This window comes from Gossypium hirsutum, chromosome D13 (assembly GCF_007990345.1).
Source record: "Gossypium hirsutum isolate 1008001.06 chromosome D13, Gossypium_hirsutum_v2.1, whole genome shotgun sequence".
NCBI classification, from domain to species: Eukaryota; Viridiplantae; Streptophyta; class Magnoliopsida; order Malvales; family Malvaceae; genus Gossypium; species Gossypium hirsutum.
This window is the reverse complement of record NC_053449.1, coordinates 39,351,474-39,495,652: the sequence shown is the minus strand read 5'-3', so window position 1 is coordinate 39,495,652 and position 144,179 is coordinate 39,351,474. Positions and strand designations below refer to the sequence as shown.

At 33.5% G+C, this 144,179-nt stretch overlaps 2 protein-coding genes and 1 pseudogene across 2 annotated transcripts; all 3 read left to right on the top strand.

Moving 5' to 3' along the window:
- The first annotated feature begins 41,220 nt into the window (after positions 1 to 41,220).
- On the top strand, positions 41,221 to 70,450 carry LOC107919297 (pyrophosphate-energized vacuolar membrane proton pump-like; annotated as a pseudogene).
- Positions 70,451 to 72,283: 1,833 nt separating this feature from the next.
- Positions 72,284 to 75,541, top strand: LOC107920612 (calreticulin). The gene is made up of 13 exons (XM_016850406.2): positions 72,284 to 72,444; positions 73,159 to 73,459; positions 73,548 to 73,803; positions 73,887 to 73,943; positions 74,024 to 74,071; positions 74,163 to 74,249; positions 74,324 to 74,381; positions 74,477 to 74,544; positions 74,633 to 74,728; positions 74,813 to 74,857; positions 74,938 to 74,967; positions 75,055 to 75,162; positions 75,249 to 75,541. Exons 1-13 carry the CDS (start codon positions 72,345 to 72,347, stop codon positions 75,258 to 75,260), a joined length of 1,266 nt encoding a protein of 421 aa, XP_016705895.1. The 5' UTR covers positions 72,284 to 72,344; the 3' UTR covers positions 75,261 to 75,541.
- A 61,653-nt stretch (positions 75,542 to 137,194) lies between these two features.
- Positions 137,195 to 139,529, top strand: LOC107918739 (GTP-binding protein SAR1B). Its single transcript, XM_016848324.2, has 3 exons — positions 137,195 to 137,500; positions 137,836 to 137,967; positions 138,974 to 139,529. The coding sequence occupies exons 1-3, from the start codon at positions 137,372 to 137,374 to the stop codon at positions 139,292 to 139,294; spliced, it is 582 nt and encodes a 193-aa protein (XP_016703813.1). The 5' UTR covers positions 137,195 to 137,371; the 3' UTR covers positions 139,295 to 139,529.
- The last annotated feature ends 4,650 nt before the right edge of the window (positions 139,530 to 144,179 follow it).

The window sequence follows — 144,179 nt, the reverse complement described above, 5'->3', positions numbered from 1 at the left end:
AAACTATAATGCAAGAATACAAGTACAAATTCATTTACATATTGAAGCACTATGAACTTACCTACTATTTGATTCCGACCAACACGCAGGGATTAATTTGCTATTTTCCCTTTTCCTCGGTTATTGTCTTTTTTATCCAAGTTTTGATCTATATAATAATTAAATATAATATGTTAATCTCATACACATTTCACATTCCATTCAATGCATATGAACCTTAAATTTTCATTAATTACACATTTTCGTAAACTTTTACAACTTTTACAATTTAATCCTCTAACCCAAAAATCATCAAATTGACCATTTTATAAGAATCAAACTACAACTGATTATTCTAGGCCCTTTAAAAGTCTTTATTACACATCAAATTCACCATCAAACCTTGAAATTTTGACATTTTAAAAATTTAATCCTTAAATCAAAATCTAACAAAAATCACTTTACAAAACAACCATATACCACAATCAAATCTTCAAATACATAGTTGTCATAAAAAAACATTCAAGATTCATCAATGGCAAATTTTAAAAGTTCTAACCGTTTCAAAAATGAAGGTACGGGCTAGTTGGACCTAGTTGCAACAATTTCAAAAACATAAAAATAATTTAAAACGGGATCAAATGCACATACCATGCAAGAAGAATTCAAACCGAAGCTTATCTCCTCTTCAATTGTGAATTTTAGTTCTCCAAAGACAAAAGCATGAAGACGATCACTTTTTTTCATCTTTTCTTATTTAATTTTATTTTTAAGTGTTAATTTACCACTTTACCCTTATCATTAATCAATAATTTCAATAAGCCCATGCACATCCACTAATTCATTAAATGGTTTATTTACCATTCAAGTCCCTTAATTTAAGATTTCAAAGCTATTAGATCCCTTTAACTAACAGAACTCAACTTTTACTCTTTTTACGATTTAGTCCTTTTTACTTAATTATATATCTAAACGTTAAAATTTCTTAACTAAATTTTAATACGAGTCTAATGACTCCGTAAATATTCTATAAATGATATTTACGAGTTGACACGATGGGAATTTGTGGTCCTGAAATCACTATTCCATCACCACTGAAAAATAGGTTGTTATAACTCTCCCCCTTTGGAAATTTTGTCCTCAAAATTGTTACTTTAAAATAGGTTCAGATATTGTAATTTTATCGATTCCTTGGTTTCCGTAGCTTCCTCAGTACCATAAGGATGCCACAAAACTTTCACCAACGATACTCATTTATTTCGAAGCTCTTTGACTTCCCAAGTCAAAATTTTCACTGACTCTTCAGAATACGTCAAATATGGTTGAAATTCAATTTCACTTTGAGGAAGCACGTGTGAAGGATTAGATCTATACCTTCTTAGCATTGAAACATGAAACACTTTATGAATTTTCTCGAGTTCAGGAGGTAAAGCTAATATGTAAGCTACATGACCGATTCTTTTGGTAATATCATATAGCTTGATAAATTTCAGACTCAACTTTCCTTTCTTACCGAATTGCAACACCTTATTCCACGGAGAAACTCTTAAAAATAACCGGTCACCAACAGAAAATTTTATATCTTTTCTTTTCAAATCTGCATACGACTTCTGACAATCAGACGTAACTTTGAAACAATCTCGAATAATTCAAACTTTGTCTTCATTTTCCCAAATCAAATCAATCCCTACCATTTTAGCTTCACTCAGTTCGGACCAATACAACGACGTTTTACATTTTATTCCATATAAAGCTTCAAACAGTGCCATTTTAATGCTGGACTAATAATTGTTATTATAAGCGAACTCAACTCACGGTAGATATTTTTCCTAGCTACTTTCGAACTCAAGAATACAACACCGTTGAATGTCTTCTAAAGTCTGAATTACTCATTTTGATTGCCCTTCCGTCTGAGGATGAAACACTGTACTGAAATTGAGTTTAGTGACCAAAGCCTCGTAAAATTTACTCCAAAATCACGATGTAAATCGGAGATCACGATAAAAAATAATAAATCTCAAAACTTCGTACAACCTCACAATTTCTAACACATACAATTCCGCTAACCTCCCAAGTGAGTAATTTGTTTTAATTGGAATAAAATGGGTCGACTTAGTCAATTAGTCAACAATCACCCAGATCGAATCTTTCTTTTTCGGAGTTATAGGTAAACCAGATACGAAATCCATCGTAACTTGCTCTCACTTACATTTAGGAATCATAACAGGCTGTAATAATCCCGATGACACCTGATGTTCTACTTTTACTTGTTGAAAAATCAAAGATTTGGCTACGAACTCATAAATGTCACGTTTCATACCCGGCCACCAGTACATCTGTTTAAATCACAATACATCTTTGTGCTACCCAGATGAATGAAATATGTACTACTGTGAGCCTTTGATAGTATATCACGTTTCAAATTTAAATTATTCGAAACACAAATTCTATCGCGGTAATGCAATGTACCATCATCACTAATACTATATTCTATAGTCAAATTATCCCAAACCAAGTTTCGTTTCATTATCAACTTTGGATCATCATTTTGAAATTCTTGAATTCATTGTAGAAATAACGGTTTAGTCTTCAATTCCGCCAATACAAAACCATCGACATTCAAAACCAAATGAGCATTCAACGTTTGAAGTGCAAACAATGATGACTTTCTACTGAGTGCCTCCGCAACCATATTAGCCTTTCCCGGATGGTAATCAATAACCAAATCATAATCTTTCAATAGCTTTAACCAACGTTGCTGTCTCAGATCCAGTTCCTTATGGGTCATTAAATATTTTAAGCTTTTGTGATCAGTATACATGTGACATTTCTCGCCGTATAAATAACGCCTCTATATCTTCAAGGTGAAGACAATAGCTGCCAGCTCAAGATCATGAGTAGGATAATTCTTTTCACGCGGCTTTAACTGTTGAAAAGCATTAGCTACCACTTTCCTTGACTGCATTAACACACAACCTAAACCATTGAGAGACGCATCACTGTAAAAAACATATGCCGTTCCAGATTAAGGCTAAGTTAACACTAGAGCTTCTGTTAACATGTTTTTAAGCTGACCAAAACTTTGTTAACATTTATCATACCAAATAAATTCAATGTTTTTTTGTAATTGGGTCATAGGTGAAGCAATGATCGAGAAAATTTTAACAAATCACCAATAGTAACCTAATAGTACCAAGAAAATTCGAACTTTAAAGACATTCTTTGAAATTTTCCAATCAACAATCGCAAATACTTTATTCGAATCAACTTTGATTGCATCATAAAATATAACATGTCCCAGGAAATCAAGTTCCCGTAGCCAAAATTTGCATTTACTAAATTTCGCATATAGTTGTTTTTCACTCAAAGTTTGCATCACCACTTTTAAATGCTCGGCACAAATTCGATCACAAATTCTACTTCTCGAGTTGGTGGCAACCCGAACAATTCTTCAGGAAAATACATTAGCATACTCTTTGACTATCGACACTTGATCAATTTTTGATTCGGTCACTTTCGAATCAAGAACGTAAGCTAAATAAGTTTCACACCCTTTTTTAATCAATTTTAAAACTGACAGTGCTAAAACAAATTTGTAATACAATCGACCCCATCTGCCCTAACACAAATAAATTCACCATTCGGACCCTTTAAGCTATCTTTCTTCTTTCGGTAACTCACTATAGCATCATGTTCAAACAACCAATCCATTCCCAGAATGATATCAAAATCATCGAAAAGTAACAACATCAAACTAGTGGGAAAATCGTAACCCCTAACTTTTAATGGACTCGATTTACATACTTGATTAACTAAAACACACTGACCTAGTGGATTCGTAACTTTGACAACATATTTAGTGAACTCAACAAGTAATTTCTTTTTGTCTACTAATGTTGTGCATATATACGAGTGACTTGATCCAGGATCATTCAATGCATATACAGTAATATCAAAGAGAGAAAAAGTACCTGTAATAACGTCTGGGGGTAGTAGCTTCCTCTCGAGCTTTGATTGCATAGGCTCTAGTTGGTGCTCTCGCTTTAGATTGTTCATTCATCTCACTATTCTTTCCTCTACCGGGAGTAGTGTTTCTAGATTTTCCAGATCGTCTACCTCTCTGTAAGGTTGCTTAGGCTTATTTGGTTGATTGCTCAAATCATTTTGCCTTTCGGGCAATTACAAAAGAAATGGTTAGTAGATCTACAACAGAAACAAGCTCCTGAATTTGATCGACACTCACCAAAATTCCTTTTGTTGCAATCATCACAAACAAGAATGGTTCTTTCAACATTTCTTACACTTCCAACACTAGCCGCTGGAGAATTAACAGACAGGAAATTGCTTGCCTCTATTTCTCTCTACTAGTGAACTTTAAGGGAACAGCTGGTCGACTTGTTTCATTTCTAAATTTCTTTTATGGAGACGCTTGAGTAGGCTTGAACGACCCCTTTTGTTAATATCTCAAAATTTCAAATATGATTGTCGTTTACTTTTGCAAATTTCTTCAATTTTCTAAGCCCGTTCTGAAAGTTCTACAAATTTTTATAACTTTAGTGCTGCCACTGACATACGGATATCATCATTCAACTCGTCCTCAAGTCTAATACATATTTTCTCCTCATTTGATACTATATTATAGGCATACTTGCTTAGCTGCACAAATTCTCGTTCATACTCTGCTACAGTCCGATTTCCTTATTTTAAATCAAGAAATTCTTTCTTTTTCTTGTCAATAAATAGCCGACTAACATGCTTCTTCTTGAATTTAGTCTGAAAGAAATCTTAATTAATACGATCATTAGATGTCAACGTGCTCAAAGTGTCCCACCATAAATACGCTTCATCTTTTAGTAACGACATAGCACATCTCAAACAATCTTCAGGAGTGCACATCAATTTCGCGAAGACTCTCGTTGTATTCATTAACCAATACTTGTCTTTTTCAGGATCATCATCCATCTTGCCTCTGAATTCTTTCGCTCCACATTTCCTGATTTTATCTACAGATACTCTAGCAACTTTCATAGGTACAGAATTTTGAGGACCCAGAGGTGCCAGTGGAGGCACAGCTGGGGGTGGAGGTGGCGGATTTGTAATATTTGCTTTCTTGAATTCATTGAACCACTGGTTCATCATTCCAACAACAAAAATATTATTGCGTCACCTAGGAACTGTGGGATCGATACACTATTACTTACTTCAGGGTTTGAAGCTTGAACATTACTTTCAGCTTCGTTAACTACAGCCCGGTTCGACTTAGCTGACATCTTGAATCTATAAGAAAATATAATATTAGAGCGGATCAAAAGCGTCACATTATCACAGGATATATGTGGCATTTATATACTACACTCTATTTCGCTACGTTATTCCTGGAATCGACTAAACCATAACTCTAATACCACTAAATATAACACTCTTAACCAGTCTCCGTTGCCAGTTTAGGGTTATAGAGCATTACCATACAATAGTAAAAATTTAAACCTCATATCATTCAAATGTTAATACTATCAAAAACCAATCATTCACATGCATACCGTTCCTAAATCGAGCCCTTGAGGCCTTAAAAATAGATTAAGAGCAATTTGAGACTAGTTCGAAATAATTTGGAAAGATTACGAAAAAATCACAAAATTTGAAAACAGGGATCACACGACCGTGTGACATGGCCCTAGGCTGTGTGACTTTCGAAATAGGGACACATAGCCGTGTCTAAACCCATGACCTCACCTGTGTAACTCTCTGAGTAAGGTTACACGGTTGTGTCACACGCTCGTATGCCAGGTCGTGTAACTCTCTGAGTAGCGATACACGCCCGTGTGCCAGGCCGTGTAACTCACTAAATTTTACACTAAGAAACTATCAAATGACACATAACCGTATTCCAGGCTGTGTGCCTCACATGGTTGAATCATAGGCTTGTGTCTCAGGCCGTGTGAATCCAAATTTTACCTAAAATCAAGCCAACTCAAAACCAATTCCTGCATAACCTTTCAACCCATTTAATCACACTTTAAAAGGGCCTAAACATCACTCAAACACACATCAAAATGCCACTTCAAGATCCTCATTCAACTAACCAATATGCCATTCAAAGGCACCACAATTAACAACCAAACATAACATGCCAAAACAAATCAACAATTCCTTATTTCAAGCATCATAACTTAATTCAACCACTTAACAAAACATACCGCAAATTGACCATTTCAAAGCCAACATCGTCTTACCAAAAGGACATACACATCAATTACCAACAGTGACCAAAAAGACTTACATGACAAGCATTATAAGCCCGTCAATCATACTTAAACATCAAGACACAAACATACCAAATTATCCTTTACATATTCATCAAACCCATTATAAACACCCTATACATTTCAACCAAAATTTCATCTATATAAGTTTATACATGCCACTACCCTAGGAGATACAAAAACCACCAACTTAGGTGGATAGTGTGAGCCAGTTGCATGATCCCTCCAAAATATTAGTGATTATCTACAAAACAATCCATAAGAACCGATAAGCTTACAAAGCTTAGTAAGGACACAATATAAAATTTAATCGAAAGACAATTAAATACAGTTCCTATAATATATAATTCAAAGTTACCAGAGTATAAACAGGGCACGTAAAGGCATTTAGGGGTACCGAAGTACAAATAGGGGCACTGATGTGCTTTCAGGGGTACCGAAGTACAAACAGCGGCACTTATGTGCATTAAGGGGTATCGAGGTAGAAACAGGGGCACTTATATGCATTCAAGGGTACCAAAGTACAAATAGGAGCACGTATGTGCATTTAGGGGTACCGAAGTACAAACAGACGCACTTATGTGCATTCATTCAATTGTTAACTGCAAACATTTAATTAAAGAACTATAATGTACGAATACAAGTACAAATTCATTTACATATTGAAATACTATGAACTTACCTACTATTTGATTCCAACCAACACGTAGGGATTAATCTGCTATTTTTCTTTTTCCTCGGTTATTGTCTTTTTTATCCAAGTTTTGATCTATATAATAATTAAAGATAATATATTAATCTCAAACACATTTCACATTTCATTCAATGCATATGACCCTTAAATTTTCATTAATTACATATTTTTTGTAAAACTTTTACAACTTTTACAATTTAATCCTCTTACCCGAAAGTCATCAAATTGACTATTTTTCAAGAATCAAACTACAGTCGATTATTCTAGGCCCTTTAACAGTCTCTATTACAGATCAAATTCACCATCAAACCTTGAAATTTTGACATTTTAAAAATTTAATCCTTAAATCAAAATCTAACAAAAATCACTTTACAAAACAACCATATACCACAATGAAAGCTTCAAACACATAGTTGTCATAAAAAAACATTCAAGATTCATCAATGGCAACTTTTAAAAGTTTTAACAGTTTCAAAAATGAAGGTACGGTCTAGCTGGACCTAGTTGCAATAATCTCAAAAACATAAAAATCATTCAAAACGGGATCAAATGTACATACCATGCAAGAAGAATTCAAACCGAAGATTATCTCCTCTTCAATGGTGAATTTCAGTTCTCCAAAGACAAAAGCATGAAGATGATCACTTTGTTTTCATCTTTTCTTACTTAATTTTATTTTTAAATGTTAATTTACCACTTTACCCTTATTATTAATCAATAATTACAATAAAACCATGCCCATGCACATCCATTAATTTTTTAAATGGTTTATTTACCATTCAATTCCCTTAATTTAAGATTTCAAAGCTATTAAATCCCTTTAACTAACAGAACTCAACTTTTACTCTTTTTACGATTTAGTCCTTTTTACTTAATTAAATATCTAAATGTTAAAATTTCTTAACCAAATTTTAATAAGAGTCTAATAACTCCGTAAATATTCTATATATAATATTTATGAGTCGACACGATGGGAATTTGTGGTCCTGAAACCATTATTTCATCACCATTGAAAAATGAGTTGTTACAATTTCATTTACATACCTTTTCGTTTTTAACCAATACATTGCCCTTTGAACCAAATAGAACAACATCGGATAATTGAAATAATATTTACAGTACTAGTTACCTAATATATCACATCAAAATAAAGCCTGTTAAGTTCGAGGTCTGATACAGTTACACCGACACAAAGCCTGCTAGGAACAAAGTCTAATATAAATCACCAGCACAAAGCCTGCTACCTGATACAACACATCGGTATAGAGCCTGCTATGCGCAAAGCCTGATATAAATCACGAGCACAAAGCCTGCTGGCCTCAAAGTTCGATATTATCTTTAATACAATTCATTTCATTATTAATTTTCAACAACCAACATTCAATAATTATAATAATCACGATTAATAGAATAAAATAAATATAAAGAATTTAATATAACATATTATATGTAACACGAACTTATAACATATTATATGTAGCACGAACTTACATCAACTAGAACTGTTGTTAAAACGGAGTTGACAACTAATCCTAAACTTGAGCTTTTCCTCGATTTAACTTCAATTGTAGCGTTTCATGATCTAATAATAATTTTCCAATCAATTAAACCATTCAATTAACTTAAAATGTTTAATTCAAGCTTTTAATCCATACTATTGCAAAATTACAAAATTCAAGCTTTTCCCAAAACTTGAAATTTCACCATTTTTAACCATAATTCGTGCTAGCCTATTTTTACCCAATCTTATAACATACCATATTTATCAACAATTTACAATTTTTTCCTTGAATTTTACCACTTTTACAAATAAATCCCTAAACATTAAAATCACTAAAAATTACTTAACCAAACTTGTTTTTTTAAGAACCAAATTTAATAATCAATCATCAAAATTCATAAAACATCAATTACATAATTATAAAAATTTAATAACTTTACAAATTAACCCTCGGGCTAACTAAATTAAGTTAATATGAGCTTAAAAATATAAAAATCATTAAAAAAGGGACTCAACAACATACCATGCATATAAAACTCCATGGCCGAAAGCTTCATCTTCTTAAGAAGAGTTTCAGTTTGAAAAATTAGCAATTTGGAGAAGATGATGCTATTTTGGCTTATTAAATTAAACTTTTATTTATTTAATTACTTATTTAACCTTAAGTTATAATTTATAAAGTAACTAGAATATGTCCATATTTGTCTACCACTTATATATATATAGTATAATTACCATCTAGGTCATTTAGTTTACCTTTCCATAGCCATTTAATCCATTTAATCAATAGAAACCTACTTTTGCAACCTTTGCAATTTAATCCTTTTTAATTAATTAACTATCTAAACCTTAAAATTTCTTAACTAAATTTTAATAAAACCTTAATAACACTTCGTAAATATTTTATTAAATATTTATGACCTCTATTTATAGAAACGAGATCCCAATACCTCATTTTCTAAACCCACTTGACTTTAGGGACACCACTTAAACTAAATTATTCATTCACATAACATAATTTACCATATCAAAATCAAATATAATTCAATATTTGACTCGTAAATATAATATTTATTAGATCTGTAGCCCCGAAACCATTATTTCTGAAAACACTGAAAAACGAGTTATTTCAAATCTTATGATTTCTTTCCTTATTTTGAGGAAGAAAAAGACACTATTGTTGAGAAATGCACCCATATCGTAGTAAACATGTAATTATTTTCTATGTATTTGAATAATGAATAAATAAATTTCACATTTCACTGTTTTATCTTTTGTGTTTTTGTCTCTCATGTTTTACATGCATAGAAAAATTGTGACAAGAAAATATTAGCCATTAATTTTCGAAGTTCAAATTGATGATAAGTGGCATTATAAGAACATTTACATTGTGATAAAGATAACTTAATTCAGTAGATAATCTAAACGAGTCCATAAACCTAGAAAAAAAAATCAAAGTGAGTGATTCAAATACTTGAGGGATTATGTCATCTATAATTCTAATTGGGGAGATGACTAGTCTTGACAATCAGAGCAGTTGACCCCATGGGTAGAGACATACATGTATTGATTGGAATAATGATGCATTTAACTGAACCCAAGACGACTTAATTTTGAATTCGTTTGTGAATTAATTCATTTGTGACGTTCATGGTTTGATTTACCTAAATCCTGAGTTAGTCACTGACCATGCGTATGTAACTCATATGCTTTGATATAAGTGGAGCAGATTTAACTCAAAGGAATCAAGGATATCATATGAGGGTAACACACATGAGGAGGTCACTAGACAAAGCAGTTGGATGAATTACTTTCGTAAAGAGTATACAATAAGGAGTTTTTATTCATGGTACTCTTGTGGACTGACTTCATGATTAAGTAAATCGTGAATTATAGGAACAATGCTTCTGGAAATAATTGCAATTACTCAAGGATAATTGTATATGCCTGATTGGTCCCTCCGCTAGCTCAACAAAAGCTTGATTGGACTGTATTTGAATCAGAAGAAAATTCTACAACTTTAGAAATAATTTAGTTGAGTTGATTTATTCGATGTTGAATTAAATTAGGCAGTCATGAGAATTTTTCAACTAGAAAATTTGATTAAAAAATTTTCTTAAAAAATTAATTTGGAAAATCTTAGTGATTTTTGAGAAAATTAAGTTTAATCAAGTAAAATTAAATTAATCAAATTAATTAAAATTGATATGATATTTGTGGAAATTAATTTTCAAGTCAAACAATTGGGTCATGAGTAATTGAACTTGAAAATTGGGCCTGCAATCAAAAATTGGGCTCGAGAATTCAAAATCGAGACTAAGACCCAAAAACTAGTCGAACCAGACCCAGTATGAGAAACCAGGCCGATGATCCAATCGGTGGCTGGACCAGACCGGTCGGCTCGTCACTAGGCTTGGACCAATCCAGCTTGTTGTGCCGTGAGGGTGTCGCACCTATGATGGCACCACTTAACACAACGGTGCCGAAGACGGCGACGGCGACAAAAAAATTCTGATGGTCGACGGATGGTCCTCCGATGGATGAGAAGTGGAGGAATCACACTCCTATCAGGACTCTACTGGATAATTTGATCTCAGATAAACTATTCCAAAAATAATATTATTTTAATAGATTTAATATTAAATTATATTAAATACTTATCTTGATAATATTTTATTAATTTAATAGATTTAATATTAAATTTAATCTAATAGTTATCTTGATAAGTATTATATTAATTTAATATTAAAATGATTAAGTTTAATTATAGTTGAACTCTCTAAAATCTTTTTATATAAAGAGAGTCATGAGTCATTATTTTTCACACACTTGAATTCAAGAGAAAGTTGTAGAGAGAAAATTATCTGAAGAAATTAATTCAGAAGATTTCCAGAGATATTTTTCTTATTTAAAACTTGACTTATAAGTTTAGAGAAATTGTGAAATTATCGCACTGGTAATTTTGTGAAAATTTTTCTGATTCGATGTGAGCTCACACTTGAAAAACGTGAGCTTGAGGATAATGGAGAAGGCTACTCGGTCGAAGTGTTCATCCTAGACAAATCGAAAAGGTGCAATTTTGATTAAGTGTTTATTACTTTAGATATCACAACAGAATTTTTTTTTTGGAAAAAAAATTAAAACTCTGGTTTTTTCTTTAAATTTATTTTCGCTGCATTTTCTAAACCTATTTTTCCAACAATTGTGGTACCGGTGCAAGACGTGACTCCTCCATCTCCATCTACTCCAATCCATGAATTCGTTGAGAAAAACAACACTTGGGAGTTATCTGAACTTCCAAAAGGCCATGAAACTATTGAGGTCAAATGGGTTTTCAAGAAAAAGAAAAATGCAAGTGGAGAAATGGTTTGGTACAAAGCAAGGCATGTTGTTAAAGGCTACAAGAAAAAGCATGGGATTGATTATGATGAAGTGTTTGTACCTATTGCCCAAATTGAAACAATTCATTTTCTTATTTCCTTGGCCGCTCAAATGAAATGGAAAATACATCAATTTGATGTGAAATCGACATTTCTTAACAATTTCTTGGAAGAGGAAGTTTACATTGAGCAACCCATGGGATACAATATCCAAGGACTAGAAGATAAAATGCCTAAGGTTGAAAAATGCACTATTTGGGTTAAAATAAGCACCCAGTGCATGATATAGCCACATCGACAAGTATTTTCGAGACAATGGATTTGTTCAGTGTCTTTATGAACAAACACTCTATGTTAAGATAAATGACGGTAGAGATATCTTAATAGTTTGTATTTATGTGGATGATTTGATCTTTATAGAAAAATTTGAATTTAATTAAAGAATTGAATAAGCATATGTCACTTGATTTCGAGATGATTGATGTGGGGCTCATGTCTTATTATTTGGGACTAGAAGTGAAACAAATAGATGGTGACATATTCATCTCACAAGTAGGTTATGTAAAAAAAGTGTTGAAGAAATTCAAAATGCTTGATTGCATTCTTTTTGAAACTCCAATAGAATGTGGAGTGAAGTTGTCAAAGTTTGATGATGGAATAAAAGAAGATCCAACTCTTTTCAAAAGTCTTGTGGGAAGTTTGAGATACTTGACATGTACAAGGCCTGATGTCCTATTTGTAGTTGGAATAGTGAGTCGCTACGCGGAAGCTCCTACGTTAGCTCACATGAAGGCTACTAAAAGGATTCTTCGCTACCTAAAAAGTATGATTGAATTAGGGTTATTCTACTCATCTTCTCATGACTTTCAACTCATGGGATTTTGTAATAGTGATTTTTCCGATGACATTGATGATAGAAAAAACACCATCAAATTTGTGTTTTTCTTGGGAGATTGTTGCATCTCTTGAAGTTATAAGAAACAACATATTATGACACTTTCAACTTGTGAGGCTAAATATGTGGCAACAATTTCTTTTACTTGTCATGCTATTTAGCTTAGAGGATTGTTGAATGAACTTTAGTTGCCACAAGAATGAGCAAGCAAAAATTGCATTGATAACAAGTCTGCACAAGCGTTCTCGAAAAATCATGTGTTCCATGATCGAAGCAAACATATAGACACAAGAAATCATTTTATCATGGAGCATATTGCCAAGAAATACGTGGAGCTTAAGTTTGTGAAGACTCAAGATCAAGTGGCAAACATTTTTACAAAACCTCTCAAGGTTGAAGGTTTTCAAAGAATGCATAGAAAACTTGGTGTCATTAAGAAAATTTCAAATTAAGGAGAAGTGTTGGATATTATAATTTGTAACATTCTAGAATGTACTTGCTCATTACTTACATGTACTTGTATTTAGAGTAGACGTATCTAGTTTAATGAATGTATTTAGAGTAGATGTATCTAGTAGTCATGCATGTACTTAACTAGTACACATGAATATGTTGAAACCAATATTCACTTACAACTACTATATAAATAGTTGTTTAAGATGAAGCATGGTAAGAGAGAGTGAAAAAAGACAAAGTTCGATACAACGTGAGTTCATTATTTCCTAAAGGCTATTTCTCTTCCACCTCCTTCCAACAGAAAGAAGGAAATTGAAAATAGAGGTTTCCAACAGTATTCCAGTATTTATTGTGGGATTGCAACTCGGTTAAGAATACATGGTTAAATAATAATCTTAGTGGGAGGTTTTTTTAGTGTAAAAAAATTGGGAAACAATTTTGTAATTCATGACATTTCTTTATTTGGTAAAATTAATCAATTTTAGCTTAAGTTTAAGCTAGAGTTTTTCTTGTTGTACTTTTAAGGAAAAATTAAGGTTTTGGAGAGGGAAAGGAGGGAGCGATTTTGCTAGTTTTAGCTATTGTTGCTTGTATAGTGTGACATTGGGTTTAAGGTTGTGGATTTGTTTTTAGCAATGTGGTAAGTGATTAGAGTTGTTAATTTATGATTAAGGTTCCTAATTTTTTTATTAAGGTAATATGGGTTTAGGGTTATTCAAGTTTTGATTATGGTTATTTTACAAGTTGATGGATGGTTGTTGAGTTCATGGGAAAATTAAGAGGGGGTATTGGGAATTGAGTTGTTTAGTATATGAAGTTTCTCCCCATGTTTGAACAACTCCTTGAATTGCATGTTTAGTGACCATGTTTTGTCCCTTGTTTGAACAATTGTTAGGATAGACCTTTGGACAATAATCTAGACATGCTTTGAAGATAGTTAAGTGCAATAGAAAGTTTGCATTTTTTTACTTTGATTTTCATTGTATGTTGCACTATCAACAAATGATCCTTAGACCATGTTTTATTCTATAATTAATTATGTTGATTGAATTTGGGAGAGGAAGAGGATGAATGATCAATTTTCATTATCTCATACCTTATCCTTATCCTTTTACTTAAAGACCAAGTCAGTTGTTTTACTTGGATATGAAGTTATAGGATAACTATTAAATATATTTCAAGAGATAAATTTAGCTTTTAATAAGAGTTTTAAACTTATCAAAATGCTATTTAAAAGCTCTTGTGTTAGCCTATAAAAGGCTATTGGTTGCCACATGTTAGTGTGCTTAAGAGAGATTTTGATTGATTATTTTTGTATCTTTTACTTGGTATTGTTGCACTCTTGTGTTAGGCATTTTATTAGAGAGTAAGGCCCCGTTCTCCTCTGCTTTTTAAACGAGCTTTTGCAACAAAAAGTGCTTTTCTCTTAAAAGCAAAGAAGAACGGCCATCGTTTCAAAATTTTTTCCACCATCTGAGAAATGCTTTTTGGCTGATGGAGAAGTTAAAAATTTCTCCATTTCTTCAGCCAAAAGTCCGTTTGGCTGATAATTTCCCATTTTAACCTGCCTTCTCCCCCAAAAAGTTTCTTTTCTCTGGTTCTTTGGAGGAGCTCTATACCCATTTTTTCACATTTTCACTTTCAAAATTTTGGCTTACTGCTTTCGATTAGAATTTTCCCTGAAAATTCTGGATTACTACTTTGCTTTACTCTACTCTGCGGCTGTGGTTTGGGGATTGAGAATCGAGATAAAAGAAATAGAGAAGGGAAACAGGCAAGTAGTTGTTTCAGCATTGCAATTCGCTTGCACCGACGATGTGCCCACCAATCTCGCCACTGCCGAAAGGTTTCTTTTTTTTTACTCCTCCTATTACTTCCCATTTGATTAGATTTTCTGGGTCTTTCATTAATTTCGAATTGTATTATCTGATCAAACCTATATTCTGGATTTGCTTTGCTACTCTTCCACTTTCATCTGTTAAAAAGTCTCTTCATATTGGTTTTGTGGTTTCTTTTAGTTAATTCTTCCTTTAGTCTCTATTTGATTGAGATTTGGAATTGTGGTGTACATTGTTTGTTTGGTTCTTATATGAGAGTGAGCCTATTTACTATGTGGTGAAGAACCGATAAAAGAAAAACAAAGGATATAGAGACTGTTCATGGTTATAAATTGTTTTCAAAATTAATTTGGTTTCATTGGAACTGTTCAAGTTCGAACTTTTGGGCATTTTCTGCAGTTGTTCATTGGAGACACTAAGTGCATTGAAGTTTTCACAGCGGGCTAAATTTATTAAGAACAATGTATGAGATCTTTGCTTAGCTACTTTTAATTCAATGCATGGCTTACTCGTCATTCATGTGATTTCCTGAAATCCTCTGTTTCATTTTCTGTTCCCAACGGGAACCGATGCTAGCCTTTGAGCCTGTTTAGACTACATAATCTATACTTGTATACTAATAATAAGAGTTTTGTGTTGTGGAACCCATTTAGTTAAAAAGGTAGAGTGATACCAAGTTTTTTTCATGTATATATATTTAAAAATACAACTTTTTGTTAAAAAAATTTTATTTCTTTTAACCTCTTAATCAGTTAGTCAAATTCTAGTTAATGTATATAGTTTTTAAATTTTGGATGTCATATTTATTGAAAGATTTGAACTAATGTATTGTAGTCAGTGGTAAATAAAGATGCATCTGGAGATGTTGTTGCTATGAGGCTGCAAATTCAACAGCTGAAGGTATAATATTGTTAAACTTACGATCATATTTGAAAGTACCTTTAAAGTTATTGTAATACTGTAATAGTAGGCGGTTTGCTCAGTTTCTATTTATCAATATGAGTTTCACTATACTTCTCTGCTGAATCTCCTTTCTATTGAGCAAGCAGTAATTGTATTATGTTTTGCTTTATCTTAACTAAAAATAAAGGTAGAAATAATAAATGTTAATTTACAAAATTTCAAGCAGCAAGCAGAATCTTCTGTTTTTGTGAGCTGAAGTCATGCCAAAGTTTAAATGATTCATTTTATTTATTTCATTTGCATGGTTCTCATATTCTTTCAGGTTTCTAGTTATCCTTATTATCCAAAATTCTGTTTTTCAGAAAGAAGTATCTCATCTACGAGCTTTTGTTAATGGCAAAAGTGAAAATCTGGATAATGCTAACTTGGCATCAAGCATTCCAGCATCACCTAGGTCCTTTAAATGGGAATGCCCTCCTGGATCATTCAGTCCACTTTCATCTGATAAAAGGATGTCTCAGGTATGCAGAAATCTTGCTTTGTTGAGGAAACACACAACCTAGAGCTGTTGTTAAACTATTTTCTTTTTCTGCCTATTATGATTTTGTAATCTAGAAAAAAGATTATGAAGTTGCTCTTGTTGGGGCCTTCAAGAGGGAAAGGGAGAAAGAAGCCATTTTACAAGCACTGACTGCTGAAAACCAGGCAGCTATGCAGTTGGTATGTCCTATGCCTTGAAAGAAGTTCCTTTTCTTTATTTTATATGTTTCAGTCTTTGGGGCCGCAAAGTTTAAGTTAACAATAATTTTTGAAAGTTTGGGAGTTAACTTAAGGAATAGGACATGCTTAAAATTTTAATAATATAAATTATAAAGGAATTCTGTGAGATTTGTTCTTGGCATCTAACTCTGGAGTATTGCGTAATGTGATAAGTTATCAGAAGTAAAATTTGTCACTTTGTGTTGGACTTTTGATAGGCAAAATAAAGAGAAGAGATCCAAAGTTAATATTTTTTGAGGTTTGGCTCTTAAATCTTAAGGAATATGACATGCTTAAAATTTTAGTATATAAAGGGCTTCCGTGATATTTGAACTCTAGAGTATTACGTAAAACTAGAAGTAAATTTTGTTTACTTTGTGCTATCTTTGTTGGGTTTTTTAAGCTAATGTTATTACCTTGGTGTTTTTTCGTGCATAGTCACTCTCATGATTCATTTTGAGCAACAGTAATGCCTCAATTTATTGTTTATTAGCTTATTGGTTTAAAGGTAATCAATTTATTGTCTTTGCTGGACATTGTTATGATATATGTAATGCTATTTTAGTATAGTTGACTCGTAGGTCTCATTCTTTGAAGAATTTTTTCCGATTTGTACACTTCTTTTAGGAACTGATCTAGAAAACAAGAAGCTTGACCTTGAAATCCGATTGTATAGTGGTACAATTTGTAGATGAAGATATAGAAAATTGTCTTTCCCCTCTGTCTTGATGATTCAGTTTTTGCTGATATTATTGGTTATATTCTTATTTCTTTTAATGCTTGCATGCTCTTGATTACCACTGCTTGCCCCTAGAGTGTTGTATTCTTTGCTTTATATGGTGATGGGGCTGCTAATCAAAGGGCAGTTGTTTGAGGATTTGAACATCTCTGCACTTTGGGATCTGCCTGCAATTTTGGTCTGCGAGAATAATCATTGTGAGCAATTTGAATTGGAATGAAATTTTATTTGTCTATTAAATTTTTGTGGACTTTATTTATTTCATGTAACTGATGGTATGGGGACGGCTGAGTGGAGAGCCGCAAAGAGTCTTGCTTACTACAAACGTGGGGATTATGCTCCTGGTTTGAATGGTAAATTTAGTGCTTGTAGATGCAACTTTGTTTTTAAGTGGGTGATTTTGGGTTGCATTTTCACTTGTTTCCTCATTTAATTAAAGCCTGAATCGCACTGTACCGTATTGGGACATCCTTTTTCATGCGGAGAAAACATTTAAATTACCATTGGTCCTATATTTAGCCTAAAGAAGGGACGAAAGACCTACTCTACCAAGCGATCAAGGCCTTAATTCAAGTTTTCATTTTGCAGATACACAGGAGTTGTAACCGGAATTAGTGAGATGGATCCTGTTAGATGGTCTGGTTCAAAATGGAGATGCTTGCTGGTATGGTTGCAGACATTGCTTATACATTTCCAAAATATGTTCAACATCTGAGTGGACTGAAATTTGCTCTTCTGTTTCTCTTGTACTTTATTACATCATGGTATGTACTAGTTTTATTACTATAGGTCTGATTTTGTTTAAAGATTTTAGCTGAACCTTTAAATGAAATGCAATACACGCTAAACTGTTCAATTGAAACTATGTTTGCTTTTATAATTCTAAGTATTTTGTTTTATATTCTCAAACATTTAATCTAAGGGGTGATGAAATAGTTAGTTCGATCCATTGTTAATTGAACTATAATTAACTAAACCGTTAGTTGAATTGAGCTTTTTTCGGTTAAAATAATTAACCGAATCGAACCAACTTCAATTAATTTTGTCAGCTTTCTATTGAATTGTTGTTTATATAACTTTTTTTTCTTTTGGTCCAAAGTTCATACCATTTTGAAACAATTATTGGCAAACATTACACTAAAATAGTAGTGTGCATTAAATCGGAACAAAAATATGACAAACAATGTGCATTGTCATATATTAGAACAAAAACATTATAATATTACAATACAATGACAGTTGGAACGAAATTGATAGGTGTTTAATTAATTAAAAATAAAAAATAATTTTTATAATAATACAATCGTGTCAATATCTAATTACAAATTTTTAATTTTTATATTTAAATATTTAAATATAGTTTATATATTCTAATTAAATTTTATAAATAATTAATATTAATTACTTAGAAATATTTAAAATTAATATTATATATTAAAATATTAACAATAAGTTATAATAAATTATTTTTTTATATTTTTGCTAAAATATCATAATATTAACTAATTTGAACATTATTTAAATACATATTTGTTACTTTATAATCTCATGTCTAAAATGGACATTTTATTCTTCAAAAGCACTTTTTGACAGCAATGCCAAACACTCAAATTTCTCAAAAGCACTTCTGAAAACCACTTCTCAAAAGCACTTTTGAAAAGCACTTCTCAAAAGCACTTCTCAAAAGCAATGAAGAACTAGCCCTAAACCTTATTGTAAGTGAAGTTGTTTTGGATGAGTGATTTGTAAACAATTGGGTTCATTGTTGAGGTTGCAATTATCCAATGTGTAATGGTAGACTAGGCTTAAGCCAATAGGTGATTGACAGCCGCCAAACGTGTGAATATTTGGATAGAAAATATTACTGCAAAAGATATTAAAATAAGACAGTGGTGTCCGCAAGTATATGGGTCAAATTGTAATATAATAAGTGTTGCAACGGAACAGAGGGAAGTATTCTCAGGATCGTACCCAAGGGAGGACAAATTGAATCCTAAATATGTTTCTACAATAATAAGTTTAAATAGTAATAATTAAAATCTATATTATGACAACCAATAAAAGAGATAAAAATCAGAAACTAAATTCAACTAAATTAAATAACAGAAAACAAACAAACAACTTAATCAGATTAGTAGGCAGAAGATTAACTCGTTTCAGTAGTTGTAGTTAACATCAGAATTTGGGTTTTAATAGAATTAACTATTAATCAGCTAATATTACCTCCTAGCCTCTACTAATTAACTAACCAACAGGTACTTGCTTATCTCCCGACCTCACTTTCCCCTCCAAGATAAATCACGATTTACTTGTCAATCTTAGGGTTTAAGCATACATGATTTAAAACTAGTAGGTTCCTTCGAGGAACTCATATTCTTCTGTTAACTACTCTCACATCCACTCGTTAATCTTCATAGAGACTTAGCCTCTCATGAGTCTAGATGCCATAACTCTTATATTTAATTTAAACATACAAAATAACACAATTAAATTCAATAAGAGAAAGGTAAGAAATTGCTCAATCGATTGAATTGAATGGGATCAGAGTGGCGTAATCTTGTAGTCATTAATTGATCTTCGATGTTTGTGAACGAACAATAAAAGAGACTGATGAATACTTTAATTAAAACGACTTAGTTTCAAAACTGAATCTAATCGAAAAGAACAAGAGTATCTTGAAACGAAAAAGAAAATACTTAAATCTAAATCTACTAACTACGACTCTTAAAGGCTTGCCCACATGTTGGCCATAACCTTTCTATTTATACAAATTTTTAGAAACCCTAATTAGGACTATTACAAGCCCTAATCCCAGAAATAATTGATCGCGCAAATGATTTTAGCCTTTATAATACTTGTGTCACACGTTTAGCCTGTGTCCCACATTCAGCCCTGTGTCGCAACACAGCCAAGGTGTGTCACGACATGACATCAATTTCCCAAGCTAGAAGTTTCAGCTTCTCATTGTGCTTCACTCGAGTGTCGTCCCTAAGTCTATTAGACTGCTCAATACTCATCCTACACACTCAATTAAACATATTAAAACTACCTAAGGGCTGAATTAGCCTAATATGTCAACTAACATAAAGTATGGCATAAAGACACTTATTTTGAAAATAATTAAACCTAAACTATGAAAGCTGAAAATGCGATAATTAATTATAAGATGACTAGAAAACAAGCCTCCTAAGTGCCGGAATGTACTAAAACTACCACCTCGTTTGGCAATAGGTCAGTGATCTGGATGACTATTGAATACAATCATTCACAAAGCGAAGCTCCACAGAGTAGGATTGTTTTTTGAACTGTGTTAACAAAGTTTGTGTGTTTACTCCTCTCCTTCTTTCATGTGCCTACTGCCTTTGTTACACAATTTTGTTCGAACTTGTGTTCGAACATTAGTTGTGACACTGAATTAAGACAGTTCCAACTTTTATCTGAACATCAACTAGGACATCAATTTGGGACAAGGAGCAAACTGATTGCTACTTTTTCAATTAGTATCAGAGTAGACTTCAGATGCACTTAAAAGAGATCCTGAGCTACGATTTGCAATAATAAAGTTGAAGAAGAAATGTCGTTCTATCCCACATTCGCTTTCAATGATTAAAGCATCAAATTCAAACAATCGCAATGATGTTCCTTTTAATAGTCTAGAGGATGCTTTTAGGCATATGTTGAGGAAAATGGAAGTGATGTGTCAATTGAATGATTTTTTGAGAGAAGAAATTGTCATTCTCAAAGGAGAATGAATTATATATTGCTTAATAAGCAACTATTTTGGTCATTTTACTTTTGTGTTTTTTACTTTTAAAGTAAAGAATTTGTAACCAAAATGGAAAAGAGCATCCAACGGGGCCAAACACGTCAACCCTTCTTACTTAGTCATGAGGCGACATCTAACCTTTTTTTAAGAAATGAACATAAACCAAAAGCAAAATTAAGAATCGATTGAGCTGGTATAAATGGATATTATGTTTGGTATAATTGGATACTATGTTTAAGTAATAGAAAAATGAAAAAAAACACAAAATCTAAATAAAGAGGATAACATAGTACATATTAATGTTAACTGTTAAAACTGAATTTCACTAATGTACATGATACAAATTCATATGATTAAACTTTGATGAAAGGGGAACATTGCGAAACTAGTTTTGTTATGATGACACCATTGCCAATGAGAACACCATTTAACTTCACCATTTAACTAGTTCATATGATTCATATGGTTTCCATTACCAATGAGAACACTATTTTGTAGCGAGCAAGCTAATTCTACTCCTTTATGATTAAGAGAAGTTATCAAATTTCTTATAAATCAAAATTTAAACTATAGGGTATAAATGAAGCTTATTGATTTATCTTTATTTATTAAAACAATGAGAGTACCCAATACTAATTTTCCTAAAAATTGAGAAGCATGAACTCAATTTAAGCCAAATTCAACAATGAAACTAAATTAATATTTTGACAATATATGGAAAATTATTTGGTATATAAGTGGTGGAAATTTTTAACTTCACAACCATGGTTGAAATTTTGTCATGTGTCTTTAAATTGTATTTAAAAAAATTAAAAAATAATCAAATAAGGGGTAAACTACATAAATAGTCACCCAACCATAAAAAATTTCATTTTAAGCACTCAAAATAAAAAATTTGCAATTTAAGCACCATGTTATATAGTTCAATCATTTTGCTCATTCCCGTTAAAATCACAAACGACTAGTTGACATGACAGTTAAAAAATTGGTATAATAACAAATTTAGCCCTCAACTTTTATATATAATATTGATTTAGTCATATTTAAAAAAATTAACGCTTAAAATTTACAAATATTCTCAATTTTATCTTAATTCTAAAAAATTCAAAGAAATATATGAAAATACATAAATAATTTAAAAAATATAATAATAAATTTAGATTTTATATTAACCTTAAATAAAATAAAAAATCCTTCACGAGACCTCCCCTACCATCGTCCCGTCCTCCCTTTACCTCCACCACCCACCCCTTATTATTTGTGTAGTTTACCTCTAAATAAGACATGTAACAAAATATCAATCTTACTTGTGGTGTTAAAAGTTTACATTTGTATACCAAACAATTACATGTGCTCACACATAGAGAGAGAAACATATACCACGAAACTTTTTTGGCCATATATTAGGTCTAAAACCTAAACATATCTTGCAAATTCATCCTTATACCTCCTCCTCTTTTCCTACAATGACAATTCTAATGATTATCAGCAAATGAAATTTTTATTTTTAAAAAAAAATCTAACATTCAAACATAACACAACGACCCATTACTCATTACAAGAGAGGTAAAATTCTCCAATATAGTCAAAATTGTAGTTTCCTTTGTAGCTTAATTGATAGTTGTCATTGAAGCTAGAGTCTATGAATTAAATAAAGTCAACACCATTAACCATTTTTCAACAATAATATTTGTATTTAATTAAAATCAAGCACTCAAATTCTTGAAAAACAAAGACTCACTTGATAGAGGGTAACGTCCACAAAATTCTAAAAGAATTCGAAGGTATTTCAAAGTTTTAGAATATTCATTTTGACTCGAGAGACTCTAAATTGATTCTTACAGTTTGGACAACAAGAAACCAATTAATAAATATTATAATTGAAATTGGCATCAAAATAAAATGAATGAAAAAGATGTGAGATGGAATGAAAAAATTGATGGAAGTGTGGAATATAAGTATAAGTGTCTAATTGAACCTTCCAAAAAAGATTTTCTGACAAACTCAATTAATCAAAGTTTAAATAATTTCTCCCAAAAATTCAAAATCCAAAAAAGAGACTCTAATCGGCCATCGAAGAACGAATTTTTGGTAATCGGAGTTTAAATAATTTCTCCCAAAAATTCAAAATTAAGTAAAAAGAGTACAAAGAATCTCATGAGATACAAATAATAATTGAATCTTGCAAAATAAATGAACTCCAAAGAGTGTTTTATTAATCAAATAATCAGAAAATGTCTAACATAATAAATAACGAAGGTGCCTTTATATAGGCTATAAATTGAATGAAAAAAAATTATCAATTTAATTAAACTTATAGTTTGTCTAAATAATAAGTAATTCTAGTTGAACTAAACTTTCTTACTAACTAAGAAACATAAAAACTTCTAAAGAAGTTAAAACACTTAAAAATATCGTAAAATTTGAAATAAATAAATGTCAAAAATATAAAAGTTACTAAATACATTATTGGGCTTATATATCATCAAAATTAAACTTTAAAATCGAACCCAATATGATTTAAACATGAATCAATGTCCAAAACTTGTAATTCTCATAATAATCCAATCCAAAAGTTTCTGCTCGCATATTCTTTCACTTAAACGACCATAACTTGAGGTCCCGAACTCAAAAAGAGGTTATTCAAAATGTTTTTCGAAGGTAAAAGACAGCTCTATCATCAGTCAAAATACATTTCAACTTAGAAATACTAGGATCTCATCTAAAAATACGTCAAAGTCAGTTGAATTTTCAAACTTGAAAATTTATCTCGTTAATGAATTTAATTTAAAAAATTCACCTGATTCATATATGTATCACTACTCTAATCTTCTTTATTGATAATCCCAAAATTCTTCTAATAGAGAATTGAGGGGAGGAAGCAGAGCAGGATCGTATTCAAGTTGTTTTAATAGAGTTCCTCTCAAAGGACCAACAAATTCCTAAAAGAATGAAACAAGTCCACTAGATAAATTCAAGTTAAGGTTAGAGAAAACATATTCATTCCTCTCTTTCAGATAGGCTCTCTCTTACTTTCTATTCTCTTTTTGAATATGAATTGAACTCTCTAATTTTACCTCATAGAAATTTTCACTCACCAAAGTTGGACCATCAAATTGACTTTTATCACTTAAGGTTTCTTTTCTTTCAGTAATTTTCCATGAATCATCCCCATTTCCCTTTAACCCCTCATAAAAATTTTGAATATTGAATTCATTAGAATATAACTCTGTAGGAGGAGAATAGATGTCTAACCCATCCAAATTCGCACACTCTAGGAAACAATTCTCACTATTAACTTTTTTCGGTTCACAAAGTTCACTATCACTATCATCATAGTTTACACTATTACTATCATTATAACTCACACTATTACTATCAACTTCTTTGACATCAACTTTGAAACAAGGTGCCATGTTAGATGTAGACTCAACAATAGGCACAAAATCACACTTACTGCCTTTACAAACGGTGTCACTGGAAGTTTCTTACTCATTTATATCATCATCGTCAATGATAGCTGTAACACCCTGGATTTCTGGGTTAGAAGTTTTGAGCTTTCTGGTTAGGTTCAGTGAGTAGGTTGAGCAATTGAATTTAGTTGTACTTTTTGATGTCAGAATGGGCCTGCTAGTTTAGTGGTTAGTTTAGTGTTAGTGTATATCTAGGTCATGTGTTCGAATCCTTGTGTGTGCGTTTTGGAGAAATATTTTTGTTTTGTTAAATAGTAGATTTGTTTTAAGTTTAAAAATAATTATTTTGTTTTTTATTTTTTTATTTACTGCTTTCTTTCTTTTCACGTTCTCCTCTCTCTCTCCTCTGTTCGTTTTTTTTCTTTTTTTCTTCTTTTGGAAAATAATTTGTTCGTGGTTTTCAGACAGCTTCGGTCTCTTTGTCGTCGAGTTGGTGTCAGGACGTCTTTGATTTCGAATCCGGTGTGGGTTCAAACTCTCCAACTCCATATGCGATTTGTTGTTTCGATTATGTGGAATTTGATATTTTCTAAGTGGTTTGGTGAATATGTGGAAGGTTTCACTTCTAAGTTGCCTGAAACTTGGTTTTCTATGGCATGTTTTTGAACTGTTACAGTTTAGGGGGCCTTTTATTTCAAATTCACGGTTTGCAAGATGTTTCGAGGTGGTTTCGGGACCACATGGGTGGCCACACGAGTGTGTGCCTATTCACACGACTGCGTGCCTGTTCACACGGTAGCGTGGAATTAGGAATTAGGGTTTTCGGGTAGGGTTAGGTGCCACACGATCGTGTGGCTGATTTGGGGAAATTAGTCGATTTTCATACGACCGTGTCCCATGGGCACACGGGCATGTGTGCTTGGGAATTAGGTTTTGGATGATTTGGTACCACACAACTGTGTGGCTAATTTGAGGATTTAGGGATCCCACACGGGCGTGTGTTAGGATACACGATTGTGTCCGCCCTGAACCATATTGTAGCACAATTGGACAGAGAGTTACACGGCCTGTTCACACGGCTTTGTCCCTTGCTCACACAGGCGTGTGCTTTGGCCGTATAGTCGTGTAGCCCTAAGTTATCAATTTTAGTTCTGTGTATGTTTTTTATTTGAAACTGTGTCTGTGTGTTCTGAACCTTGGCTAGGCTTTAGTGAGAGTAGTTAAGACTCTGATCTGGGCTCCAGCTTATGTGTTATTTGTGAGTTTTGTGTGAAATATTTGAATTTGAACCCGGTTAGTTAGGCATCTGCGTGTCTGTTTCTGTCTGACTGTCTATCGATGTGTTCACTGTTTCTGTAAGGTTGTAAGCATACATGCACTTGTATAAAGTAAGTTTTGGGTTGGTTGTGAAGAGAAGAAAGACTAATTCTGATCTGGTAGTTTAACTGTAAGATTTCAGTACAACGGCTTATCGCAATGCACTGTACTGCATATACACCAGCCTTGCTGGGTATTATTATCTGAGTGGCTTAGTCCACATACATAGTGTGTAGGGTTGGATGGGACTTTCGAGGTCCTATGTGGTGTGTTTGGTTGGATGAGCTTAAACAGCTCTTTTGGGGTGTAATCGGGGGACGGAGAGGTGTTTTGGCTAGACCGGTGAGTTTTCTTTTATTACTTGATTGCATTCATAAGCATTTGTTTAAGTGACTGGGTGTAGATTAGTTGTCTGTATTCTATCTGACTAATTGACATTTGTGATTGATTTTCCATGTGTGACATGGTGTGCTTGAATTATTACATCTTGTTAGTACGTTGGTTCCGAGTTTACTTTCTGATTTCGTGTATCTCTGTAAGTATGTTTCACTATTGAACTGTTTCCTATAATTTTTTTATTAGTCACGTCTTGAACTTACACTGAGCTCGTGTAGCTCACCCCTATAGTGTTTCCCCTTTTAGTTACTTACTCGCACTTTCTGAAGCTTGGACTTAGTACACGGAGGGCTCGAACAGTCTCGATAAGGAGACATGTTTAAGAGTCTTCTTTTCGATTGCTATTTTGGTAAATGGTTTTGAAATGTAAACGGTTATACGAACTATGGTACAATTTTAAATTGGGCTATTCTTAAATGGTTTTCTTTGGATTGAAAATTTTGAAATATCGGGATTTTATAACTGAGAGTTTTTCACAACTTAAATACTATAATATTTTCCAGTTGTTAAATTTTTAATTTTTCCTACGATCACTTCGGTGATCAATGTGACTTTTGGAATTCGGCCAAAACTTCTAGGTCGGGTTTTGGGCTGTTACATTTTGTTGTATCAAAACCAGGTTTGCAAAAACTTGGCCTGTGTTTTACATAACCGAGTGCATGCTTGTTCGTTTTAAAAAACAAATTTCAGAAAACCATACCACAATGTTTTGAAATGACTTGTATTTGGAATAAGATTTTGTGAAAATAAAATTTCTGAGACTCTAATGCTGGTCCGGGTGGAAATTCACAACTATAAGATTAGAACTATCCCAATAGATATTTATGTACTGTTTGTGAAATGTAGATTACTTTAAGTTAGTTGAAGACTGGTATAGATTCTGGAGGTAAGGGAGATAGTGAGGATCAGTCTGGCGAGACTCTCGAGGAGTCGTTAACTTCTACGGGACGTGTAACTGTTCAGGAATCGGAAGTCAATGCGACTCCACCAACTTTAGGTAGCGATAACCTGAAGGTCGGTGTTGAGGCATTGACTCAGGTAGTGAGAGAAGTGATAGAATAAGTGTTTAAGGCTAGGTTAGAGAGCCTTGAAGAGTTAGTGCAAAGTAGGTGTGTTGATTGTAGGAGGAAAAGAGATCGCAGTCCTCCGAGGTTGGAGCCTCGGTCTGTGAAGCGTGTGAGAACACATTTGAGCGATAATAAAGGTTTTACGGAGGGTGTTGGTAGTGGTGCGAGCGCTCTGTTTTGTGAGCATTGTAAGAAGCATCATCTGGGAAATTGTTGGAAAAAGGCAGGAGCATGTTTTCGATGTGGGTCTACAGAACATCGAATCCGAGAGTGTCCTCAACGTCATTAAGACAGGTATGGGTGTAGGTTACGTTGACATGGTGTGTTTCTGTTGAGGATGATTTGTTCGACTATTCATTGTTTAATGATTGAGTGTGTGTGATGTTAATATGTGTACCTGTTTCAGTGGTGAAGTGTTCTAGGTATGTGTTTGAGGTCATAAGTTTGGTATAGTACTGTTCAAATTTAGAGTGTGCAGTGAGAGCGTAGTGGTATAGCTTGTGTTAGACCACTGTTCTGTTAGTTGGAAATTTCGGGGACGAAATTTCTTTAAGGAAGGGTGAGTTGTAACACCCTGGATTTTAGGGTTAGAAGTTTTTAGATTTGTGGTTAGCGTCAGTGAGTAGGATGAGCTATTGAATTTAGTTGCGCATTTTGATGTCAGAATGGGCCTGCAAGTCTGGTGGTTAGTTTGGTGTTAGTGTATCTCTAGGTTGCATGTTCAAATCCTTATATGTGTGTTTTGGAGAAATATTTTTATTTTGTTAAATAGTAGATTTGTTTTATGTTTAAAAATAATTATTTTTTTATTTTTTTATTTACTGCTTTCTTTTTTCTCACGTTCTCCTCTCCCTCTCCTTTGTCCCTCTTTCTTTTTTTTTTCTTTCTTTCTTTTCTTCTTTTGGAAAACGGTTTTTTTGTGGTTCTTAGATATCTCTTTGTCATCGAGTCAACGTCTGGAATTTTTTGATTTCAAATCAGGTGTGGGTTGAAACTCTCCAACTCCATATAAGATTTGCTGTTTCGATTATGTGGAATTTGATATATTCTAAGTGGTTTGGTGAATGTGTGGAAGGTTTTGCTTCTAAGTTGCATGAAACTTGGTTTTCTATGGCATGTTTCTGAACTGTTAGAGTTTAGGGGGCATTTGGTTTGTAAATTCACGGCTTGCAGAATGTTTCGAGGTGGTTCCGAGAACACATGGGTGGCCACACGAGCGTGTGCTTGTTCACACAACCACGTGGAATTAAGAATTAAGGTTTTCGGGTAGGGTTAAGTGTCACACGATTGTGTGGCTAATTTGGGAAAATTAGTCAATTTTCACACGGTCGTGTCCCTTGGGCACATGGGCGTGTGTGTTTGGGAATCAGGGTTTGGGTGATTTGGTGCCACACGGCCATGTAGCTAATTTGGGGATTTAGGGATCCCACACGGGCGTTTGTAGGACACACGGTCGTGTCTGCCCTACACCATATTTTAGCACAATTGGACAGAGAGTTACACAGTCTGTTCACACGGCCATGTCCCTGGCTCACACGGGCGTGTGCCTTAGCCACAGGACCGTGTGGCCCTAAGTCACCAATTTTAGTTTCGTGTATGTTCTTTTATCTAAAATTGTGTCTGTGTGTTCTGACCCTTGGCTAGGCTTTAGTGAGGGTAGTTAAGAATCTGATCTGGGCTCTAACTTATGTGTTATTTGTGATTGCTGTGTAAGATATTTGAATTTGAACCCGGTTAGCTGGGTATATGCATGTTTGTTTCTATCTGACTATCTGTTGATGTGTTCGCTGTTTCTCTGAGGTTGTAAGCATACATGCATTTGCATAAAGTAAGTTTTGGGTTTGTTATGAAGAGAAAGAAGACTGATTCTGATATGGCAGTTTAACTGCAACATGTCTGTACAGTGGTTTACCGCAATGCACTGTATTGCATATTCGCCAGCCTTGTTGCGTATTATTATCTAAGTGGCTCAATCCATATATATGATGTGTAGGATTAGATGGGTCTTTCGAGGTCCGATGTGGTGTGTTTGATTGGATGAGCTTAAACAGCTCTTTTGGGGTGTGATCAGGAGACGGTGAGGTGTTTTGGCTGGACGGGTGGGTTTTCTTTTATTACTTGATTGCATTCATACGCATCTATTTAAGTGACTGGGTGTAGATTATTTGTCTATATTCTATTTGACTGATTGACATTTTTGACTGAGTGTCTATGTGTGACAAGGTGTGCTTGAATTGTTACGTTCTGTTAGGACGTTGGTTCCGAGTTTACTTTCTAATTTCGTGTATCTCTGTAAGTATGTTTCGCTATCGAACTATTTCATGTAATTCTGTTATTAGTCACATCTCAAACTCACACTGAGCTCGTGTAGCTCACCCCCATAGTGTTTCCCCTTTCAGGAACTCACACGGAGGCCTCGGACAGTCTTGATAAGGAAACATGTTTAAAAGTGTTCTTTTCGATTGTTATTTTGGTAAATGGTTTTGAAATGTAAATAGTTACAAGAATTGTGGTACAATTTTAAATTGGGCTTTTCGTAAATGGTTTTCTTTGGATTGCAAATTTTGTAATATCAGGATTTTATAACTGAGCGTTTTTATGCAACTTAAATACTGTAATATTTTCCAATTGTTAAATTTTTTTATTTTTCCTACGATCACTTCGGTGATCAATGTGACTTCCGGAATTCGACCAAAACTTTTGGGCCAGGTTTTGAGGTGTTACAATAGTAGTAGACAGACACTCCTCAATATGCTCTGTCATACTTACGTTCCTCGTCTTGCAATGATGTTTTCTTAAATGAATATGTTGGACATTCAGAGGCTTTATGATCTTTTGTATTACACTACATGCACTTGCTAGCTCGTTCTCTTTGTTTTGCCATAAGTCGTTTAAGCTCACAGAAGATACTATGTGTTTTGTACCAATTTCTTCCTTTACAAGTCCACGAACAATAGAAGGTTGAATGACATTAGAAACATGTCCGTGCAAGTTTTTTACAAATATGACATCTATGTCTTGCCCAAGGTTTATTATTTGTCTTATGATGAATGACTTGAGCTTGTAATGTGTCGAACTTATTTTCCAAATGCTCTTGCACCTCTTTGAAATCTTTTCGAAGTTCGTCGAACATTGCTGTAAGTTGGTCCATGGTAAGCATGGATGGATCATGCTCCTCATCCTTACAATGTGTACGTACCATTATTAGAGGTTGAAATAAAAAAAACACAAAAAAAGTTGATAAAAGAAAATTAAACCTCACTGTTATACATTCGTAATAAAAGTAAACAAATCTAAAAGGAAAAGAAAATAAGATTTTCTCGTTTGTAACTTTTAAAGAGTAATCAAACTCAATAATATTAAAAAAGATGTGGGATCACTCTATAACAAAGTTGACCTAAGGCTTTAAGAAGCCAAAGAAAAATTTGACTTCAAAGGAAGTAAGTTGCATGGAGAAAAGAAAGGCAACCCTTTTCATACCTATTAACACCAGAAACCAAAATGAGTTAGAATACATAATAAAATAAGAAAATCTAAAACAAAAGAAAACATAATGCTAGAATCAAAAAAAATAAACTACCCATCTGAAAACTTGAAAAGTGGAAAACAACTTGAATTTTTCGTTCAAGGTGTTCTCGATGTGCTAAAATCACAAAAATTGAACTGAAGTCTCTTTATATGATAAATATCATATCTAAAAATTCTAGGCACAAAATTCTTCCCAAAAAAGTTATTTTTTAATTTTTTTTAGAAACTATTTAATTAAAATCGACAAAACAAATTATATTGCACAAGGAAACAACTCAAAAAGGCCCAAAATTGATACCAAATGATAGAGAATTAAACGGAGGAAGTGGATTAGGATCGTATTCAAGTTGTTTATATATTCAAATTTGACCTATAAAGAAGAAATAAACAAATTTAGAAATTAAAGAAAACGAAAACACTAAAAGAAGAAATTTAAGACTAAGAATAAATATTCAAAATAATAAATAAACGAAATTTAAAAGTGGAAGATGGATTGAATAAACTGATGGATGTGATGGATAGATAGATAAGTGTACAATTGGACCATTTGGAATATAAACCCAAACAAATTCAATTAATGGCTCTAACCAATCCTCCAACAAATAATTCTTGGCAAATTGAAGGATGAAGAATGAATTCTCATGACTCCTTGAAGAAAATCAAGAAGAAAACTACTTCTAAAAATCACAAGAAATAAATCTTGCACAAAGAAAACTAATTCTAAAAATCACAAGAAAGAAGTTGTAAAACCCCTATACCCGACCCAATCGCTGGGTCAAGGTATCGGGATATCACATTTGTTGCCGAAGCAACTACAAAAATTTTAGATTGATTTATCTTATTATTTAATTATTGAAAACCATTATACTCGTTTTAGTAATAATTGAATTTATAAAAAAAATTGTTTATGAGTTAAAGGAGCTTATTAAACATGATATTCAATCAAAGATAACAAAGTTTATAAATTAACACAATTTTTAAAGTTTTACTAATAAGCCCATTGGAGGACTTGCACTTTCTAAAGTAGTTTACTCACTTTATGTATATTTCTTATTTATTTCTAATTTGTGCCAATTAATTTAATTCTTCATAAAATTTTAGTCAAGATTCCAAAATCACATCAATTAACAATTATTCACTTACTATTTTATCGATTCGTTTAAACACTCTCACATGTATTAATCATTCCATCACTTATAATCATTTCGTAACATTTCAAATTCATCTACTATTTTCCCCCTCCTCCTCTGTAACACCCGTAACCCGTCTCTGTTATCGGATTAGAGTTACGAAAAGTTACAACATATAACAGAAAAAACATATATTATTTCAATTCAAAAATTTACTTTTAAATCAATCATAAATAATTTCATTCAATAAACATGTCATTCAAACTCAAGCAAGACTTAATTTGAGCCTAATAGGCATTAAAAATGATTTAAAAATGCCAAGGATTAAATCGAATCAAAATATGAAAATAGGCTAAAAATTGAAAACAAGTGTCACATGGTCACGTCGTGTGACAGGGCTCAGCCCGTGTGGTGCAGAGACATGGTTGTGTTGCCAAACTGTGTAGCAACCTGTGCCCATGTGGACAAACCTACACAAAAAATTTAAAGAACCACACGGGCATGTGGCTAATCGTGGCCATTTAAAAGTGCCTTAAAAATCAAGTCATTTCACCTACAATTCCTTAAGTCCCAAACCATACCATAACCATTCCTTAAACCTATTCAAAATGCATCAAAACATGCCAAAATATACCAAACAACCTTCAGCCTAAGTGCTTAACCAATATGCCCTCATTAGCAGCACAATTCAAACATTAAAATAATAACCATTTTAAGCATTAACCATTAGCAATTTATACCATCCATTCCATGAATGCAATACCAAATCAAACACATTACACCATTATTCACATTGCTAGCATATTATCGACCAAAACCACCAAGTTACCTAAAACATTTATACCAAAACAACCATTCAAATTGCATTTAAATACCAAAACATGGCATTTCTATTTCACACCACAATCAACCATAATACCATTTGAGATTTACATCTATATACACCTTTTATACTTCAAATGGCACAAAGCATTACCAAAATAGTCATTAACATATACATATCAAAACCCTATTTACATGTTCAACACTTACCATATCAATGAAACAGCTTAAACCAATAGATGCATATATCACACTATCAACTAACACATATACCATACATTTCATTCAAGATTTACCATTTTTCCAATTATTTCATGAACCAAGATCAAGCATACTATCACCACCCATGCATTCGTCACATATTATATAAGCATACCATAAGAATCTTTAAATTCAACCTTATACAAGGAAACCATTATAGTACAATACAACTTCAACTTATAACTTCAAACCAACAACCCAAAGATCGCTTATATACATACCATAAAACTAGAATAAACGAGTCTCAATCTACCGAGACTAAAGCTTGATAGTATAAGCCTTGAAGTTGATCCAACTGCCTATTTCCACAAAACGTCAACTACAAAAAACATGCGAAGAAATAGAGTAAGCTTATAAAGTTGAGTAGCTTCATAGGTATTTAGACAAAACTCTTACCTCATTTTGCAGCTAAGTAAATGGATATAACTAATTTAATATGATATCCTGTTAATACATTAACAATCACAAGGTGAGCATTTCACGTATGAATCATATAATCTCTCAATCATTCAATACTACTTTTTTCCGTATGATTCAATTGGAAAGAACCAACATATAAATCATATTAAACTATTGATCATGTCAATTCATATTCACTTTCATATACCATTTCTTTTAAATATATAATTCTGTCACCATTATCACATTTACAAAGTGAGCATTTCATACATATAAACTATAAACTTTCTAATCATTTTGATATTGTTAACATCTTTTGAACATATAACCATCACTTACGCAACTTCATTAGTTAACATTTTAATATTAGTATAAACATAACATTTCCAAGCAATTCATGAAGTCAATCCATATATTTCCATTTAACATTTGGCCCGATGAACTATAGTAACTTAATTTGGATACTTGGGTACCTATGACACACCAGATAGCATGGCAATGCCAACAGAGACACCGAAGTGCAAACAGAGGCACCAAAGTGCATACAAAGACACCAAAGTGCAAACAGAGGCACATATGTGCAATCCCGTACAAGTGTGCGTTTTAACTCTATTGGCATGTCAATCGTATCCTAATCGTTTACTACGTTCAAACAAGCATTTAACAGATTTCATAACACTATAAATTTGTGGCACTTCAAGAAATATTCCCATACACATACTGTTATTCAATTATTTTCTTTCCGAAACATATAAATTATATATTCATCATATTTCAAGTAAATCTCACTCAGCTTACATTCAACCGTAAACAGTTAATGTCCTCAATTCAATATTAAAAAATTCAACCACAATTTAATTAAATAATTCATAAAAATGTATAAATGAACATATAAACATATATCTATTCTATGAACTTACCTAATACAACTAGCAAGATAAATTTGTTTGTTGGGACTATTTTACAATTTTCCCTTTTTTCCTTCGTATAGTTCCATCCTTGATCTATATAATAGTTAAATTTAATTTATTAAATTAAAATAAATTATAATATCCGTTTTTATGTATATGACTTATAATTTCCATTTTACAAAATTTTCCTAAACTTTTACACTTTGTTCAATTTAGTCCCTAAAATTGAAACTATTAAAAAATTCACATTTAAGCCCCATTACACATAAACGATTCTAATTCCATCCATAATTAGCCTCAATCACTTAAAATTTACAATATTTTCATGCTAAGTTTAACATATTTACATATTAGTCTTTAAGTGCAAAACTAACAAAATTCACTTAAAAAATAGTCCTAAAACATTTCCAAGCTTCAAAATCTTCCATTTAATATCAAGAAAATCCAAAAACAATTGATGGTAATTTTAACAAACTTTAACAGTTTTGAAAACGAAAATACAAGTTAATTGGACCTAGTTGCAACAATTTCAAAAACATAAAAATTACTAAAAACGGATCAAAATTACACACCATGTAAGAGTAAAGAATTTGACTGAAGCTTTTTGAATGTTTATCCATGGTGTTTCGATTTGTTAAGTTGAAGAAGAAAGATGATAATGTTATTATTATTATTATTATTATTATATTTCTTTTTACTTATTATTATAATTATTAATAACATATAATTAACATATAAAATTAATCAAAATACATCACCGTGTACTATATATATACATGAAGGTATTATTCTCTTATAATTACTTCCACTTATATTAATTAAGCCATTTTATCATTAAAATTCAATAGCCACTAAGTTTTACATTTTTTTACGATTTAGTCCCTTTTCTTTAATTAACTAGCCAAACATTAAATTTTTGGATCAAACTTCAATATACCTATCTAATAACTCCGTAAATATTTTATTAAAATATTTACGAGCTCGGTTTACCGAAACGAGGTCTCGATACCTTATTTTTCAAAATCACTCGTTTTCAGGACAAACCACTTATACTTAACTATTTGTTCAATTAGTAAAAATTTATCAAATCAAAATTCAATATAAAACTATAGTTGACTCATATGAATTAAACAATAATAATTATAAACTCATTCGTTAGATTTGTGGTCTCGAAACCACTGTTTCTGACATCACTAAAAACAAGATATTACATCCTTTTCATTCTTCATCCTTTATGTATATATATATATATTAGAATCTTTAGCTTTTAGTATGAAATGCTTATATGTACTATTAACTATAATTTCACTGCTTAATTATGTGTTCGTATCAAAGTTGTCCACTTGTGTCATAGTCACTAAAGTATTTATATATCGAGCCATAAAATTTGAAATTAAGATCTGCTTGATATTTTTGAAACTAGACTCAAATATCTTTTTACCATAAAATTTTTATAATTTCTAATTTCTAATTTCTAATTTAGCCAATTAGTACATTAAATTCTTCAAAATTTCCCATATTTTGCTGCTTGATAACTTCGACATTTCTTTACTAAAAATTAATTATCTCTTAGTATGGGATTCAGATGATGTTTTTGTTTGTTTCTCTTGAAGATAAACTCATTAATAATTTAAAAATACAAATTGCAATCCTTAATAGTTTTTTAAAATTGTTTGATGATTTTTCAAAGTCAGAATAGGGGAACCTGAATCCACTCCGACCTTATTTCACGAAAACTAATATATCTCAAAATATACAATTCCTTTTCTTTCACCATTTCTTCCATACAAAACTAGGCTCAATAAGCTTTAATTTTATATTTAATTACACCTCTAAGTAAATTTATATTATTTTTTTGTGAATTTTCAAAGTTAATTCATTGTTGCTGTTCAAACTGTTTTAATGAAAATATTTTCTTTTTCATGGTCTTTTTGCACTATCTTTCATTCAATCACACATAATTACCATAATTTTGATTACTATACAATTTAATTACTTATTTTTATGTTTAGATTACATATTTATTTCTCAATCTTAGTATTTTTCACAATATAAATCACATTCTCTCTTACCAATTTAGTGTTTTATGTTTGTATTCTTCATAAAATACTTTCTATTTATAGTATTTAGATTAAATACATGTTTCATACATCTCATTCACAACATATTTAACTCAACCTTTTGAAATACAAGTAGGGTTAGTATGAAACTTACCTCATTTGTCAAGAATTTCTTCCTTTCCATTCCTTTCTCATCTTCACCACTTTCCTTCATTTTTCTTCTCATTTTCTCCACTTTCATCTACTATTTTTCTTACTTCTAATTTGATGAACATATTCTCTATAATCTCTGCTTCATCTTTTCTCTTTAACGTCTAAGGAAATTTTCAAAAAATTTGGATTAAAAAATGGATTTTAATAGTAAATTACTAAATTGTAAAAAAAAGAAAACTTCCTTTCTCACCCTCTTACTCACGTTGGAAGGATGATCAATTTTCTCCACCCTTCCTTTCTTTTTATACTATCATTTTCTAAATAAAGTAATAATAAATATCTAAGTAAAATTAATAAAACAATAATTAACTAATTAATTAATTAAAAATATCACAAAAATATCATCAACATCATCATTACATTCTAGAATTCTTCCTCTTACTAATTGACCATTTTGCCCTTTATGATTTTTCAAAATTTCATTATTGAATCATCACTTAATTCAGTAAAATTACAATTTAGTCCCTCACAATTCTTCACTTATTCAATTTGGTCCCTGCATGTCAATTCCATATAATAGTAAATTGGGCTATTTTCAATTTTGATCCTTCAAATTTCTCATTTTTACACTTGAGCCAAAAAAATTTCCCATATTTATGATTTAGTCCTTACTTTAAATCAATATACTAAAACCTACTTTTTAATTAATTTTTTTAAATACTCCTCAATCTTCTTTTTTATCATCTTTATATCATTTTCTCATTTTACCGAAAAATCAATTATACATTATTCAATTTGTTACTACTTTTATTATATATCAATTTTAGGGGTGTTACAGAAATCTTGTACCAAGAAAGTAACTCTTAGAGTTGAAAACTTTATTGATAAAAATAATTGTGTCATTAATGAACATTGAAGTATACTGAAACTCTAATTAATATAAATAAGAAGTAGTTTTAAACTAATCTTCTTTTTTGACTAAGAAACATAAAACTCCTAAACAACTTAAAATACTTAAACAATATCCAAAATTCAAAATAAATAAAGAATAAAATAATAAAACCTGATAAATACAATATTGAGCTCATATATAATAAAAATTAAGCATAAAAAACAAACTCAATATGATTTAAACTCGAATTAAAAGTCTATAATTCATAATTTTCGTAATAATTACATCTAGAAATTCTACTTACACAATATTCACTAAAACGGTCATAACTTGAGCTACCGAACTTGAAATCGAGTGATTCAAAGTGTGTTTTGAAGTTAAGAGATTATATATATAAACTCACGTATGATCAAGGCGAAAGCAATGGCAGGGGCCTGACTCCATAAAAATGTAAAATTTCATTTGTAATAGGCCAATTTAGCCCGGGATGATAAAAAATAATACCCCCAAAATAATAAAACAAAGTCCAAAATTATATCATTTGGCCCGATCGGGATGGCCCATTACTTGAAAAGGTTGAAGGTCTATCTACAAGCTTGATGCATATGGAAACATAATCTTCAAGGATATGCAATCTTAGATATGATATATAATCTTAGATATGATATGCAATCTTAGAAGATATGATTTTGTAATCTTAGAGATTTAATTTGTAGATACCTTTTAATCTTAGTCGTTGATGTAATTAATCTATACCGTTGGATTTGGGAAGGCTCAACTATAAATAGATGTCTCTCCCTTCATTGTAAAGGACGGAAGGGGGGAGTAATAATAATTCTTAAGAGTATTTACTCAAATTTCTCTCTCTCTTGCATTCTTATTTTGTTGATTTGTGTATAATTTATTTATTGATTTGTATATTGTTGATTTCAAATCTCTTTTTCCCTTATAATTCATTTTCAAATTCATTATTTTCAAATTTGTTTACATTTTATTTGGCCTTATATTTTTATTTTATTTTATACTCTTTGTTTTAAATTCATTGGTCTTTGATTGTTGATGCTATTTAATCCTCTATTTGTTATTTTAGTTTTTTTTATTAAATTAATTATTTTAATATTATTAATACTATTATGTGGCATCATTAATCTTGTATCATTATTATTATTATTATCATTTATTATTATTTTTATTTTTATATTCATGCGCATGCATCGTTTTTATGTAATATATATATTGTTTTATATATGGTATACGTATGCTTATATATATTTTATACATATGTTTTTGTTTTTATTTTACTTCCTAACTTTTATATACATATATATACTTTTATATTTAGTTTCAATTTTTTTTTACTTTTGTATATATGTACATGTATGTATTTATATATTTTTCTAATGAATATTTATATATATATACGCACATGTCTATGTTTTTTATTTGCTTAAATACAAACTTATATTTTCAACACATATGTTATAATATATATGTATATTTATATATATTTTTTATTTTCATAAATGCATTATATATATTTTGTTATAAATTCTATAGTCCAAAATTTTATATGTAAACCCATGTGTATGTCTTTTATTCTTTATAATTTCATGTATATATTTTGTACCTTTTTTCTCTTTATATTTTTTTTATTTCCTTCATTTGCTTATTGATTTATGTTTTCATTTATATTTTGTTCATTTGATACTTTACATGTCGTTGTTTTTTATGTACATTAATTTCGTTTATTTCATGCCATTGTTGTATTTATTATTGTATTTTACTCTTAATGTAGCATTACATCATTTTTTTTACTCGATTTTAAAATTTTCAAAATTGAGATAATACTCTTATTTAGGATTTTCAAGGAAATTGAGCCCTAACGTATTGGGTTCCAATTTTCTTCGTTAAATCTAACAATCGATAATTGCTCCTTAATCAAAAAATAAAATGAAAAGCTTGTTGTCGGGAATTTAATATGTTGTATCTTAACGTATTGGATGTGACGTATTGATTTCTCGAGACAAAGATTTTTAAAAAAAAATAATAACAAAGGAAATATTCCAAGTTTAGGATTTTGAGAAATTGTGCCCTAACGTATTGGGCCACGATTTCTTTATAAATCTTAAACAAATGAATATTCTTTTAAATTTTATTACACGAGTATTTTGGACTAATTCATTTTTGAGGAATTAGAATGTCGTGCCCTAACGCATTGGATGTGACATTTTCTTTCTCCGAAATGATAAGAGTCTTAATAAGTAACGTTTTTTTAAGTTTTTATTAAAGATCATATTTTTAAATTTTCTACATTAAGAAACTAATTAATTAACTAGGTACCAATTTTGAGCGTTACAAGGGTGCTAATCCTTCCTCGTACATAACGTACTCCCGGATCCATTTTTCTAAAACTCGTAGACCAAAGCTATTTTTTAGGTGATCCAATCACACCTCAATAAAAGATTGGTGGCGACTCCAATTTTCATCGACAACTAATTTTTGTTTTTTTCCAAAATAGAAATGGTTTCGATAGCTTGGCGACTCCACTGGGGAATTTTTAAAAAATAAGAGAGTCGAGCCACAAAGTTGATTAATTTTTGTCTTATGGTCGAGAAAATATTTTTTTTTTTTTAAAATTCATGAGATCCTTTTGCATTCATTATTTTCTTGCTTAATTGATCTTTGCATTATACATTACATGAGTTGAATGATTTTACCCTTTTAAGTGGGAGTGAGAAACTATTCCTTCGTGAGGTTTTCACCTTCGTATAGGATAGTGGATCGCTTTCGGAATACATCGGTACCTATGCCTTTGTGAGATTATCATCTCTGTATAGTCATAGGGAAAATGTGTTCCCCTGAACCGAACTTGACCTATATGAGCCTATCATGGGTGAAGATTGAGGAATCTGTTGGTTCGGGTACCTTTGCCCTAGAAATTGACCCTCATAAAATGAATCTTAGGAACTTGCCCTAGGTAGATCTATGTCAAACCCCTAGTGGTCACCCGAATAGGTTTTCTATTTATTCTTGCTTGAGCTTTGTACTAACCTGTTTACTTTTTGGTTGCGATTGCATTGCATTTTCATCATAAAAAAAGAGGTGTTGATTCACGTTCAGTTGGTAAATAGAGAGCTTGTCATAAGAAAATGAGTTTCTTGATAAAGTGGATGATAATATGGTTGTCCGAATATGGTCCAAGAAAACGTGATAAGAGAAGGATGATAGTTTAATGGAGGACTACACGACTATGGCTCCGTTGCCCAAGGATTCAAGATAACAAAGATTATTCGAGAGTCGCTGAACTTTCTTAAAGAGAAGCCAATGAGCATCACTAGGATGAGTGAGCTATGATTTGCAGCCCGGATCAAGCAAAGAGGAGATGGAAGAGACGTCCCTTTTGAAGAGTTCGTGAGATTTATCTTAACACTCGAATGAAGAAGAGGATCGAATGTCTTCGCCTATGAAGGTAAGGCCGTATAAATATTCATTTTATGTAAAGAGATTTGTTTTTTAGAAAAGTTTTCTAAATGTAATTGAATCAGAATCAATGTCTCTTTAGGCATTCATTTCATGCATCTGCATTACATGACATCATATGCATTGAAAGAGTCTAATTGAGTAAATTTATTTCAGTTAATCTGGAAACCAACCAACCTACCAAACACCACTACGATACTCGATCAAAATCTAAGGACATGGACCAAAGGATGGAAAGGCTAGAACAGTTCCAAAAGGAGATGCAGGATCAGCTTCAACAACAAATGAATGAACAACTTGAGAAAATTCAGCAAAAAATGATGGACAAAATGATGGAATCTCAAGGGAGTATGATGGCTCGATTAACTCAGTTGTTGACCGGAGAAATTGATAAAGGAAAGGGCTCTGTGCTCAATGTTGAAGAAGGAGACAGTGAGGGACCTGTTTATCCCCCAGGCTTTACCCCTCAGCATGTTAAGGTATATCCGCGTAAATCTTCTGGCACCATCAAGCCTCAGCAGTTTCAGACCGGTGCTGTAACACCAATGAATTTTCAAGTTGGATCAGGCTCTAACCTTGGAGACAACCTTGTTAATCTTGCTATCCCTGACTTCGATGAAACAGCTGAAAAAGAGAAAATGAAGGATGAATTGCCAAAACAGCTAGAAGAAAAGTATAAATGGCTGGAAGGGAAATTTAGAGCAATGGAAAGTGCTGAGAGCTACTATGGGATTGATGCTAAAGAATTAAGCTTGGTTCCGGATTTAGTACTCCATTACAAATTCAAAATGCCCAAGTTTGAGAAGTATAATGGAACTAGTAGTCCCGAAGCCCATATTACTATGTTTTGTAGGCGGATGACTGGGTATGTTAGTAATGACCAGTTACTGATATATTGTTTCCAGGATAGCCTCACAGGGGCAGCGTCCAAGTGGTACAATCAATTGAGTCGTGCCAAGATTAATTCATGGAAAGATTTAGCACAGGTATTCATAAAGTAGTACAATCATATAACTGACATGGTACCTGATAGAATCACTCTACAAAACATGGAAAAAAAGCCCGGTGAAAGTTTTAGGCAATACGCGTAGAGGTAGAGGGAGGTCGCCGTCCAAGTTCAGCCACCACTCCTGGAAAGGGAAATGACAATGCTATTCATAAATACATTGAAAGCTTTGTTCATCACACATATGTTAGGGAGTTCCACAAAAAGATTTTCTGACATAATCATGAATGGTGAAATGATTGAAAGCACCATAAAGAGCAGAAAGATTGATGCTGGAGGAAATAATAGAAGGCAAGCCTCAAAAGAAAAAGAAAATGAGGTGAACAACGTGAATACATATAGCAAATTGATTGCTAATCAGCAGGGTTCATCAAAACAAGAATCATGTGTGAAGCAAGGTACTAAAAACCTCCAATTCACGCCAATTCCAATGTCGTACAAGAAGTTGTATCAAAGCTTATTCGATGCGCATGTTGTTTCTCCTTTACATGTGAAGCCTCCACAGCTATCGTATTCCAAATGGTACGACGCAAGTGCACAATGCGATTATCATGTGGGAATTACGGGACATTCAATAGAGAATTGCATTACCTTCAAAAAGCTAGTTGAAAAATTCATCAACATGGGTATTGTCAAGTTGGATGACTCATTTAATGCAGAAAATTCGCTACCCAATCATGATTGACAATGGGGTGAATGCAATATATGAGGAGATGTTGGGAAGTGTTCACATCAATGACATATAGGGAGACACAAATGAAAGGGGGACCTTGTTACATATCCGCCCTTATAAATCTGTGGGTGTTCTAAGTAATTGAACTGCGGAAGAAATCCCTGTAATTTTTAGAGCTTATTTAGAGTAATGTTCAGAACATTTTTATTGTTTTAGCCTAAAAATGATAGAAATTCCTTTGTGAAATAGGCTCATGTTTGAACGTTATTATTCTAATAAAATACATCTTTGCATTCATTTTTGAGCCAATATTATTTCATTCTTTTTGAAATCATTATTCTTTCATTCTTTTGGATTTTCTTCCACGTCATTCTTTCATTCATAATTATATTGTACAAATAGTTATTCATAAATACATTCTTTTGTATATTCTTTTATATTGGGTCTCCAGATATCAATAACATGAGTGACGCTGCTACAGGCTTAGAATTTCCTTTCGAGCGAGGCATGTGTTTAGAGGGATTTCATGACTTTGAAGATGACATAGATTGTAGTCTATTTTCAGACTTATTAAGGATGGTAGAACAAGTCGAGAAACTGATCTTACCCTACAAAGAATCATTGGGATACATGACTTCTTCTTATATAGGGCATGAAGGTCATTTGGTCGATCACGCCAAAAGAGTCTGATGGTCATTAATTCATCTTTGTGATCGTCAGTTACTTTACTAAATGAATGGAAGCTGCTTCATATGCCAATGTCACAAAGTCGACAGTTAGCAAATTCGTGAAAAATCATATGTCAGTATAGAACGCCAAAAGGATCATATCTGACAATTTGAACAACAGCATAATATAAAAATTTTACAGTCTGTTCACGATTAATGTCATATCGCCCAAAAAAAGATGGCGCAAAAAAAAACTCTGCCGGGGCAATGCCTTTCTCTTGGGCCCATCGCGGTTTTGCCTATTGAAGACAAAATTCTTTCTGAGTTTTTGAATCCAATTCCGATTGAAGAAGAATGTTCAAAGTTGTCCATCATGGTCAAATGCGTCAAAAGCAAATGATGCAAGTTCACAAAAAAGGTCTGTCCTAGAGAATTCCTTGAGAGGGACCTGGTATTAAAGAAAATCCTTTCCATAAAAAAAGAACTTCATCCCAAGCTGAGAAGGACCTTATGTGGAAGGCATTATTTGGAAAAGCGTCAATTTTAATAAAAAAGGATAACAAGGGCATGCCTAATCCTATGAGTTCAGATTCAATCAAAAATATTTCAAAATATAAAAAAAGCAAAAAAAAAAGAAAGAGAGAAAAGAAGAAAGAAAATGGAGAGGCCGAGGTAAAAACTCGCAAAGGGCGCCTTGAGACCAAAGAGGATTTGAGTTGAAAACCCGAAAAGGGCGGCTCAAATATTGATCAGAATGGGGCATGAGGTGATCAGAGCAGTTTAAATTTTGATCAGATTGGGGCTTATGATGATCTTGAATCAACAGGAAAGGGTAGACAACATCTTGGGACATCGACAGAGTACTGTAGATCTCCTAAACACATGTCAAACTCAGAAAGTTTGTATAGAGAAATTCAAGCTACGATATCTGGGGCATCCAATTTTTATATTGAATTTGCTATTCTTGGAATACTTCATTCTTTTCCAAGATACACATTCCCAATCAATTTCTTTGTTATCCTTATTTACTATTTTTTGATAACCTATTCCTTTCGAGCTATACTCAGAACCAATTGTATTCTCATTCATTGTTATACCCTTTTTGCAAGCATGTTGCATTGGAATAATGATTAATAGACTAATAAAACTTTCACAAGGAAAGTTTGGCATATTACTCTAGAAGTTTTTAAATAATACATGAACCTGAAACAGGAATATTGTTTAGAACGCACCATATTTAAAGGTTGGAAATCTGAAAAGGAAGAGTCTAAATTAGGACTTTCTCTTTGGATTTTGTTGTTAAAAACATTGACTGAACAAAATGACAAAGCTTAAATAAACAAGTAAGCAATGATCACCAGACAGTAGGAAGAGGTTTCCTTAGAGAAGAAAGCCTTCATTTATGCATGAGCCTTTGGTACGATACCCTGGGAATGGTGTAAGTGACTAGAGAGATTTAGATCTTTTATCCTTGAATTGTGATAGGAGAGGATCGAGAAAAAGCCATATATTCCTACCTTTGGGTTACAGTGGGAGAATGATGGTACAAATTTTGCGCCTCAATGGATTAAACTTTAAGGTTTACAGTGGGGGGCAACCTGACTAAATGTTTCTTCAGAAAAGCCAGCCAAGCAAGAAGGCGTTGTAGCACATCAGTGTTAAAGCCTCAATAAACTTCGAGCAATGACAACCTAAGTGGGATCATTCTCGAAAAAAATTAAAAAATTATGCATTCGTGCAAAAACCATTCACACATGTCTACTTAGGAGCATTTGATTCATTTTATGTCATCCTAATCATTAGGAATAATTAGATTCATTATACAGGTCATGTTCCCAGAGAGCAGATCAGTGAAGATAACAGATCTGGCCTTCCTGCACCGACAGCGAAGCAGATCGAAGATACCAGCCTTGCCTCCCTAGGTTGCAGTCGAGCAGGTTAAAAATAGCAGATCTTGCTTTCCTATACCGACAGTGAAGCAGATTGAAGACACTAGCCTTGCCTCCCTAGGTTGCAGCGGAGTAGGTTAAAAATTGCAGATCTTGCCTTCTTGTACCGATAGCGAAGCAGATCGAAGACACCAACCGTGCCTCCCTGGGTTGTAGCGGAGCAGGTTAAAAATAGCAGATCTTGCCTTCCTGCACCGACAGCGAAGCAGATCGAAGACACCAACCTTGCCTCCCTAGGTTGTAGCGGAGCAGGTTAAAAATAGCAGATCTTGCCTTCCTGCACCGACAGCGAAGTAGATCGAAGACACTAGCCTTGCCCCCCTGGGTTGCAGCGGAGCAGGTTAAAAATAGCAGATCTTGCCTTCCTGCGCCGACAGCGAAACAGATCAAAGACACCAACCTTGCCTCCCTGGATTGTAGTGGAGTAGGTTAAAAATAGCAGATCTTTGCCTTCTTGCACCGACAGCGAAGCAGATCGAAGACACTAGCCTTGCCTCCCTGGGTTGCAGCGGAGCAGGTTAAAAATAGCAGATCTTGCCTTCCTGCACCGACAACGAAGCAGATCGAAGACATCAGCCTTGCCTCCCTGGGTTACAGCAGAGCAGGTTAAAAATAGCAGATCTTGCCTTCCTGCACCGACAGCGAAGCAGGTTAAAAATAACAGATCTTGCCTTCCTGCACCGACAGCAAAACAGATCGAAGACACCAGCCTTGCCTCTCTGGGTTGCAACGGAGCAGGTTAAAAATAGCAGATCTTGCTTTCCTGCACCAACAGCGAATCAGGTTAAAAATAGCAGATCTTGCCTTCCTGCACCGACAGTGAAGTAGATTGAAGACACTAGCGTTGCCTCCCTAGGTTGCAGCGGAGCAGGTTAAAAATAGCAGATCTTGCCTTCCTGCACCGACAGCGAAGCAGATCAAAGACACTAGCCTTGCCTCCCTGGGTTGCAGCGGCGCAGGTCAAAAATAACAGATCTTGCCTTCCTGCACCGACAACGAAGCAGATCGAAGGCACCAGCCTTGCCTCCTTAGGTTACAGCGGAGCAGATTAAAAATAGCAGATCTTGCCTTCCTGCACCGACAGCGAAGCAGATCAAAGACACCAGCCTTGCCTCCCTGGGTTGCAGTGAGCAGGTTAAAAATAGCAGATCTTGCGTTCCTGCACTGACAACGACGCAGATCGATGACCCCAGCCCTATCTCCCTGGACAGTAGTGGAATAGGCTGAAGATTGTGAATCCTATCTCCCTGGTCAGCAATGGAATAGATTAAAGATTGTAAACCTTGTCTCCCTGAGCAACAGTGGAGTGGGTTGAAAAATTACAGATCTTATCTCCCTAAGCAATAGTGGAGCAGATCGACGACGGTGAATCTTACTCCCCTAGTGGTATAGTGGAACAGATTGAAGCTACGACGGTGTATCTTGTTTCCTCAACATTGCAATTTAAAAGACTGAAGATAGCGAATCTTATTTCCCTGAAGTTGTAGTGGAGCAGATTAAAGTCAATAATACTATCTCTCTGAATTCGCAGTAGAGCGGATTAAAATCACAGATCTTATCTCTCTAAAGTTGCAGAGAGTAGATCGCATCTAGTCTTATCTCCCTGAAGTTATAGTGGAGCAGACTAAGTAAGCAAGCCTTATCCTCCTGAAGTTGCAGTGGAGCAGACTCAAGAAATCAAGTCTTATCCCCCTGAAATTGCAGTGGGGAAGACTAAATAAACAAATCCCATCTCCCTAAAGTTACAGTCGAGTGGATTAGAATCTCTCTGAAATTACAGTAGAGCAGATCGCATCAAATTCATCTTTAAAGTTGCAGCAGATCAAGTTGAAGCTATAAGTCTTATCTCCCTGGAGTTGCAGTGGAGCAAATTAAAGATAGCAAATTTTGAAAAACTACAACGTGCAAATCCTATCTCTCTGGCATTGCAGTGGAGTAGGCACCAGTTCCTATACCTCTGAAGATGCAGTAGGAAGGAATGAGGCTATTTGAAGAAGAAAAAGAGCGCTAAAGTCTAGCACGGCCAGGCAAAATTGGTCATTTCTAAAGTCTTTGCTCCGTTCTCGTTACACGATAATGAGCAAAGAGGGGCAGCTGTAATAGGCCAATTTCGCCCGGGCTCATAAAAAAATAATAAACCCAAAATAATAAAACAAAGTCTAAAATTATATCATTTGGCCAGATCGGGATGGCCCATTACTTGAAAAAGTTGAAGGTCTATCTATAAGCTTGATGCATATGGAAACATAATCTTCAAGGATATGCAATCTTAGATATGATATGTAATCTTAGATATGATATGCAATATTAGAAGATATGATTTTGTAATCTTAGAGATTTAATTTGTAGATACCTTTTAATCTTAGCCGTTGATCTAATTAATCTGTACCGTTGGATTTGAGGAGGCTCAACTATAAATAGATGCCTCTCCCTTCATTGAAAAGGACGGAAGGGGGAGTAATAATAATTCTTAAGAGTATTTACTCAAATTTCTCTCTCTCTCGCGTTCTTATTTTGTTGATTTGTGTATAATTTATTTATTGATTTGTATATTGTTGATTTCAAATCTCTTTTTCCCTTATTATTCATTTTCAAATTCATTATTTTCAAATTTGTTTACATTTTATTTGGCCTTATATTTTTTTTATTTTATACTCTTTGTTTTAAATTCGTTGGCCTTTGATTGTTGATGCTATTTAATCCTCTATTTGTTATTTTAGTTTTTTATTATTAATTTAATTATTTTAATATTATTAATACTATTATGTGACATCATTAATCTTGTATCATTATTATTATTTTTTATTTTTATTATTTTTATATTCATGCGCATGCATCGTTTTATGTAATATATATTGTTTTATATATAGTATACATATGCTTATATATATATTTTATACATATGTTTTTGTTTTTATTTTACTTCCTAACTTTTATATACATATATATACTTTTATATTTAGTTTCAATTTTTTTTTACTTTTGTATATATGTACATGTATGTATTTATATATTTTTCTAATGAATATTTCTATATATATACGCACATGTCTATGTTTTTTATTTGCTTAAATACAAACTTATATTTTCAACACATATGTTATAATATATATATGTATATTTATATATTTTTCTTTATTTTCATAAATGCATTATATATATTTTGTTATAAATTCTATAGTCCAAAATTTTATATGTAAATCCATGTGTATGTCTTTTATTCTTTATAATTTCATGTATATATTTTGTACATTTTTTTCTCTTTATATTTTTTTTGTTTATTTCCTTCATTTGCTTATTGATTTATATTTTCTTTTATATTTTGTTCATTTGATACTTTACATGTCGTTGTTTTTTATGTACATTAATTTCGTTTATTTCTATGTCATTGTTGTATTTATTATTGTATTTTACACTTAATGTAGCATTACATCATTTTTTTTACTCGATTTTAAAATTTTCAAAATTGAGATAATAATCGTATTTAGGATTTTCAAGGAAATTGAGCCCTAACGTATTGGGTTCCAATTTTCTTCGTTAAACCTAACAATCAAGAATTACTCATTAATCAAAAAATAAAATGAAAAGCTTGTTGTCGGGAATTTAATATGTTGTATCCTAACGTATTGGATGTGACATATTGATTTCTCAAGACAAAGATTTTAAAAAAAATAATAATAACAAAGGAAATATTACAAGTTTAGGATTTTGAGAATTTGTGCCCTAATGTATTGGGTCGTGATTTCTTTATAAATCTTAAACAAATGAATATTCTTTTAAATTTTATTACACGAGTATTTTGGACTAATTCATTTTTGAGGAATTAGAATGTCGTGCCCTAACGCATTGAGTGTGACATTTTCTTTCTCCGAAATGATAAGAGTCTTAATAAGTAACGTTTTTTTAAAGTTTTTATTAAGGATCATATTTTTAAATTTTCGACATTAAGACACTAATTAATTAACTAGGTACCAATTTTGGGCGTTACGAGGGTGCTAATCCTTCCTCGTACGTAACTGACTCCAGGATCCATTTTTCTAAAACTCGTAGACCAAAGCTATTTTTTAGGTGATCCCATCACACCTCAATAAAAGATTGGTGGCGACTCCAATTTTCATCGACAACTAATTTTTATTTTTTTCCAAAATAGAAATGGTTTCGACATCATTTTTACCCTTTAAATTTCATAGAATTTTAATTTAAAAATTACATTTTGATATCTTAAAATTGATAAAATTTTGATTTAGTCTTTTTAAAATTATAAAAATATAAATTATTAAAATTATGAAATTGCGTTTTAACTCTCATAAAAATATACAACTTAATTCCGACCCCACCCAAAAAAATGTATTTGACTTCACCCCTACATATGGTTTACACAGAGTAAAACTCCAACTTGAAATATTAAAATTCTCAAGGCCTCAAAATTGTTGATTGTGATAATTATATATTTTTTATTTAAAATTTGGTTGGTAAATAGATTTGAAGGAGTTAACATGATTTCTTCAAAGTTGAGCAGTAAATGGACATTCTCTTAAGTAAATTGAATCTTTTAATCATCTTTCCATGTAGATAGAATATTTAATTCTTTTTAAGATGGAGAATTGCAGTTGAAATTCCAAATGAATGACAGTTCAAAGCTGATAAGCTCAAGCAATGTGAAGCTTCAAGGCCAAGGAAAGGAAAGTCTACTCCATGTGATCTCACCATCCAATTTTATAGCAACATTTAGATGGAGGAATGCAGTTTCCAAAGCAGATATTGACTGCTAAGCTGCCACCAATGGAACTTCACGGTTGAGCAAAGTAAAAGTTTGCACACAAAACACATTTTCTTTTTCAACCCTCTTGAGATTGAAATTTTTGGCACATCAATATCCAAATCTCTACAATTAATTGATATCAACATGCTTTGAATCCACTAGCTTACTGGCTTTTCTCAGATTAAAATCATATAGTAATAAGTGATAACGACTCAAAATGCAATGACATTGGCAATTTGGCACATTGCCTAGTTGGTGTTTGAAGCATATCAACTGGAGTTACCTACATGTTCAATATTAACAATTATAAATGGAATCAAGCAATCTGTTTTAATTATTCACAAGGTAGATATCTGTTTTATTCTGATTTTTCATTTTTAAAAAAAATATTTTTATCATGGTTATAAGGAATTAAGTTTCCATGGATCAAAACTTAAAAAAAAATAAACTTAATCGTATTTGACATTCACATCCTGGTCTGAATATATTGCTTTGTTTTATCTGGTTGAATCTATCAAAAACCGATTGCCAAGTCTTTGTTCATCAAAGTCAAGAAAAAGAAAATATAATAAACTATTAATGCTTGTCTTTCAAATAACCATCAAAGAAAATGTTAACTATAGCCTGAAAATACAAAAAAACAACTTTGCAACATGAAATGTGCTAACATAGACAAAACTCGAAACTGTTAATCAAAACAACCCGTAAACACACAAGTTTTGTCCTATCTGGCGTTCAAAACAACCCCTTTGCATATTTTCAGTGGTCCACTTTGGATTGCCTACTTCTGAAGATTGTAGCTTTTTCAAAACTGTGCTTCGAAAACCAGATACCAGTTTGTGCTATATTTTGCTAGGACAAGCCAAGAAACAAAGTGAGATAAGTGGGAGTTTGTGGAAATAGGTGCATCGAGTGAGGCTCTTACCCAGGTTTTGATACCTGTAGCTGTAACACCCCGAACCCGAGACCGACACCGGAGTCGGACACGAGATGTTAACAAACTTTGAAAAATTTTTCCAGACACTGCCCAGTCTGAGTACTAGTTGCTTCAAAAATCATATCTTGAGTTTCACAACTCAAAAATCAGTTTTGTGATTTTTCCCTGAAACTAGACTCATTTCCCCACCTATGTATTTTTTTCTAGAATTTTTGGTTTGGCCAATTAGTACAGTTTATTAGTCAAAGTCTCCCATGTTACAGGGGTCGACTACACTGACCTTTTCCCATTACGACTTGGATATCTCTCTGCACAGAGCTTCAATACTGATGCCGTTTGTTTCTATGGAAACTAGACTCAGAGAGGAATCCATACATATATGGTATGACCCCTAATTATCTCTGGTCAATTTATAGTGAATTTCCAAAGTCGGAACAGGGAATCCAGAAACTGTTCTGGCCCTGTTCCACAAGAACCCGAATATCTCTTACTGTACTGTTCATATGATTGTTTCGTTACTTTCATATGAAAGTAGATTCATCAAGGTTCGATTACATAATTTATTCACTATTTAATTCCACTCCTACGAATTCTTGTGATTTTTCCAATCCACACCACTGCTGCTGTCAGCCTCTGTTTTCAAAGTAAACCTTACCTATTTTCGGGGTTTCATGGACCAACTAGGGCCTTGTCATACATATGCCCACATATGATCATACTTAGCCATTCCAATGGCTGATCATTTGCTCAACACTTCCATTCCAACTATAGTTACATCATGAAACCATCTATACATTCATAAACACGAATGGTCTAATGCCATACTCCACTTCTACAAGCCATTTTCGCATGGCTGTACACTTATACATTTCATAAAGTACACGAAAAACAACAATGGGTAGTCCTATACATGCCATATCAAAATTCAACCAAAATAGTACCCAAAAGAGCCTTTGATAGTGTGGGCGACTTCGACTTCAAGATCCCGAGTCCGATAGCTGGAGAACCAAAAATCTATAAAACAGAGAAGCAGTGTAACGAGTAAGCAATTTATGCTTAGTAAGTTTTGAGTAAGGAATTCCAGCATAAACAAAGAATAACACACATTTAGCTAAACGGAATATTTCATAATACGCAATTTACCGATATCAAACTTGCTTCACAACATTAACAACCCTCATGTACATACACAATAGACTAACTTAGCCGAAGGCCGGTAGCTCGTTTATCAACTGAGCGAACATTTATTTATAAGGGCTCGATTAAATTCAACACATACGTAACATATCCCCATATTGGGATGTTTTTCGAGTATTCGCTGGATTTTACAGCAAGCTCATTCATTACCAAATCACGTACCTTCGGGATTTAACCGGATATAGGTCCTCGCTCAAATGCCTTCGGGACATAGCCCGGTTTTAGTAACTCACACAATGCCTTCGGGACATAACCCGGATTTAATAACTCGCACGAATGCCTTCGGGACTTAACCCGGATTTAGTATCTCGCCAAAGGCCTTCGGGGCTTAACCCGGAATTTGTATCTCGCACAAATGCCTTCGGATCTTAGTCCGGATATATTCACTTAGCACAAAGCCTTCGGGACTTAGCCCGGACAGCATTCAATTAATCATGCACATCTAACAATAATTCATGGCACATTCATATTTCATTTTCATTTGCGAAACTCAAACACAAGGCACATATCGTCCTTGCACATTCGGCTCAATAGCCACACATAGAGCATGATTTAATCACATCGTAATTTAAGCTCTCTTACTCAAGAACTTACCTCGGGTGTTGTCGAACGATTCCGCTAGCTATTCAACCACTTTTTCCTTCCCTTTATCGGATTTATTTCCCCTTTGCTCTTGAGCTTAATTAAACAAATAAATTGATTTCATCATTTAGGCATCAAAAAGATGAACACAAGGCACTTAGCCCATATTTATACATTAGACATTAAAGTCTCATACATGCAAAAATCATGCATCAACACAACATATTAGCTAATTTCTTTCCCCTTGGCCGAATATGCATGTCTATTTTTGGGGTCGATTTCAACACTTAATACACACATATACACACTAGTAAAGCATCCTCCCCCTTTTCATCAATTTAACACATGCATTGCTCATTAACATGCAAAGTTACATTCGGCCTTAGCACACATCTTGCTAGCCGATTCTTCTCCATTTAGCAACCAATGCACATATGTGCTCACACAAAAATGCTAAAAATGAGGTTCAAGAATCATCAAGCCATCATCACATGCATCATTAACAAGCTTCATTTTTTGCATGCAATGGCATTAACACAACCTCCACCTAGGCCGAATCTTAACTCATCCTCATGCCTCATCACCACAACATCAAACACCAACCAAGAATGATGCATCCATGGTCAAGTGCCAATTCCATCACATAGCAAGATTTAGACCATGGGCTAGGTAGAACTCAAGCTAACAACTAAAACATGCATGCATCTCATGGAACATCATCAAACATACCTTAGCCTAGCTACATGCATGGCCGAATCTCTTCACCTTTCTTCTTCTTTCCTCCTTAAAATTTTTGGCCAAGGATGAACCAAAGGATGAGAAAATTTTTTTCTTTGTTTTTCTTTCTAATTTAGGCTAAATGAAGGTGAGAAAAGGATGAACAAAGATCTTCTCCTCTCTTTTCTTTAGCTCACGGCAATGGGGGGGAAAAGAATCAACTACACACTTTTTTTTTTGTGTATTCATCATACTCCTTTTCATTATTTAATTTCCATGCCTATTATTTTATTTTTTTTCCACCCATGATGCACCAACAAAACATGTCTATGACATGTCTTGGCCATCAAACTTGGTCTACCATGCTTGTCATGGCCGGCCACTACTAGTAGGGGGGAATTTGACATGCAAGTCCCCCCTTTGTCCACATGCACTAATAGGTCCTCACACATTGACCTATCACATTTTAGAATTTTCTCACATACGTCCTATTGACTAAATTCACATGAAATCAACCAAATTGAAGCTTGAAATTTTCACACATTCATAATTACATATTCTAGACAATAAGTATCACATTCAAACATTTCGGTGACTCGGTTTAGCGGTCCCGAAACCACTTCCTGACTAGGGTCAACTTTGGGCTGTCACAACTCTCCCCCACTTAAGAAATTTTCGTCCTCGAAAATCTTACCGGTAAATAGGTTTGGGTATCGTTCTTTCATCGAGCTCTCGGTCTCCCAAGTAGCTTCCTCGATCCCGTGTTTGAGCCATAACACCTTTACTAGCGGAACTCTTTTGTTTCGCAACTCCTTCACTTCACGAGCTAGGATACGCATCGGTTCTTCTTCATAGCTCATGTCGACTTGAATTTCAACCTCTGATGGGCTAATTATATGCGATGGATCAGATCGATAGCGTCGAAGCATCGAAACATGAAAGACGTCATGAATCTTTTCAAGCTCCGGGGGCAAAATCAATCTATACGCAACCGGACCAACTCGTTCGGAGATTTCGTACGGCCCAATGAATCTTGGGCTCAACTTGCCCTTACGGCCGAACCTGAGTATCTTTTTCCAAGGTGAAACCTTAAGGAACACTTTGTCTCCCACCTGATACTCGATGTCTTTTCGTTTCAAATCTGCGTACGACTTCTGACGATCCGTGGCTACCTTCAGACTTTCACGGATTACCTTTACTTTCTGTTCAGCATCTTTAATCAAATCAACTCCGAAAATTTTACTTTCACCGAGCTCAGTCCAAAACAATGGTGTACGGCATTTACGACCGTACAAAGCCTCGTAAGGTGCCATCTTAATACTTGATTGAAAACTATTGTTGTAAGCGAATTCAATCAAAGGTAAATACCGTTCCCATGAACTACTGAACTCGAGGATGCAACATCTCAACATATCCTCAAGTATCTGAATTATCCGCTCGGATTGACCATCGGTTTGGGGGTGAAAAGCAGTGCTAAAATGCAACTTGGTACCCAGAGCTTCTTGCAATTTCTTCCAAAATCGTGAGGTGAATCTCGGATCTCTATCCGACACGATAGAAACAGGTACCCCGTGTAATCTCACAATTTGATAAACGTACAATTCAGCTAGTTTATCCAATGAAAAATCCGTACGTACGGGGATGAAATGAGCCGACTTAGTCAGTCTATCAACAACAACCCATATCGCATCCTTCTTACTTGCTGACAAGGGCAGTCCGGACACAAAGTCCATTGTGACTCGATCCCATTTCCACTCGGGTATCATGATCGGCTGGAGTAATCCTGAAGGCACTTGATGTTCCGCTTTCACTTGTTGACATATTAAACATCTCGAAACAAAGTCGGAGATGTCCCGTTTCATACCATGCCACCAAAATTGACGTTTCAAATCGTTGTACATTTTCGTACTCCCTGGGTGAATTGACATTTGGCTACAATGGGCTTCGTTCAGAATCATCGAAATGAGTTCCGAATTCCTTGGAACACACAAACGATTTCTGAACCTCAAACAATCATCATCATCAATTTGAAACTCCGATTCCTCGTTCGGAAAACACTTAGCCCGTTTTGCAACCAATTCATCATCGACTTTCTGAGCTTCACGAATTTGGTGAGTCAATAATGGTTTAGCTTTTAATTCAGCTACTAACACATTGTCTGGTAGAACAGACAAATGCACGTTCATCGCTCGTAAAGCAAACAATGACTTCCGGCTTAAGGCGTCCGCAACCACGTTAGCCTTTCCCGGGTGGTAATCAATGACAAGCTTGTAATCTTTCAACAACTCAAGCCAACGTCTTTGTCGCAGATTCAAGTCTCGTTGAGTCATCAAATATTTGAGACTTTTGTGATCCGAAAATACATGGCACTTCTCACCAAACAGATAATGTCGCCATATTTTTAAAGCAAACACGATGGCAGCTAGTTCGAGATCATGGGTCGGATAATTCCTCTCGTGTGGCTTCAATTGTCTTGACGCATAGGCCACGACTCGACCTTCTTGCATCAATACGCAACCCAACCCAAGTAGGGATGCGTCACTATAAATGACAAACTCTTTACCTGATTCGGGTTTCTTTTCTAATTCTTTGTCATCAAGTACATACGCAAGGTATGCTTCGCACCCTTTTCTTACATATTTCTGTGCCAACATTGCTGATATTACAGCTGGCATCCCCTCCAAGTCCGCAGACTCAATTCGGACTACTTCGTTATTTGCGCACCTCAAATCAATAGTCTTGCTCTTGCAATTCACAATCGCATCATGCGCGGTCAACCAATCCAAACCAAGGATAACATCAAATTCATCAAACGGCAAAAGCATCAAGTCCGCCGGAAAACAGGAACCTCGAATTTCCAGGGGACATTTCTCACACACTTTGTCGACAAGCACGTAATGACCCAAGGGATTTGACACCCGAATTACAAACTTAGTAGACTCAATAGGTAAAGTCTTACTGGATGCTAAGGTTTCACATATGTAAGAATGAGTAGAACCGGGGTCAATCAAAGCAATTACATTAGTATCAAAAAGAGTGAATGTACCGGTAATAACATCAGGCGAAGAAGCATCCTCGCGGGCACGTATAGCATAAGCTCTAGCAGGCGCACGAGCTTCGGATCTGGTTATATCATCTCTAGATCCTCTCTGACCACCACTAGCATTGCCCGTATTTCCAGATGGTCTACCTCGAGCAGTGGTAGCACCCGGTTTCCCACTCTGATTTTCATTCTGTTCAAACAACCTCGGGCAATCTTTAATGAAGTGGTCAACTGATCCGCACTTGTAACAGGAGCGGTCAGGGAATCTACAACTCCCCGAATGCCATTTACCGCAATATCGACATTTCGTTCTATCTCGACGTTCATTCCCAACACTGGCGACCGAAGTGCCTCGTGTGCCCACAGGGGGTCGATCACGATCTCGTCTAAAAAGGCCCGAAGTGCCTCTAAACTGGCCCGCATCATCTCGAAATCTCTTCGATGTCTGTTGAAGAGACCTTCCCGAGGATCTTTTACGAAACTCTCCAGTTCCCTCATCAACTCTTTGCTTTTCTTTTCTAAGCTCTTCGGCTTTACAAGCTCGTTCAACAAGTACCACGAACTCTCGTATTTCAAGAACGCCAACGAACATTTTTATATCTTCATTCAGCCCATCCTCGAAGCGTTTACACATAATAGCTTCGGACGAAACACATTCCCGAGCGTATTTGCTAAGTCTAACAAATTTTCGCTCGTAATCAGTAACCGACATGGAGCCTTGCTTAAGCTCAAGAAATTCCTTCCGTTTTTGATCAATAAATCTCTGACTGATATACTTTTTCCGAAACTCAGTTTGGAAAAACTCCCAAGTTACTTGCTCTCGGGGCACAACAGAAGTCAGAGTACTCCACCAATAGTAGGCAGAATCACGTAGCAAGGAGATAGCACACTTTAGGCATTCATCGGGTGTACAAGATAGCTCATCGAGTACCCGGATAGTGTTGTCCAGCCAAAATTCAGCTTGCTCGGCATCATCGCTATCCATAGCCTTAAATTCAGTAGCCCCATGTTTTCGGATTCTGTCAACTGGGGGCTTATTTGACCTTATTTGGTCCGTTACCGGTGGTATTGTAGGTGCGGGGGTAGTATTTGTCGGGAATGGAGGTTGTGGAACAGCCATATTAGTTCGAATGTATTGGTTGAACCAATCATTCATCACGCTATAGAATGCTTGTCTAGCTTCATCATTCGGATTACTAGCATTAGGTTGAGAGTCTGCCGGCACTGTCCCTTGTGCGGGAGCAGGCGCTACACTCTCAAGATCATCAGCTACCTCTCGGTCACGATCGGGATCCATTACTATAAACACATTTACAATTGTCAGAAATCACCACACTATCAAGTAATCACATAAAATGGCATGTATAGCTAGACCCAACACATTACGGTAGTCCTAGAATCGACTAAACTGTAGCTCTGATACCAATTTAATGTAACACCCCGAACCCGAGACCGACACCGGAGTCGGACACGAGATGTTAACAAACTTTGAAAAATTTTTCCAGACACTACCCAGTCTGAGTACTAGTCGCTTCAAAAATCATATCTTGAGTTTCACAACTCGAAAATCAGTTTTGTGATTTTTCCCTGAAACTAGACTCATGTCCCCACCTATGTACGTTTTTCTACAATTTTTGGTCGGGCCAATTAGTACAGTTTATTAGTCAAAGTCTCCCATGTTACAGGGGTCGACTACACTGACCTTTTCCCATTACGACTTGGATATCTCTCTGCACAGAGCTTCAATACTGATGCCGTTTGTTTCTATGGAAACTAGACTCAGAGAGGAATCCATACATATATGGTATGACCCCTAATTATCTCTGGTCAATTTATAGTGAATTTCCAAAGTCGGAACAGGGAATCCAGAAACTGTTCTGGCCCTGTTCCACAAGAACCCGAATATCTCTTACTGTACTGTTCATATGATTGTTTCGTTACTTTCATATGAAAGTAGATTCATCAAGGTTCGATTAAATAATTTATTCACTATTTAATTCCACTCCTACGAATTCTTGTGATTTTTCCAATCCACACCACTGCTGCTGTCAGCCTCTGTTTTCAAAGTAAACCTTACCTATTTTCGGGGTTTCATGGACCAACTAGGGCCTTGTCATACATATGCCCACATATGATCATACTTAGCCATTCCAATGGCTGATCATTTGCTCAACACTTCCATTCCAACTATAGTTACATCATGAAACCATCTATACATTCATAAACACGAATGGTCTAATGCCATACTCCACTTCTACAAGCCATTTTCGCATGGCTGTACACTTATACATTTCATAAAGTACTCGAAAAACAACAATGGGTAGTCCTATACATGCCATATCAAAATTCAACCAAAATAGTACCCAAAAGAGCCTTTGATAGTGTGGGCGACTTCGACTTCAAGATCCCGAGTCCGATAGCTGGAGAACCAAAAATCTATAAAACAGAGAAGCAGTGTAACGAGTAAGCAATTTATGCTTAGTAAGTTTTGAGCAAGGAATTCCAGCATAAACAAAGAATAACACACATTTAGCTAAACGGAATATTTCATAATACGCAATTTACCGATATCAAACTTGCTTCACAACATTAACAACCCTCATGTACATACACAATAGACTAACTTAGCCGAAGGCCGGTAGCTCGTTTATCAACTGAGCGAACATTTATTTATAAGGGCTCGATTAAATTCAACACATACGTAACATATCCCCATATTGGGATGTTTTTCGAGTATTTGCTGGAATTTTACAGCAAGCTCATTCATTACCAAATCACGTACCTTCGGGATTTAACCGGATATAGCTCCTCGTTCAAATGCTTTCGGGACATAGCCCGGTTTTAGTAACTCACACAATGCCTTCGGGACATAACCCGGATTTAATAACTCGCACGAATGCCTTCGGGACTTAACCCGGATTTAGTATCTCGCACAAAGGCCTTCGGGGCTTAACCCGGAATTTGTATCTCTCACAAATGCCTTCGGATCTTAGTCCGGATATATTCACTTAGCACAAAGCCTTCGGGACTTAGCCCGGACAGCATTCAATTAATCATGCACATCTAACAATAATTCATGGCACATTCATATTTCATTTTCATTTGCGAAACTCAAACACAAGGCACATATCGTCCTTGCACATTCGGCTCAATAGCCACACATAGAGCATGATTTAATCACATCGTAATTTAAGCTCTCTTACTCAAGAACTTACCTCGGGTGTTGTCGAACGATTCCGCTAGCTATTCAACCACTTTTTCCTTCCCTTTATCGGATTTATTTCCCCTTTGCTCTTGAGCTTAATTAAACAAATAAATTGATTTCATCATTTAGGCATCAAAAAGATGAACACAAGGCACTTAGCCCATATTTATACATTAGACATTAAAGTCTCATACATGCAAAAATCATGCATCAACACAACATATTAGCTAATTTCTTTCCCCTTGGCCGAATATGCATGTCTATTTTTGGGGTCGATTTCAACACTTAATACACACATATACACACTAGTAAAGCATCCTCCCCCTTTTCATCAATTTAACACATGCATTGCTCATTAACATGCAAAGTTACATTCGGCCTTAGCACACATCTTGCTAGCCGATTCTTCTCCATTTAGCAACCAATGCACATATGTGCTCACACAAAAATGCTAAAAAGGAGGTTCAAGAATCATCAAGCCATCATCACATGCATCATTAACAAGCTTCATTTTTTGCATGCAATGGCATTAACACAACCTCCACCTAGGCCGAATCTTAACTCATCCTCATGCCTCATCACCACAACATCAAACACCAACCAAGAATGATGCATCCATGGTCAAGTGCCAATTCCATCACATAGCAAGATTTAGACCATGGGCTAGGTAGAACTCAAGCTAACAACTAAAACATGCATGCATCTCATGGAACATCATCAAACATACCTTAGCCTAGCTACATGCATGGCCGAATCTCTTCACCTTTCTTCTTCTTTCCTCCTTAAAATTTTTGGCCAAGGATGAACCAAAGGATGAGAAAATTTTTTTCTTTGTTTTTCTTTCTAATTTAGGCTAAATGAAGGTGAGAAAAGGATGAACAAAGATCTTCTCCTCTCTTTTCTTTAGCTCACGGCAATGGGGGGGGAAAGAATCAACTACACACTTTTTTTTGTGTATTCATCATACTCCTTTTCATTATTTAATTTCCATGCCTATTATTTTATTTTTTTCCACCCATGATGCACCAACAAAACATGTCTATGACATGTCTTGGCCATCAAACTTGGTCTACCATGCTTGTCATGGCCGGCCACTACTAGTAGGGGGGGAATTTGACATGCAAGTCCCCCTTTGTCCACATGCACTAATAGGTCCTCACACATTGACCTATCACATTTTAGAATTTTCTCACATACGTCCTATTGACTAAATTCACATGAAATCAACCAAATTGAAGCTTGAAATTTTCACACATTCATAATTACATATTCTAGACAATAAGTATCACATTCAAACATTTCGGTGACTCGGTTTAGCGGTCCCGAAACCACTTCCCGACTAGGGTCAACTTTGGGCTGTCACAGTAGCTGCCTTGGTGGGCATTGGTTTTGCTTTGCTTCAGTGGCTTTTGTTCTCCAGGGTGAAGGTCTCATCACATGATTCAAGCAATGGATATAAAGTAAAGCTGATTGAAGCTGATGAAGAAGAGGAGGGTATTGACAACATTGAGGTTTCTATCAAGTGTGCTGAGATTCAACATGCCATTTCTCTTGGTAACCTCTTTTCTTTCAATTGCTCCTTTTATCAGTATTTACGGTGTTTTTAACATAAAGTTCGATTCATATCATCCATTATGTTCTACTAAAAATGTCAATGTTCCCAGGTGCAACCTTTTTTCTCTTTACCGAGTACAAGTACCTCGGTATCTTCATGGGTGTATTCGGTGTCATCATCTTCCTCTTCCTTGGTTCAGTTAAGGGGTTCAGCACCAAAAGTGAACCATGCATATATAACCAGGAAAATACTTGCAAACCGGCCCTGGCGAATGCCGTGTTTAGCACGATTGCTTTCTTGCTTGGGGCTCTTACTTCTGTTCTCTCAGGTTTTCTAGGGATGAAGATTGCAACTTATGCCAATGCTAGAACAACTCTAGAGGCAAGGAAGGGTGTTGGAAAGGCATTCATAATTGCTTTTCGCTCGGGAGCAGTCATGGGTTTCCTGCTTGCAGCCAATGGGCTTTTGGTTCTCTATGTATCCATTTATTTGTTTAAACTGTACTATGGTGATGACTGGGAGGGACTTTATGAATCTATTACTAGTTCTGGTCTTGGTGGTTCTTCTATAGCTCTCTTTGGAAGAGTTGGGGGAGGAATATATACAAAAGCAGCCGATGTCGGTGCTGATCTTGTCGGTAAAGTCGAGAGAAATATCCTGAAGATGATCCACGAAATCCAGCTGTGAGTTCCCACAGTTCCTAAACCTATTAGCCTGGAATAAGTTCTGTTTGTTGTTTAGCTTCCAATAATTAGTTCTGAGTCTTATGCCACTTATATTCTAAACGATGAACAATTTTTATACAGGTTATTGCTGATAATGTGGGCGATAATGTAGGACATATCACCGGCATGGGTTCCGATCTATTCGGATCTTATGCTGAATCATCATGTGCAGCCCTTTTTGTTGCATCCATATCATCCTTTGGTATCAATCACGACTTTACAGCAATGTCTTACCCCTTGATCATTAGCTCAATGGGAATCGTGCTTTGCTTGATAACTACAGTCTTTGCAACTGATATGCTTGAGATTAAGAATGTAAGAGAAATCGAACCATCCTTGAAACGGCAACTCCTTATCTCCACCATCCTGATGACTGCTGGGATTGCCATGGTCAGCTTCTTTGCATGGCCATCAGAGTTCACACTCTTCGATTTCGGAGCTATGAAGGAAGTGAAGAATTAGTAAGCAAACTGTAAACTGTTTTCTCTTCATTTGAAGGTTCCGGTCAGCTTTTAACAATTTATGTACCATGCAGGCACCTTTTCTTCTGTGTTTCTATTGGCTTGTGGGCTGGACTTGTGATCGGATACATTACAGAATATTACACTAGCAATTAGGGGTGTGCATAATTTGGGTAAAATCGAAAAAATTCGGTTAACCGACCGAATTCGGTTAATCGGTCGGTTAACCGAATTTTTTCGGTGGGGGGTCGGTTAATTTTTTTATGATTTTTTGGTTAACGGTTAATTCGGTTCGAAACCGGTCGGTTAACCGAAAATTTTCGGTTAACCGAAAAAATTAATAAATAAAATTATCCAACCCAGCCCAAACTCAATTACCCAACCCAATTACCCAACCCAATAAAACTAAAACTAAAGTTTACCCAATTACCCAATCCAATAAAACTAAAAGTAAAAGACAACCCAATTTACTAAAGTCTAAAACCCAATTTATTTTAATAATTTATAAATTTTTTAAATTTTAAAAATAAAAAATAAAAAAAATTCGGGTAATTCGGGTAATTTTTAACCAAAAATAAAAAATACATAATTTTTGGTTAATTCGGTTAACCGACCTTATTAACCGAAAAAATTTCGGTTCGGTTAATTTTTTTAAAAAAATCGGTTCGATTAACTGTTAAAATTTTTGAAATGTCGATTAATTTGGTTATAGTAATTTCGGGTCAGTTAATCGAATGAACACCCCTACTAGCAATGCTTACAGGTACGGACATTAAGGCCCCGTTCTTCTCCATGGTTGAGAAGGACTTTTTCAATAAAAAGTCCTTTTCTCTTAAACGGAATGAAGAATAGCCTCCTTTTAGGTAAAAATTTCACCATCAGAAAAGGGCTTCTCTCTAGATGAAGAAGCTAAAAATTTCTCCTTTTCTTTAGCTTGAACTGCTTTTGGATGATAATTGACCAAATTAACCTGTCTTCTCCCCCAAACGTTTTTTCCCCTCTGCTGGTTCCCCAAACGTTCTTTTCCCTCTGCTGGTGAAATTGGAGCTTTATACCCAAATTTTTTCCCCATTTTCGGCTTTCAAAGCTATTTCCTATTCTTTGTTCCTCTTCCGCAGGTGCGAGTTTCTTTTCTTCTTCTTCTGTTTAATTAGTTCCTCTTCTGTTTAATCTCTGTCTGAGAACCTATGGGGGTTTTCGACCTTAACATTCCATACACGGATTCCAAGCCGCCCAGCAAGGCGAATTCCACCGTTGCCAAATCCACCCGCATTAAAATTGTGATCAAAGCGATGGAGCTGGGCTACACGGGTATCGCCTACAACCGTACGATCAGGGGTGTCATGTTTGATCGCGACCGGTGCTCGATTCCTCTTCTTGGTCTTTCCTCTCTCCTCAATGTCGCCCCCTTTCTCTCCTCTTCCGTAAACTTCCACCGAGACCTCCTCGGGTCCCTCGCTCCTCTCCTTTTCGCCAGTACATGCGCCTCACCGTCTGCATTGATACCGCATCGCAGTCACAAGCTTTAAATTCGGGAAACCCAATATTTAAGACGTACCACATTGTTGCCGTTAGGCCGTTGAACCAAAATGCATTTGATAACGCTTGCGAAAAAGCCGAGGTCATTAATTGATTCAAATTTCAATGGAGAAAATTTTAAAGATATAGGTTTTAACTTTTTTTTTTTTGCGATTTAGGTGGATATAATTTCAATTGATTTCTAAGACAAGTTGCCGTTTCGATTGAAATTGCCTATGCTTAAAGCTGCTATATATTAAGTTTGTTATTGACTTGATTTCTATACTCATTCAAAATTGAAAATTTGATTTGTTTTAATGGATAATTTCAACTTGGGGTCTCGTAGCGTGGGATATATTTTGAAATAACATATTATGATCTTATTGTGGATGTTCATCAAAGGAGGTAAATCATATCCAATGCTAAGGTGAGGAATCCAGAGCTTGTTGCATTGTTTTTGAACGGTTGTTTCTTTCTTTCTTTTTTTTTTGCTGTGTTCTAATTGTAATAGGCCCAATCTGCCCGGCCCGTAATAAAAAAATATAAACCAAACAAAAATTATAACAGTCCATAACAGTCCAATTACAGTAACCCAAATTTGTAGCCCATTAAAAATTAAACCCAAACGGCCCAGTGCACCTAGCCCACTAACCTAAATCACTAACCCTAAACCCATTACATTAAAAAAACAGAGTCGAAACCCTAGCCCTCAGCAGCTATCGCGCCGCAATCGAACACGAGATCCCTTCTGAGCTATACCTTGCACGTGCACCACCGCCACGTACCACACCTCCACGTCCACTGCTCAGTACACCTGCAACAACTCGCAGCAAACACATATCGACAAACAATGACAGAAAACGCAGCAGAAAAGAGAAAATACTGATAGAAAATAGCAGCAAACAAAAAGGGAGTGAAACGTATTTCTTTCGTAATTATTTTTTCATTTTTCTGGCTATATAAAAGCCAAATATGCATTGTAAACAGGGAGGGACATTGAGATACAAAACAAAAAAAAGTTTGAGGTAAATCGGAACGTTTGTCTTGCTTTTCCATTTTTTCCATTTTCGATTCGTTCTTTTTTTGTATACATACGCGAATAATAAAAAAAAAGGAGGAACCTTACCTCGTGATGCCTCCGAGTACGCGCGAAAAGGAGCCAAAAAGCCCTATGAGGTGAGGCTCCGACCACCATTCACGGTGGAATCGAGGCGGCGGAGAGGTGTCAAAGGCTAGGGCCGAAACCCTAGCAGAGGAGCAGCAATCTTTTTTTAAAACTATAAGCTACAAATGATTTTTTTTTTAGGAAATTTTAGTTTAAATAATGACATAATACGGCGCCGTTTTGAGCTAGGGTTCTTAGCGCCCAAATGACACCGTTTAGCGACCATGCTCGATGACCAGATCCAACCGCGGCTAGATCCGCGCTTTTTGGTAAGGGGAGGGTTATTTGCAACCATGACCCCTCCACCTTGTAACAGTATTTCAATTCGATACTTTTTTATTTTATTTCCTTTTCAATTTTAATCTTTTATTTCATTTTTGTTTCGATTTGATCCACAACGAAGTGCCGCGTTTTCAGGGACGGGAATATTTCCCTTTTGGGTCCCCCTGTTATTCGCGTATCTCGTTTCAGCCCCCACATTTTGATTTATTTCCATTTGTTACGTTTAATTCTGCTTTAAGTTAAAATTCGACCCTTATTAAGTTGTCTTATATTTTCTTTTTTAAATATTCGTTATCCCATTATTATTTAAATATAGGTAATTTTAGATCTAATATTATTTTTAATATTTATACTTCATATTACTTTAAAGTTATTATACATAAGATTTAACGTATAATATTGTTATGAACTATATTTTAAGTTTACTACATATTATTATTTTAAACCTATTATGCATTATTATTTTTTCATCATGTATTATGTATTCATATTTTTGAAATTATTGTGTATTATTATTCTAAAATTATTATGTATTATTACTTAAAAGTTATACTGTATTTTTATTTTTATTTGTCATATTTTTAACGTATTTCATTTTATTTATAAAATTCTCCTTTATATTTTGTTGTGTTTTTTTTATTGTTCTTCATATAAATAAAACTCTCATATAATATTATTTCATATCTTCTCATTAACTTACGATAATTTATTGTTATTTCTATATGTATGGTATTGTTTTTATATCATTATATTAACTTTCAATTCAATTTTTAATATTGTCATTAATACTTGTATAATATGTGATATGAAATCATGGTATTAATGTGTTTTGTATTTGCTCACTTGTACTTATTGATCGTTTGGCGTTCATTAGTATGCGTTTTAGCTTGCGAATTATCACCTCGTGGTTTAATTTATCGTTCATTCACATTTTATTTCGTTTAAAGGGTTTTAAATATCGAAACCAATTTATCCATAAGTTTTCAAATACTCGGTATCTAAGATTCTCGAGAGGATTGTGCCCTAACTTACCGGGCTTCAATTCTCCTTGTTGAATTTAAATAACCGAATATCCCTTTTTCAATTTAAACGTAGAAATCACAAATAAAAAGCTCATTCTCGAGAATTCGATACGTTGTGTCCTAACGCATTGGATATGACATATTGTTTTCTCGAGACGAGGATTTCTAACAAATGAAAATAAAGGCAATAGTCGATATTTATGAATTTTGTGAAATCGAACCCTAACTTACTGGGTTTTGATTTTTTTCATTTGACCCAAATAATCGGATATCATTCTCAAATGCATAGATTTTAAAAGTCAAAAGATAAATTTAATTTCGAGGATTTAAAATGTTGCACTCTAACTTATAGAGTGTGTCAATTTATTTCTTTAAAATAAGTGAGTCTCATCATCCAATTTATTTTATTCGAATTTTCTTTTCCAAGGATCGTATTTTAAAATCTTTCCAAATTCTCGACACTAAGACATTAAACAATCAATTCGGTACCAATTTTGGGCGTTACGAGGGTGCTAACCCTTCCTCGTACGTAACCGACTCCCGAACCTATTTTCTCAAAATTCGTAGACCTAAAATCGTTTTCAAGGTGATTCGATCACACTTTCAATAAAAGATCGGTGACGACTCCTATTTTCATTTTCAAGTCGATCCCCATTTTGCAAAATAAAAACGGGTTTCGACACTAATAATTCTTGTGTTTTAGCGCATTAAAATATAAATTTATAGCTGATGAAATGGTGATGAACTAGGATATGAACAATTGGTGAGTAGCAAAAATTGAGAGATTCAGTTATGATTTTTTAGTTGCTTTATAAGATGCAATTTTGGTTGTTCTAGATAGTAGTGGATGCTGTCAATGTGAACTAATTATCTGTAGCATACTTTCCAGTTACTGCTGGATTGGACTCGAGGAAAAAATGTCATACTTTCTAGTGCTGCACCTTCTGTATGTGAAGTTAGAGGGCCTAGTGATGTTGCAAACTTAGCATCTTTGCTTGGTCTCTCTATGGAACGAGCTAAAGCAGCTATTTCCAAAAATTGTAGGTATGCTAATTCACAGAAGTTTGTAGTTTTTGCGAGGGCCGTAGTTAATGTCTTATTCTGTGTGGACCTCCTTTTGTTTCATCTTTCAGGAACCTTTTGACCAATGCTTTGAGAAGAAAGCACTTTTTCAAGGAGGTTATCAGAGTTGAAGTAGTGTCCTCCAGTATAAATCTTTGGAACTTGGAAATTAGCAATCAAAGTTTCAATATTGTCGATGTAAAGCCTGCAAACATGGAGGATCTAACTGGTAAGCCTATTCTATTTTGGTACTTTAGTCTATTGCTTTCACTTCTTAAAGCATATGCAAGTTCAGTGCTGTTCAATATATTTGCAAAAGTAATGGTTATTGTAATGTCTATCATTGCAGAGGCTATAACATCAGCAGAGTTTCACCCTACCCACTGTAATATGGTAGCATATAGTAGTTCAAAGGGCTCAATTCGCCTCATTGATTTGCAGCAATCAGCTTTGTGTGATTCTCATGCCAAATTGCAAGTGTTTTACCGTTTTTAGTTTCTTTTGTTGAATTTACTGAGATTTGCACTAAAAATTGAACTATTGTTATTATCCTAAAGTTTAGATTTAAACAAAATATGTTCTGTGAAAGTGAGGCTATTTCATGTATTTGGTGGGTTTTTAGAGAATCATATCTCTTTACTCATATTTAGATATGTATTGGACGCAAATAGGATATATCTCAGTTTCAGTTAAGTTGTGCTTTATACAATATTATTTGTAATTATACTTGTATAACTTCTTAAAAAAATATTGGCTACAAGTATTTCAAACCATCAAGGTCTCCTTGCTGATATTGTACTTAAAAGTCTTGGCTAAATATTAGATAAATTCTGTAGCATTGAAGTTTTGCCCGTAGCAAATAACTCTAATCATAGATCAATGCATTTCAATTGTGGATGTCTTAATTAAACTGCATTCCTTTGTTTGATTTGGAGCTAGAATATAATCTAAGGTTAATGACGGTGAATCAAACAATTCGAGTGGTTTTGAAATGGAATTAACAAGAGATGCTATAGCTTCTAGTTTAATGAATTCACTTTAAATTGTAAATACTATTGTAAAATTTTTAGTATTTATATTTGGTATATAAATATTATCCCTTTTTAAAACTTTAATCTAAATATATGTAATATTTTAATTTGTTAGGTTTATATTTTCTATGTTATGTTAATATCTAATATGAGTTATATATTCAAATACATTTTAAAATAAAATAATACAAATGTGTTAAAAGCATTAATTAAAAATAAAAAAATAATTTTTATAATAATACAATTGTGTCAATAACTAATTACAAATATTTAATTACTATATTTAAATATTTAAATATAATTTATATATTCTAATTAAATTTAATAAATAATTAATATTAATTACTTAGAAATATTTAAAATTAATATTATATATTAAAATATTAACAATAAGTTATAATAAATTATTTTTTATATTTTTGCTAAAATATCATAATATTAATTAATTTGAACATTATTTAAAGACATATTTGTTACTTTATAATATCATGTCTAAAATGGACATTTTATTCTTCAAAGGCACTTTTTGATAGCAATACCAGACACTTAAAATTTTCAAAAGCACTTCTCAAAAGTACTTTTTCACAGCACTTTTCAAAAGTAATGAAAAACTGGCCCAATATGTTACTCATCAATGCCTTTGATATGCCCATCTTTGATGCTTACTGCCTCTTCAAATAGTTGTAGTCCAGTGCAGGATGTGGCAGATTCTTGCAGGATAGGCGCTGCAACGAATGTGATATTCGGGTTGGCCCTGGGATACAAATATGTCATCATTCCCATATTTGCCATTTCGATTTCTATTTATGTGAGCTTTAGCCTGGCTGCAATGTATGGAATTGCTGTGGCCGCTATAGGGATGCTTACTACTATATCCACCGGTCTTGCGATCGATGCTTATGGTCCCATTAGTGACAATGCCGGTGGTATTGCTGAAATGGCTGGAATGAGCCATAAGATACGTGAAAGGACCGATGCTTTAGATGCCGCAGGAAACACCACCGCAGCTATTGGCAAGGTGAGCGGCTTATGTTGATTCCATGATCTTCATTCTTCAAATTGGTTGTTGGTCCTTGAGTATTTTTGCATGTTTCTATTGTTAAATTTCAGGGGTTTGCGATCGGCTCAGCTGCACTCGTATCTCTTGCTCTATTCGGTGCCTATGTTAGCCGAGCAGGCATCAAGTCAGTTGACGTATTGACACCAAAGGTTTTCATTGGCTTAATAGTTGGAGCCATGCTACCCTACTGGTTTTCAGCCATGACAATGAAGAGCGTTGGAAGTGCGGCTCTCAAAATGGTCGAAGAGGTTTGTCGGCAATTCAATTCAATTCCTGGACTAATGGAAGGCACGGCAAAACCAGAGTATGCAAACTGTGTAAAGATTTCAACTGATGCCTCACTCAGGGAAATGATCCCACCTGGTGCACTTGTTATGCTTACTCCACTCATTGTCGGAACCTTCTTAGGAGTCGAAACACTAGCTGGTGTTCTAGCTGGCTCACTTGTGTCGGGTGTGCAGGTAGCCATCTCAGCATCCAACACAGGAGGAGCATGGGATAATGCCAAGAAATATATAGAGGCAGGGGGTAGTGAGCATGCAAAGTCACTTGGTCCAAAGGGTTCAGATTGCCACAAGGCTGCAGTGATAGGAGACACAATAGGGGATCCCCTCAAGGACACATCTGGTCCATCGCTCAACATCCTCATTAAGCTCATGGCGGTTGAGTCATTGGTGTTTGCTCCTTTCTTTGCGGCTCATGGAGGCTTGCTTTTCAAATTCATCTAAACTCTTGCCTTTAGTTACCCAATTTTAATATCTTCAAATAAATTGTAGTACTTTTACTCATTTTTTTTTCCATTGAAATTTGAATATCCAATTTTTATCGTTTAAACCCCAAGTACTCCATCTATTCCGTTGACATTATTCTTATCTTTATATTAAATACATTGAAGTTAGGGTGTGTTTCATAAATTACTCAAAATTTTTAGTTGTGTTTGATAATTATTTTAATTTTTATATAATATAAAATTTTCAATAACAAATATTGAATAAAATTAGTAGATAAGTAGTTATTTATCATTTAATGTATAAAACATTACATTTGTTTTTATTTTATTAAAAATATCATTTAAAAAAAGAAATATTCAAATTACCATATTTACTTTTATCCAACACTATCCAAATTAATATAAGATATTAAATTTATAAGATTAAAACTAAGAAATAAATAAAATTTTAAAGATCAATATTTACTTTTATCAATCAATATAATTATACTCCATACTCATATTTACTAATTTACCAAACAATTTTATAATATGAATTCAACACTTATCAGATTCAATGCTTAATTTTTTTAGCATTTAAAATTTCAATTTTTTAAACCCACCCTTAATTTTGGATTAGACTAATTTAAGATTAGTGATTCTGAATTTTATATTTTTTGAGTTGTTATTGATTTTTTTATTGAAATTTGTTGGTTGAGATTTTAAAATTGGATTTTCCTTAGTTGAAGTAATGTTGGATTACTTTACTTAGTTATTTTGAGTTGGAATAATTTTTGAATTTAAATTTTTATTTTTTATCGTCAACATGAATTAAATTATATTTAAATTTAAAATTAATCGAATAAAAATTTTAAATTTAACTACTCTATTGAATTTTTCAATGAATATCTAACGATAGAATTAATTTAGTTTTGATATATTAAAATAATTCTTAAATTTCATTAATCAAATTTGTAAATTTTAATTTGATAATACCTAAAATATTTTCAGATGTTATAAAACATAAAATCATGTTTCTAAAGGCCTAACATTATAAACTTTCAAAATGTTGTAAACCTTTTAAAATCAATTTTATATTTATAAGTACCGATAACTCTAAAAGATATTTAACAAGACTTTCAAAAGAAGCAATCAAATAAGTATCAAGACTTATATTTAACTTTTATTTAAAATATAAAATATTATGTTAATAAGAATTAAATTATGATATAAATAATTTTTATATTTAGCTTTTATTTAAAATATAAAATATTATGTTAATAAGAATTAAATTATGATATAAATAATTTTTAGATATTGTATAAAATATTTTGTAAATATCAAGTAAAATATTTAAGATTTAATTTTTCAAACATCGATTTGAGATGAAATTTTTTTTAAAGGAAATAATATTTTTATGCATAATTCTATGCTATTTTCTCATAATACTAGACTCAAATTCACGTTTAGTATCTATCTAAAACGCAAATATCTAAACAAATTTACAAATTTTCTTTTTCCAATAGATGCCATAAATTATAATGGAAGTTTCGAGATGATAAAACTGAAACCCAACCGCTAATTAGAGACCAATTAAGAGACGTAAATAATCTGCTGCTACGCCTCAAACTAACGTCTAGGTGGACGGCCTCTACAGTTCTGTGGATCATTGCCTGCTTGCCACATGTAACACAATTCCGCTGAAATGAGCCGTAACGTACTCCTACCATAACGAGGCAAAATCCTCCTACGTGTCACGTGAAATTCCTAGCCAATAAGTTTTTGCCACGTCAATAAGTGAATGACATGTCATCAAGCCATTGGCTTCAGTCATTAACTTCAGTCCACGTCATATTAACCGAAAATAATAATACCTCGTTTTAACTGGGCCGTAAAAAGTAAAAAGGAAGAAAACCATTGAAACGCAACGAGTATTATATAAACGGTACCTAAACAACCCATCAGACTATCAGTGCACTGCAGTTCTACATTCTCGCTCCGTGGAGTTCAGCTATGGCGATTCCTAAACCGATCCCTAATTTTATCTTTCTAATTCTTGTCTCTTTCTTCGTCATTGCCTCTGCTGAAGTATTCTTCGAAGAGCGCTTCGATGGTTAACTCTTTCTCACTCATTTCCCCCCCGCTTTCTAATACTCAATTTACATGCATTGAATCTTAACGTTTTAGATCGTTTTTTTTGTTTGAATCTTTTTTTTTCTCATTTAAGAGGTTTTGAGACTTTAACTTAACGTAAATGAACGGATCCGTGATTTTTAAATGTTAAGTAGGGATCTGGCTGTTTTCGATGGTTCCTTTACTCGAATTATTAATTACGTTTAAAAGATGTAGTGAGTCGAGTAGATCTACACGTAATATGACTCCGTAAAAGGTTCTAATTATAAAAATATATAAATTATTAGAAATGTGTTTGAATTCTTTGAGAAATGGCAGTGAATGTGTGTATTGTGTTTCAATTGTTCTGTAACTGTAGAGGATAATTGGATGAAATGATGATTAATATTATCATTCTGCGTTAATTTAATTTAATTTTTTGTTATTTGATATATCTTGAGAATGAAAACACTAGTTCTTAGCAAAATTAATTAGATGTTATGGTCTTTTAAATCAGAGTAGATATCAGAGTCTAGCTAATGTGTTCCTACTATTTAACGTACTATGCATGGCTGCATTACTAAAATTTTGCTTTCCCTTTAACAAACGAGAAGCTGCTTATGTTTTTATTGTACGTTTCACTGTTTCCAAACAGAAGAATTTGACCTTTTCTTTTTCTGGTTGATTTTGCATTTCTATTGTTTTTAAACCAAAGATGGATGGGAAAGTCGGTGGGTAAAATCTGACTGGAAGAAAGATGACAACATGGCTGGGGAATGGAATTACACTTCTGGAAAATGGAGTGGGGATCTTAATGACAAAGGTATTCAAACTAGTGAAGACTACAGGTTCTATGCTATTTCGGCTAAGTTACCAGAAGTTAACAACAAGGGCAAGACTCTAGTCTTCCAATTTTCTGTCAAGCATGAGCAGCAGCTTGATTGTGGTGGTGGTTACATGAAGCTACTCAGTGGTGACATTGACCAGAAGAATTTTGGTGGTGACACCCCATACAGGTTTTTACCTTATGATCTAACCTCTTGGTATCTCTAAAAGATTTTATTACAGATTTACTTATTTTTTTGTAATGTTGGTTGGGTGCAGCATTATGTTTGGGCCTGATATCTGTGGAAGCACAAAGAAAGTACATGCTATTCTTCATTACAAGGGGACAAACCACTTGATGAAAAAGGAAGTTCCATGTGAGACTGACCAACTTACTCATGTTTACACATTTATTCTCCATCCGGATGCTAGTTACAAAATTCTTATTGATAATGTTGAGAAACGAACTGGTAGCTTGTACACTGATTGGGATCTTCTCCCACCGAAGAGAATCAAGGATCCCAGTGCAAAGAAGGTCATTAGTCAGAATTGATGTCTTTTTGGTTTTATTTTATCATATGAATATTTGATACAACTAAGAACTTCGAATGATGGCAGCCTGAAGATTGGGATGACAAGGAATTCATCCCTGATCCTGAAGACAAGAAGCCAGAGGTAACAACCTTCGTATTTTAACCCTTCCATGGTTTTGTTATGCATATGCAAGCTAACCTCTAGTTTTTGATTTCCCATAGGGTTATGATGACATTCCAAAAGAAATTCCTGATCCTGATGCTAAGAAGGTAGTCATTTAATGCTTCAGTAATGCTTCTATTATAAAATGGGCATGCCTTATTTGTAATAAAGGTTAATGATTAAAATTATTTACACCAGCCAGAAGATTGGGATGATGAAGAAGATGGTGAATGGACCCCCTCAACAATTCCCAACCCAGAGTACAATGGCCCATGGAAGCCTAAGGTTCGTGAAATCCCTGTCTAATTGCAGCATTTAATTTGACAATTTATGTCTAACAATTCTTTGTCTATCTGCAGAAAATCAAGAACCCCAACTACAAGGGCAAGTGGAAGGCTCCAAAAATTGACAACCCAGGTTCATAGCTATTTCCTGTGTAATGCTTTTTTTCTTTTCTTATCAATTACAAATTTTCAAGTGATTTATTACTGTGTTTTTTATATGGTTCACAGATTTCAAGGATGATCCTGATCTTTATGTTTTCCCCAACTTGAAGCATGTTGGTATTGAATTGTGGCAGGTATCACTTTTTTTCTCTCTACATCTATCCTATTATCATTCCATGCCATTTTAGAACTATAACAAGATAAATGTTTGGTTTTTGCCAGGTAAAATCTGGAACATTGTTTGATAATATCTTAGTTGCTGATGATGTTGAGTATGCCAAAAAGCTAGCTGAAGAAACATGGGGCAAGCAGAAGGATGTAAGTCAATCTATTCAAACTGTTCTTGTTGACCTTATTTTTGGGGGTGTTTGTGCTTGTGGTTGATTTGATTGGCTTTTGCAGGCCGAGAAGGCTGCATTTGAGGAGGCAGAGAAAAAGAAAGAGGAGGTATATTATTGACTATCAAGTGTCATACTTCTGCCTTGTTTGCAGTTCTCTCTTTCTAACTGATGTAACATGACCTTCAGGACTCCAAGGATGACGCCGCAGATTCTGATGTAAGTCTATAACATGCCTTGTCAATGATATAATTTTACTTGAATTGCCGTCTTTCTGGTTTTCATTGTGTTTAACCGATTATCCAGGTGGATGATGATCATGGTGATAGTAGTAGTGATGATGGTGAAGGAAGTGAGTCTGATTTCGATAGCAAATCAGACGCAAGCAAAGACAGTGTTGAGAAAGACGTACATGTAAGTAGTTCTTTTCCTTTCTGCCTTTGCCTATATATAGATTTTGGATGCCTCATTAAACAAAATGATTATCCCTTTGAATGCAGGATGAGCTGTAAGGTCAATCTGGTATAGATAAAGCGCCGCAAAAGTGCTCTTCAAAGGATCTCCATTTCTCTTTTTATTTTTTATTTTTCATCTTTGCAGCTGTAGGAGTAGAGGGGAAAGGAATTGCCATTGCAGTTTGCGTGCACATTGCTGTCTTGATCTGAATTTTTTTTTCTTTAACTTTTGTTAAGGCTTTAGAAACAAAGAGGGTTTTATTCTATGCTCAAGATTATGAAATAGTTTAAACTATGCCTATGAATTTTGATAATAATTTGATAGTCTGATTCTCTGACCTCGAATTTGATCTAACAAAAGTTTACTATTAAAGGACTTGACTTAAACAAAAATTGAAATGGTATAAATATTTTGGATTCAAAATTATTTGAATTCAATCAGATTTAAAAATTTAAAAATTTGAAATATTTTTATATAAATTAACTAAACTCAAAATTAATTAAAATGTCTAATGGGGAGAGGAACATCGCATGCATGTATGACAATTTTTTATGGTAAAATTTTATTATTGTTTTTTGTACTTTATGAAAATTGCGGATTTAATCTTTATATTTTAAATTTTAAAATTTCAATCATTACTAAATGATAAGTATTAAATTCATTAAATTAAAATTTACTATTATCTATTTTATGTCAGTTATTATCAATTGTAATTTCATGTCAGTTATTGCTATATAATATTTAATAAAAATTTAGTTAAGGAATTAATAATTGTTTTTTATTTCAAAACTAAAATTTTAAAATTCAAAAAGTATATGATATTAGAACCATCCTATTGAAAAATACTAATTAATGTTATGATTGTATGCATCCTGCACTACTAGCTATTGAATCTATATGTATAAGAATTATATACAATGACTAAAGTTCACTTTAAAGTATAAAAAATAAATTTATAACTTTAAAAACTAATAGCAAAATTTAACTCTTTTTTTTTTCATTTGCTACTCTAGACTGCTATATTAGAGCGCGAACTTTGCGGGCCACAAATTTGTAAATTGATAAATCAATTTGAATTTGGATGATTTTTCAAATATAAGTTGAAAAATTAATTTTAAAATTTTATGATATAAGAATAAATATATTATATTTATATAAAAATTATACACTGAAAATAATTTAAAAATATAGTGAAAAATAACTTTAAAATGTTATATAAAAATTATTTTTTTAAAAAATATGAGTTATTAATTATTTTTTATTTACTTAAAAATTATTTTTTTAAAATTTTACCTGTCCAAAATTTATAAAAAAAACATAAAAAATCCAAAATCCTAAACTCAAAATTAATGTAAAAAAATTAAAAACGAAATGAAACCAAACCAAATTAAAAAACATGAAAAGTTGGAAAAAGAAATCCAAAAAATCTAATTGAACAAAACCGTACTTATTCCTAATTAATTAAGAAGGTAGTTTATTGGTATTTACTTTTATTTTATTTTAAAATTAGTTCACTTAATTATTGAAATTAATCACTAAGTGGCTTTTTTATCTATAAAAAAAATTCTTATTTCTCCTCCTATAAAACCACATCAGTTGTCTTACGGTATTTGTTTTGACTGATTAGTGAGCTGAACCTTTCTTTTTCTATATCATTGCTTTAAGCCTGATTGTTTGCTTGCTTTGGTAATTTTCTACAAGTTAAAAACTAATATTGTCAAAGATTAAATTTTAACTTTAGATTGAGTTAATTGCATCAGCCACAACTGGTAAGTCAACTACTTTAGTCGCAATATTCAAATTCAGCGTACTAAGCTAGTTATGCTTAAATTATTAGAGAAGTAGAAAAGTTATGCAATAGAAAATTTGTTGAAACCACAACATATTTAGAAAATAAAATATTTTTATAATCCAGACTTATCATTAGTGTCGAAACCATATAATTTTATTAATGAAATATGGAAAACCCATATTACCGAGCAAAGAGCTAACTTCCGAAGAGCTCTTACTAAGCTTTCACAATTTTTAGTTGAAAAAACAACTAAAGAACAAGAAGCTCGTGATTTATTATTAAAATCTATTTTGTATCAAGATTGGGAAGAACTACAAATTAGATTTTTAGATATTAATGAGAGAAATAATCTTCTTGATATATTTCAGTATTTTATTAACAAGGGAACAAATAATCCAGTTATAAATAAAATATTTAGATTATGTTTACATAATAAGGCTAGGAATATCCTACTTATAGAAATATTTACAAAAATAAATAGAGCTATTTGTAATCAGCAAGTTCAATTTTAAAAAGCTTTTTTTGAATACGTTTTACAAGTCTATGTATTTACAAATTATTCAAATGAAAATTTTCCTTCTATAAAATTTAGACTTGATCATGAACCATTTGATATAAGCAATATTGAATGAGGTTTTGTTAAAGAAATAACAATCTAAAATTTGATTCAATAAGTCCAAAAAGCACTTATTGGAGGAATTCAATCAAATTTGCATTCAGGAGTGATAGGATTTAAAGTTAAACTAAATTTACTTTATATCTGTTACAAATCATTAGATGGAATAATGTTTATGCCTTAGAATTCAAACAAAAAATTATGAAATTAACGATTTAGCTGAAGAACTAGCAATTAGTTGGACTTCTATTAATGAATATACTGATACAATAGAAGTTGAAATCAAAGAAATAAATAATAATTATTGAACTCTTTGAACCTAATAAAATCACTAGTGAAATACAACCAAAATTATTACATTTAATAGATCTATCAATTCAAAGAGATTGGACGATAGAAAAAATTAATAGTTTAAGTACTTCTAAACCAGTTAGTACAATAGAATATGTGTCGTTTTGTGATAAATTATATTTTAGAAATACGACTATAACAAATACAAATGATAATTTGGTTTTACCCTCAAATACTCAAATAGAGGATGATGAGGAAAATCCAAGTAGAAGTTCTATATCTTCAACACCAATAGGAATGAAAACAATTCATATTCCTATCTTTCCCATAGAACCGAGTAGAAACTCTTTATCTTCTAGAAACACTGGAATAGAAGAAATACAAACTTCAATAATACTCCAACAAATGAAACTCGGAACAAGTGATGTTATTGCATTTTGGAATTTTCAATCTAGGAAAGATTACATATTCTTTACATGCTTTACTAGATACTGGAGCTACAACTATTAGTTGCAGAAAGGATGTCATTCCTTTAGAAAAATGGAACCTGTGAAGCATCCAATAAGAGTCATAGGAATAGATGGTAATGAAACCATAATTCAATATAAAGGTAGAAACGTACCAATTTACATAAATAATGTAAGGATTTGTGATACCTAAAATATTATGTTTTCCAAAAATGCATGGAGATATATTATTAGGAAATAATTTTATATATTAACATTTTCCATTTTCTATTGATAGAAATTAAATTATGTTATCGGTAGAAAAACTTTTATAAAAATACCATTAGTAGAAAATCGTAAATTTGTGTGATAAAAATTTTCACCACCAAAAAAGGAACAAATTAAACAACTTGAAACAAGTCATTGGTTGTTTAAAATATTAGCTAACAATTTTAGTGAAGAACCACTAAAATTATAGCAAAATAGCCCTATATATTATAGTATTAAATTAGAAAATCCCAATAAAATTATTAGAGTAAAACCTATGATTGATACTAAACAAGATATAGAAGAATTTGATACACAAATTAAGGAATTGTTAGAGAAAGGATTAATAGAAAAAAACTAATAGTCTGCATTCTAGCCCAGCCTTTAAGATTAGAAATCATGCGAAAATAAAAAGAGGAAAAGCTAGGATGCTCATTAATTATAAAATATTAAATCAAAATATTAATTTTTATGGTTATTTCATTCCAAGAAAGGATGTTTTAATTAATCAAGCTAAACAAACAAAATATTTTAGTAAATTTGACTGTAAATCAAGATTTTGGCAAATCATGCTAAAAGAAGAATCCAAACATTTAATAACTTTTAGTGCACCTAATGGACACTATCAATGAAAAGTAATGCCATTTGGATTATGTAATGCACCACAAATCTTCCAAAGATGGATGGATTCTATATTTAATAAATATAAGAAATTTTGTGTAGTTTATATAGATTATATTTTGATATTCTCAGATACACTAGAATTACATAAAAAAACATTTAAATATTTTTTCTCAAGAATTCATAAAACATGAAATCATACTAAGCCCTAAGAAAATAGAGCTAGAAAGAACAGAAATAGAATTTTTAGGATTAAAATTATTTGCAAATGGTCTTAAAATATAAGATCATATTATAGTAAAAATAAAAGAATTTCCTAAAAATATTGAAGATAAAAAAAAAGCTTGAACAATTTCTAAGAATTATACGTTATGGAAGATATTTCTTTCCCAACTTATCTGAAAAAAATAGGTATGTTATATGAAAAATTAAAAAAGGATAAACCTTTTATATGGTTTAAAACAGATTCAGAAATTATAAAAAAATTAAAATATTGAATCAATCAGATCCCAAAAGTTTATTTACCTAAACAATTTGAGAAATTAATTTTAGAAACAAGTGCCTCACAAAATCATTGGGGTTGTATTTTAAAAGCTAGAATGATAGATAACAAAGAATTAATAGGTGGATATAGTTAGGGAAAATTTAAACCGAATGAAATTAATTATGCCATATATGAAAAAGAATTATTAGCTATAAATAAAGGAATAAAAAAATTTTCTTATATATTTAGCACCTGAAAAATTTATCATAAAAATTGATAATCAGGCAGTTAAACATTTCTTTACTAATAAAAGTTTGGAAACTGTACCTAGAAGAATTAGATGGTATAATGAGTTATGTACTTTTAATTTTGAAGTTTTATATGTCAAAGGTACTGACAATATTATTACTGATTATCTTAGCAGGTCTTATAGATAGAGGTAAACAACCTCTAGAAAAAGTGGGAGAATGGGCTACTGTTCATAAAAAGCTCTACAAAGGGAACACCTTCAAATAAAAAAAAAAATCCTAATCAAGTATTTGTGACAATCCCTTCTCAAGTATCATTCTATCCTAATCAATGATATTATGTTCCATATCTAATGGCAAGACAACCAGTTGGAACTCAATTCTCATTTTCACCACAACCGATAAGTCAACTACCTTGGTCACAAGATCCAAATTCGGCATACCAAGCTAGTTATGCTGAAATTATTAGAGGAGCAGAAAGGTTTTGTGCAACAGAAAATTTGTTGAAACCACAACAAATTCAGGAAATAATTATTTTTTATAATCCAGGCTTACCATTAGAATTATATAATTCTATTAATGAAATATGAAAAAACCTATATTACCGAGTAAAGAGCTAACTTCAGAAGAGCTCTTACTAAGCTTCCACAATTTTTAGTTGAAAAAAAAACTAAAGAACAAGAAGATCATGATTTATTATTAAAATCTATTTTATATCGAGGTTGGAAAGAGCTAGAAATTAGTTTTTTAGATGTTAAGGAGATAAAAAATCTTTTTGATATATTCCAATATTTTATTAACAAGGGAACAAATAACCCAGTTATAAATAAAATATTTTGATTATGTTTATATAATAAGGCTAGGAATATCCTACCTATAGAAATATTTACAAAAATAAAGAGAGCTATTTGCAATCAACAAGCTCAATTTCAAAAAGCTTTTCCTGAATACTTTTTACAAGCCTATGTATTTACAAATTATTTAGATCAAAATTTTCCTACTATAAAATTTAGGCTTGATCATGAACCATTTGATATAAGCTATATTGAATGGGGTTTTGTTAAAGAAATAACAGTCCAAAATTTGTCTTTTTGTTTGCTAAAAGATTTTCCAGCATTTATTAAATCTATGTTATTACGAATGGTATATGAAAATGATTTCTTTTATTACTTTCATCTTGAAATCAGTCGCCTTAATGACATAACTAAAAAAGAAAAAATTTATCAACCATTTCTTTTATTATTCTCTCAAAAATGCTCGGAGGAAGAAACCTATCCGCAACAACGGAAGAAAAAGAAAACTTGACAAAAAATATTGACAAGTTTTATAATAATCCTGTTTATTATCAAGTTCAAGCAGGAATAGACCTAAAAGTTAAAGCTCAGCATATACTTCAACTGTAACACCCTATACCCGCCCTGGTCGCCAAGCCCAGATACGGGATGCCACACCACTGTCTCGTCTCATGTACATCAATTGGGAAACTAAATCCAAGCAAAACGATCATCTTTTGTTAAACCGAATAAGTTTTAAGTCGTCCAAATAGTTAATTAACATTGTTACATGCAAATCATTCGTTAATCAGTCTTACATACAATTAGAAACATGCATAATGGTCCTTTAGCAAAAGTTCAGAAAATGTCCGTAAGTATCGATATAATAAGGTATCGATACCACTTGGAAAAATGATACCAAATGAGCATATTATTTCTCGGAAGAAATCTAAATTGTCAAAAATTATCGGGACCTGCCATAAAATATCAATACTTTAGTCCCGAGTATCGATACTCGAGATAAGGTATCGATACCAAATCTCTATTCTGACTCTCTGCACGTTTTAAAACACAGAGGTATCTATTTTAAATCCCGAATATTGATACCTCTGCCCCTGGACATCATAATGCAACATACATATGCAATGAACTCATTCCAAATCAGGTTCTAAGTATCATGGATCATTTACTTTGATAAATAATCATCCTACGTCTAAAATTTACCGGTTCAAATTGTCTAAATAAGTCCTAACAAGCTACATCAAGCCATCATTAAAATTCATGAACATAAGCAAACATATAAACTCACAAATTTCCAAAAACGAAATAAAAGTCAATAAATAACCCAAAAATATCATGGCACTAAACAAGTCTACCACATTGCCTTGTTCCCAATACAAATCAAATTGATAGTTCACCTATGATAAATAACTAGTCTTCCTTGGATCACTCCCTCAGAAACCACACTGCCCACACCGTGACGTCAGTAATCTATATGGGTTGAAATAAGTGGGTGAGCTTTGACAAGCTTACTAAATGCAAGAATTTCTACAACGCAAACATGTCATCATGTAACACAACCAATCAATTACTCACAAGTATGATACTCTTAGGTTTAATAACATATAGTACAATAACATGCATTGTCTATAGTCTATTCGTATAGCAAATATGTACTAATTCAAGCATACATCACATAACACATAGATACATATTTCCACAGTTATAAAAGATAAGATAGATTGGCACTTGAGTTATGAAACATATAGTGAGCTCTATTGTAACAACCCGTTTTCAGTAAAATCAGAATAATGGTTTCAGGACCACAAATTTGAAGTCATAAAATTTATTTTATTATTATTTTATGGTCTAAAACATGATAGTATTTCCGTATAAAAATTTCATTAAGAAATTTTACCGTTTACATGCTCAATTTGATAAAAAGGACTAAATTGCGTAAAGTGCAAAAGTTGAGTTCTATTAGCTAAAGTTATTAAATAGCTATAGAAATTTAAAGTAGAGGTCCTTATATGGTAGTTAGCCAATTAATGAGTTAGTGGATGATAATGTCTTGGCATTTAGTGTAATAAATAATGTTTATAAATGTTAATTTTGTAATTTGGTTAATAATGATATAATAAGTTAAAACAATTAAAAAGCTTTCATGTTTCTTTGTTTCTTCAATCGAACATTGAAGGAAGAAAGCCATTTTTTCTCTTTAGGGTTCGACAAGCTTGTTTCCATCAATTAGGTATGTGTTTTGTCCCATTTTTAATAATTTCTATGTTTCCGAGATCGTTGTAGCTTAATCTAGCTAGCCCGAGGACTAAATTGTGAAACTGTTAAAGTATTTGAGTTTTTCCATTGATGAACATGTTAGGGTTTTGAAGTTTAATGGTATAAAATGAATGGTTGTTGTTAGATAAACATCTTTTGTAAAGGAATTTTTGATGAAATTATCAATTAAGGATTAAATTGAAAAATGTGATAAATTGTGTGGTAAAATTCTGAGTTTGTGAAAAATGTGGGCTTTTATAAGCATGTATATAATTAAGATATGATGGGTTGTAATGAAATTGTGCAAATTTCCATTATTATGAGATAAGGACTAAATTGCAAAGAATTAAAAGTATAGAGGCAAAATGGTAATTTTTCCTAAAATGTGTGTTGGACTAAACTGAATATGAAATATGTTGAATTGAGTTAAATTCATTCGTATAGATCTAGTTAGACCTCGTAAGGGGTTAGATCGAGGCAAAAGAAAAATATCAGATTAGTTGCCTCGTATCTTCATACACTCATTGAGATAAGTTCATGTAATTAAATTGTGTAATTATATGCTTTGTTTGAATTAGATGTATATTATTTGCATTATCATCATATATGAATATCGATTGCATATCTAACAACGTACGACGATTACCGAGCCCCGTTTGAACCTTAAGAATTCGTAGGATGCAAATGACATGTCATTAGGGTTATCGATTTCAGCTCTTATGTGCTTACCGATACTCAGCTCGTATGAGCTTACCGTTATTCAGCTCAGAGGAGCTTACCATTTACAGCTCGTATGAGCATACATGTACATGAATTGACGTATTACAGTTCAGTACACCACGTGTGTACTATCCGCATATCCAACGATATTTTAAATGGTTCAACGGGCACAGTTCTATTATGAGTTTATATGAGTTCGATACGAACTAGTACAAGTATTTACATGAATTACATGGAAATCGCTTGTATATGATATATGGTTACATGGTATAGATGTTACATGTATATGAAATTTGAATAGTTGTTGAACTCATACATGATTCTCGGTTTTATATGAATTATATGGTTAACATTGTTGATGATTATGTGCTAGGATCTTGGCCAAATAGAGTTGAGATATGCTTTAGTTTACTTACCTTAAATGTGATTAAAATGGTAAGTTAAATTCTCTATTAGACGAACTTACTAAGCTTAAATGCTTACTCTGTGTTATTTTCCGTGTTTTATAGTGATTCGAAAGCTTGTTTGGTTTGGAAGCTTGTCGGAGCTGTATCAAACTATCCATCGACTCTTTTGGTACATTCAGTTGTTTAATTTCAGTTACAATGACATGTATAGGTTAATTTGGCCAATGTTGGCATATAAGTGTTTTGTTGAGCTTAGCCACTTATATGAATTGTGTTTGGTATATTTTGATGTGTATATATATGTGGCCTTATCATATTTGATGTGTTTTTGATATGGTAGAATGATGGAAAGTAAAATGTGGTTTGAATATGCATATAAGATATGTTATATACCATGGTGTGATTTAGTGCTTTGTTATGGAAAACTTATAGGTATAGTGATGTTAGTTAGAATGGTATATTTGATACCATTTGGAAATATTGGTATGTTTTGGTAAGTAAGTTAAGTGACATGAAATGATGCAAAATGATTTATCTTGTGAATTGGTATTTTGGGTACCAAATGGTTGAGCTTGATAAGTGACCTACATGATAGATTTTGGTGCAATTATGCGTACATGTATTCGCTCATTTAGGTAAGTTTGGATACATGGTTGACATGTTTTTAAGTTGTCACTTGAGGTGCCTAAGGGCATATTGGTTGTATGTAATTTTAGTACATGTTTAAAGCTTGTTTATGCTTGTTTTGGATGCTTGATTATAGCTAGCATATATGTGCAATTTTGGGAGTAGGTTGATGTAATTTTTGGGTGAGAAATGTGGCTTGAAAAATGGCTTATTTTTGTCCACACGGGTAGAGATACGGCCAGTTGACACAGTCGTGTGTCCCCTATATCTTTTAAAGAGCACAAGTCAGTATGCTTACACGGCCTAGCACACGAGCATGTGGCTTGGCCGTGTTGCACAAGTCAGTGAGTTACACGGGCACAGACACAGTCTGGAACACGACCGTGTGTCCCTATTTCGAATGCTCACATGGTCTAAGACACGGGCGTATCTCTTGGTTGTGTGAGTCACATGGCCTGGCCACACGGCCGTGTGACCCTTGCAGTTTTGAAAATTTTATAAGTTTTTGAAAAATTCTCTAAATTTTCGATTTAGTACCGATTTGTTTCTAAGGTGTATTTTGGGCCTCGAGGGCTCGTATTAGGGACAATATGCATGATTATGATTGGTTTCTGACGTGAATACTATATGTTATGAAATGTTTAAATTTTCTATCCTTTTAAATTGTAAACTTCAGTAATACTCCGCAACCTTGTTTCGGCGACGGATTCAGGTTAGGGGTGTTACATCTATAATCACTTATCAAATACACAGACCTCTGTTACACCACATAGACTCATAGAGTCAAACATGTCCCAAAAGTGAAGTGTTTAGCTAACACTCTCCTTATTTCCACTCACATGTCTCATTGAATGGAGCTTAGCTCTCATTCCCTTATCCCTCCAAACATGTCCCAGAGCTTCAACATTGAAAACCTCTATACATATAAGTGAGTACTCACAATTCTTTGACATTGCGACTATATACAATGGTTCCAAGATCACAAGGCTAAAATATTTGAAAAAAAACGCATATTACTTAGCGATTATCCGTGCACTATCACTGCATATTAGCATCTTTTGCAAAACACTAGCATAGTCATATAACATATATATTACATATTTATTATGTGTATATAATTGCACTTTACACAATAATCACCATATCCACATATCACATATCATGCATATTATATAACCACATAACCACAAGACAAGTATAGTTTCAAGAAAGCTTACACTCGGAACTTAGAGTAGGGGTTTAGGCTGCATCTAAATTCCCAATCAACACATGACTCATATTTACGAGTAGCAATTCCATATACTCACCACTTTATGCTTTAGTCGAAATTTGAAAGCTCAACTAACACTTCCCTAGCTCGCAGCAAGCTCTAACAAATTTGAAGCTTTACACACATAAACCACACAACAACCATAGTCAAATATCCACCAAAATTCATTCAAAGCAACTAACACACAAGCTTTAAGCTAAATTCCTATGTAACTTAAACCATTAACAAAACAAACTTTAAATTTTAATACCTCAGTCTATACTCAATCTTTTTGCCTAAAACCAGTTTCATTCATCTAATTAATCATCTACGCCTAATTCACAACCTTTAAACTAGGCAAATCTACTCAATTCATCGTATCGACACTTTTCAACATCTTTTGGGCAATTTTCACAAAATGATTTAAAACATGAGAAATCATTAACGAAACTTCAACATAAGTTTAAAAAAATTCTAATAACGCTAAACAAGTTGAAAAACACTTTGAAACCAAGTTTTGACTCAAAATTCCAAAATCCACCATTAATAGCTCAATTTTCGACTTTTATTTTAAGCAAGCGATTTGATGGCTCATAATTCAGTTTTAAAGTGTAAATAACATTAAAAACCAATGGATACATGACTGATTACCTTTGTTTAAAGAATGAATGAGTTTCGACGTAAATCCAAAAAATTCACGTTTGAAGAAGATGATGAAACCTATAGAGTTTTGGGTGTTTTTCTTGGAGATTTATGATGATAAATGACTTAGGAGTGATAGGTAATCAATGTATTGTGATTTGGGAATAAAAAATCAATGGAAATAGCTAGGGATATGGTAAGGGGTGGCACAAGCTTTAAAGGGAATGAAGAAATCGTGAAAACTGTAGGTGGAGGGTGGATTTTAGGTTCAATTTTAAAAACTAGTTTAATTTCCACATAAATGCTCACCGTTTTGACTCTATTAAAAATCAGTCCTTTTTCAAAATTAAGGGTTTTTAGAACACTTTTTCAAAAATTGATTTAGCAGTTAAGATGCCATAGTCAAAAACATTATCGAGTACCAATCTTACGAAATTTTGAGCTCGTTTAAACCAAAATTCCTAAAATGCCCCTAAAACTCCTAGGCCCTATTTTGGGGGTGTTACATCAACAAAATGTTATTGCCTTTGGACTGATGGTAAAAGAATACTAGTATATGATGTTTGAGCTGGATGTCGTGAGGATGATTGAAGTGAAGAATCTATTCAACTATTATAAAAGATAGCTGAAATGGAGATTGACAATTTTCCATTCTATATAATTGAAGAAATAAAAAATACATGGGAAAGTTGGAAGTCACCAAGATTGTCAATTGATTCATTAAATCTAGATGAAATTGAAGAAATAAATCTGGATAATATCCAAGAAGGATGGAATAAAAGAAAGAGGAAGCTACTTGGAAAAAAACCAACAAAAAAAAGACAAAAAAAACGAAGCTACGTGGAAGAAACCACAATTGCATCCATACAAAAAAGGAAGCGAAGTAGAAGCAGCCATATCCATGTCCAAAAAAAAGAGAGGAAGCAAAGTGAAAGCAACCACATCAAGACAAAAAAATATCATTAAATCAAAGATAAGACATCCTTATCAGGAAACTGTGTGGGATTCAAATGAAATTAACCAGAGTTTAGAATTTCTCCTATAAAAGGAGGTGGAAGAAGCCTAAGAAGGGCATTCAAGTTTGGAATGCAAGTTTTGCATAGAATTTTGAATCAAGCTCTCCTTCAAGTTACTTCTCTAAGTTTTTCCTTTCTTTCTTTTGTAGAATCTTTTCTTTACTACTAGTCTCATTCCTTAATTTGTATCACCATCTACCGTCCTCATTGACTCCCTGTAACTAGCAAACTATGATCCTTTTCTAGTTTCCTCCATAAACCTACATTTGCTATCGATGATTTATCAATCAGATTCTTCCATTACTGAAACCTAAAGTTACTCATGGGCCAGGTTGGACCTAAGCATGATATTAACATTTTTTATGCTTGCCCAAGCTTGGCTCAACCCAAAATAAGGGCCCAAAATTTTTCCCAAACTTTCCTATATTTGCAAAACACTAATCAAATCCCATTTTAAGCCAACCCATATTATTTTTAATTTTTTTTAAAATATTTATATTATATTATTTTAATATTTAATAATTTGGCACATTTTATATTTATTGAAATTTTTTATATAATCATCTTAACATTATTTTAATGTTTACATTAAAGTAGTATTATATATTTTGGGGTGAAAATGAAAATTCTCTCTTCTTTGAAAATGAAAGTTCTCTCTTCTTTAATAGAAACAGGTAAAATTGTTATTCTGCAAAATATGTTTATAAGTTGAGAATAAATTCTCTCTATTTTTTAGTAGAATAACAATCTTTCAAAAGTTGTGCAAATAGCTCTACCGGTGCCATCTATTTATAGGAAGAGAAGGTAGAACCCTTACAGAGTTGTAGAGGTTTATTTTAAATAGAAAAACAACATTCTATTTAGAGTAAGAGAGGGATGAACGACTAACCCTTGTATTTCTACTAGGGTTGTCGCCCCCTTCATGTTACATGAGGGGTTTTGGACCTCTCTCACATCAAGTCCACTTACGAGTACTTCCTGTGCCTTTTTGAACCAGTACTCTATAATATTATCCAACTTGATTCAAAATTTATATTTCCCAAAATAAACTTTAATATTCACATATTAGATAATGTTCTCATCCTGATTTTACTGCAATAAAATTTTGACGATTTTACCACGATAAAATTTTGAGAAAATTCATTTAATATATCACAACTCAACATGTTCACTATGAACGAATGATTTATTTGTATTTTTAGGCTTCAATACAGTCCAAAAACATAAACTCATTCTTCAATCATTTTTAAGTAATCCTATATAGGATAGCAAATTTCCATTTCCATTTCCATTTTTGGAAACCAACAGTCATTTCCAAATGATTCCATTTCTCCATTTCGGAGAAAACCATAATCACTCTTGAATGTTTCTCATTTCTCATTTTCTATTCATTTCATTCATTTCTATTCAAACACGCAATTCGTTTCTAGTTTTAATGAGCTAGCAGAGGGACCGATTGAACATATGTAGTTGAGGCTCAAATGATTTATAATTATGTTTTGTCTTTTTTCCTATTAATTGTAAACTCATTTAGTCACAAAGTCATTCCACTATAGTATCGTCATTGAGGTCTCCCCAATGACATACCATTACGAAAGCAACTATACAGTTCTCGTACAATAAACTTGTCATAAGTGTGTTACCTCATAGGATATCATTGATCTGTTTTGAATAATATCTCTCCCAATATGATACTATTTTATCTCATGTTAATCATTACATATTCCTTCATGAAAAGTAAATCACTATCAAATAGTGATCAAATCATCTATCACAAAGACGAACGACCCGTAGCAACGTTTACTTTTCATCACCCATGTAATGCCAATGAGAGGATATCATTTACCCATGTTTTAAGATATGCATTCCACTATTGTAAATGATGTTACATACTACAGAAGTCATACACCCAGTGCACCAGCTTTCGGTTCCTTATCTATTTGAATTTAGACTTTTACTTACATCAAAGTGTACAAGTAATGCATACATAGTTCGCCATCCACTTAGGATTTAGGTATGCCACACTATGAAAGTATTAAGTGAATAAATTCATAAATGGATTCAGAATCTATTTTGCTTGGGTCCTGTCCGATGTATTACCAGTCCAGTTAGTCACATCTATGTCTCTATCTTTTGGGAGTCACCCTGCAATGCCCTAAAATTTTAATTTTGGGTATTGTGAAAGTGTGACAAAAAATATCTATCTGCTTTAGTGGTTATGTGTTCTGAGTGTGTTTGTAAGGTCCCAAGTTCAAGCCAGGACTTGGGCAAATTTTAGTATTTTTATGAATAAGCCCTATCTTTAGTAAGTAGACTTTTAAGTAAAAGTTAGCAAATAATTAATAAAATGGGCCTGCTAGTCTAGTGGATAGGTGGAGTGCTGGTGTGAAGGAGGTCCTGTGTTCGAATCTTCGCGTGGGCATTATTTTTGCTCGTGCGTCCAAGAGCGTTTGAGATGGACTAAAAATCTGAGTAATGGATTTAGTGGGGAGTTTGATGGAGATAAATAAAGGATTGAGGTGGATATCAAATATTCTGTTCATCTTTTTTTCTTTTTTTTTTACTTTCCCCAAAATCCCTCCACCCTCTTGTCATTTTTCTCTTCATTGTTGCCGAATTTCTACTCTCTTTCACCCTTCATCTTCTTGATTTTTTCCCACTTTGCCTCGTGTCACTCCTTGTTTGTCTGCGATCATTCAGTAAGCTTTAGATAAGTGATTTCTCTTCATTTGTTAACTTTCTTCCGAAATGTTTTGTTTATGCCAATCAGGGAAGGATTCAAGAACTCGTAATCACTAATCGGAGTCTTAGCTTGTGTGGGAATTACTGTTCATCAGTTGACGGTAAGATTTAGTTGCTTATGGGTTAAAAGCTCGATACGAGTTTGATTTGGTATCACGTTATGTGAGATTAAATTAGTGTTATTTGCTCAAATATAAGCTTTGGAGTGCTCGGGAACTGTTTTAGCATCAAAGAAAACCAGGTTTGTACCCGAAATGCAGAAAATGAGATTTAGTGAAAAGCCAAAATTGCTTGCTGTTTAGATTGCAGCAGTGGGCTAAATTTGAAAAATCACCATAAGTTATGGAAATCGAATTAGAGGATGAAACAAACATGGAATTAAATATTATTGAGTTTATTTTCTCATAGAAGAAACGGTGTAATTAATGGAATTGTAAATCGTGAGATATAATAAGTTTTGTGAGACAAGGTCGGAATGAATTTGGGTTCCCTTGTTCTGACTTTGGAAAATCATCAAAAAATGGAGAAAAATAATTAGGTGTTAAAATTTACATGTTTAAATTATTGATGGGTCTATTTTCAATAGAAACAAATGGAAACATCATCCAAATTTTGTACTGAGAGATAATTAATTTTTAGCAAAGAAAGGTCGAAGGTGTCAGATAGCAGAATATGGGTAAGTTTGAAGATTTTACTGTACTTATTGGCTAAACCAAAAATTATAAAAATTTTATGGTAGAATGGTATTTGAGTATAGTTTTAAAGACATCAAGTAGATCTTAATTTGGAATTCTGTAGCTCAAGATATAAATAATTTAGTAAAAGTGACTCAAGTAGACAGCTTTGAAGGATAATATAAATAAATAGTGAAAACATATATAAATATTTAGCTAGCACGGGTTACATTAAATGGACCACGTGGCCAATGCCAATTTGGGCCGAGTGGGCCACACGGGCGTGTGGGCCCACACGGGCAGACCACATGGGCGTGTGAGCCCATTTTCACTGAATTGATTGCTAAGGTTGCACGGGTTGCCCAAGTCGACTGTGAACCGACTGTAGGGTCGATAAGCATCACTTAGACCCCTAATTATACGAACTGACTGTTTGATTTATATATGTGTTAAGCATGTTGATAGTATTTTTGTATACTGAACTGGTTATATGTACTGATGTCCTGAGATAGCATGTCATGACTATTATGTTGCATTGCATGGGGTTGGGTTGATTATATTTGGAGAAAGTGTACTGAAAGGTTCTTAAGCCTAAAACACTAGAAGCTCAGTTGCAAATTACTATATTGTGCCGCATTCAGTACTATCTGGAGTGTAGGGATGGGTAGGTTGATTTGGTCCCCAGATTGAGTGTAGGGTTGGACGGAGATGGTGTGTAGAGGCTGGTTGGGTAGGACTTTGTTACTGAATACTGCATGACTGCTACTGATACTGTGATGGGCTAAGACCCTACTGCACATTTGATATTGTATTTAGATGTTCTAAGGCCTAAACTATTACTGATACTGAAAAAGGGCTTAGGTCCAGGACTACTTTAACTGTGCACTGTGATTTACTATTATTTGTTTTCTGTGGGATTACACACTGAGTTTTCGTAAACTCACCCCTTTTGCTTAATGTGCATAGGTAATGCCCAGATCTAGACGGATCAGTGCGGCGGAGGACTCGATGGTGACCATGGTTTTGGATTTCCATGGTTTTTAACCCATATTTACGATAATTGGTTTTATTTCTATTCTATTTTTACTGGCTAAGTTTTTGGGTTGTAATTGGACTTTCAGACTTTGGTTTTGGGTTTTAATTATCTTTACCTTATGAATTACAACTGCTAGTAGTAGGAAACCTCAGTTTTCAAAAGAAACAAATGTTTGTCCTAAATGCACGATTGTTTAATCTGTTTTAAAAGCTTCCGCAAACGAATAACGTTTTGAAACTATCGATTAAATGGGAAACACAATTTTGGAACTAATAAGATATTAAGATAAGGAATTCAATAGAAATGTTTTAACGCGATGACACGATTTTCAAGCACCCTATCATGTGACATCGCTAGATCCGGCCATAACGTCTAGGCCAGGTTTGGGATGTTATATTTAGTGGTATCAGAGCCAATTTGCAAAACTCGGCTGTAGATTATGAGTTTTATAAAAATTGGGCTTTTAAAAAATTGATTGATTTCCAAATGATTTGAAATATTTTTACTGAGTAAGTGGTACACCGAGTTTCCGGCGCTGATCCTGTAAGTATTCTAAACTGTGATTTGTTTTAAACAGAAACTGTTATGGATAGTATATTCTGAAACTACTATAGGTAGTAAACTGTACTGAAAACACTTTAGTTAGTGTATAGTGAAAATTGTAGAAAAATTGGAAACTTTAGTGAGACTGTGATTTACGAAAATGAACTCTGAATAACCGATATTGTTTTACATAAAATATTTGTTAATAAACATTGGAACTGTAACTGAAACATAAAACTTATAATACCAGATAAATCCAATTAGACATAAGCACACGAGGTAATTGTGGATGGGGTACGAGAGGCCAAGGTAAAGGCCGTAGAGGGGACTGAGCTGAGTCTTCGTCATCGGGCAGCTTGCCAAATTTGGATACGAGTGAGACGCCAGTGTTGCCCGCTACTGAGACTAGGTCTTAAGATCGCATGGCTGGGGACGATGCATTGTCCCAGCCTATGCTAAAGATTTTGGAGAGGGTCGCTGGGCCCAATACTGATTTTAGGGGCCGAGGGTCGATTACGGAATGACTCCGGTCCAATAGAGCTGAGCTCGTCAGGGGTGTCACTCGGGTCACCCCTAATGTGGCCGAGTACTGGATTGAGGCCACGGAGAGGGTCATGGATGATCTAGATTGCACCCCTAAGCAAAAATAAAGGGTGCAGTCTCGCTGCTCCAGGATGAGGCTTATCAGTGGTGGCTGACCGTTAAGGAGGGTACTTAGCCCGAACGTCTGACCTGGGAGTTCTTTAAGACCGCCTTCTAAGGGAAATATGTCGGAGCTAGTTACGTGGATGCATGTAGGAGGGAGTTTCTGAATCTTACATAAGGGGATCAATCAATGGCCGAGTATAAGGCCGAGTTTATAAGATTGAGCCGTAATGCATGAGGTATGGTGGCATCTAAGTATGAGCGATATATTCGCTTTGAGGATGGCCTCAGAGATATTTTGAGAGTTCTGATAGCTCTGCAGAGAGAGTAAGGTCTTTCTGCGCTGGTCGAGAAGGCAAAAATCGTTGAGGAGGATATGGAGGTAGTCATGATTAGAGAACATCGGAACTACTTATCTAATGTGGTCTCTACACTGGTAGTGGAGAAGTTGGTTCGTAAGGGATGTGAGGCATTCTTTGCCTATGTAAGTGTTTCAAATTCTGGGGACTCTACAGTTAAGGATATCAGAATGGTAAAGATGTTCTGGACGTCTTTTCTAAGGAGCTACTGGGTTTACCTCTGAATCGTGAAGTGGAGTTTGGGATAGAGCTCCTTCCTGGTACAACTCTAGTGTCTATCGCCCCTACCGAATGGCACTGAAGGAGCTTACGGAGCTCAGACTTGGGAGTTATTGGATTGTAGGTTCATCCGCCCTAGTATGTCTCCATGGGGAGCAGTGGTACTATTTGTAAAGAAGAAAGATGCAACCATGTGGATGTGCATCGACTACTGGTAACTAAAAAGATGACCATTAAGAACAAGTACCCCCTACCGATGATAGATGATCTGTTTGACCAGTTTTGAGGAGCTTCAATTTTCTCCAAGATTGACCTCCGATATGGATATCATCAATTAAGGTTTAAGGAGGTTGATGTTCATAAGACAACGTTTAGGACTCGTTATGGTCACTACGAGTTCTTAGTGATGCCATTCGAATTGACTAATGCACCGACAGCTTTCATGGATTTAATGAATCAAGTGTTCCAGCCTTATCTGGATCAGTTTCTGGTGGTATTCATCGATGATATACTGGTTTACTCAAGGACTAAGGATAATAATGATGAGCACCTTCGAGTCGTTCTTCAGGCTTTGAGGGAAAAACAACTCTATGCTAAATTTAGTAAGTGCGAGTTCTGGCTGCGTGAGGAGACATTTCTTGGTCATGTAGTTTCAGCTGAGGGGATTCAAGTTGATCCTTAAAAGATTGAAGCTGTGTTGGAGTGGAAGCACCTAGGAACGTGTCTAAGATCCGTAGTTTTCTAGAACTGGTGGGATATTATTGACGATTTGTAGAGGGTTTTTCATTGATTGCAGTACCCTTGACTAAGCTGCTACGTAAGGGTGTGCTGTTTAACTAGACTGATGCGTAGCAAGAGAGCTTTGAGAAGCTCAAGACTGTACTGACTAAGGCCACTGTTTTGATATAGCTAGAGCCTGAAAAGAAGTTCACTTTTATAGTGATCCATAACCTGTCAGTTTGGGATGTGTGTTGATGCAGGATGGTAAGGTGGTAGCCTATGCGTCTCGCCAGCTTAAGACCCATGAGGTGAATTATCCGACACATGAGTTAGAGTTGGCCACTGTGGTATTCTCACTAAAAATCTGGAGGCATTATTTGTATGGTGAAAAGTGTATCATCTACACTGATCATAAGAGTATCAAGTATCTCCTCATTTAGAAGGAACTTAATCTTAGGCAACGCAGATGAATTGAGCTGCTTAAAGACTATGACTACACCATTGAGTACCACCCTGGTAAGGCCAATGTGGTGGCTGATACACTGAGCCGTGGGGCTATGACTGCTTTAAAGGAGATATTTTCTTGCCTAAGTTTATTTGATGATGGTAGTTTATTAGCAAAGCTTCAGGTTAAGCCATCATGGATTGAGCAGATTAAGGGTAAGAAGTTGGAGGATGAGTCATTGGGTCTTCGATTTCGGCAGACTGAGGGTTGTAGTACTACATATTTTAGACTGAACAATGATGGGGTATTCTATTTCCGTGGGAGAATCTGTGTTCCGAATGATACTGATTTGAGATAGGCCATACTGAGAGAGGCGTATAGTATCCCTTATGCTATGCATCCTGGCGAAAATAAGATGTACCGAGACCTCCGTGTGTTATATTGGTGGCCAAGGTTGAAACATGAGGTTACTAATTTTGTGGGCAGATGTCTGACTTGCCAGTAGGTTGAGGCTGAGCATTAGTTACCTTCGGGTTTGCTGCGGTCCGTTAAGATTCGTCTTTGGAAACGGGAGTGCGTAACTATGGATTTAATTAATGGGTTGCCTTTAACACCCACTAAGAAGGATTCAATATGGGTCATCATGGAACGATTGACCAAGTCCACCCAGTTCATATCGGTTTGTACTGATTATTATCTGCAGAAGCTGGCGAAGCTTTATATTTCTAAGATAGTGAGACTGCATGGAGTACCGGTTTCGATCACCTCTAATAAGGATCCTCGTTTCGCATCTCGATTTTGGAGGAAGTTACATGAGGCTCTAGGTTCAAGGTTGGACTGCAGTACTACATTCCATCCTCAGGCCGATAGTCAGTCTGAGAGGGTATTCAGATACTGGAGGACATGTTGAGGTGCTACCGCTCTGATACTACTCATATTGTCCCTGTTGAAGAGATCGAGGTTAGGCCGTATTTGACCTTTGAAGAAGATCCGGTTCAGATTCTGGATCGCGATGTTAAGGTTCTGAGAAGGAAATTCATTCTACTGGTAAAGGTTCTATGGCATAATCATATCACTGAGGAGGCCATCTGTTCTGATCAGGTAAATTTCGAGGACGAAATTTTCTTTAGGGGGTAGAATTTTAATGCCCTAAAATTTTAATTTTTCGTATTATGAATGTGTGACACAAAATATCTATCTGCTTTAGTGGTTATGTGTTCTGGGTGTGTATGGGAGGTCCCAAGTTCAAGCCAGGACTTGGGAAAATTTTAGTATTTTTATGAATAAGCCCTATCTTTGGTAACTAGGCTTTTAAGTAAAAGTTGGCAAATAATTAACAGAATAGGCCTGTTGTTCTAGTGGATAGGTGGAGTGTTGGTGTGAAGGAGGTCCCGTGTTCAAATATTGGTGTGGGCATTATTTTTGCTCGTGCGTCCAGGAGAGTTTGAGATGGACTAAAAATCTGAGTAGTGGATTTAGTGAGGACTTTGATGGAGATAAATAAGTGATTGGGGTGGTTATCAAATATTCTGTTCATCTGTTTTTTTCTTTTTTATACTTTCCCCAAAATTCCTCCACCCTCTTGTCATTTTTCTCTTCATTGCTGCCTAATTTTTGCTCTTTTTCACCCTTCATCTTCTTGATTTTTCTTTTCCTACTCTGCCTCGTGTCGTTCCACATTTGTCTGTGATCATTCGGTAAGTTTTAGATAAGTGATTTGTCTCCGTTTGTTAACTTTCTTTTAAAGTGTTTTGTTTATGCCAATTAGGGGATGATTCAATGGCTCGTAATCACCAATTAGAGTCTTATTTTGTATGGGAATTACTGTTCATCGGTTGAAGGTAAGGTTTAGTTGCATATAGGTTAAAACGTCGATAAGAGTTCGATTTGGGATCACGTTATGTGAGATTAAATTAGTGTTATTTGTTTAATTATAGGCTTGGGAGTGTTCGGGGACTGTTTTAGCATAAAACAAAACCAAGTTGTACCCGAAACGAAAAAAAATGGGAATCGGTGAAAAGTTGAAATTGCTTGCTATTTGGACAGCAACAGTGGGATAACCTTGAAAAATGACCATAAATTACGGAAATAGAATTAGAGAAGGAACAAAATATAGAATTAAAGCTTATTTAGTCTAGTTTCTCATAAAAGAAACGGTGTAAGTAATGAAATTGTAAATCATGAGATATAATAAGTTTTGTGAGACAAGGTCGGAATGAATTCGAGTTCCCCTGTTCTGACTTTGGAGAATCATAAAAAATTAGAGAAAAATAATTAGGTGTTAAAATTTACATGTTTAAATTATTAGTGAGTCTATTTTCAATAGAAACAAACGGAAACATCATCCATATGTTTTACTGAGAGATAATTAATTTTTAGTAAAGAAAGATCGAAGCTGTCACACAACAAAATAGGGGTCAGTTTGAAGATTTTACTGTAGTTATTTGCTGAACCAAAAATAATTAAAATATTATGGTAGAAAGGTATTTGAGTCTAGTTTCAAAGACATCAAGCGAATCTTAATTTGGAATTCTGTAGCTCAAGATATAAATAAGTTTGTAAAAGTGACTCAAGTAGACAGCTATAAAGCATTAAAGTAAAGGTCCTTAAGTGGTAAATAGGTCATTTATGAGTTAGTAGATGATAGTGGAGTGGCATTTGGTGTAATTACTAATTTTTTAATGGTAAAATAGTAAATAAGTAAATTAATGATAAAATAAACAAAAAATTAAAGCTACCATCTTTATTCATCTTCCCCAATCGAAATTTACAGCAACAATGAAGGCTTTGGGAGCTTGAAACTTTTGGTTAATAAATGTCTTGCATGTAAGTGATTTTTAAGCCTATTTTTGATAATTTTTATGTTTTTGAGATCGTTGTTTCATGTTTTAGCTAGCCCATGCCCTAATTTTTGAATTGGTTGATGAATTCGTGAGTTGCCATTGATGATAGCTTGATGTTTTTGAATGTTGATGATGGAAAATGAATAATTGTTGATAGAATAATATGTTTTGTAAAGTGATTTTTGACAAAAATGTCAAATAGGGATTAAATTGTGAACTATTCAAATTGAGTGGTTGAAATGTAAAATAAATAAAAGTTTTGGGCTGCTAGGGGCACTCTAGTAATTCAACTAAGATTGGGTTATATTGAATTGTGTGAATTTTGTGTATTTGTGAAATAGGGACTAAATTGAATAAATGTGAAACTTTAAGGGATAAAGTGCAAAATTGTCCAAATAGGAATTTTTGGATGAAATTAAATGAATAGGTGATTAAATGAGTGAAATTTGAATTCATATAGATCAAGAAAGAAAGAAACCAGATTTAGATCAGGGGAAATCGAAAGTTGATGAGTAGTTGATCCGATCCGTTCGTTTCCGTACGAGGTAAGTTCATAAGTAAATAAATGTTTTTGAATTCAAATGTATATGTATTATATATTGCTGAATTGATTTATATGTAGATATATACATTTTCGAATTGATTTGTATATGTATATATATTGCCGAATTGATTTGAGATCCCATATAAGACTATATCTGAAATATGGCATCGGCATCGTTTTGAGATCCCATATAAGACCATATCTGGGATATGTCATCAACATCCATTTGAGATCCTGTATAAGACCATATATAGGATATGGCATCAGCATTGATTTAAGATTTCGTATAAGACAATATCTGGGATATGTCATTGATATGAAACTTCGTGTAAGACCATAGCTGGCCTATTGGCATCGATATGAGACTTCGTGTAAGACCATAGCTGGGATATTGGCATCGATATGAGATTTCCATGTAAGACCATGTATGGGACATGACATTTGTACGATACATTATGTACGAGTTTTCCAGAGTATCCTTAGTATTCCAAGTGGTTCAATGGGTAATCCAAAGATTATGTCAAAGAAAAGACAAGGTATGATCATGTTGAAAGGATAAAGGTACATACGAAAAATTCATGAGTACTGAACTCGATGTATATTGGACATTTGGCAAGAATGTAAATTAGTAAGTTATACTTATGAGAATGATCTTGTGATGATCTTGTGATTATAGGTCTATACTTATGAGGTATAAATATATGGTAAATTTGATTGATTATTGTGTGAGGCTTTTAAGCCAAATTAAATTGAGACATGATATGTTTGAGTCTTTGTTGTTGATGTATAGGTGAAATTGGCCAATGAATGGCATGTAAATATATGACAATGATTATTGGAATGACTAGTTATGGATATGCTTTGGTGTTATGTGTGTCTAAATAAATGTTAATACAAAGAAATCATGAAAGAGTAAAATTTGCAATAAAACAGTTTTGGACAACAAAAGTTGTATAATTTTGAAATTTCACCAAAAATTGTGGGAATCGTATTAGAGGTTGAATAGGACATGTAATTAAATCTTATTGAGTCTACTTCCACATAAAAGAAATGATGTAAGCAACAGAATCTCATATTATGAGATATTTGAATTTTTGTGAGATAAGGTCAGAATGATTTCGGAATCCCCTGTTTTAAATTTCGAAAATCATTAAATATTGTATAAAAAGAATTATGAGTTAGAATTTATATGATTAAAATTATTAATGATTCTATTTTTTAGAGAAAGAAATGGGAATATCATCTGAATCCTGTACTAAGAGATAATTTATTTTTAGAGAAGAAGGGTTATAACTGTTAGACAACAGAAAAAGGACGACTTTGAAGGATTAACTGTACTTATTGGCTAAACCAAAAAATCCTAAAAATTTTATGGTAAGAAGATAGGTGAGTGTAGTTTCAGGAAAATCAAGCGGATCTTAATTTGGAGTTCCATAGCACAAGCTATAAATAATTTAGTGACTATGACTTGAGTAGACAACTTGATGTGAACATGAGTAAATAGTGGAACTATGTGCAATTTTGATTGTATTATCTTGAGAACATGTTGTGAGGATTGGTAAAAGCATGTTAACAGATTTCTTATTATTTACATACCAACTTACTCACGTCTGCCGAGTGTGGGCTCGCTTCCAATCAGAAAATTTGTAACAAAAATTACCAGTGGGGTAATTTCACAAATTCTCTAAACTTTTGGGCCAAGTTGTAAATAGGAAAAATATCTCAAGATATTTTGTGAAATAATTTCTACAGAGAATTTTCTCTCTACAACTTTCTCTTGAATTCAAGTGTGTAAAAATAATGACCCAAGGCTCTCTTTATATAGGAAGTGTGTACAACTTAATCATAGTTGAACTCCCTAAACTCTTCCTATATAAAAAGAACATTGGGTTATTATTTTATTAAATTAATATTAAATCTTATTAAATTAATAGAATATTTATCTATAAGATAAATATTAAATTTAATTTAATATTAAGATAATGACTTTAATATTAAATTAATAAAATACTATTAAAATAAGTATTAAATTAAATTTAATATTAAATCTATTAAAATAATATTTTTTTAGAATAGTTAATTTGAAATCAAATTCTCTTGTAAAGTCCGAGTAGGAGTGTAATTCTTCCACTGATTAACCACCGAAGATCCACCGCTCCCGACCATTTTTCGGCTACTAAAATGCCGTCGTTGTAGCTGCTGACACCCTAAGCTGGTTTGATTTCTGTTGTTTTGGCAGTGACAGCTTGACTGGTCCGGTCCAGCCACCGGTTGGACCGTCGGCCCGGTTTCACATACCAGGCCTGATTCGACCAATTTTTGGGTCTTGGTCTCGAATTTGGGCCCTCAGGCCCAATTTACGATCTCAGGTCCGATTTTCAAGTTCAAATTACCCATTGGGCCAATTTTTTTACTTGGAAATTAATTTTCAAAAATATCATATTAATTTTAATTAATTTGATTAATTTAATTTTACTTGATCAAAATTAGTTTTCCCAAAAATCACTTAGATTTTCCAAATTAATTTTTCAAGAAAATTCTTTAATCAAAATCTCTATTTGACCAATTCTTACGACTGCCCAATTTAATTTCACATCGAATACATTGACTCAATTAAATTAATTCTAAAGTTGTAGAATTTTCTTCTGATTCAAATGCAGTCCGATCACGCTTTTTTTGAGCTAGCTGAGGGACCAAACAGACATATGCAATTAGGTTCTAGTAATTGTAATTATGTCCAGAAACATCGTTCTGATAATACGCAATTACATAATCATATAGTCTGTCACACCCCTTACCTGGCCCAGTCGCTGGACCTGAGGAAAAAGATGCTATAGTAATAATCAACAATTGATAACTACTTTACTAAACAATACTTAATTAATTATAATTGAAATTCTATAATAATAAAAAATATTAAAATTTAAACTCTATAAGTACCTAATTGTAAAATCAAAGCATATAATAAGATATAATTAAAAATTTCCCAAAGTTTTAAAGAACATAATGAAAATCCGTAGTTGCTATAGATACTAAATCAATACTTTTTTTTTTGAAAATCGATACCAAAATTGAATACTGTTTTCTTAAAAAACTAGAGTATGGATAATTATTTTAGGGTATTGATATTTTTTTTAAAAAAAGTATCGACACTGAGATAAAAATTGATACCAATTTGGAATTTTGTTTGTTTTAAGATTGTTTATATGGTCAAGTATCAATACCAAACGCCAACGTATTGATACTTAGGTTCAAAATGGTAAAATTTCATTTTTAAAATTTCATTTCATACCAAATTACGTATCACACAAAAGACAATATTGCTGCCTATTCAAACACATAAAAATCTAACCAATGTGCCCTCATTGACACCACAATTCAATATCTAAACATAATTCACATTTCATACCAATTTAGATTTCATTCAAAGTTCTGTAATACTTATAATATTTCATGCCAAATCTACCATTACTATTCAATTCACTCATTCCTAATTCTAAAATAATCTAGCCATTCACAAGTAGCACTGAACAAAATAACCAATACTTATACATAAGGACTTTTACAAACCAAAAGCCAAGGCATATATATATACATATGATCCAAAATCTAACTAAGACATCATTCAAATCTAAGAAAAACCACAAGCGTCAAGCAATGACAACATTTACAATCACCTATTACGTGCCATATAACCCAAATATAAACATTCAAAAACTAGCAAAAGATATCTAGATAGTGTGATTTCTTCGAGTTGATCCGACCGCCCAATTTCCACACAATGTAATCTACAAGAAAATATTAGAAAGAATACGAGTAAGCTTTACTAGAGCTTAGTAAGTGCAACAGTTAAAAACAATAAACTTACTGTATAAATTTATATAATTCACACATTATCATTTTATAAACTATGTTCCTGTTTATCACAACCATTCAATAGGTGAGTCCTAATAGCAATACACTTAATAAATAACCCAATAAACAATAATAGATCGTACAATATCATCTCAAGTAAATCAAACAAGAAATCATATAATCATTTAAAAATTTTCCCGATGATCGATATAACGGATCCGGATACACTATTAACCGTCCAAAACACACCAGAATGCTCAAGTGAGCTTAACCAACCGAGAAAACACCTAGGCTAACATCCCTTCGTAACACACCAGGGAACCAAGTGCCTATACCCGAAGGCTTTACATCTGCTCTGGTAACACACCAGAATCACTATAATATAACTCAAACGTTAACAACAAATGCTGGACTTCAGTATATTCAGTGAACGGTAACGAAATCAATAATTATTCTCTCAACACAATCAAACCCATACAACGCGCATTAAAACCTATCGGCATGCCAATTGTGTAACATCCCGAATTTTTGGCCTAGAAGAAATAGGTTTTGAATAAGGGAACAGTTAGGAGATTTCACATATATATTTGTTGTGCAAGGAAGTCACATAAATGAATGTCTGCTTCAATGGTTAAGTGATTTAGGAGTGTTTGGAACTGTTTGAGAAGTCAGGGGTTCAAGTCTTAGCTTTTGCAAAATTTTTAGTTTTGCTCTTAAATGAATCTGGACACTGGCATGTAGGCCTTATAAATAATAGTGTTTAGTTTATGACACAAAAAGAGCTTTTGGTCTAGTGGCAAGGTGGTGTGTTGTGTAACTGTGAGGTCTGAGGTACAAGTCCTGGGTTGCGCATGGGAGTATTTATTTTGCTGCTTGAGCTGGGTAGGTGATGGAGTTGGAATATAACACTGCTAAATGGAGTTTGACCTGGTCATAGAGGGAGTTGAGGATAAATTGGTGGAGTGACTCAATGAGGGATATGGGGAGAGATTTGGGGAGGAAATCAAGGAATTTGATTTGGGAGGGTGGTTGTGCCGAATTTGATCATTTATCACTTAAGGTATTCAGTTTTGGGTTTTTTTTGGAGTTTGTCTCTCAGTCTGCTTCGATTTCTATAAGTTTCAAGTTTCACATTTTAGTTTTGGTGTCGAATTTTGCCAAGTACTGGAAGTTACTCTAGGGTTTTCTCATTTATTTCATTTTCTTCTCTTTACTTTACTTTTTTTCCTTTTTGTTTGTTGTGGCTGAATCCCCCCTTGCGGAATCCCTTTTCTTTTCCCTCTTCTCTTCTCTTCTCCACTGGGCAGAATCACTTTTCTCTCCTCTTCTTTTTCTTTGTTCGAATGTCCTTCTCACTCTGTGTTTGATTTCCGTCTTTTATTATTTTCTTTGTGATCGAGAACTATTTCTTTTCCCTTATTGATTGTGGTTCAGCCGATTGTCGCCATTCTATTCTCTGACAATTCGAATTCCTTTAGAAGGGAAGGAATATTCAAGTGTTTCCAAGTTGTTGAAATCTTCCTCTCCTCTCTCAATCTAAGGCAAGTATGTGGGCTAGCATTCTTGGTGTAGGCCGAATGCTCGTTGTATTTCTGTAAGTTATCATGATTAAACGAGTTTGTTTAATAAATTCGTTTTCAATGCAGATATCCGTCAAGAAGATTTTTTTACAACCTTCGTCAGTGGTATAAGTGGGCTAAGCCATTTTTGTTAGTCGAGATTTTGGGTGTTCGTGGATCTAGGTGCATCTTCACAATCAGGTGTGTAATCACCCACTGCAACTGTAGATCGGTGAAAAGCTGAAAAGCCGTTAACATGGCGTTTGAGTCCACACTAGAGTGCAATTGCTCGAGTGGTAAGCCCAACATGTGATTTGTGGGAAAATGACTGAAATGCCCCCGAAGGGAAAATGACCGAAATACTCTGAAGGATAAAATGACTGAAATACCCCTGCAGGGTAAAATGACCGAAATACCCCTACAAGGTAAAATGACCAAAATTCCCTCGAAGGGTAAAATGACCAAAATACCCTCGATGGGAAAAATGATTGAAATACCCCCCAAAGGGTGAAATAATTGAAATACCCCTAAAGGGAGAAATGATCGAAATACCCCCATAAGGTAAAATCACCGAATTACCCCCATAAGGTAAAATGACTGAAATACCCTAAAGTGAAATGACTGAAATACCCTCGAAGCGTGAAATGATCGAAATACCCTCATAGGGTAAAATGACCGAATTACCCCCATAGGGTAAAATGACCGAAATACCCCCATAGGGTAAAATGACTATTATAACCCTAGGAGATGAAATGATTGTATGGCCTTATGTTATGTATGACTATTTTGTTTTATGATATGTATGACATTCTGCATACACGTATGATTTATGACATGACATACTGCATTGGGCTGGGATACTATTATGGAGGAAGTATACTGTTACTGGTAGCTTTGCTGCAATATGTTATTGGCAGCTTTGCTGTGATACTATTATTGGTAGCTTTGCTGCGATATTGGTGTGTTGGCTGGGTAGGTCAATTTTATCCCCACATGGTGTGTTGGTGGTACGGAGTGGTGTGTTGGCTGGATTGGGATGGGTTGCATCATTGCATGGTACTGATATTGTTTAGGGCTAAGGCCTATATTGTTACTGTATTGGGCTAAGGCCCATATTGTTACTGTTTTGGGCTAAGGCCCATATTGTTACTGTATTGGGATAAGGCCCACATCATTGCTGTATTGGGCTAAGGCCCACACTGTACTGTTACTGAATAGGGCTCAGGCCCAGACTATCACTGCTTGTTGTTTACTGATTGACTGATAGGGAATTACACACTGAGTTTCGTAAACACACTTTTTTCCTTTCAATCGTGCAAGTAATAATCAGTCTTAGGCGATTTGGTACTGCGAGGGACTCGGAGGTGGCCACACAACTGCAGTTGATCTACACTTGCTTTTTCTTAAATTTAAATTAAATGTTGGGTTTGTTTTTGTAATAAGGCCTTTAAGTTTGTTTAAATTTTTAATTGGGCTTTCGCTTACTGATTTTAAACTGCTAGTTTTGGAGAAAACGAAATTTCAAAATAATTACTGTTTTCAAAGACACGAGTTTTTAACAATAGAGTTTAAAAAGCTTCCGTTATTTTAGACCAACTTATTAAATCATTATCAGATAACAAGATAAACGTTTTGACTAGTTAACTGGTTAATTAATAATAAAAGGGTTTTTTATATACTTAGAAACAATTTTTTACCAACGAGTTAAATTTTCGAAAGACACTTCAATGTGGCACGCTAGATTCGACCATAACGTCTAGGCTAGGTTTGGGGTGTTACAAATTGTATCCTATCCTATGTTTATCGACTCAGTATAACATCGAATAATAATGTTCAAGTCAATAAATTTCTCGACACACATCAACTTATTTCAATTCTATTTTATCAAAATATTCAATTCATAGTTAATATAACATTTAATTTAATACACAACTAAATCATACGAACTTACCAGAGCTAAACTGTAAAGACAACGAAAGTTCAGGGACTATTTGACAACTTTCCCTTTTCCTCAATTATCTACCTTTTCTTGATCTATAAAATAATTTATTTCAATTTATTAACCTCAGTTTCATATAATATTCAATTTAGTACAAATGATTTCCTATTTATAAGTTTTCTCATCTACCCTAAACTTTTACATTTAATTCAATGTAGTCCTCAATATTAAAACGAGCCTATTTTCACACTTAGTCCCTATACCCAAGTGTTGAACTGATTTACATCATTAAACATTTCACACATCTTGAAATTTTTCAAGAAAAACATATCTATTCTACCTCATTCTCAATTTAACCCTTTAAACATAAAAACTACTTAAAAATTACTTTACCAACTAAATCATAACTATCATCAAGCTTAAATCTCAAGAATAACATTAAGAAATTTCAAGAACATCAATGGTGAATTTTATAACCTTTAAAAATTTCACAAAATAACCCTTAATCTAACTAGATATCGAGATAACTATCAGAAAAATACCAATTTCATGAAAAACAAGCAAGAAAACCCTTACATGCAATAAATTTGGTTTGGTCGAATATCAAGCTTCTTTAATGGAGTTTCTTAGCTAGACTTCCGGTGGTGCACTAAAGAAGATGATAATACTTTATCATCTTTTGTTTTATTTCTTCATTTACCAAATTACCTTTTTAACCTTAATGTTAACTTAATATTTCAATTATAATATACGTGAATCACCCCACTAATAAAACATATGGTATAATTTCCACTTGAGTCCCTCCACTTACATTTCTATAGCCACTTAAATCTACAACTAATAGAAGCTATCTTTTATATTTTTTACAATTTAATCCTTTTTAATTAATTAACTATTTAAGCATTAAAATTTCTTAACCAAAATTCAATATGACACAAATGACTTCATAAATATTAAATTATTATTATTTACTAATTGACACGTCAAAATTGTGGTATCGAAATCACTGTTTCAAAATCTACTGAAAAATGGGTTGTTACAACTCCCCCTTAAGAAATTTTATCCTTGAAATTTTTACCTGATAATAAGTTCGAGTATTGCGATTTTATCGATTCTTCAGTTTCCCAAGTGTCTTCCTCAATACCTTGTCGATGCCACAAAAACTTTACCAATAGTACTTTTTTGTTCCGAAGTTCTTTTACCTTGCGTGCTAAAATTTGTATTGGCTCCTTAGAATACAGTATATCCGATTGTAATTCAATCTCACTAGAAGTAATCACATGTGAAGGATCTGACCTATACTGTCTTAGCATTGAAAGATGAAAAACATTGTGAACTTTTTCAAGTTCAGGAGGTAATGCCAATCTGTACGGTACAAGGCTAATTCTTTCGATAATCTCATGCGGTTCAGTAAACCTCAGACTCAGTTTTTCCTTTCTGCCAAACTGAAGCACTTTCTTCCATGGTGAAACTTTAAAAAAACTCGATCACCAATGAAAAATTTTATATCTTTTATTTTCAAATCTGCATACGATTTCTGACGATCTGGTGCGGCTTTCGGGAAACCACAAACAACTCAAACTTTATCTCCAGTTTCATGAATCAAATTGGTTCCAACTAACTTGGATTCGCTTAACTTAGACCAATAAAACGGTGATCTGCATTTCCGTCCATATAAAGCTTCAAATGGTGCCATTGTAATACTGGACTAATAACTGTTATTATAAGCAAATTCAGCTAACAGTAAATATTCTTCCCAGCTACCTTTAAAATCAAGAATACAACACCGTAACATGTCTTTCAACACTTGTATTACCCGTTCTGATTGTCTGTCAGTATGTGGATGAAATGCTGTACTAAAATTGAGTTTAGTGCCCAAAGCCTAGTGAAGTTTACTTCAGAATCTAAAGGTGAATCTCGGGTCTCGATTAGAGACAATAGATATTGGCACTCCATGTAATTTAATGATCTCAGATACATACAACTCAGCTAACCTTTCGAGTGAATAGTCGATTCTGACTGGAATAAAATGAACTGATTTTATCAATATGTCAACAATAACCCATATCAAATCTTTCTTTCTTAGTGTTAATGGCAACCCCGATACAAAGTCCATTGTAACTCGCTCCACTTCTATTCATGAATTATAATAGGCTGTAATAATCTAGACGAAACCTGGCGCTCGACTTTTACATGCAAACAAACCAAACATTTTGCCACAAACTCTAAAATATCTCGTTCCATACCGGAAACCAGTACATTTTTTTTCAAATCACCAAACATTTTTGTACTATTCGGATGAATAGAGTAAGTACTACTATGAGCCTTAAATAAAATGTCCCATTTCAACTTCAAATTATTCGAAACACACAATTTGTTACTGAAATACAACATGCCATCAGTTGCAACCTCAAATCCTGTAGTCTGATAACTCTGCATTTGTTCTCAAATAGCTATTAGCTTCGGGTCATCATTTTGCAACTCTTGCATTTGTTGTAGAAATAACAGTCTATCATTTTGCAACTCTCAGATTTGTTGTAGAAACAACGTTCTATCTTTCAACTATGCTAAAATGGAACCATATGATTTTAAAGTCAAATGAGCATTGAACGCTTTCAAGGCAAAAAGTTATTTTTGACTTAACGCGTCTGCAACCACATTAGCCTTCCCCGAATGATAGTCAATAACTAGATCATAATCTTTCAACAGTTCGAGCCATCGTCGTTGCCTCAAGTTTAGTTCTTTTGAGTCATCGAATATTTCAAGCTTTTGTGATCGATATAAATGTGGCATTTCTCATCGTACAAGTAATGTCACCAAATCTTCAAAGCAAAGACAATTGCGGCCAGTTCTAGGTCGCGAGTCGGGTAATTTTTCTCATGTGGCTTTAACTATCAAGAAGCGTATGCTATTACTTTTCTAGCTTGCATCAGTACACAACCTAATCCATTAAGCGACCCATCACTATAAACAACATACTATTTCTTGAATTCAGGCTGAATCAGTATAAGAGCTTCCATCAACATATTTTTCAGCTAGTCAAAACTCTACTGACATTTATCTGACCAAATAAACTCTACATTTTTCTGTAACAACTTGGTCATTGATAAAGCAATTATTGAAAAATTCTTAACAAATTGACGATAATAACTAGCTAAGCCCAAGAAACTACGTACTTCAGAAATATTTTTTGAAGCTTTCTAGTTGACAATGGCCGAAATTTTTCTCGGATCAACACGAATTCCGTCCACAGAAATTATGTGACTAAGAAATCCAACTTCTCTGAGCCAGAATTCATATTTACTAAATTCCGCGTAGAGCAGTTTCTCGCGCAAAATTTGAATAAAAATTCTTAAGTGCTGAACATGCTTGAATTCTATTTTTGAATAGATAAGTATATCACCAATAAATACAACTACAAATATATCCAAGTGAGGCTGAAAAACCCAATTTAGCAGATCCATAAAAACAATAGGGGCATTTGTTAACCCGTCTTTCCTTTTCATAAACAACATAGGTGCACCCCAGGGACATACACTCGGCCAGATAAAACCTTTGTCTATCAATTCCTACAATAGTGCTTTAAGTTCTTTCAACTCAACTGGTGCTATTCCATACAGTGCGATTGATATTAGAGCAGTCCCAGGCATCAAATCAATTAAAAATTCAACTTTACGTTTTGGTGGCAATCCCGGTAACTCTTCAGGGCACACATCTATAAAGTCATTCACAATCAGAACCTAATCAAGCTTTAACTCCAGATTCGGAGTATCAATTATATAGGAAAAAAATGCCTCACAACCCTTATAAATTAGTTTCTGTGTTGAAATAGCTAAAATAACTCTGGCAACACTATTTGATCTATCTGTCTCAACTGTAATCATTTCACCTCTCTAACATCTCAAATCAATCTGTTTCAGTCTACAGTTTACTACAATGTCATGTAACGTCAACCAATTCATTCCTGAAATAATATCAAATTCACGAAAGGGTAATAACATCAAATTGGCAGGATAGTCACAGCCCTGAATTCTTAGTGGACACTTTCGAAATATTAAATTAATTAACACATTCTGACCCAGGGGATTAGTAACTCAAACATCAAACTCAGTATTCTCAACAGGTAAATTCTTATCCATTACTAATGTAATGCAAATATATGAGTGAGTTGACCAAGGGTCAATCAGTGCATACACAATAACATCAAAGAGATAGAATGTACTAACAATAACATCAGGTGCAATACCTTCTTCTCTCGCTTGTATAGCATATCCTTGTGCAGGCGCTCTAGCTTCAGATCTGACAGTTGTATCTTTAGTCCCATTGTGATTTGCTCCCCTATTACTACTCTGACCACGACGCCTACTTTTTTGAGGTGTAGAAAACAACTTTTATTTCTTTTCTTCATTATCTCCCACTAATTTCAGACAGTTCCGCACAAAATAATCTGTCGCACCACATCTGTAACATACACCTATTCTGGTCCTGCATTCACCAACATGTGGTTTTCCACAATACTCGTACACCGGTCTCGGAGTGTTACAAACATTTCTTACACTACCAGCAGGTTAAATTGAGATTTTGAATCATGTTGTCTCGACGTGTTTTTACCCAAGAACCAAGATGGTGATGTAACACGATTAAAATCTTCTATTGATTTCTTTATCGGCGGTGCAGAAAACGACTTAAAAAAATTATTTTACCAAACTCCCGAGCCTTCCTATCTCTCTGCCTCTTGTGATTATAAACCTCTTCCATCTTTTGAGCACGAGCAGACAAAACAAGGAGCTCAGATATTTCTGTTTGTCCAATCAACATTTTAATTTCATCATTTAATCCATGTTTAAAATAGATGCACATTTCTTCCTTGTTTGGCACAATTTCATGAGCATAGGTGCTGAGATGTAGAAACTCTCTTTCATACCCAACTACTGACTTGTTACCTTGCTTCAACTCAAGAAATTCTTTTTTTTTTCTGATCAAGGTATCGTTTGTTGATATAATTCTTTGTAAACTCCGTTTTGAAGAAATTTCGATTAATGTTATCTCTTAGTACCACTGCTATTAACGCTGACCACCAACTGTAAGCTTCGTCTTTAAGTAAAGATACAACACATCTAAGATAATTATTAGGAGAACAAACCATTTCGTCAAATACTCACTGAATATTTTCAAGCCAATACTCGGCTTTAGCCAGATCATCTTATGTTCTATCTCAAAATTTCTCAACACCACACTTTCTGACTTTATCAATAAGAATCCGTCAACTTGTTTCAGTTGTTTGAGGAGGTGGAGGTACCACAGTAGGTATAACAAGAGGAGGAGGTTGTTGAGCCACAGGGTTGGTTCGCATGAATTGCGTGAATCACTGACCCACTAAATCGAAGAAAACATTTTTAACTTCAGTTTCAAACATTTGTGGAATCGGTAAACTACGACTTGCTTCTTATTTATTAGTCGAAACATTACTATTCACCTTATCATTGTCAGCACGACTAGATTCTACTGACATTTTTCAAATCTAAAAGAAAAGAGGGGTTAGATGAGATCGATCAATATCACACTATCAAAGGTTTATATGGCACGTAATTTCTAGACTTTATAACTACTTTACTAAACAATCCATAATTATTTATAACTGAAATTCTATAATAATCAAACATATTAAAATTTAAACTCTATAAGTATCTAATTGTCAAACCCAAGCATATAATAAGATATAGTTACAAAATCCCCAAAATTTTAAAGAACATAATGAAAATCCATAGTTTGAATCGATATTAAATCGATATTAAATCGATACTTTTTTTTTGAATACCAAAACTAAATAATTTTTTCTTTACAAAACTAGGGTACCGATATTTTATAAAAAAAAGTATCGACACTCAAATAAAAATTGATACCAATTTGGAATTCTGTTTGTTTTAAAATTTTTCATATGGTCAAGTATCGATAATTAGGTTCAACATGGTAAAATCTCATATTTAAAAGTTCATTTCATACCAAATTACCTATCACACGAAAGACATTACTTTTACCTATTCAAACACATAAAAATTTAACCAATGTGCCCTCATTGACACCGCAATTAAATATCTAAACATAATTCACATTTCATACCAATTTAGATTTCAATCAAAGTTTTGTAATACTTATAATATTCCATGCTAAATCTACCATTTCAATTCAATTCACTCAAGCCTAATTCTAACATAATCTAGCCATTCACAAGTAGTATTGAACAAAATAACCAATACTCATACATAAGGACTTTTACAAACCTAAAGCCAAGGCATATATATATATACATATGGTCCAAAATCTAACTAAGACATCATTGTTCAAATAATAGAAAAACCACAAGGGACAAGCAACCACAACATTTAGAATCCCTTATTACGTAACATATAACACAAATATAAACATTCAAAAACTACCAAAAGATATCTGGATATTGTGATTTCTTTGAATTGATCCGACCGCCTAATTTCCAAAAATATAATCTACAAGAAAATATAAGAAATAATATGAGTAAGTTTTACTAGAGCTTAGTAAGTGCAACAGTTAAAAACAATAAACTTACTATAAAAATTTATATAATTCACACATTATCATTTTATAAACTATTTTCCTATTAATCACAACCATTCAATAGGTGAGTCCTAATAGCAATACACTTAATAAAAACCCAATAAACAATAATAGATCATTCAATATCATTTCAAGTTAATCAATCAAGATATCATATAATCATTTAAAAATTTTCTCGATGATCGATAAAACAGACCTGGATACATGGTTAACCATCCAAAACACACCAAAATGCTCAAGTGAGATTAACCAACCGAGAACACACCTAGGCACCAAGTGCCATGTCCAAAGGCTTTATATCTGCCCCCAATGACACACCAGAATCACTATAATATAACTCGAAAGTTCGTAACATATGTTGGACTCTAGTATAGTCATTAAAGCCACCGGCATGCCAATTGTACCCTATCCTACGTTCATCGGTTGAGTATAACATCGAATAATAATGTTCAAGTCAATAAATTTCTCGACACACATCAACTTATTTCAATTCAATTATATCAAAATATTCAATTCATAGTTAATATAACATTTATTTTAGTACGTAACTAAATCATATAAACTTACCAGGGCTAAATTGCAGAGACAACAAAAGTTCAGGGACTATTCAACAACTTTCTCTTTTCCTCGATTATCTACTTGTTCCTGATCTATAAAATAATTTGTTTCAAATTATTAACCTCAATTTCAAATAATATTAAATTTAGTACAAAATGATTTCCTATTTATAAATTCACATATGCCCCAAACTTTTACATTTAATTTAATGTAGTCCTCAATATTAAAACGAGCCTATTTCCACACTTAGTCCCTAAACCCAAGTGTCAAACTCATTTACATTATTAAAATTTTCACACATGCTAAAATTTTTCAAGAAGAACACATCTATTCTAACTCATTCTCAATTTAACCCCTTAAACTTAAAAACTACTTAAAAATTACTTTGCCAACTAAATCAAAACTATCATCAAGCTTAAATCTCAAGAATAACATTAAGAAATTTCAGGAACATCAATGGTGAAGTTTATAACCTTTAACATTTTCACAAAATAACCCCTAATCTAACTAGATATCAAGATAATCATCACAAAATACCAATTTCATGAAAAACAAGCTAAGAAAACCCTTACATGCAATAACTTTGGTGTGGCCGAATATCAAGCTTCTTCAATGGAGTTTCTTAGCTAGAATTTTAGTGGTGCACTAAAGAAGATGATAATACTTCATCATCTTTTGTTTTATTTCTTTCTTAACCAAATTACATTTTTAACCTTAAGATTAACTTAATATTTCAATTATAACTTGCATGAATCATCCCACTAATAAAACATATGGTATAATTTCCACTTGAGTCCCTCCATTTATTTTTGTATAGCCACTTAACCTTATAACCAGTAAAAACTATATTTTATAGTTTTTACAGTTTAATAATTTTTAATTAATTAATTATCTAAACATTAAAATTTCTTAACCAAAATTCATTACGACACAAATGAGTTCGTAAATATTAAATAATTATTATTTACTAATTGACACGTAGGAATTGTGGTCTAGAAATCACTTTTCCCGACACCATTGGAAAATGAGTTGTTAAATAGTCAGTCCAGAAGAAGAATAATGATTGAAAACTCGTTATTGTATACTCTTTACAAAAGTAATTTATCCAAATTATTTGTCCCATGACTTCTTCATTGTTTGTTACCCTCATATGATATCCTTGATTCCTTTGAGTTAAATCTGTTCACTCAAGAGAATCCTATTTTATCTCATTGTCACCACTGTGTCTTCTTAATGATTAATATGATCATTGTCAACAAATGACTGTGATAAATTGCTTATTTGAGAAATAGTAACCCGTGGTGACGTTCCATATTTATCAATCCACACAAAGCCAAAGAGAGGATACTATTAACTCTTTGATTGAGTTATGAATTCCACTACTGCTAGGAAAGCCATGCCATACACAGTTCTTGTACCCAACATATCAGCTGTTGGCTTGATCATCTTTAGAGCATAAGCCTCTATTTATATCAAAGCACATGAGTTACATACGCATGGTCAGTGACTAACTCAAGATTTAGGTAAATCACACCATGAATGTTACAAGTGAATTAATTCACAAACAAATTTAAAATTAATTAATTTTGGGCCTAGTCTAATGTATCATTCTGCTAATGAATACATCTATGTCTCAACCCATGGAGTCAACTACTCCAGTAGCCAAGACTAGTCATCTCCTCAATTAGAATTGTAGACCACATAATAATCCTTCTTAGTGTTCGAATCAAATGCTCACTTTATTTCTTTTACGAGATTACAGACTCGTTTAGATTATTTACTGAAATAAGTTGTCTTTCTCGCAATGTAAATGTTCTTAAAATGCCACTTATTATCATTTTAAACTTAGACAATCAATGTGCTAATATTTACTTGTAATAATTTCGCTATGCATGCAAAATATGAAAGACAGAAATATAAAAGACGTAACAGTGAAATTTATTTATTCATTATTCAAATACATAGTAAAAAATCACATGTTTACTACAATAAGAGTACATTTCCCAACAATCTCCCACTTGCCCTAAATAAGTAACTGTGTCATGTTTTGCTTCTCATATCCTCGACGTATTTGTTAAAACTCCTAGTTACAAGAGTCTTAGTGAACAAATCTGTAAGGTTATCTTCATAAGCTACTTTCACCACATCTATAATTCCTTCGGCTTCTACCTCTCATATCAAGTGATACTTTTGATCAATTTTTTTCGTCCTCTTGTGACTTCTCATATCCTTGGTATTAGCTATTGCAGCACTGTTATCACAATACAGTGTTATAGCTTTTTCCATACTAGGAATAAAATCAATATGTGTTAAGAACTTTCGAAGCCATATTGCTTCTTTCGTTGCCTCAGAAGCATCCATATACTCTACCTCCATAGTAGAGTCATCAATGCAATTTTGTTTTACATTTCTCCATACTATGGCTATACGGCTTAACACGAATACATTTTTCGAGGTCGATTTCTTTAGATTTTTATAGGTTTGGAAGTTTGAGTCTGTGTATCCAATAGGAGTAAGGTTCTCCCAATATTACACAAGCATTTAATCCCTGGTTCTTTTAAGATACCTTAATATATTATTTACAGCTTGCCAATACCTGAGACCAGTATTCGCCTGATATCGACTAGCCATTCCAACTGCGGAACAATTATCTGGACGTGTGCAAAGCATCAAATACATAAGGCTTCCAACTTCTGAAGCATATAGAACCTTACTCATATGCTCTCTTTCTTCTGTTGTCATAGGATATTCATCTAAAGAAAGATGAAAAACTGATGCAATCGGTTGAGCATATGGTTTCGTATTGGTTATTGTAAAACATTCCAGTACCTTATTGATGTATGAAGCTTGTGATAGAGTTATAGTTTAATTCTTTCGATACCTAAGGATTCGAATTCCAAGAATATAACTAACTTCACCAAAGTCCTTCATGCTAAACTATTGAGCTATCCACAATTTAACCGATGGCAATTCTCCTACATCACTTTTGATAACTAGAATATCATCGGCATACAAATCGAGAAAGACCACTTTTTGTCCTTTATACGCTTATAAACACAATGTTCATCAACGTTTTGCTCAAACCCAAAAGTCTTGATCGTTTGATCAAATATTTTATTCCATGAGTGGGACACATGCTTAAGAATGGGTCTTAGTAGTTTGCAAACTTTCTCCTCATTTCCTTTGACAACATAGCCAATGGGTTGAACCATACAAATGGTCTCATCAAGACAACCATTCAAAAATGTTGTTGACATCCATTTCTAAGATCTCATAATTGAGAGTAGTGACAATGGTAAGAGTATGCTGATCGACTTGAGCATGGCTATCAGAGAGAAGGTCTCATCATAATCGATGCCTTCTTTCTGTGTGTAGCCTTTCCCTGCAAGCCTAGATTTATGTGTTTCCACTTTCCCTTCTGCATTTCTCTTCTTCTCTTAGATCCACTTAGATCCTATGGGCTTAATACCAATCGACAAGTCTACAAGTTCCCAAAATTTCCTCGAGTACTACTTTGCTTTGAGGCTTAAAGTTATCCATGTAGCTTTCCTCGAGGAAAGTAGCATGAGTAGAAACTTTGATTGTATTATCTTTCAAATTGTAGAATAATCCAACCTTTGTTCCTTCTAAGTATCCTACAAACATGTACAATTATGTTCGTGCATCCAACTTCTTTGCATCTTTATCCAGAACGTATGCTAGACAACCCTATATTCTTAAGTGATTTAGAGAGGGTTTCTTTCCATGCCACAGTTCATAAGGTGTCTTACAAGCAGACTTGGTTGATACACATTTAGAATATAGAAAGCCGTTTATATCGCATATCCCCAGAAGGAAGTAGGGAGTTGTGAATAGCTTAACATTGAACGAACCATGTCAAGAAATGTTTTATTCCAGCTCTCAGCTACGCCATTCTGCAATGGAGTGCCCGATGCAATCAACTATGATAAAATCTCATTCCCTATGAGGTATCCTAAGAACTCATTGGATAAGTATTCCTTACCTTGGTCAGACTGAAGATTCTTTATGGATAAACCTAATTAATTTTCCACTTTCGTATGAAACTATGGAAATTTATCAAAGGTTTTGATTTTGTGGTACATTAGATACACATATCCATATCGAGAATAGTCATTAAGGAAAGTCACGTAATAATCGTTACTTCCTCGGGCATTGATGCTCATTAGTCCACATACATCTGTGTGTACAAGTTCTAGAGGTTGGTTGATCCTTGTACCTTTCGCATTAAAAGACCTCTTAGTAATTTTACCTTTGAAGCAAGATTCATATTGTGGAAGACTAAATTCCTTAAGCATACTTAAGGGACCATCTTTCATTAGTCTAGAGATTCTTTCTTGGTTAACATGACCGAGTCTTTAGTACCATAGGTACATCTTATTATAATCAGAAGTTTTAAGCTTTTTATTCACTATTTCAGTTTGAAGCATTAAATAGTATTTGGTTTGATAAAGTAGAGATTGTTTTCCATCCATTCATTACAGATTAAAGAATGATTTTTTAAAATAACAATCCTTTTATTGAATGTCACGATATAACTGTTATAAAATAAACATGATATAAAAATTAAATTCCTCTTAAAATGAGGTACACTAAATACGTTCTTTAAAATAATATTATTAAAATTACCAAAGTGTAAAATAACTTCTCCCACTGCTTCGACTTAACTCCCATCTCTAGCCCGTAATGAGAGGCTTTTGTCATGCAGACTTCTCGTTTTGTTAAACTCCTGTAAAGAAACATACGCATGGTTACTGACTCCAAAATCAATAACCCAATTGTCAATTGATTCTTCCACTAAGCAAGCTTCAACCAAAAAGAGTTCCATACCTTTGCCTTTTTCGACTAGGTAATCCAAATACCCGTTCCAGTTTGATCTAAAATGTCATTTTCTATTGCAAAAGAAATATTTGATCTTTTTAGGATCTTTTAACTTCTTAGCCTTATTCCTAACCACACGAGATGGAATCAAATACTTATTTGATGTCTTACTTCTCTTATCTTTCTGCTTCCCCTTAGAGGACGAGGGGTCCATATCTAATTTTGTCTCAGGTTTCTCTTAAATTGACTTACCACTATTCAACACCAACTCATAGGATTGTAATTTCTTCATGAGCTGAGTCAATGTAAGCACCTTGTTCCCCAAGTTGTAGGCGACCCTAAAACCAAAAAACTCATTGGTTAAGGATTTGAACACTATTTCAATCTGAGTGTTCACATCTAGTTTATCCCTATTGTCCTCTGCTTTCGCAAAGAATCCCATAAGCTTAAGCATATGTTTTTTGACTAGAGTGCCAATTTTCTATAGAGAGTTCATCAAATTTGTAATAATGGATTGTCGAGCCAACACGACTTGACCTTCGAGAAAATCCTCTAAATTTGTCATGATCTTTTTGGAAGTACATAAATTCTTGTGTTGCTTTTGCAACACACTATTCATGCTCGCTAACATATAACATCGAGCAATCAAGTTAGAATCTCTCCAGCAATTTCTAGCTTTGGGCTGAGCTTCAGGAAGGCACATTTCGTCAAGAAAAATTTTGTGTTTCTCACAGTTGAGAACTATTAACAAGTTCCATTTTCATTATCGAAAGTTATCCCTATTCAATTTATTTTTAGTAAGAATGCTAATAGGAGGAGTAAGAGACATCTTTGAACTGAAAAAAAATGATTCACTAATTGCTATCTTTGTATTAAGCAAATATTTTTATTTCAGCAACATATCAAGAATGTAGTATGATGCATGCGTCTTGTATTAAAACCTTGAAAAAACATTTTTCTGTTGCTATGATCATTCTCACACCTGTCAACCATGTCGCCTTGGTCATTCTAAAAAAATGTTTGGCCATCATCTCTAGCTTAAATATCGTTTCTTAGGAAACTATTTAATAAGAGAAGATGTTGAGATGTAATGACTTAACACCCATCATGAACACGCTTTCATTTGTGAGTCATCTTGGGGCAATTTCACTAAGAGTCATGCATGACTAGTTGTCCTTAAAAGAAAATCCCATCTAGTGAACCCACATGATAAAGTTTACCTTGGGGTATGGCCAAGGTAGGAATCGACTTAAAACTTTATCATGCTATCACTTAAGGACCATCAATGGAGGCTGCAGGTTTTGTTCAATGACCTTATCCCACTCAAAATTTTAAAATATCATGCAATGTTTTTTATATCCCATATTTCAAGAATAATTATACATTAGTCCTAGTGGAATTCTTACCTAATCTATATGACATGCTTCAAATATATGCATGGTATGCTATGAAAATTTTATAATATTCACATTCATTTATTCACAAGAATCAATCAATCATAAAACAAACAAATTTTATTTTGCACAGTTTTTCTTTTGAGGGAAAAACTGAAGAAGTGAATGTGAACCGTGCACCAAGTAAGGTTTTAGGAAAAGGATGTGTCTAACACCCCTAACCCTTCTCGGTCGCCGAATTAGGGTCACGGGAATTACTAACACTTTAAACAATTAAACATGTAAGCTAGCCATTAACAATATAATATACAGGGGCAGTTCACAATAATCAAATACTATCATACTAGAATATTATACAATCGAATAACGAATTATGCTATGCAATGCTAAACTTGGTCTTCTACTATCTACACTCTTATCACTATTTATACTTTCTTGAATGTCAGAAGTCGAATACATAAAAGACTATTCCAATTATTAGCATCAGAGTATTGGTTCATACTCCGACTATGATTATCTTTTTAATTTATCTTCGATGATGTTAGTAGAATGCACTTAATATAGGTTTGCTAATCCATTCTAATTCAGAGTAAAAGTTACTCTTACAACCTCTATTTCAAGTCTACGGGACCCTAAAACTAGTTTAAAAATAGCCAAGGACTAATTTGAAACAATTCTAAAAGTTTAGGGTCATTTACGAGAATTCCTAAAAATAGGGGACACACAGCTGTATGGCAAGGCCGTGTGGAATGCTTCAGGACGTGTGACTCTCGGAGTTGGGACACACGGCCGTGTCTTTGCCCATGTCTCAGCCCGTGTAACTCACTGACTTGAGACACACGGCCGTGTCCCAGCCCGTGTCTCAGCTCTTGTAACTCACTGACTTGGGTCACACGCCCGCGTGTGTTGCCCGTGTGTGACACACGGCTGTGCGCACCAAAATGTACCTTAAAACTCAACTTTACCATTTCCTACTTTCTTGATCACTAAGCAACTCAATTACCTACTATTTAACCTATCCTAACCACAATTAAACATACTCGAAATATGTCAAAAAAATCATCCAATATGCCTAACCAATGTACCTTCATTGGTACCACATTTTATATCTTCAAATACATCAACATTCAATACTTTCATTCATATCACATTCACCATAATTGGACTAACTTTCAACTCCTAAAGTTACCAAATTTGAAGTTAAGCACATACCAAGCATTATGCTAAGCTACCATACCAACACTGCCTCAACTATAACCACATATATATACAACTATCCATCATTTCACTAGAACCAAAATAACAACACCTTATAAACAACATAAAAAAGGGACTCCCTAGGAACATGCCATTACAAAATTAGATATCACCACACTTGAGCTCGGGATTTGTTGTTTGATGCTAAGTCAGCGTTACATCGAAAAGTACCTAGCCTGCGCACGAAAAACAAAATGGCATGCTAAGTAAAACTCAGTGGTATTTCTATAATCTGAAGAATTTAACTTAATACGATAAATCAAAATGTGAGAAAGCAACAAGAAATCTTCTGCACTTATGATTCAAATCAATAATAAAAATCTTCTCATTCTTTATTACATCCACTAAATTCCACATGTTCAAGTATATATATCAATGGCATTTTATATAATATTTGAATACATCAACTCATGCAATAACATGATTCATCTCTTTGATCAATACTTGAATTCATTTCAAGTTTCACATCTCATTTCATCATTTCATATTTCATTTCTCATCTCATATTCGTTTCTCATCTTTGCCATTTCAATATTTTCTCATCTCATATTCATTTCTTATCTTTGTCATTCCAATATCAATCACATAAATTATTATTTTATTTTCTCCTATTAATACGACTCAGACTCGAATGAATACACAAATCCAACCAACACACCAGTTTGGCACCCAGTGCCTCATCGGATAAATCTGAAGTAATAACTGCTCCCAGCGCTATATAAATTAACTCCCGGTGTCTCATCAGTTAAATCAAAGCAAATTGGCACCCAGTGCCTCATCAACTCGAGGTCGAAGAAATCCTTGAACTCTTCTTATCCTATGGCATGCCATCTATATACGACTTAGCCTGATACAGTTAATAGGGTTTGATTTCACTTTTCAATACAACAAATGTCTCAATTTCACATATATACATATTATCACATATAAACATATATTCAATTCAATCTTCATATTTTCAATAAATTCATAATATACCAAATCAATATATTTTAATTGAATATGAATTCAATTCAATTTCAAAGTACAAAAGTACTCACCTTAAGTGCTTACCATATGCAACAATTCAGAATGGAATAACTTATAACTTATTTCGAATTATAGAAACACAAACCGTGAATTCCGAGCTATTTGACGTTGATTTTATCCTTTCCCTTTTTACTCGAGGATTCCAGTACGATGTTAGCTACGGAATAAAACAATCAAAATACATTAATATACACAATTCAATTTCAAATTAAAATTTAATTTTCACACTATATTTTACTTATTGTTCAATTTAGTCCCTAAATTAAGACTAATTTTAACCTCCACATTTAAACTCAAATTTTTATACTAATTTCACTCTAAGCTAAATTTTGCTTCCTTTTTTCCAATTTGACCCCTTAATTTTGAATTTTTCACAATTTAGTCCCTATTGCTCAAAATCAACAATTTATTCTACAATTTAGTCATTTTCCATTTCTAACTTAAAAACCTATCTATTTAATCCCTAATACTTAAACTATTCAACAATGTAAACATTTAAAATCTTGAACAATACTAAAAATTACAACATGGGTCGAGTAGCCCTAGGTACTAGGATTCCAAAAATGTAACAATTACAAGTATAGAGACTAAATTGCACTAACCAATTTGACCTTGAACACCAAAATTTCCTAGCCGTGCATCTCTTTCTCTCTTTGCTTTCTTTCTTTTCTTCCTTTCTTCTAATTTTCATGCACTCATCTCTTGCTTTCCACTTTCGTTTTGTTTCTTTATTATGTTTTCATTTTATTATTGTTATTAATTAAAATAAAACACACATATATATAATATACACTTGTATAAGATTTAGCCCATGATCGGCCACCTATACACAACCATTTATTAAATGGTTTAATTGCTACTTTAACCCCTGTATTTTATTTCAATCTATAATTCAACTTTTAACCCTTACGTGATTTAGTCTTTGTACCATAATAGCTCTTAATTCATGCAAATTACCTATGCAAAATTTAATTAACTACACAACTAACTGTGTAAATATTTAATAAAAATATTTATGAGTCCGATTTACGGGAACAGAGTCCTAGGAATACACTTTCCACCACCCCTGATTATTAGGTCGTTGCAATTCTCCCTCCCCATCGTCTCTTCTGGTTCCTAAGTCGCTTCCTCAACACTATAGCTACGCCATAGAACTTTTACTGACGGAACATATTATTACGCAATTCTTTCACCTCGCAAGCTAAAATTCTGACCGGTTCTTCTTCATACGACAAGTCGGGTTGAATTTTAATTTCTTTTATTGAAATAACGTGTGATGAATCCGATCGATATCTTTTAAGCATTGACACATAGAAAACGTCGTACATTCTCTGTAATTCTATAGGCAAAGCTAACGATACGCCACTGGTCCCTCTCATTCAATGATTTCATAAGGTCCAATAAAGCGAGGACTTAGCTTCCCTTTTCGGCCAAATCTTAAAACTTTTTTCTAAGGTGCTACTTTTAAAAACACTTTGTCACCAACAGAAAACTCAATATCTTATCGTTTCAAATCCACGTACGATTTCTATTTATCGAAGGTTGTTTTCAATCTATCTCAGATTATCTTAAGAATATCTTCTATTTTTTGAATCAATTCCGGCCCAACAACTTTTTTTTCACACAATTCCATCCAACAAACAGGTGTTCGGCACCTACAACCATATAAATCTTCGTACAGAACCATTTGAATACTCGATTGGAAACTATTGTTGTATACAAATTCTACCAAAGGTAAATAATGTTCCCAACCTAATTCCAAATTGATTACACAAGTGTGAAACATATCTTCAAAATCTGGATAACACGTTCAGATTATCAGTCTGTCTATGGGTGAAAGGCTGTGCTGAAATTAAGTCTCGTACCAAAAGATTCATACAACTGTTTCAAAAATCTCGAAGTGAAACACGGATCTGGATCAGAGATAGTCGACATAGGGACATTGTGCAATCTCACAATTTTCTAAATGTAAACTTCAGCAAGTTTTTGAAATGACCAGTCAGTCTTGGCTGTAATGAAATGGGCCGATTTCGTAAGTCGAGCAACAATCACCCATATAACATTTTTCTTACTCAGAGAGAATGGTAACCCTGTTACAAAATCCATCGTGATGCATTCCCATTTCCATTGAGGAATTGAAATTGGCTGAAGTAATCTTGTGAGAACCTGATGTTCGACCTTAACTCATTAACCAATTAAGTATTTATCTACGTACTTAACTACATCTCTATACTCGTAATTGGACCCTATGTGAGGGAGGCCCAAAAACTCCTCATGACATGAAGGGGGTGGCAACCCTAGTAGAAATACTAGGTTGTGTTGTCCACTCTAGTCTTATTCTAAGTAGGATGTTGTTTTTCTATGTGGATTAAACCACTACAACTCAACAAGTGTTCTATCTTCTCTTCCATAAATAGATGACATCAATAGAACTATTAACACAACTTTGCAAGAATGTTACTCCCCTGAAAAATGGAGAGAATTTATTCTCAACTATTATATATATTTTTCCAGAATAAAAATTTTATCAGTCTATATTAAGAAGAGAAAATTTTTGCTTTCACCCGAAAAGGAGAGAAAACTTTTTGTAGTTCTGTGTTTCGATTCAATTGGTTTGAACCCACACTTGAAGCATTTTGTGGTATGAGGATAACGGAAAAGATAGTTTGGTTGAAAGTTGGGAACAAAAAACGTCCACTCAGCCAAAAATATAGGTACAAATTTGGCTAAGGTTATTTCTATAAATATAACAAACTCGATCGATTTTCAAGATTTTAATTTTGCACTATGCAATAAAACCTTTTCAAAACGAGATTTTTCTAACAATTGGTATTAGAGCCAGGTTGTGCTATGTTTATGGTGTAAACTGATACCTGATATTTCTATTCGCATGTTTAGAGAAATGTATTGAATGAATGCAATATTATACATATTTTTTATATAATTATTATTTTTTGCCAAAGTTGTGGGTCTTAGGAAATAGACCGTGGACTATCATATGCACATAAGATTATTTTTTATTTATAGAATTCTTATGAGCTGGAAACGGATAAAGGACATAAATGTAATTTTTCCAAAAAAGAGTCCATGATGAGGAGAAGATGGGGTGATGGTAGTCGAAGACACAAGGAATGCATAGTGGCGAAAAACTATGTATTTTTTTTCATTTATTTTCTAGAAGTAGATTCATAGAGGCATTAGTTGGCAATTTTATTTTATTACCCATATTTATATATATATGTTTAATAATTATTTATGATATAATTGTGATATATATGTATGAGATGATCCACAGTTGATCTCTTAAAGATAATAAGTGTGGTAATTAAAAAATACATGTATTGTATTGTTCCATTCACTTCTTTAAGTTATTCGATAACTGTGAGAAGTGTGGTAATGAGAAGATACATGTCCAGGATTGAATCTGGCAAAGAAAGGCTTGGTTTTTAAGAGGTCAAATATGACTCACCTTCCTTTCCTGGGAACCTACCTGGTGCACAGTTCACATTCACTTCTTCGGTTTTTCCCTAAAATAAAAAACTATGGAGAATCAAAATTGTTTGATTTAATCTTGTGAATAATTGAATGTAAATATTATAAAATTATCATAGCATGTCATGCATATATGAGATAAGTATGTCTTATAGTTTAGGAAAGAATGCCTAATGTACTTGTCATGCATATATTGATCATACATGATTGAAATCAGAAATTATAAAAACCTTGCCTATTTTTGAAATATTGAATAGAAGAAGATCCCTAAACAAGACCTAAGGCCTCCATCAATGGTTTCTTCTGATGGCATGCCAAGTGCTCTACCCTACAGTAGGATTTCTTAATGAATGCATAGCAAAAGCCCAGCACTCTAGTCAAAGACCATATGATCACTCTTATGGGCTACTTTGCCGAGGTCAAGGATAATAAGGCTATTTTGGAATAAAACACCCAAATAAGGTAGGTATTTAAAAGCTTTTCCAATGATGTTACTGGTTTTCGAGCCACATATAATCTTGGCAAAAAGAACTTGACGCTTGCACAACTCATGAAAGAGTTACAATTCTATGAGTTGATGTTGAACGACAGTCAGCTAGTCCGAAGAGCAGAAGTGAATATAATTGTCGCTTCTTCGTCAAAAGGGAAGGGAAAGTGCACTAAGAAAGTTAAGGGTAAGGCCTTTAGGCCACCACAAGTGAAAAGGTAGAGAACCAAAAAGCCAAAAAAACTTATTTAAAGTCTAAATGCTTCTTCTATAGCAAGAAAGGGCACTTTAAGGCAAATTGTAAAGAGTGGAAAAAATAGCTAGCTGCCAAAGGCAAATGTATAAAACTCTTGATGATAAAAAACTTGTTTAGTGGTAGACTCAATAGACCACTAGGTCATTGATTCGAGAGCTACTAATCATGTCTGTGTTTTTCTTGTAGGGGTTCGAGGAGATGAAAGATCTTAGAGATAAGTGTGGCAATTGAAGCAGTGGGAGATGTGCATCTATATATTGATAATTTTAGGAAGATTATTTTAAAATATGTTTTCTATGTACCATGTTTCAAAAAAAATTAATTTTTATTTCATGTTTATGTAAAAACGACTTGACCATGACTTTTAATAATGGAATTGCAATATTTAGAAACCCTAATATTATCTGTAATGGATGAATGTTGAATAATTTATATTTTATCAAACCAAAGATGTACACACTGCTTGAGACTAAAATATTGAATAAAAGACTTAAAACTTCTCAATCTAATGAGGCGTACCTTTGGCATTTGAGACTTGGTCATATTAACCAAGAAAGAATCACTAGACTTGTGAAAGACGACATTTTATGTTCGCTTAAAAAATTTGATCTTGCATAATGTGAATCTTGCTTAGAAGGTAAGATGACTAAGCAACCTTTTAATGCAAAAGGGATAAGGGCCATGAAACCCTTAGAACTTGTGCATATTGATGTGTGTGGCCCCATGAAAGTCAGTGGAATAGGTGGTTACAATTATTACGTAAAATTTATAGATGCCTATTCCAGATATGGGTATGTATACCTAATACACTGCAAAAGTGAAACCTTTGATAAATTTGAAGAGGTTCGTGTAGAAGTGATGAAGCAATAAGGTAGGCACTTCGATCTAGTCGAGGTGGGGAATATTTATCAAATGATTTCTTAGGGTACCTCCCAGTCAACCACATCGGGCACCCCACAACAAAATGACATGATAGAGAGAAGAAATTGGACGTTGTTAGACATGGTACGTTCAATGTTAAGTTATTCAAAGCTATCAATCTTTTTTTGGGGATACATTGTACAAAAAATCTTGTTATGTTTTGAATGATATGTCAACTAAGGCAGCATCCAAAATCGCATACGAATTGTGGCATGAAAAGAAGCCAAATCTTAATCATTTTAGGATTTGGGGATGCCTGGCCCACGTATTGGATAAAGATGCAAGGAAGTTGGACTCACGGATAGAATTGTGCATGTTTGTATGATATCCAAAAGGAACAAAAGGTGGTTTTTTTTATAACCCAAAAGAGCAAACTATTATAGTCTCAACTCATGCTATTTTCTTTGAAGAAAGTTACATGAATGGCTTCAAACCTCGGAGTAAAGAAGTACTCGAGGAGCTTTTGGGAAATATACAAAAACCAATGGAAAATTTTCCAGAACCAAGTCCTAATAGTAGACCTGCAAACGATCAGCAACATAGGGACTCTATGTATTCCAAATTAGTGTGGAACTTGTAAACTTACTGGAAGGGATAAAACCCATAGGGTGTAAGTGGATCTACAAGAGGAAAAGAAATACGAATGGAAAAGTGGAAACTTATAAAGCCAGACTTGTAGCAAAAGGTTATTCTCAGAAAAAAGGTATCGATTACAAAGAAACTTTCTCTCCAATTGCCATGCTCAAGTCAATCTGCAAATGGATGCCAAGACAACATTTTTGAATGACTATCTTGAAGAGAGCATCTACATGATGCAATCCACCAGATATATAGTTGAAGGAAATGAGCATAAATTTTGCGAACTACTTAGATCCATATATGGACTTAAGCAAGTGTCTCGCTCATGGAACCAAAGATTCAATTAAACGATCAAAGCTTTTGCATTTGAGCAAAACGTAGATGAACCTTGTATTTATAAACATTTAGGGCATGGAAAAGTGATATTTCTAATTCTATATGTTGATGATATTCTACTCACCAGGAATGGTATAGGGACATTATCATCGGTTAAATGGTTAACCCAATAGTTTAGCATGAATGACCTGGGAGAAGCTAATTTTGTTCTAGGTATTCGAAACTTAAGGGATCCAAATAACAATGTGATAACATTGTCTTAGGCTTCATACATAGACAAGATATTGGAGCGTTATGCAATGATCGATTCCAAAAAAGGAAATCAACCCTCTATATCAGGATTTCATCTTTCTTTAGAGGATTCTCCTAAGACAGTGAAAAAAAGAGAGAACATTAGAAAGGTTCATTATGCTTCGAAAATAGGAAGTCTCATGTATGTTATGCTATGCACACACCTAGATATCTTTTTTGCAGTGGAGTTGGCAAGTCGATATCAGGCGAATCTAGGACCAATGCACTAGCAAGTAGTTAAGCATATACTCAAGTATTTATAGAGAACAATGAATTATATACTTGTGTATTCTAGAGCAGACCTTACTCCTATCAGATATACGAAATTTGACTTCCAAATGTGTCGAGATTCAACGAATTGACATGGGTTCTGTTTTTATCCTAGGCAGCGAGTCCATTGTTTGGAGAAGTGTAAAGCAAACTTGTACTGCTAAATCCACTATAGAGGCCGAATATGTTGTTGCTTCTGAGGCTACTAAAGAAGTAATATGACTTCGAAAATTCCTCATAGATCTTAAAGTCACTCCTGGTATGGAAAAATCTATGACATTGTATTGTGACAACAGTACAGCAATAGCTAATGCCAAGGAGACTAGAAATCACAAGAGGACGAAACATAATGATCAAAAGTATCATATCATAAGGGAGACAGTTGCAGACAGAATTGTGGATATAGTCAAGGTTGCATCTAAGGACGACCTTGCAGACCCATTTACCAAGACTCTACTAGCTAGGAGTTTTAAGAAACATGTGGAGATAATTGGAATATGGAATATGGCTCCTCTACTTCACTAGGCCGAGTGAGAGACTGTTGGATCTGGTGCCCTGAGTGTAGTATATTCGTTTGTAAACTTGTAACTTTTTCGAACAGATTGGTTAATAAAAAAATTATTGATTACATTATTATACCTTGTATAATTGTCTTCACATGGTTTTTGCATGCAAAAAATGGAAGAAAATGTTGCTTGTTGGTTGTCTAATTCTTTAACTAATACTAAACGGTATTACATGGTCAGATCGAAGTATGGAAAGACAACTTCTATTAGCAGACAAACCTAAACATATCCTTAGCATAATAAAAAAATTAGCAAACCGATTAAAATACTAATATGTCATCTATCAAATCCAATTGGGGAGATGCCTTGTTTTGGGCATCGAAGCAGATGACTCCTAGAAGATAGAGACATAGATGTGACTAACTAAACTGACAGCACATTGGACAAGACCTAAGCAAAATAAATCCTAAATCTGTTTATGGATTTATTCACTTGTGACGCTCATAGTGTGACATACCTAAATCCTAAGTGGATGAAGGACTATGTATGCGTTACTCGTACACCTTGATGTAAGTAAAAGCCTGATTTTAAATATATAAAAAATCGAAAGCTGGTGCATTGGGTAGACGACTTTTGTAGTATGTAGAGTCATTCACAATAGTGGAATTCATAGCCCAAAACATGGGTAAATGATATCCTCTCATTGGCATTACATGGTTGATGAAAAGTAAACACGGTCACGGGTCATTCGTCTTTGTGATGTTTGATTTGATCACTATTTAATACTGATTAACTTTTCATTTAGGAAGATGTAATGATTACCATGAGAGAGAATAGGATCATATTGGAAGAAAGGATATTTTCCCAAAGAGATCAAGGATATCCTATGAGGGTAACACACTTATGACAAGGTTATTGGATGTGCGCTAAGTAGTTGCTTTGGTAATAGTATGTCGTTAGGGAGGGCTCAGTCACGATACTACAGTGGAATGAATTCATGACTAAATGAGTCTATAATTAATAGGAAAAAATATGAAACCTAATTATAAATCATTTGAGCCTCAACTACATATGTCCAATCAGTCCCTCTGCTAGCTTGTTGAAACCAAAAATGAATTGCGTGTTTGAATAGAAATGAACAGAATGAATAGAAAAAGAGAAATGGGAAACATTCAGGAATGGTTATGATTTTCTCCGCAATGGAGAAATTAAATCATTTGGAAATGAATGTAGGTTTCTGAAAATGGAAATGGAAATGGAAATGAAAATGGAAATTTGCAATCCTATATAGGATTACTTAAAAAAATAATTGAAGAATGAGTTTATTTTTTTGGACTGTTTTGAAGCCCGAAAATGAAAATAAATCATTCAATCATAATGAACATATTGAGTTGTGAAATATTGAACATATTATCTCAAAATTTTATCAGGGGAAAATCGTCAAAATTTTATTAGGGTAATATAGGGATGCAAAATTTATTTTATATATAACTATTAAAGTTTATTTTGGGAAATAGAAAAACTGAATCGGGTTGGATCACATTATAGAGTACTCGGTCAAAAAGGCATAGGAAGTACTCGTAATTGGACCCGATGTGAGAGAGACCCAAAAACCCCTCATGGACATGAAGGGGGCGGCAACCTTAGTAGAAATACTAGGGTGTGCTATCTACCTTATTCCTATTCTAAGTAGGATGTTTTTCTATTTGAAATAAACCACTACAACTCATCAAGGGTTCTACATTCTCTTCCTATAAATAGATGACACTGTAGAACTATTAACCCAACTTTGAGAGATTGTTATTCTGCTAAAAATTAAAGAGATTTATTCTCAACTAGTAAATATATATTTTTTGGAATAACAATTTTTTCAGTTTCTATTAAGAAGAGAAAATTTTTGTTTTCACCCGAAAATGAGAGAACTTTTTCTAGTTCTGTGTTTCGGTTCAATTGGTTTGAGCTCACAATCGGAGCAATTTGTGGTATGAGAATAGTGAAGAAGATCGTTTGGTTGAAAGCCGTGAATAATGAACATCCTCTAAGCCAAAAACATATGTACGAATTTGGTTAAGGTTTATTGCTATAAATATCACAAACTAGGTCGATTTTCAAAATTTTAATTTTTCGCTGTGTAAGAAAACCGTTTTCAAATTTTGATTTTTCCAACACTCCCACGGGTCTTCATTGGATCTTGCTCATCTACTCCTTTTGACATCTCAAATGGTGCCTTCACAACCTTAGCTCTGATAGCCACTATCACAGGACTAGAACTTTAGTCTCGCAATTCGTGTAGTCTTAGGCAATTTTTTCGCTTCAAATGCACCCAAGTCAGCCTAGTTCTCAAAAGATGAGAATTCTCCTAGAAATCATCTAAGGCATAGAAAAATATAGTGGAAGCAGCTTAAAACGGAAAGAGCAACAAGAAATTTGAAAAGCCACAAGAAAATAATGCACACCAAGTGTTTGAGTAAATGCTCTCAATATATTTTTAACTCAAGAATAACTTAACACAATGAGATTATTACAAATACGGGGAGACTTCTATTTATAGTTAAGCTCCCCAAAATCAATGGTACAAATTGAGTTACATCAACGATCAAGATTAGAGTCTATCTACAATTGAGAGTCCTAAAGGATTTAAACTTATACAATCTTATCCCTTTAGGATTTGCCCTGATAACTCTAGTCTGACTGTAGTGTTTCACTAGGCCATCAAGACTTCAAGTAGATGGGCTTCTCCATGGATTCCATGAGTCACACCAGTTTAAATGGGTCAAATGAACCCCATTAAAAAAGTTGACCTCTATAGGATGTTCTGTACACAATGGTCACGAGCTTTGATCCGCGGCCCGTGACACTAGGTTATTCATTTAAAAATTTTAAAGTTACATTTCAAGTTACACCACTACTTAAAAAAAATTATTACTATTTTTTAGAAAAAAAACACTCGCTGCATCAATTTTTTACCACCATTAGACTTGAGATAAAATTTAGAAAGAAAGATAAAAATTTCTTTTTACTAAAGTGTCTATCCAAATCCACTATTAATTTTTATGTAATTTATTATTTTTTAAATTCCATCTCATAAAAAAAATGCCAAGTACTTAAAGATAAGGGCTTTTATGAGTATAGATTAAAAAAAGGTTCATTTAGGTGCAAAAATATTATGGGAACTTATTTAAATAAGATATTATAGTTTGAGGGCCTTTTAAAATATTTTTCTAAATTTATATAGGGTAAACTATACAAATAGTCATCCAACTATGCCTGTGTTCTTGTTTTGGTCACCTAACTTTAAAATTTTTTAATTTAAGCACTAACGTTTGAATTCGTTCCTATTTAGGGCACTCATCGTTAAATTGATAACGAAATACTTACAAATTCAATCAATTTGATCCTCATTCTAAATAATTCATTAAATTTAACTATTTATATTTGCAAATTCTATCAATTTGATTCTTAAACTTCCTAACCAAAGCTTTTAAATTTTAAAACAAAGGCATTTCACATCTATAAATTTGTAAAATGCAAAAAGGAAAAAAAACCTTCTCCAATAAAACAAATGGTAACAGGCTCTGTATTGGTATTAAAGCAACCCAATACAATTTTTTTTTTCTAATTTACAATACTCAAACTTAATATTTTAGATATTAATTCTTTTATAACTTAACCCAATAAGTATATGATTTGTAAGCAATATATAGGAAATCCCAAGAAAACAAAGATACCCTTTTTTTACTTAGGTATGAAAAACTAGAAAAATAGTTATTTAGTCTAAAGGGGTTTAAACTTCTATTTGATTAGTCTTTTTAACTTAGGTATGAAAAATTACAAAATATTTATTAAGTCTAAAGGGGTTCAAACTTCTATTTAATTAGTGCTTATATGGGTGTCATTATTTTCTTGGGATGTCCCTTGTATTGCTTACAAATCATATACTTATTGGGTTAAGTGATAAAAAAATTAATTTTTAAAATTTAAAATTTTTTTGGTAGGTAAAACAAACAAATAAAACTAACTACATAATGTTTCTTTGTGTGAGACTGTCACTCAAATGGGCAATAGAAGAAAGTGCTAGCACCTCCCTTGGAATCTCCTCAAATGTCTTCAATCCTTGGTTTGTTTCCAAAGCCATTTTGGCCAAGCAGTCACCAATTTTGTTTCATTCTCTAGGAAGATGTTGAATGACCCAAGATCTTACGTTCACCAATAGGTGATGAATACATCTAAAGAGGGCAGAGTTCGAACTTGTCGAAGAAGAATCCTAAATGGCTTTAACCACCTCCAAACTATCAGATTGAATTTTCACACCACCGTAGCTCATGTTTTGGATGAGGGTTAAACCATCAAGTTTACCCTATAATTCAGCATCAAAGATTGAACACTTGCCCATGTTTCTATTGTACCCCATAATCCACTCTCCATTTACATTCCTTATAGCTCCCTTCGCTGCAGCATTTTCAGAAGCAATCTGAACTGCCCCATCGGTGCAAAGACTGATGAAACTAGTTGGTGCCTGGAATACTGAAATTTGTTCTTTCCGCCTAGATACGTCTTCCTTGTGAAAAGAAAAAAATTTGTTTTTCCCATATATATGAAATCTTAACTATCTCACCTGTATTCCATGAAACCCCTTGAAAAAGAAAAAGATTTCGATTTTTCCAAATTGGTCAAGTTAGTAACCCATATAAACATGACCAAGTTACCTCACCGTCAACTGATTTAGCAGAACTTTGCAAATTAGCCTTTAACCACTTGATAAGGTCTCCTATAAAGAAGCGTCCACTTATTTCATCTAGAAGAGCTTGCATCTAGATTTCTTTAGCTATCGGTAGTCTCTAGTAACATGCAAAATATCTTCAGAATGATAACCACATATACAACAAAAGCTATCATACCTTATTCCTCTCTTAACATGCTTCATGTTAGTTAGCAACTTGTGATTTAAAACAAGCCATAAGAACAATCTGACTCTTTGGGGTCCCTAAAATTTCCTTGAAAGATTCCACTGTATATCCTTCAGTCTCCAATCTCTTTCATGAATACGCTGGTAAGAAATTTTTAGAGAGAAAATACAATTTGAAGTCCTAGTAATAAAAATATTGTCAGGGCCTGCAGGTGGGTGAGGTGGGGCAATACTCACAATATGCCTAACAATTCCTTCCGACAACCATAGACGAAAAAGATCCAAATTCTAAGCATGTAGTCTAAGTTTATATTACTATGGACTAAAATATGATTAAAAAATGGCCCACATCCGAAATCCATGAATCTCTCCAACATCTAATAATGTTTCCATTACCAACAGACCAACACAATTTTTCTCGAATTAAGGGCCAAACCTTCGAAACAACTGTCCAAAGAGCAGAACAATTTCCCTAAGAAGTCTTATTAGGTAAAGCCTTTTTCATACCATATTTGGACCTAAGAACTCGAAACCATAAAGCATTCTTTTTGGAGACTAAATTGTGTCTTATCTTCATCATAAATGAGGTATTTTGGTCTGTTAAATGTCTAATGCCAAGTCCTCTACAAGATCGAGGTTGACAAATAGACTCCTAATTAACCAACGACATTTTTTAATGGCCCTCAAATGATCCCCAAATGAACTACCTAACAATGTGTTCAATATCATCAGACAAACCTTTAGAAATCATCATGGACTGCATGAAATAGTTAGGAATAGATAACATAACTGATTGCGCCAAGGTAGCTCTACCAGCTATAGATAACTTCTTAGCATCCCATCTATTCAGTTTACTATGAATCTTATCAATAACAAGGCGCAAAGTACTTCTTAAAATCCTTTCGTGAATGAGAGGCATGCCTAGATATGTACTTAGATTATGAACCCTCTGAAATCCAAAAGTTTCACTCAACTATAACCTAATGACATCGGTCACTCCCTTGGAGAAATAAACGTTAGTTTTCCGAGCATTGATCCGGTGTCCAGAATACCCATAGAACCTTTCTAAAATATCTCTAAGTATCAGAATCTGTTGAGGTCTTGCATGACCAAAAATGACAAGATCGTCTACAAAGAAAATATATGAAAGGGATGGGCCAGACCTCGATAATCTAATAGGCCACCAAAGGCTATCCCCTATGGCATGGTGAAAACTATGACCTGACCATACCATGCAAAGAATGAAAAGGTATGGAGAAAGTGGACATCCCTGATGAATACCCCTCACAAGTTTGAACTTCTGTGTCGGAGCTCCATTCCATAGCACCTTCATGGTAGAATTTGTAATAACAGACATTATTACATTAATAAGCATATTAGGAATACCTGCAACCTGAAGTCCCAATGAACCCCCAACGAACTCTGTTATATGCTTTTTCCTGATTGATTTTGGCTGCCATCCAATTCTTGTTCCTATGTTTACTTCTCAACAAATGTATGACCTCTTGGGAAATCAGGATATTATCCGTAATGTTACGTCCTACAATAAAGCCTGCCTATTCCCGACCAATTATCTTGGGAAAAACTATTTTAAAACGGTTTGCAATGACTTTCATTACCAATTCATACATCACAGAACACAAAATAATTGGACGTAATTGTGAAAAGTTCTTGGGGCTAGGGACTTTTGGAATGAGAACTAGCAGCGTGTTCTTCAACTCAGGCTCAATACTCTTACCATCAAATACCTCTTTTACCCATTCACAGATCTCTGAACCAATTAAGTCCCACTACTTTTGGAAAGAAAGTGCCTGGAAACCATCACCCCCTGGAGCCTTCAACAGTGCCATATAAAAAGGGTTGCTTTGATCTCATCGTTTGACACCTCCTTTCCTAAAAATTGAGAATCACAATTATCGAGATTAGGGAAAGAGTTAGGAGGTAACATACCCATGGGTCTAGGTTGGTCGCCATACAACTTTTGAAAGAAATTAATAGCTTTGAGTTGAAGGGTTTCATCATCAAAGATCTAAGAACAATCTTCACTTTTCAGAGCTACAATATATGATTATATTTCCTTCTTTATAGGGTACGACAATGAAAAAACTTAGTATTACGGTCCCCTAACTTTAACCACTCTCATTTGAATTTCTGTTTCCAAAGAAGTTCCTCATGGTGGAGGACATTTTCCAACTCTTTGCAGGTTCCTATCTCTGAATGTAGGAGTGAACTAGAATTAGAAACCTCCATCTTCCTTTGAAATCTTGAGAGTTTGTTCACCAAATGTCTTTTGGGAGTGCCTAGATGACCATAAACTGTTCGATTCCACTTCTTAAGTCCTACAGAAAGATTAGAAAGGGAATATGCCAAATTACCATTAAACCTTTATTGATCTTTAACAAAATTTGGAAAACTCGGATGCTCCAGCCATCCGGCTAGGAATATAAAAAGACGTTCCTTAGGAATTGTAAGCTCTAACCTTATTGAAAGAAGAAGCGGTCTGTGGTCATATTTAAGCCTTGGGAGATGAGTAACTAACATGCTAGGAAACTCGTTGAACCAAGCTAATAACCCAGTCTAATCTCTCAAAAATCCCCCTTTTGTGCCAAGTAAAGGAAGGGCCACGAAAACCCAAATTATGAAAATTCGTAGTATCCATAAATTTCCCAAATAGAGAACACCTCGCACCTCTGACCCATCCACCTTTCTTCTCACTATCAAATAAAATGGCATTAAAGTCCCCACTAGCTAACTAGGGAGTCCCTCCCAGTGGAATAGTAGCATATAAACCTTCCCAAAGCATTTTCCATTTCTATCTGTCAGAGCTACCGGACACAAAAGTGATAAAGGTAAGGTATTGCTAAGAGCTGGCGAAGATCTTGACCAAAATAAATTGGGGATGGTTATGAACCACCTCAACCCGAACCGAATCTTTCCAACCAATCTGAATTCCACCTGAGAATCCAACAACTTCTACACGATGAGAAAACTGAAAGCCTAATTTAATAATAATATTATCAACTTTAGTGCCACTAACTCTTATTTCTAGAAGACTGACAATATCTGGCTTATGCTTTAAGTTATACTCGCGAAAGATACACAGAAACTTGACACTAGCACATCTTTGACAATTCCACAAAAATATAGACAAATCCATAATAAAACCGCTAGGAAAAAAACTGATTACAAAACCTTATTGTTCAGAAAGAGTGGATCCCTACAAACCTTTCCCATTCCTTTTAAAAGCGTCCGAATAACCAATAGTATCAATTTGAAGATTAATAAGCTCAACCATATAATTCATGGAATCCAAGTGTGAAATACGAGAATTACTAGAGGTCTTGAATTTATCGCCCCGATCTTGAAGTGTTTTATTAAGAACTTTCCCACTCTTATTCAAATAACTTTTATCACCAAATTCTCGATTTTTACCCACAAGAATACCCTTTTCTGCCTCTAACAATTTATTATTGTTATTATACCATGTAGAAAATGGTAAATTTAAATAACCAAAATAAGAATGGGGCATAGATGGATGTTACACTTAAATATAAAATGAAAAATAATATTTGTTGATGGAGTTTCTATAGATCCCACGCACTAATCCAAATTCAATAATTCTATTAAGTAATATATTTAAACCCAATTAAAAGAGAACCCAACAAATCAGCTACCGGTAACGATCCAGAATTGAAATAGCCATTGATCCTCGATTCAAACCACCACACCTGATTGGTAGGTCCGAAAATTCACCCCCTCACCCCCCCTTCTCTCTCTCTCTCTCCAACTAAACATTTCACACTCTCTTTCTATAATTTTATTTACTTGTGTTCTTTAAAGAGACTGGAATTATACCATGTTTTTCCTAGATTGGATCTATGGGATCCTTGCTTCCCTTGGTTTATGGCAAAAAGAGGCCAAGATTTTGTTTTTGGGGCTTGATAATGCCGGCAAAACGACCTTGCTTCACATGCTCAAAGATGAGGTATTTTGTTATTTTATTTGATGGTTTTGCTTCACAATTTTGGGAATTAGATTTATGTTAATATTGTTACCATTTTCTAATAAAGTTGTATTGTTATTTCTGATTGAATGCTAATAAACATTTAGTTAAAAAGGCAATGAAGGCCGTGAAACTTGTTCTACTATTTTATGTATATGGAAGAGATCACTCGTTTAACTGGAATGCTTTTCATTTGTTATTTATCGACATAAGGGAAAAAAAAAGGGTAGGGGTATTGTTGAATACTTTGTTCAATGATGGGGTCATTGAAAGTTGGTTTATAATGGATATTGGACTTGGGTGATGTGATTTGGCAGAGGTTAGTTCAGCATCAGCCAACACAACATCCTACATCAGAGGAGTTGAGCATTGGGAAAATTAAGTTTAAGGCTTTTGATTTGGGAGGCCATCAGATTGCTCGAAGGGTTTGGAAAGATTACTATGCCAAGGTACGTTTCTTTTCCCACAAATCCTTGTGATTGTATTATATTTTTGGTTAGGTCCGCTCAAGATCAAGTTGCTCATAAGCGTTAAACTTTTTAAAATGGTTATACAATAATCAATCATTTAAAAAAGTGCTAAAATAAAGGTTTTTCACACAATTCACCTCATTTGTAGAAAAAATTAGGTGAGTGCTTATATGTTAAGAATATAAATCATGACAACTAAATTAGATGTTACTTGGAAAATAAAAAATAAAGACATAATTTGAGGCATGATATACAAATTTGAATAGCCGTCATTGGAGTACATTAAAAAAGATTTTATCTTTATTTGACCACTTTAAAAGGTTTGATCTTCATTTGAGCATTTTCATAAAGGTTTGGCTATTCTATAACCATTTAAAAAAGTTTTAACTCTAATGTAAATAACCCCTAAAAGGTTGGGCCTCAATTTGAGTATTTAGCCTTTTGTTTACAAAAAGCTATGCACTTCTCTTGCTATTTGATTTTTTTTTTCATGTTTTAAGATTCATGATAAGTTATATTCAACATTGGCCATTTTTCAAGTTTCAACTATGGTAAAAGTTTGTTGCATGAATTGGGATTTGAGGGTTTTAGTAGTAATATTCCTTTGATTATCTGATCACGAGGGGCAAAGAATATCATCTTTAACTTTGAAGGAAGATGTTTTGATAGCTTCTAACCAAAGGCAATGCGTTTTCACTCTGCAATTGGAGTACAATATCAAGATTACAGTTGTGGCAGGAATAATTTCTACTTTTGTGTATGTGTGTGTATGCATGTATTTTGGCTTTAGTCTTTAGTAATATTTGTTCACTCTGATTCATCTTCCCTTGCATTATTTCTGGTGGGGTGGGCACTCTTGCACGTAGAATTTCGGAGGCTCTGTTATTGCTGGTGTCTTGTTATGAAGGAGAGAATGGTTACCAGAACGTTTTATCTGTTCTTTCTACGCCGAGCATAACTAAAGCAATATGAAATGTGTTTGTAGGTGGATGCAGTGGTTTTCCTGGTGGATTCTTATGACAAGGAGAGGTTTGCGGAGTCAAAAAGGGAGTTGGACGCTCTGCTCTCTGATGAAGCATTGGCAAGTGTCCCATTCCTCATCTTGGGCAACAAGATTGATATTCCATATGCAGCCTCAGAAGACGAATTGCGGTATCACCTTGGGCTGACCAATTTCACCACAGGCAAGGGTAAAGTCAACTTGGGAGACTCCAGTGTTCGACCCCTTGAGGTATTCATGTGTAGCATTGTTCGTAAAATGGGTTACGGAGATGGTTTCAGGTGGCTTTCTCAGTACATTAAGTAGGTAGATCTACAGGAACTTTAGACTTTGCTTTCTTTCCCTAATCATATCTTTATACAGAATTGAGTTTGGATGGAACAATTTCAGAAATCATAGTTGCAGGTGTTTCAACCCCCCCCCCCGGTTCTTTTTCCTTCCATTATATTATTATTATTATTATTTTGTTTGAAATGATAAAGGAGCTCCCCCTGTACGAGACAATGCGACATACAAGTAATGATGACTTATTTGTGAATGATGATTTTGGCTCTGATGTTAATTTAGAGGGGACTGTCATTGCTAATATAATTGCTCGTGTGATTTAACTCTATACCCATCAAACAGATGTGACTAACACACCCTTTTAAGTTCTATAGTGTTAAAATAATTACGTGATTAATTACCAACAATCATACTCAGATCCAATTAGCATATGCGGTTCCAAAATTTAAGTTTAAAAAGTTGTTTTTATACAAATAATAATAGGTCTTTTTTTCTTTTAATTATTTAGGGTCTGTTTGATTGTCAGTAAAATATTTTCCGTAAAATGATTTCTGGAAAATATTTTACTTTTCTGTAAAATGATTTACTGAAAAATATTTTTTGGTGTTTGATTGAATCTGTGTAAAATATTTTCTGCTGCTTGGCAGATTTTTTGAAAATATTTTTCGGAAAAGTTGTTTTTACATATATTAATATATATTAATAAATTTTTATATTTTAAATTATTTTTACATATATTGCAATGATTTATTTATAATAATACTCAATTATTAAGCTACAATATTAATTGTTATAAATTGAAAAAAACTAATATCAAAAAAATTATTTGTAATTGTGTTAAAAAAACAATTATTGAATAATTAAAAAAACAAGTTACTGGAAAATCGATAAACAGAAGCAGTTTTCTATCGGAAATGAAGGAAAGAATGAATGAGGCGATAGAGAGGAGAGCACGGAAAATGTCTTACGAAAATTGAAAGGGTAAGACATTTTCCCTAAAATGTAACCCATTTTCCCTTGTTTTGGAGTTTATTTTCCAAATGGAAAATGTTTTCCGCCAATCAAACGCTGGAAAAGTTGAAAATGATTTTCCGGAAAATTAATTTCGTCAATCAAACAGACTCTTAGTTACGTACTTACAATTTATACTGTCAAACATGACATATAAAATTTTAGTGTAATTATATTTTATCGGTCAAGCATATCTAGTGAATTAAAATTCCTTGTAATTACAAGATGGCACAACTATTAATCTAATAATTACATTTTTGTCCAATTACTTTGTGGTGTCCAAACACAACCTTAAAATTCAATTCTTTTACTTTTAATTTCTAAAATTTAATTTTTATCTTATCTTATTTAAAAGTTAGGGGGTGTTTGGTTTGGAAACCTTTCATTTTCGGTGGGAATATAAAATTTTGGAACGTGATTACTATGCTTGGATTTCAAACATTTCTTTGGAACAATAATCTCACATTTTCAATATTGTCAAGATTTGAAAATCTATGGAGTAATATCAATATTACCTCTTTAATTAAATTTACTGTAACAACCTATTTTTTAGTGGTGTCAAAAACAGTGATTTTGGGGTCATAAATCTGACAAGTGAGTTTGTAAATAGTATTATTTAATATTTATGAGTCCAATATAGTATTATAATAAATTTTGATTTGATAATTTATGTTACTAGAATTAATAATTAGGTTCAAGTGGTATCTCCCTAAAGTCAAGTGGTTTTAGAAAATGAGGTATCGAGACTTCGTTTCCATAAACCGAGCCTGTAAGCATTTTATTAAATATTTATGGAGTGTTATTAGGTTTATATTAAAATTTGGTTAAGAAATTTTAATATCTAGATAGTTAATTAAGTAAAAAAGGACTTAATCGTAAAGTTACAAAAGTTAATTAATATTATTTTTTATTAATTAAAATGCATAATTAATAGTTGTTTGACGGTCTAAAAGATAATTAGACAACTTTTATATAGTTGGACGGCTAGTGTCTAAAATTTTAAAGGTTTTATATGTTATAATATTATTAAGTTAATAATAAAATAAGTTAAAATAACAAAACAACATATTTCCACTTTCATTCTTCTTCTTCATCAACCGAAATTGCCATTTTTAAAGCTCCAAATTTCGATCAAGCTATTCATCTTGCATGTGAATAATTTTGAACACTGTTTTTAGTAAATTTTATATTTTTGAGATAGTTGTAGTTTAATCTATCTAATTTAGGGACTATTTTGAAAAGTTGTTAAATGTTATAGATTATGCCATGGATGAATTTGATATGTTTTTGAAGTTTTATGATATAGATTGTTAAGCTTGGTTGTTAAATAGACATATTTTGTTAAGTAATTTTTAATGATTTTAAGTTTAAGGACTTATTTGTTAAATTAGTAAAATTTTATGTAAATATTTTGAAATGATAATAGATATAGGCTGATTCTAAATTATATGAAATTCGGATGGTTGGTATTTTGATTAAATGTGGATGATTGATGAATTTTTGGGATTTAGGACTAAATTGCATAAATGTTAAAACATGGGGGGTAATTTAGTAAACTCACATGGATAAGGGTTTTAGGTTTGAATTAATTATTTTAAATGATGTAATGGGATTAATTGAATAAAAATATTTAATTAGATCAAGAAATAACTGGAACAGATACAAATGGCGGAAAAGTCAAAGTAACGGAATAGTGGTTGGTTCATGTTAGAGGTTGTTTATGAGTTCAAGTAAGTTCCTAACTTGATTAAATCAATTAGTTGTTATTTCAGTTGTTTTATATCTAATTGTTTATTTATGAATCGAGTTCGTTGGCTTGAAGAAAATGATTAAGACCATAGTTGAAAGAATCTATAGCATTATATCGGAAATAAATAAGACCATAGTTGAAAGACACTATGGCACCATACTAGAAATAAGTAAGACCATAGCTGAAAGACGTTATGGCATCACGATTATATCAAGTAAGACTATAGCTGAAAGATGTAATGGCATTACGATTCTATCGAGTAAGACCATAGCTGAAAGATGCTATAGCATAACAAATCAAATGAATAAGACCATAGTTGAAAGACACTATGACAACACGACAGGAAATGAATAAAACCATGGTTGAAAGACACCATGACATCCTCCGATAATTTGCTATCTAGGTAACACGTTTCAGGTGAGGTATGTATCGTAAGTGTGAATACAAATTGAATGTTTGACTAGTATAGTTTGATAATGAATATTAATGCCTTGGTGCGATTATATGCTTCATATGTCTATAAATATGTTAACTCGTGATGTTGTGGTGTAGTATATTAGGCTTTGTGCATAGCAAGCTTTGTGCCTAGCAGGCTTCATGCTGAAGTATTATATCAGGCTTTGTGCCTAGCAGGCTTCGTGCTTGTGTGCTATATCAAGCTTTGAGCTTATCAGGCTTCGTGCCAGTGTGTTGTATCAGGTAAGTTGTAATGAAGATATTATTTCCATTATCCGATGTTATTCTATTTGGTTCAATGAGCAACTAAGGGTTAAAATGAAAAGGTATGTATATAAATGAACTATGTTATTGATAATACAAAATGGAAAATGTAATGTAAGTATTTGGATTCAAAAGATAACATTTGAATTATGTGAATGAATGACTTATATAGTGAAATTCTTTCCATGATATGAACAGGTAAATAAATCTTAAATGGGTATACAAAAATATGAAATGAATCATGATTTTAGATAATGAAATGGATTATAGTGATATGCATAATGTAAAGAGAATGAGGTTACATGATATATGTACAAGTGTTGGATGGTGAAATTGAAATGTTGACATGTTTTATGCCATGTCTTGGTTGATCTTATAAGTGCATTATTTCACCAACTAACCTTATGAATTTTTGTGCATACGAAAGGATGTTTGGACTACAAAGAAATGAAACTAATCTTTGGTTGTTTTATTTAATATATACGGTAAGTTAAAGTTCCTAATGTGAGCTTACTAAGCACTAGTTGCTTACGTATGTGTTTTCTCTGTTTTGTAGATCATCGGAAAGCTCGAAAGGTTGGAATCAAAGTTGGAGCAAAACCACACTATCCATCGATCCATTTTGGTAACTTTTGAATATATATTGAAATGGTTATAAATGGCATGTATAGGGTTATATGTTAAATTGGTATGCTTTGGGTTGTGCCAAGCTTGTGTATGCCCTAATATCTTTTGTTAATAATTGTCCATGGTATTTGAAATTAGGAAAGATATGATTAATTGAAATATGTGTTTTGGCAGGTATAGGGCTTGTTTGTTACTATGGCAATTTGATAATGTTATGAGTTGTGCCAAATTTGAATATGTTTAATGCCTTTGTGTTTCGGCTTGTAAATGTATATGGTATAAGTGTATAGGGCTTGATGGCAATGAGGCCATTTGGTATGTTTGGATTTGTTGGTACCATTTGTATATATGTAATTTGGTTTGGCTGGTTTGTGTTTAGGCACTTTTGAATGCGGTCATTTGGTTATACCTAGCTAACTTGGTAATTTGTGGTGGTATGGATTTAAAAAGCAATTGTTCATGATGTATCTGTGTTATATAGTTAAAGTGTGATATTGAAGTCTTATTCATGAATGGTCTTGTTGAATGAATTGTGGTGCCTTTGAATGACACATTGGTTAGAACCTATAGGATGATTAAAATGGTATATTTTTGTGTGTTTAAGGTGTGTTAGGTTATGTGAATGTGTTGGAGGAAGGTATGTCTTGGTGTACAAGTATTGAACTTGAGTTGTCTTGTTTTAGAGGCTAAATTTAGAGCACGCGGTTTGAGACACGGGCTGTTACACAGCCATGTGTCATCTTATTTTCAAGTATGGATGTTATACAGTTTGACACACGGGCAAGGACACGGCTGTAT

Bases quoted from the DNA above. Each gene is read 5' to 3' on its own strand.
- LOC107920612 (XM_016850406.2), top strand. From the start codon at position 72,345: ATGGCGATTCCTAAACCGATCCCTAATTTTATCTTTCTAATTCTTGTC. The intron at 73,804-73,886 runs GTCATTAGTCAG...GAATGATGGCAG, and splicing joins AGGATCCCAGTGCAAAGAAG to CCTGAAGATTGGGATGACAA. The intron at 74,250-74,323 runs GTTCGTGAAATC...GTCTATCTGCAG, and splicing joins ATGGCCCATGGAAGCCTAAG to AAAATCAAGAACCCCAACTA.
- LOC107918739 (XM_016848324.2), top strand. From the start codon at position 137,372: ATGTTTTTCCTAGATTGGATCTATGGGATCCTTGCTTCCCTTGGTTTA. The intron at 137,501-137,835 runs GTATTTTGTTAT...GTGATTTGGCAG, and splicing joins TTCACATGCTCAAAGATGAG to AGGTTAGTTCAGCATCAGCC. The intron at 137,968-138,973 runs GTACGTTTCTTT...ATGTGTTTGTAG, and splicing joins GGAAAGATTACTATGCCAAG to GTGGATGCAGTGGTTTTCCT.